Source organism: Dendrobium catenatum, unplaced genomic scaffold (genome assembly GCF_001605985.2).
Source record: "Dendrobium catenatum unplaced genomic scaffold, ASM160598v2 original_scaffold_122705, whole genome shotgun sequence".
Lineage (NCBI taxonomy): Eukaryota > Viridiplantae > Streptophyta > Magnoliopsida > Asparagales > Orchidaceae > Dendrobium > Dendrobium catenatum.
The window spans coordinates 95,277-239,455 of NW_021441140.1; the positions used below are offsets into that span (position 1 = coordinate 95,277).

Genomic DNA, 144,179 nt, shown 5'->3' on the forward strand with positions numbered 1-144,179 from the left:
TTCCAATGGCACCGATTGGTGAACCTTTTGTTGAAGTCTCTATTTCTCTTATATCTAATGATGAATTGAAAATCCAATTAAAGGCCAACTTGAATACTAGCTGTCTTGAGCAAATTGACTGGTTATAAGAGTTTGACTCTTCATTTGGGGATGTTGTACCTGGGGCTGATTCTTTTAGGTTTGATGTGTTGCTTCTAGTGGGAAAGGTTTCGTGTAATGCTAATAAGGAGTTGGTTGTTCCTTCTTATGAAACTATTGAGCATTAGGATGATGATGGTTCTTGTCCATCTTCCCTTCCAGTTCAAATGGCACCGATTGGTGAACCTTTTATTGCAGTACCTATTTCCCTTATATCTAATGATGAATTGAAAATCCAATTAAAGGCCAACTTGAATACTAGTTGTCTTAAGCAAATTGATTGGTTGGAGGAATCTGACTCTTCATTTGGGGATGTTGTACCTGAGGCTGATGCTTTTAGGTTTGACCATCCTGGTGTTTATGTTGCCTCTCGTGGGAGGGGTAAACGTGGTAGGACATAATCTTATGTCATGTTGTTGGGTTTGGTTCACATTATTTCGTCTCTATAGTTGATTGATTTTCTGGATGTGAGGTTGTTTTGTTTGGTTGGGCTGATCCTTATTCTGTTTTCTTCCTGTTGGGCGCAACTTGTTGGAAGCATTGGTTGGAAGGCTATCTAGTTAATGTCAACACCCGTTTGATTGGTGGTTGCCATTTTCGTGTGGTGGGTTTTCAATTGCTGACGATTTTTTATATTTGTTGGTTGTGGTTCTTTTTGTTGGTCTTGCGGCTATATTTTATTTATTTGGGCAATGATGTGGCTCAGGCTCACTATTCTGGAGCCGTGGTTCGTGGCATCATTACTGGGTGCGTCTTCTTAGCTCGGTTGGGACCAATCCTTGTTGCTGTCGTTTGTTTGGCTTCTTGATGGATTACTGCTCTCACACTCCTCTGGATGGTCCGTGCTTGACTTCGGAATAGTTGGAAGCCTCTGCCAATTACAGAGCCTGATAGGCTTTTATGCCTTCGTCCCTTTTGTAACCCTCACTTGTTTAGTATTTCTACCTGTTGTACTTCATTTTGTATTGGAATAAAATTTCTTTTTTGCAAAAGTAATAATAATTTTATGTGAAAAAATGGCTAATAATTACTTAGATAAAAATAGAATAATTAATTCTTGAAAATATTTATACCATTATTTAATTTTTAAAAAATAATAATAAACAGAGTTGTTATTATCCTATTAATAAAAATTGTCTACTATATATATGTTAATGAAAATTTCAAAATATTAATAATCATTACAATTATTTTAATAAAATTATTTACATATTGAAAAAAACTGTCAAATAAACTACCAATCCATTATTAAAATAGAGAAATTAAGAAAATTCAGAGATATAATGATCCGATACCATATAATTTTATTAATTGAATGAGCATTACAGATCTCGGGCATCCTTTCTGTTTAAGGCATTATATTGATGATGCTATGAAAATTTTAAAAATCTCAGAAATGTCCACAAGGACCTTTTTTTTTCTCAAAATTATTCTTTACACCCATTGAAATTATTTTTTTTTTCCAAAATCATCCCTATATAAACTCAATAAAACAAAATCCCACAGTTTTCTAATTTACATCAATTATGCTATAAATTTATACAACTTTCTTTGTCACAAATTGTTGCAGCTGGCGCAACAAGAGAGAGAGCAGTGGCTCAAAGCCTTATAGCTTCAGGTGTGTTAGGGCTGGCCAGAGCTGTGGCTGAGCTGGGCGACGGTTCCGCCGCGGGAACGGAGAGTCCGACAGGAGGAAGCCCACTTGTTGTTTCCCACTAAACTAAATCGAGCAGCTAGTCATTTAGTTTATAGTCCGTTTGTGATGGCTACTGCTTTTTATAAAAGTGATTGTAAAATTGCTATGGAAAGCTACTATAGAAAATAGCTTCTGGCACAAAAACTTATTAGAAACGGTTAAGAAACAGTGCCAAACAAAAACAGTGTTTCTTGTCTGAAAAATAATGCAATAAGAAAGCTGTCCCAAACGAAGCCTTATCTTCTATTGCTTCAACTTCTTGACCTCCTCGCTTGGGTAGATATACATCTTTCTCACCATATCACAAAATTCCCTGCAATGGCCCAAAACTCGACTTAGACACCATGAAATAGCTTCAAGGAAATAAAGTTAGATGTTTTACAAGAACCTACAGCCATGGATCGTCACCAACTAGCATTATATCACCCTCATCATCAGTGAACACTACCTCCCATTTATCCCTTGGAGAAAGCTCTCCTTTGATCTCAAACATCTTTTCTAGCTCTGAAATCAGCTCATCATACCCTCTTAGATTCATTAGATCCACAGCTCTACCAACAGCAACGCCGTGCATGTGAACCTTCAATATGATCAAGTTGAGAAATTCTGATTTGTTAAATACTTTGGCAATGATTTTCGGCAAAAGCAACAAAGATTAAGACTTTACCTTAATTCGGCTTCGGGTCGAACCGCTGTGCTTGCTCTGAATCTCCTTGGGAGAAACCAGTTCAGTTTTATGCAATTTGGTTGAAATTTTTTGTTCAGAATGTTGATATAATGGCTCCTCTGTGGTTTCACTGCTCGGGTTCTTCTCAGAAAGAGATGAAAAACCAGAGGGTTTGCTTAAATCAATCCCAAAAAGGCGGTAAGGGGCACCAATCTCAGGCTTCTTACATTCATCCTTGTCTTTACAATGGTTTAGTTTCTGATCCTCAACCACATAGCCAAGGATGCATTGCCTTTTAGGAGTAGCAGCTTTCTTCACTTGATTTATCTCCAGAAATGATTTCAGAGAAGCACTTGAAGCCGAGGACAAAGGCTTAGAATTCATCAATGCAGAATTTTGCTTCAAGAAGCCATTAAGAACTCCATTATGCTGAAATTTCCTCTCATAGCTCTGCGAATGCATTGCGCCAGAGTGCCGAAAAGAGGCAGAGGTTTCTGCAACTCATTATAACAATTAAGTTGAGATGGATTGTGACTTGTAAATAATCATATAATAGCAGTAATCAATTGAATTTTAGGCTTCGTTTGGGACGGATTTCTTGTTGCTTCTTAAAACAGCTTTTTAATACAAAAATTTAAATTTTTGTACTCGAAAGCTGCTTTAAGAAGCAATAAAAATGCCGTCCCAAACGAAGCCTTAGTCACTACCTAATGGTAGAGAATCTGATTGATCCATCAAGAACCTAGGCCTCTTGTTCGTTGCGACAGTGGGCGTCGAAGAACTGCAAGGCTCAATCTCCCATGGAGAAACCCTATCAGGTCGCTGAAAGTTCATCTGCTCGTCCCAATGAACCTGTATTAATAAAGATATGAGAAGTTTGCAGAAGAATCAGAAAAAAATTCTAATGGAAAAAACCAAATATGTTAACCTTCAATTGTTTCCACTTGGAGCCTTCCCACTGAGAAGATAGATCTCCCAAGCTAACTATAGTTCCAGTATACCTGCATTTTGAAAATAAGGATACAAACTGAATTCAAATCTTCATAAAGAAAAAATGTGGAAAAATCAGGCACAAATCATGCTGCCTAAACCATTTATTTACCTTTTCTCAGGAACATCATCGCCCTCGAATCTCATCTTGAATTTCATTCCAATGGAAAGTTCATTTTTGACAGATTCAAAGTATTTATTTGCGCCAATGATAAATTGACTAGTCCTGAATCACCAAGATGATTCAAAGCTGTTACAGTCAAAAAAAAAAAAAAAAAAAAAAAAAAAAATCATTCCAACCTTGGCTTGTAGCAGACTGTGAAACGGGTATGAGTTTTCACAGCATGAGAAGCTGTAGCAAGAACACCAATGTGCATGCTATGACTTGAGATCACAGATGATGGAATAGTGCTCTTTTGTTGAGCTAGGCGCTTAACACCAACCCTCAATTCTCCATTTTCTCCTCTGCAAACAGTATCAACTTTCAAATTAAGGGATCATCCAACAGAAGTTATAAGGAAGAAGTTAAGGAAATCTTTCTCAAATGCAGTAACCATAGATAAAGAAGCATAAAATTATCACCTCAGGAAAACAAATGCATCACCAGCCACCAATCTCTTACAGGAGACAAAGGTACTCCATCCTGTTGTGAGCAGATGCCGCCGGGGTTGACCTGCGATTTGAAAATGGTGAGAAACAAGCACAAAATCTTCCATGTTCCTTAAATAAATATTTCAGGGCATCTCCAACCGAAAATCTCATTCTTCACTCCAAAATGCAGTTAAACTAAAAAATGGTGTGATTTATCTCCAATCGAATTATGCGAAGGTAACCGTCTTTCTCCTCTTTCGCCCGTTTCTTCGGCAAATCCAGTAGAGACAAAAAAATTAACGCAGGTGAACAATGCAACCCCAATATTGAAGTCACACTGTTCACCCGCAACCAAATACTGGAAGTTTTGCCTTCCAGGTCATTCATGTGTTTGGAGTTCGGTTGGAGAAGGCTCGTATAAAAACTTGATTCCCTGCCATTAATTACCTCTATAAATGTGCTTGAATCGCCATTCCAAACCATGGAGGTCTTTTGCAGACAGCTCCTGGGTTGGTGTTGGCTGAGACATATCCTGATTCAGAAGAAAGCACAGTCAAGATGGTTACTAAAATATGCATAAAATAGTTTAATATGTAGAAAGAAAACTAACCAGTTGAGGAATACAGTCATTAGCATGGCGACGGAGAACTGAGAATCCTCCATGAGTGCTCGTGTCGGAGGCAGTCAAGATCTTGCAAAATGAGTTGATCATCGGCCTCTTTGGCTCAGGGACGCATGGGTCTGGTGTTTTGAGTTCGGTTTGCTTTCAAAATTCAGATAAAACATATTCAAATTCTTGTAGAAAAAGTGAAAAAAAATAAAATCAAACCCAACAAAAAAAATTGGCGCTTTGCTTACTTCTGCCTCTGGAAGTAAAGTGATCTGTGCGTAAACCTCATCAGTTTCAACCTCCGCCTGTTGCAGAGAAGAAAAGAGACAAATTTCAAATCAAAGGAGCTATACAGACCATTCCAACTTGGAATCCATAAAGAAATCATCTTTTCAAACGCAATTAGCAGTTCAACAGAGAGAAACCAAAATAAAAATTACCCTGAGCTCTATGTGCAAAACACGACAAAGAATCTTGTAGGGAAGGCTGAAGAGAGGAATTCTATGATCCAACTCCTGATTCGTCGATGCCTCTAGCTGAATATCCCCATTTAAAAGATTCGTTAGAAATCAGAATAATTTGAATAAAAATAAAATATCTGCTCACCTGCTCCATGTGACCTTGAGGGAAATAGTAAACCCTATCCTCAACGCGAGGTATCTCCACAAGCGGCCCTGCGCACGCCCTCCATAGCTCCTCATACAGATCGTCTCCACCCATACTTCAATCAAACACCAAAAAGTCATCAAACTTCGAACGAAAGTAAGCCCAATAAGAAAAACGGCCATTAGAACAGAAGAAACCTCACCTTGTTTTGATTGATATCACCAGGAAAAAATTTCCTTGTTTTTCTCTATCTTCCTCTCTCTTTCAACGCCAAATGAAACTCTTTTCTTGCTCTTCTGTACTTCGCCCACTTTTTCTTCGTCAATTGCCACACTCCTTCCGTTTCTTCTTCTAAATAACTCCAACCAGCTTCAAAAATTCCAATTTTGGACGAAGAAAACCACTTGCCCTTCCCCCTTCCGTTGATTTGCTCCCTCTTTTGCAGCTAAAAAGTACCGACGTCTGTCTATCGTAATTATATAACGCCTCTTGACAGTTCTTAATATCACCACAAGTAAGAGTATGGTGGTGGCGGTCAAAAAAGCTTAGAATTACTGCTGGTGACTGTACATTGTAGCCGGCGCAAGGTTACGTGCTGCCGTGCTGCCGTGCTGCCGTTACTGTGTACTATTCTCATAACGGTCTCTTCATTAATTTGCTTGGCGGCGTGCGGGGCGGCGAAGGAGGGGGGCCGTCGTTACTCTTCGGGACAGGTGCCGTCAGAGACGGCTCTTGACGCCGTTTGGTGGCCGTGTCTGCCTTAACGGCTATCGTTGTCGTTGCGGGGACCGCTCCCTCTAAAAATCCCCCGCCATTAACCGTCGCATTTTTTTTGGGATAAGTTTGATCGACAAATTCTATTTCGGATAAAATGGAAAACAGGATCCGTATTTAGAGCAAAGAAAAAAAACCTAAAGGGCTTTTTGGACCTTTTGGTATCGGATTGGATTTAATTTAGTGATATTTAGTAAATCTTGTAAATTTAAATTTAGTAATTTTAAGAGTGTTAAATTTTATAAACTGTTTGGTAAGACTTTTTTTTTTGGAAAGACTTTATTAAATAAAGATAAATTTTAAGAAATTATTTGTCAACATAATCATACATTTAAGATGTTTGGTTGGTTTAAAAATTAAATTTAATGTGTTTTGAATTTAATTTATGTATTAATTATGAATTATTTATTAATTTTAATTTTAAAATTTTTAATAAATTATAATGATAATTAATATAATTAAAAATTAGCTTAATTATTACTAATCATCAAATTAATTACCTAGGTTACTAATCATCAAATTAATTACTTAGGTGTTAATTAGCAAATTATTTATTATATAATAATATTTTTAAATACTAATTAATTAATTAATTTTTTAAATTACTACTTATTTAACTAATACTCATATATAATGATTTAATTATTTAAGTATTAAACAAATTTAATAACAGTATTATTATCAATAATTATTGTTGCGGGCTAGAATATACGAGGTGATAGAGTTATAGTTGTATTTGTGTCGTCCACATATCCAGCTAACACATAAATAACACGATATTTTTTACGTAGAAAACCCCGAAGAGTTGAGGAGTTTTGAAATATAACTATATAAGTCTATTATTTCTAAATTATAACAGTCAGTTATTTAACAACAGCTTTAATTATCTTTTATTGTTGTTTTATATATATAGTACTTTTATTTATCTATATATTTTAAATATTTATTAAAAAATAAAAAATCGTATAACTTTGATCTATATACATTAACTAATTTTAAAATGCTATCATTTAAATTTAGTTATATAATATATTCATATAAAAAATTCATATTTAAATTTTAAGGATATATTTTTTTTAATAATAAATTAATAAAATATACAAAATATTAAGTCAAAATAATGAAATATAGATATAAACTAAAAATATATATAATAATTGAATTATCCCAAGTAAAGGTAAATGTGTAGAATTAAAATTTTAATACAATTTATTTATCAATAAAATTTTCTTAATAACATAATCTTATTGATCTTTATATTTAATAATTTAAAAAAGAAAAAAAAAAATTAAATATTAAATGATGGATGTCAAATCAGTACAAGCTAAATTGTTACGTCATGGAATATTCGCAGCGGTAGAGAAATACAATGTTTTTAACGTCTTAGCTTTGTATGAAGATCCAGCATGCAATCAAGATAAGAGAGTGTGTAATATTCATAAGAGAACAAACCGAGATTTTTATATATGAAAACCTAAAAAGGGAAAAAATCACAAGGCCTAGCCTAGTTTGAATGAATCCACTCGTATTTGCAGTTGATTACAATGAGACCCTTCATCGGGGGAAAGACCTTGGCTTGATGTAATAAATTATATAACATATAGAGTTTGTTACATGATAGAACTTGAAAGAATCATTTATTGATATTAATTTTTTTGGTCATTTGAACCATAATCAGTGGGCGATGGAGGTTAGAAAGATAATTTTTAGTAACGGAGGTTAGAAGGACTATAGTCGGCGGGCGACGGAGGTCAGAATGACCGATTGTCTGGCGACGGGTTGGAAGGACCATAGCTGAATGTAGTCGGCGGTGGACAGAGGTTAGAAGGACAAATTGTCGACCGTAGTTGACGGGCGACGAGGTTTGCTAGAGACCATAATAATAGCGCAGATAGAGGTTATAAAGATCGTTGTCTAGCGATAGAGTCAGAAGGAATATTTTTTGGTTGATGAAGGTCATACAAGACCGTTGTCTGATGACGGAGATCGAAGGACGGGGTTCAGGTAAAAGTCCACGATGGATAGAAGTTCAGTATTGGATAAAAGTCAGAACGAATGTCCGAGAACGAACAAAAGTCTGGCACCGGGAAGAAGGTCGAATGGAATTTTGGTGACATATAGAAGTCTGTGTTAGGAAAGAATTTGACGACGGACGTAAGTCTGATGTTGGATAGAAGTCCTTATTGATGGAACATAAGTCCGTATCGGATAGAAGTCCAACGAAAGTCCGACGACGGGAAAGTCCGAAGTTAGGTAGAAGTCAAGCGTTGGTAGAAATATGGCGATGATCGGAGGTCCGATTGTCAGGTAGAGGTCCAACATGTGACGCCCCAGGCATCTATAGTGAAAGGATTCGTCTGACAGTCTTACTTCTTCCCTCTTTTTTTTTTCTTTTCTCGCTCAGACCAATACAGACATCAGAAATGATATTGCATTAAAGAAACGCAGATACCTCAATAATACTATAATTTCACATTTCAACATTTCATAATACAACGTTCCAAAAGAACATGTACAATAGCGCCGGGCTTCAAAACAAAGCCAGAACATAAACTACGAAAACTCATACTAGCAGTCTGAAGGAGCTTCACGCGGGAGGCTCTTGCACCTGAAATTGTTAACCACATATTTAATGAGCTTAAATAGCCCAGCAGGTCACCAAAGCCTATAACTGAAATCAAAGCTCGGCACGAAAGTAATACGCATGTCAAATGATCAAATCAAATCCATAACAGTCCAGTTGCACATGATCAGTGAATCTATGCAGATATGGAAATTGCTACAGAAACAGGAATCAATGCATGAACAATAGAATCCCAAAATCATCAATGATAAAATCAGTGAACAGTAGAAAATCCATAAAGCTCATAAATCAGAAATCAGTTCGTGCATCAAATCTCTTTAAATAGTCGTCTTCTATCAATATCAGTCTATAACATTAGTCGAAATCATGTATTGAATCGTATCACAGCATACCAACATATATACTTCCAAATTCCAGTTCTTTTAACTTGCTCAATAAATCATATACAATTCAGTAATTGGTATTACGTGCTCAATGAGTCACATGTCACTTGTTCAGTATATCACGTGCATAAAGTCAGTTCAGTGAATCAGTAGTAGCAATGTATGTATCAATATCAGTAACAATCCAATAACGGCATAAACGATTATGCTATAACGGTGAATCATCTGTAGTAACAGACAAATCACGTACATTAACAATAAATCCACACAGAAATTAAGTCCGTACTAGTAAATCCGTCAAATCAATATACGATCAACATCACTCAACCATATCCATAGAATCAATCAGATCAAATTAAAGAATTCACTTCCGGTTAATAGTATCAAAACGGTATAAATCACATAGAACAATCAATACAGTAACATCGTATTCTTATATTATATGGTCAGTGCATCACATGTCCCCACACATATAGGTCAGCATTCGATGTATCACGTGCTATAAGATCAGTACTAATTATCAGTATCCGATAAATCAGTAGTATCGGTATCAGTATCGGATAGTATCAACGAATCGATGCAGTATCAATGTCCATATCAGTTATCTGTGTTCAGTAACGGGTAAAATATGACAAATTATTATGAAATCGTGCAATGACAGGAAACTCATAAATCCGTACAAGCGTTCAGATAATCACAGAAATCATATATAATCAAATGAGATACGATATTCAGATACTTGATTATGAATGAATATCAGAATATTTAAGTCAGATTTCATTATGAAACCAATCGGACTCGTACAGAACAACGAATACATATGTCATGACGATAGTCATAATCAGACTATCAGAACAATACATAATCTAATACTTGAACATAGCAATTCAGAATTAATTGACAGCTATATTCAGATATTCATAACATGCATATCAATAAATCATAGTATAGATCATATCCATGTAGAAATCATATAATCATCAGAATACAAATACTTGATCAACAAAATTCAAATCACTGATACAGAAAAATAGAATTCACGAGTCAAATTTCACAACACAAGACAGAATCGTACGGAGTAATACAGAAATCGTACAGAACGAAAAAACGTACAGAATAATAGGATCGTACGGAACATATCTCAAATCAGATAAAATCACATTCATCTCAGATATTCTTCAGATATTCATTAAATAACAGAGCAGATATACGTCACAGAAATATATTATCAGAATCAATCATCAGATTTCAGATTCCAGACCCTTACAAAATCTAATACGGATTCTGGCCCTTATGTTCTCCTTTATTGCTTTGGCACCAGAACTTCCCCTTATATCTCCCTTGTGCGTATAGCACCAGAAATTCTCTGAGTAATTAATAGCTAAAGTGTGTCTCACGGCACCAGAAATGTTCTCTGAGTAATTAAATAGCTAAGTGTGCTCACGGCACCAAAATTTCTCTGAGTAATTTATAGTAGCTAAGTGTGGCTCACGGCCCAAATTCTCGAGTAATTAATAGCTAAATGTGCTCACGGCACCAAAATTCTCTGAGTAATTAATAGCTAAGTGTGCTCACGGCACCAGAAATTTCTCTGAGTAATTATAGCTAAATGTGCTCACGACACCAAATTTCGAGTAATTAATAGCTAAGTGTGTTACGGCAAAAGATCTCTGAGTAATTAATAGCTAAGTGTGCTTATAGCACCAGAACAGCTTAGCACCAGAACAGAATAAATTTTCGGATCTGGAACAGAACAGATATTTCTCCAACCTGAGCTCATCTAAGATTTCCCCAGACACTACTGAAATCTCATAGGTCCAGGCCCCTTATAACTCCCTTCTGATAACATGCACTCATCAAAACATTCAAATCAGAAAATCGATTTCGTCAGAAAACTCGTCAGCGGCATAACGATAGTATACGGAATTTACACAGAAATCAAGATTCAGAAATTTACCAAATTACCTCAGAATATTCCACATACACATTATAAGTACTTTTATCGACTCAGAAACATTTTGCAACATCCTAATAATTTTCTATTCGATAAAATCACACAGAACCAAAATAACCGGTAGAATTTTACAGAAAATACTCAAAACGTTCAGAATATCTATTCAGAAACATATCAAAGTTGCTGCGGTAAAACTTTCGCCATTCCAAAGATATGCAAGAAATTCGGTAACGGAAACACAAAACTGAACAGAATAAATACCAAAACACAAAATCTTCGAAACAGAAATAGGAATTCGGAGTCCTTACTGCGAGACAAACAAATCTTCCAACTGCGTCGTCGGAAGAAAGCGCTCCGCGGGTCCAAAACCAAGCTTTTCCTTTGCTTGTTTTCTCTTTCCTCTCTCTCTCTTCCTTCTCTCTCTTCAAATGAATCCAAAATATATCTCAAATCTGGATATTTATCAACACTGATGTCTTCGGACGATCACATATTCCGTCCCGGGACGATTTGCCCTCTGGCCAAATTTCGTACAGACAAAAATTAAAATAGCGTCCCGGAACGACTTGCTTCTGGATCAATTTCGTACAGACGGATCGTCCCGACCCTTCAAGGTTCGTACAGACGAAAATGACAGATTTTCTTCACAATTTCTTCAGTTCGTCCAGTACTAAATCCAGTTCGTACAGACTAACTGCACTAAAAAAAATCATAGCTTTTCAAGGCATTGATCGTCCCGGCGATCTCAATATCATCCCGAACGATCCTGGGAGGAAATCACATCTACAGAGAATCAAATCAAATGAACGAGCTCTCACTTACAACATTAGTCGGGGGTCGGGCATAACTCTAGCGTTAGATGGAATTCGGACAGAACTCTGGTGTCGGTAGGCTGCCGAGTGGAAGTCCGACAATGGTCGATGAGGAGTCTCTTCCTTGCTTTATTCTCTCTCTTCTTGCTTGGTATCCTTCTTCCCCCGCCCCCCACAACTTCGGGGGTCCCCTTTATAAGAAATGAGGGATCTATTTTTAATTTTATGAGAGTGATATGACTAGTAAATAACAGGAAGATCAAGGGTAAATTGTGAGTTGTTTGAATGACCTGCCGATTTTGATCCTTTAATCAAATACCGTTTATTGGGCATTTGAACTTCTTAATGATATCAGAATTCGACAATCATAGGCTCTGGATTTGTCTCATCGAGCTGCTCGATTCGACTATAAGCATGTCATGTTTGTAAACTGTTTGATAATTCAAATTATGATTTGAACCATCCGAATGTGCTTTGGGTTTTTGATTTGGACTCATTTTGGGCTCGGATTGAGTTGAATTTGGTGTGTTGGGTTCGTATTTCCGAGACGTTCAGTTGGACTATAAGCTTGCTGAAATCAGAGTTCAGATGATTTCGAATTTTAATTTTTGAAATTTCCAACTTAATTTGTTCTTCGAGATTCATGCAAGATCAGGATAATCTTTTGATAATGTACCACTAACATATTTCAATGTTTAGAAGGTTACAATGTTCTAAGTAAAGAGCTTGTGATGAAAACTACCTAAATCAAATGATGGATACAGATGTAATATTATATTTAAATATCAATTTAAATTTACATATTTAATTATTGTATATAATTAATCCTAAGCCAGTATCATGATCGTTGCTTGAAAATAGAAAAAAGATAATCGTAATATTATTGAATTTAACAAAAAAATGCATTTTCAAAAATCACATTATTAAAAAATTTTAGCGACATCTTAAGCCCTCCTCCTATGTGGAATGACATCCTGTGTCGGAGGTATGTCTAGAAGATATGTGCTTACATCTCCTATAGAGTTACGATTATTCTTCATGCACACCCTTTCTCTTTTCATGTACATCACTCATTTGTTTGTAATTGCTAGAAAAGTAAATTTTGTTGGGCGGGAGATATTGGCAACCCAAAGGAGGCCATCCAACTGGGGACACTCTTTTCGTACGAGGGACGTGCGATGTTTGAATATGTGTCAATGCTGCTAGTGGCCCCCATTGTTAGTCACATATTCCACCCCTAACATCTTCTTATGTACTTGCTGTATGTGCATTTCCCCCACATATAGGATGGCTTTGATTTTGTGGTGATATATGATCTCTTATAGTCAGCTTATCCTATATATATGAACTACCATAGAGTATTCAATAAATATAATATACATTGAATTATTTTAATTTAATTACTAGTTTTGAATTATTAAAATAGTACTATTCAATAAATATTATTTCAATCAAGAATTATTAAATAAATAATTTAAATATTCTTATAATAAGGACTACAAAGCAACGATTGTTAATAGAGAAAAAAAAGTAAAAAAAAAAAAAAATTAGAATAACGTACTCAACATAAACTAATCGACAATTAACAAAATATATAAAATTATATTCCCATAATTAACTTAATATAATCCTGCTAAAGTATTTAATAATTACTATTATTAAACTAGATAGCACAATTACGTACAAATAATATAATGAGGTCTATAAAATATTAGTTTCCATTAAGCAACAAATATATATTCAAATTTTTATTTTCAAGAGTGCTTCATTTTTGAAATATAAAATATCTTATTAATTTATTTTTTATTCAGATATTTAAATTGATAATAATAAATAAATAGAATAGACAAATCTTATTTTCCATCTTTGTTCTCGGCTTTCGATCTCCTTGAGGTTTCTAGCTTGTCCATGTTTTCTTCTTCATCTTTCGCGGCGGTAAGGAAACTGCACGTGTTCGGTCGACCACCTCGACTCACCAAGCTCGCGCTCCATACTCCGAAATCCGTATTTCTTTCCCTTTTTCTCATTTTCTTGTAGATTCTGTAAACCTAATTTTTCTAAGCTTTAACTTGATTGACTTTGACTGTTATGCACATTTTGCTAGAGGTTGTCTGCAAAGTTACTTTGTTTGCTAATCTCGATCCATGCCACATGGTTGATACAATCCACCTGTGTAATTTTATCTAATCAAAGTTGCAAATAGATGTTGCCTGATAGCAGGAGGCCAAATAATCGGAATTTGTGAAATCGGAAACGGAATTAACTTGGACGATAGATGAACACTGATGATACAATGAACCAGTGAGCATTGTTGTTAGGTTTTAGCAATTCTCTGCATATTTAATTTTCAATGGTAATGGGAGCAGAGAATAAATTCCTTGTGAAATCAGTTAATTGAACAAAGTTTGAATGGAATGCTTGTTGAAGATTTTAAGTTTTCTTTGAATATAGTTTTTGTAAATTTAAATGTTTTTATGGCACATGAAGTTTCAGGTTTAGTCTCTTATAAGATAATTAAAGAAATTGTTGGTGTAGAAAATCAAGTGATTGTTCCTCATCAATAAGCTTAAAGTTTTGAATTGAAAACATATTTGACATGGGTGTAATTGGCCCAACTTTGGCCCCCTTTGATCCATCATTTCTAAAATATTTTGTCTATGCATGAGACATATTGATTTGTTCCCAACATTAGATAAATGAAAGATATGTTGGTGATGAGGACATTAAAGATCAACGGCTACGATCTGGAGTTTATATTTTTTTTATGTGTTTTATGTACTAGTTTATTTTATATTTATGTTTTTTCCATTTTACTGGTCATGTGGTGTTGTTGTTCGAAGGGCATTTTATTAGTCATTGTTTCTTTTCTTTTCATGAGGTCTATTTATAGATTAGTTCTCTTGTATTTTGGAATGATGATTGATTAATAAAATTATGAGTTTTCTTTGTCTCCCTCAATGTTGAGTGTTTGAGAGAAGAAGAAGACCCAAGGTGTGGGCAATCGCAATACCCGTAAACCTTTGGAAGGGTCCAAGTTTTGCGGCTCTACTTTTTATTCCTCGCATCTCCTCCAACTTCTCCCGTCATCCCCCCAGCCGTCGCCGACTTGCCCCCATTTCCACCACCCCACATTTTCCCCTACCGACTACCACCTCAAGACCCGCCAGCCTCCCTTAGCCATTTCTTCCCCTCTATCTGACCGAACTTTCCCATCTTAACTCCTCCCCCAAATCCATACCAAACTCCCCCCAAGCTCCACCACCGGCCACATCCTTTCCCTCTTCTTGAATGATGAAGTAACTCATCATTAATACTTGCCTAAAAAAGCCTAAGTGATTTGGGAAATTCATCTCAACAATTTGAAATTAAAATTTTAAATTTCAAATAGTTTCCTAAATTATAAAGTCATATTAGACAAGTCTTGAATCTAATCCCAATTTAATTTTAAATTGGGTTGGAATGATTGATCTCATCCTAAACTACACTTCCCTCCAAATCTCCCATGAATTTTGAAATTCAAAATTTAAATTTCTCTTAATTACTTTCTTAAAATAACTCATGTCAATTTGGAAAGTGTCTTTATTTGAAATCAATTCTATATTAGAATTTCAAATATTTTCCTCTTTGATAATCTCTAATTTGGAAACCTTCCCAATTACATTAAATATGAAATTAAATTTCATATTTAATTTCAATCTCTAATTAATACATAGGGTCCACATACATTGCACCTAGACATAACTCCTCCCTCTTCCTATGGCCGTCCCTCTCTCTCTCTCTCTCTCTCTCTCTCTCTCTCCCTCCCTCCCTATTCTCCCTCCAATCTAGTCACTAAGTCCTAATTAAATTCCCCCACTAATGCCCTTAACATTCGCCCCCACCAACCATATTTGGGATTATTTTGAATGTCAACTTCAAATCTCCCTCCCAATTAAATCATTCTCTAAATTCCTGCTTGCTGCTCTCCGAATCCATCAAGCGTGTCTTGCTGTCCAGCAGCAAGGAAGGCTACAGTTTCTGTCCATAGCTCCCAGCAGCCCAAGGGGCAAGCCAAGGCGTTTCTAAGCATTACGGGGTGCTGTGCAGGGCCTGTCCAAGGTCAAAACAGCTGTTATCCTGAAATTCTGTACCTCTTCCCAGCCATTCCTTGGTGCGAGAATGCTTTTGACTGCTGCCCACTTCTTTCCCAGCATTCAAACGACCTTGCCGGAGTGCTTATCTCTCTTGTCTTTGGGTAAACTCGACACCGACTCTCTATTTTCATAGTTGCATCATTGATTGTGGTTTTAATTTGATTCACTAAGACCGTGTTAATTCTCTCTGCTAAAGTCTAGTATATTATAGAGTTGAGTGAGGGACATCTATTAGTGACTAATCTCATTGTTAGTTTATGGCTTATCGTTGAAAACCAACCACGTACACAATGTTAGATTAATTTATTATTTTACGACCTTAACTCCTATGCATGTAATTTAGCCTAAGCTTATTTTATCGCCTTATTGTTTTATCTTAGCATTTATATCGGCATAAGTTTTATTTAATATTGTTCTCAAAATATTAAATGTGCAAATTTCCTTAATCTAAATCATCCTTACATGTATGTTATACATCATATTGGTATCAGAGCATGGCTAGCATGCGTTACATGTGCTAGAAGTCATCCTAGGATCTTACATAACCATTCTTATGTATTGTTGCATGCATATCATCATTTAACCTAGTTTAAATTAATGTTATGCTTGCTGCCCACATCATTTCTACACACATCTAGTGAATGTTAGGCTGGTTTCTTAATTGTTTAGGTGCTGTCTTTAACGTAACAACCTTCCTAACTGCCTAGACTTCTTAAAACACCTTTGTAGCTTGCTGTCCAAACCGTTCCTGCACCATCTAGTGACCTTTAGGTGAGTATGTTTAAGTGTTTAGGTGCTATCATTAACCCAACAACCATCCTAATTGCCTAGATCACTTAAGTCTCTCTTGTTGCTTGTTGTCCAGTAATTTCCTGCACCTTATAGCGAGTCATAATTATGTTTCCTCCTTGTAGAGTGTTGTCCCTTACACCCAATCTTCTTTAGGTATCACTTAGCGCTTCCCAATGGACCTAATAGGACTTTAAAAGAAGTTTGTTGACCTTGTTAATCTAGTGGGCTCTATGTCTAAAATCATGAAGGAGAAACATGTCGACTCTCCCCACTCTAGGTACGTGCCCCATTCTGTCGATCATGCTAGTTGGAAGATGCCCCACTCTGCTTATCAACCTAGACATGAGCTTAAGCCGCAACAATCTCACTTAGAGTCTCATAACTGTTTGCCCAGCTTTGATGGTTCCTCGGATCCTTACTACTTTAGAGAATGAGTTAGACAATTAGATGACTATTTTGAATCAAGTGATATTCCTAAGTCCCACAAGGTTAGCATTGCTAAGTCTCGCCTGAACGATAGTGCTCGTCAATTTTGGATGAGGTTGGAAGATCATAAAGAGTCTCGTGGCGAATACTCTACTTCCGATTGGAAAGACATGAGACGAGAACTTGGATTAAAATATCTTTCCCGTACTTGTGGCCAACCATTTGATTTTAAGATTAGGTCACCCACTGTTCATCGAACTTTAGGGTACAACATTTTCAAGGACCCTACATGTGAAAGTCAGTCCTACGCACCTGTTATACTTCAACTTGATATCGTGACTCCTAGTCCTCACCGAGTGCCAGTTACCCATTTCCATACTTCTACGGTTACCCTTAAACCTGCCCGACATACCACTCCCACTTACGTATCTAGTCAGGAAATGACCCCAACACCTAGTGATCTTCATCTGGAACACCACCCTGCCTTAGGGCTGTCAATATTTGACCCGACCCGAAAACCCGACCCGGACCCGACACGAAAAATCCGGGTTGGACCCGACCCGTTTGAAAAATGGGTCGGGTTCGGGTTCGTAGATTTGACCCGTTTGAAAAACGGGTCGGGTTCGGGTTGACCCGGCGGGTTGCCGGGTCAACCCGAAAACCCGTTTATTTTAAAAATTTTGGGTTGACACCCCTACTTGGCCCTTGTTCCAGTCAGACGGAAGCACGCCGGGAGCTCGCCAACTCACCTAACTCGAATTACTAGATAAATTACATATTTAATATATATTTTGAATATAAACGGGTCCGCGGGTCGGGTCGGGTCAACCCGGTAACCCGTGCGGGTCGGGTCCGGGTTAAAATATGTGACCTGTTTGCAAAAACGGGTCGGGTTCGGGTTGACCCGTTTAGACCCGGGTCAACTCGGGTTCGACCCGAACCCGACCCGCGGACCCGATTTGACACCCCTACCCTGCCTCTTTTGTTGGGACAAACCGTGGACATCACTGTGATCGAGACCACCCATCCTTTAGTAACTTCAGGGTTGTTGCCCCACCTTGTAGGTCTTCACCTAGCCTTGATGGCCGACCCTCTATTGGGTCTCTTGTTGGATCGGTCCCATATGACTCTCCACGTGGGCCAACTCCTAGCCATCCCAATCCACCTTGTTTGAGCATGCATCATCTCTGCGTGGTGGAGCCCGATTTACCTCACCACGTAGGTGACTTTCCCACCTTTAAAATCAGTGAGGATTCTAAGGCTACCCAACCCTTGGTATCCCCAATCTTTGACCTTGCAAGTGTAATTGTACCCAAAAGAAGCAATGCTAAGGATAAGTTCCATGAACCTGAGATTGAGTGCATCCATTTCGTGGATACTAATGATATCACTGATAACGATGACTTCTTTGAGGATGAGACTGAAGTAATTGAATTAGACTCACAACATTACTTAAACCCTGATTTAGGAGATTTAGAACCTTTGAGCATTGATGTTTTAGCCCATCCTGACCCTAACCCCATCAAGGATATCCCGTTGGATAAGGTCTGCTTGGATCATATTAATTTGACCCAGAAAGAAACTGATCTAACCTTGAGCATATTGAAATTGAATTCGGAAGATAGTGATTTGAATCTGAATTATTCTGAGCCTACTTTGGAAAATGAGCATCCTCTTATTTTATTGGAGTCTATTTTAGGAGTTGCTACTTTAGATTTATATTTGAACGAGCGTGTCTTTCTTGATTGAACTTATCTCTCATTCCTCATACCGACTTTAATGTTAGAGAGAGTGTTAACCCATACTCTCATGACATCTCTCTAACTGTTGTGTCAACTTCTGTTCTAGAAACTCTACCCCATCTTGTGAGTTCCATACATGCTGGTGACTCTTTGGGCTATCCCATTATAGTTGTGAGTCAGGACCCATCGTCTTATCATGTTCCTTATACATCTGTTATGCCCTCTATATGTTTGTCCTTCCCTGTTAAGGACCATCGCTCTCTTAGTTGGATAAATTTGCTAGACTACCCTGCTGCCTCTAGGAGACAATCTATGACCCTAGCTCAAGCTCCCTATGGAAATGCCCTTTTTGATAAGGATGTCTTCATTGCTCCTCCTACACCAGCTCCCTTAAACATGAAAACTTTATGTCCTCTCATTTTGTGACTGATCCGTCTTTATTTCTATCTATGTGTGCTTGTGAGTCAGTATGTTTGCGTGTATTTTAAATCTGTTTTCTTCCAAAAGTTTTTTTCCTCTTTGTTTTAAATTTTTTGTGTGAGCCCACAATTCGTGCTAATTATCATGCATATCAAGTATCTTGCATCGCATCATTCCAATGTTATTTATCTTGTTGAGTCTTGAATTTTAGACACATGAATTCGCATAAAATATGTCACATTTACATTGCATCTACATGAACTACTTAAGGAAATTGCACGTTTAATTGGACAAGAACGATAATAATTATAGACCTCATGCTGAATTTAAACGATGATTTAAAGCTTTTAAGGTTGGTGATTAAGTGATGGTGCGGATTAACCCACCAAATCCACTTGAATTTCTGCCTGCAGAGTTCAACATTCATTCCTTTATTAACATAGAAGATTTAGTAATCTATGAGGGTCTATAGTTAACCCACCAAATCCACTTCAAGTGGAGCCTTGTGCGACCTCACCTAGTGAGAACCCCAGCCTACCTCCACTCCCAAATATTCTCAAATCACCTATAGCGAAGAAGGTTGACATGATTCCGAGTGATGATATTATTTTCACAAATGAGGGTGGATGAAGATATATGATAAGGTGGAGAAGTCAAACAGAGTCAGAGAATACATGGTCAGAGCACGAAGATTTACAGCAGATTGATCCCTAGATGCACGAGAGTTCTCGAAACACCCACTCGACGGAGTCGAGCTTTCTCCCATCCGGGGAGAATAATGAGGACATCAAAGATCAGCGGCTACGATCTGGATATATTTTTTATGTGTTTTATGTACTAGTTTATTTTATATTTATGTTTTTTTCATTTTATTGGTCATGTGGTGTTGTAGCCCGAAAGACATTTTAGTCATTGTTTCTTTTCTTTTCATGAGGCCTATTTATAAGCTAGTTCTCTTGTATTTTGGGATGATGATTGATTAATAATATTCTAAGTTTTCTTTGTCTCCCTCAATGTTGAGTGTTTGAGAGAAGAATGAAGACCCAAGGTGTGTGCAATTGCAATACCCGTCAACCTTTGGAAGGATCCAAGGTTCGCGGCTCTACTTTTTGTTCCTCTCATCTCCTCCGACCTCTCCCGTCTTCCCCCCACCCGCCGCTGGCTTGCCACCGTTTCCACCATTCCTCATTTTCCCTACCCGACCACCACCTTAAGACCCGTCGGCCTCCCTTAGCCATTTCTTCCCCTCCACCCGACCCAACTTTCCCATCTTAACTCCACCCCCAAATCCATACCAAACTCCCCTCAAGCTCCACCACTCGCCACATGCTTTCCCTCTCCTTGAATGTTGAATTAACTCATCATTAATAATTGCCTAAAATAACATAAGTAATTTGAAAAATTAATTTCAACAATTTGAAATTCAAATAGTTTCCTAAATTACAAAGCCATATTAAGCAAGTCTTGAATCTAATCCCAATTTAATTTTAAATTGGGTTGGAATGATTGATCTCATCCCAAACTCCATTTCCCTCCAAATCCCCCATGAATTTTGAAATTCAAAATTCAAATTTCCCTTAACTAATTTCCTAAAATAACTCATGTCAATTTGGAAAGTGTCTTTATTTGAAATCAATTATATATTAGAATTTCAAATACTTTCCTCTTTGATAATCTTTAATCAGGAAACCTTCCCAATTACATTAAATCTGATTTAATTTCAATCTCTAATTAATACACATGGTCTACATAAATTGCACCTAGACATAACTCCTCCCTCTTCCTATGGCTGCCCCTCTCTCTCTCTCTCTCCCTATTCTCCCTCCAATCTAGTCACTAACTCCTAATTAAATTCCCCCACTAATGCCCTTAACAGTCGCCCCCACCAACCATATTTGGGATTATTTTTTGAATGTGAACTTCAAATCTCCCTCCCAATTAAATCATTCCCTAAATTCCTGCTTGCTGCTCTCCGAATCCATCAAGCGTGTCTTGCTGTCCAGCAGGATGGAAGGTCACGGTATCTGTCCATAGCTCCCAGCAGCCCAAGGGGCTGGCTAAGACGTTTCTAAGCATTACGGGGTGCTGTCCAGGGCCTGTCCAAGGTCAAAACTGCTGCTGTCCTAAAGTTCTGCACCTCTTCCCAGCCATTCCTTGGTGCGAGAAGGCTCTTGACTGCTGCCCACTTCTTTCCCAGCATTCAAACGACCTTGCCCGAGTGCTCATCTCTCTTGTCTTTGGGTAAACTCGACATCGACTCTCTATTTTCATAGTTGCTTCCTTGATTGTGGTTTTAATTTGATTCACTAGGACCGTGTTAATTCTCTATGCTAAAGTCTAGTATATTAGAGATTTGAGTGAGAGATATATCTTAGTGACTAATCTCATTGTTAGTTTAGAGATTATCGTTGAAAATCAACCACATACGCAATGTTAGATTAATTGATTGTTTTACGTCCTTAACTCCTATGCATGTGATTTAGCCTAAGCTTGTTTTATCACCTTATTGTTTTATCTTAGCGTTTAATTCAACATAAATTTTATTTAATATTATTCTCAAAATATTAAGCGTGCAAATTTCCTTAATCTAAATCATCATTGCATGTTTGTTCTACATTAGTTGGTTTGGCTACCTAACAAGTGATAAGAAAAAATGTGGTTAGGTGATGTGAAACATACATGCCAGGATGATTAGATTAATGAATTTGCATGTTTAATATTTAGAGCACAATAAATATACCTTTATAGTGATTTCAAACACAAAAATAAAGCACAAAGAGTGCTGACACAAGCTTAGGTTAAATCACATGCATAGGAGTTAAGGCCGTAAACGATCAATTAATTTAGCATTGCATACATGAATGGTTTCATCAATAAATCCCTATGCTAACAATAATATTAGTCACTAAGAGAGATCCCTCACTCAACACTCTAGTAGTACTAAGTTTTAGCGGATGAGTATTGACACTATTCTCATGAATCTACTAAGACCACAATTGAGAAGTAACTACAAAGATAAAAGGGTTGAAGGAAGAGTTTACCCAAATAAATAGAAGATACGAAGCTTTGGTGGTTGTTTGGGTGCTTGAGATGAAGTAGACGGCAACCAAGACCCTTCTTGATGTGATGGGCAGCAATCGAAAACTTTAGGACAGCACACGAAGATCTCCCGACTGGCTGGACAGCAGGAAGAGATGCAAAATTTCTCTGGACAACAACAGTTTGGTCTTGGACAGATCTTTGACAGCGACCTTTCAGGTGCAAGAAACGTTGGACTGCTCTTTTAGGCTGCTGGGAACTTGGGTCAGCAAAGTGTGGTCTTCCAGAGTGCTGGAGAACAAGATATTCTTGCTGGAATAAGGGGACAACAAGCAAAACTTCAGGACAACAGCAGTTTTGACCTTGGACAGGACCTGAACAACATTCCGTAAGGCTTAGAAACATTTTGGCCTGCTCCTTGGGTTGCTGGGAGCTATGGATAGCAAATCGTGTCCTTCTTTACCGCTGGATAGCAAGGCTCACTTGATGGATGCGGAGAGCATCAAGCAGGAATTCATGGAGACATTTAATTGGGAGGGAGATTTGAAGTTGACACACAAAAAAATAATCCCAAATATGGCGGCTGCTAAGGGAATTAGTGGGGAATTTAATTAGGAGTTAGTGACTAGATTGGAGAGAGAATAGGGAGAGGGAAGGCCGGCCCTAGGGAAAGGAGGGGAAAGCGTCTTGGTTCGATGTATGTGGGCCCTTGATTTCAATTATTGATTGAAATTAAATCTGAGATTTAATTTCATATTTGATTAAATTAGGGAGGCTTCCTAATTGGGTTGTATCATTAGGGAAAGTATTCGAATTCAAATATTTAATTGAATTCAAGAAAGAAAATTTTCCTAATTGACAGGAGTTATTTTAGGAAAGTAATAAAGGGAAATTTTAATTTTTGAATTTCAAAATTCGTGATATAGAATTGATTTCAAATAAAGACACTTTTCAAATATAGCTATGTCGATTTAGGAAGTTATTTTCAATTCAAATTTGAATTTCAAATTGATGAGTTATCTTCCTAATCACTTGGGTGTGTTTTGGTAAGTGGTAATGATGATGGAAATCATCATTAATGGTAGGAGGGCCAAGGTGGTCGGCGGCATGGAGGTAAAGGGGCGGCAGGTAATGGGGAATCACGAGGAGGGGTTGAGGCCGTCGGTTTGGGGAGAAAGGGAGGGGATTGCCGGCGGTATAGGGGAAGAGGGAAGAGGAAGATGAAGAATAAAATAAAGAACCAATAACTCACAAAGAGATCGTAGAACCGCGAACCTTGGACTCCTCCAAAGGTTGACGGGTATTGCTTTCACCCACCTAGGGTCTCTCCTCCCATGAACTCACTTAGAGATCAAGCAAAGAAAACTAAAATTTCATTTCAATATTCATCATCCCAAATTATAAGAGAGCTAGCCTATAAATATGCCTCATGAAAAGAAAAGAAACAAAGACTAAAACGTCATTCGGGCTACAACACCACATGACCACCCCAGGGGTAAAATGAGAAAATAGAAAAATAAAAATAAACTAATACATAAGATACGTCAAAATTAAAATAAACTTCAGATCATAGCCGTTGATCTTCAGATGTCCTCATCATTAGGCTTGAGAGATAAATGCACAATTTCCATGGTTGGATCCCTATGATAGTGGAATCCAACATTCTCAATAACTTTCAAAAGAAGGCAAGGTGGAGAGAGCTTATTGGCTTTTGTGATGTATGACACTCAACTTGATTTGTCTGGAAGTTTCTGAGTTGAGAGTTATAGTTCTGATTGTATGGACTATGGAGAGCTTTTACGTGAGAGAGTAATTTGCCAATATATGTGAATTTGCTTAGCATAGTTTAACATCAAATAGGTGAAAATATATTGGTTTAGCGGTCCACAAATACTAATAGTTGATTCTTACATAACGACTTAAGAAGCTTTTGGGTTGAAAATGAGTTTGACATGCAGTGCATTAGGTCCAACTTTGATCCATATTCCCAGCACATAAACTATTTAATATGGGGCTAGTTATTTATAGCACAACATTTCTAAATATGGCCTAAAAGATATCCAAAATCACTATATTTTATAAAGTTACAACTATGTAACCTACTTTTAATCATGACTATTTATTAATAGAGTTAATTGAACATGGATATTTTTCATCTCATCAACAAACTCCCATGAAAAGAACAAAAAACTATAACCCCCTTTGGTACCCATGCTATGCATAGATTGATGCAACAATTTTGGGAATGATGTGTTAGCCAGCATAACAACCTTGTTCTAGTGTGGCTCGCGACTTGTGCTATCTTGGTGGATGCCATGTAATGGCTTCTTATAACTAAAGTAACTTTATTATTGGATTGCTCATGCACAACCTGCTATGATGTTCTTCATTGTTCTCCCACCGTACTTAACTTGATCTCACCCATCATTCTTGTCCTTCGTAGTGACTATCTTGCCTATTTTGCTTCATTCTACAGCATCTTGACAAGATATGATAAGTGCTTGTGGCCACGCTTGTTGATGCGCTAGTTGACATTATCCTTGTAAGTATGAGATAAAACTAATTGAGTTTGAAGTGCACCTTGTAGAAGACTGATTTGGAACCAGGAAAGGCTATTGGAACTGATAGGAATTGCCTAGAACAAATGAATGAAATCATGGATATAGAAACTTAAGGATAATAGGTTTTTCCTTGTTTTGTTAACTTAAGTAATAAGTAAATTCACTATTTATGTCAAACAATGAAATACCCTTGAATCATTAGTGTATTTTTGTTTCTTAACATACTTTTTTAATAATACAAATAAATTTATGAGGTCTAGATTTAACCAAAAATATTTTGGAATTATATCACTCAACTACCTCACCGACGGGTTTTTCGCTCAAACGGTATATTCCTTGGTTTCTAAGTGATTGGTTTTGGGCTTGAGACCTCACGGATGAGGATATGGTGTGAAGGAATTAAATATGTAATTAGCCTTTTACCTACCTTATTTAAAATAAAATATATGGGATAGGTTTTATCCTTATAAAAAAAAATACTGCATAGTTACCTCCAATTACAAATATATAGGACCACATTAGCTTGGACTCTTGGACTTGAAATTGCTCCGGCATAATGGAATTAAAAATACATGTTTTAAACTTGCTCCTTTTTAAATTCTTCAAAGGTCCATAATTCTTTCTAATTAAATCAATCCTACATGCGAATTGAATGTCTAGAGTTTCCGAAAATTTCACATATGTTTGGAGTTGGATGTTGAAAATTCACCAAATAGACACTTTAATGGAAGCCAAATACAAATCTTTATGTGAATCACCCACTTTCCACAAAAGACGGTTGTATGTGGCGGGGTGTGGGAGAGGTGGAGAGAGAAGGTTGGCTAGATGTATTTTACAATAGGACAAGAAAGTGCGTGTGAGCGAGGGAGAAGGGGGTTAGGGGGTGTGGGCATGAGATGTTTAGTACATCATGGAATTTGAAGTGTCTTGTCAATGCAGCAGGTGGGTGGAGAGATGCATTGTGAATTCGGGAGCTGATGTGCCTTAGCAATACAAAAAGGGTGGCAGAGTAAGCAAACACAAGTGCAAGAGGAAGGGACCAAATGAGAAAGTGTAATGGCTAACAACTTGATGAGGATAACAGGGGGGAAGTGTGTGAGTCATAGGTTGTAAAAATGGAAAATTCATCTTTTTTAGTATGTATTGCAATATTCATTAATGGTTCACAATTCCGAAGAAGCTGCAAGTTAAGATAAAATATAAATTTTTGATGAAAATTCTCTCCTGACGACTGTGATGGTAGTACCTAATTTATCTCTTTAATTTCTGTTCAGGAAGCTACTACATAACTACCAAGCAACTGGGAGCTTGGGTAGTTTGAATGTAGGAAATATTTCTTATGGAAGATTTATGTCTTAATTATTGTTATCTATCTTTGATAAAGTTCTTGGCTATCTGCAATGTTTTTACGATTGACTTACTCTATTTTCCTATACACGCTTTTATCAGAATGATACATTGGTTGTTAGGTTGGATCCATGACAGAGTAAGAAAAAACAGAAATTCAAATAAGATGGCTAAAATGAGATTTTCTTATAGATCCAGCATGTACTTTGTTTACTTGTATTGTGTAGCTACACACAACCCTGCAAACAGCTCTAACAAAAATGTGTAATACAAATGATATGAAAACATAAGCTTCTAAACATAATGCATGTAATCTTATAAATTCTGCAGTATTTTTTTTTTCAATTTGTGGGGAAAACTACATAATTTAGCTACAGGTATACGACAAATGCTTTTCAAAGCATTTATCTCAGACAAATGCAGCATACATACTTGGTAGACGCATGATTTAGGACACACTAACATGCATATTAATGTTTTGCTTGTCTTATAGTATATTTGATGGAGTTAATCAAGAAGAGCTTATGCCCATACTTAATTGAATCAGACTGAACACATCAAATTGATTCAGGGAATATTTTTTTATTGCACATGTAACCTTAAAATCTAATTTTCTTTACAGGTCGAGGTTGAATTCTCTGATGGGAGTTCATTCAATTTTTCAGCAGAGTTTCTTAGGGTATATAGCCCTGCTGTTGATAGCAAGATAAGGTCGGTAGGTGGTGAGAAGGTAAGCATAATCTCTAATGCTTGTCTGAAGAATAATTTTTATGTCATCTAAGTTTCAATGATCTGTGAAAGATCTACATATTAATCTCATAATAAATTCTTCAATTTTTTAAACATGCAAAAGAACTGGTAAATATAATTATTAAAGGCGGATATTTAATAAAAATGAACCGTTTTGGCTAAATTGTTATTTTTAAAAAATCAACTAAAGGTCCTCCCCTCCTATTTGGGAGAGGGAGATCCTTTCATTCATGTTAGCTGCTACACAAGCACGATTGATTAGGGATGACAACTCATTTTATTAGTCCATTGTTGTTCATAGCTTAGTTCATCTCCAACTGAACTCCAAACACTTGAATGGCGTCGCTCGCCAGCTCCAGCCGAACGGTAAAACTTTTGCTATTTGGTTGCGGGTGAACAGTGGGACGCCAATATTGGCATTGCACTGTTCATCTCCGCTATTTTTCTGTCTCCATCGAACTTGCCGAAGAAACACGCGAAAGGAAGAAAACCGTTACCTTCGCAAAAGAGGGTAAAATGGAGTTCGATTGGAGATGAATCACGATATTTTTTAGTTTCACGACATTTTGGAGTAAAAAATGAGATTTTCGGTTGGAGATGGCCTTATACAATGATATTGTTGTCCGTGTTGTGGATGACAACATTATTTTTAAAGCTTTAGATGACTATATATATAAACATCCAAGTTTTCAACCAAGATTTAGTGGAGGATTTTTTAAAAAATCTTCCTATTTTAGATTGCTTCAATACTACTCCAAAATAGAGAAGCGTTTTAGGCTACCTTATGCTGGTTGGGTTAGCTTAAGTAGTTCAAAGTTGGCAAACTGCCTAAAAAATCTATAGTCATTGTGCCACGTGCCAGCTGTTGATCTCATTTTTATATGAGGTCATCATGAGCTATCCAGACTCCTGATTATTAATCCTATGATTAATAATAAGTTAGTTGTCAGTCATCCAACCATTAACCTATATTCAAGTACCCTCCAATCATCTCTATGATACAACTAGTAGCAACAGTTCAACTGCCCATGTGGGGCCCAACACCTCTTTTATCATCTATAGGAGAAGAGGCTTTGTGAGGAAATTCTTTGGGAAAGGAGGGGATTCTTTGGGAAAGATGTAAGGGGCATTTATTAGGGGGGATTTGAGCTATTTAAGGGAGTAGATTATGGTGGATTGGGGTTTTTATGTTATGTTTTGAATTTCTACAGCAGTTTTTGTGAGGTTTTGGGTTCCTTGTAGCTGCTAGGAATTGTGGGAGAGACGATTCATCTCTCGAACAGTGAATCAACTTGTATCTTGTCTTGTTTTGCTTGGAAATTAGTAAAAACAGCTCTCTTTGTGTTATTTCTTGATTTATTTGGAGTAAGTTGCTATTTTTTTATATTATTATGTGTTGTTTTGATCATCAAGTCCTATCCAATTGGTATCAGAGCATGATTCGGGACCTATGGCACTGAAGAAAGTGGATGCTTTGGAAGAGAAACTAGAAGGAGAAGTTGGTTAATTCAAATATGAAGTTGAGGAAAGGATTTCATCCATGGAAGGAAGGTTTTCTAACCTAGAGGACATGATGAAGAAAATATTGGTTTCACACCCAATCGGCAGCATCAGAGGCGAGGGGACTGGAAGGTGGCCAAGGAAGTGGGGGAAACCCCAATATTGGCACAATAAGGGATGATCGAGAGGTAGAAATCTTGGGCGATAGAAAAAATATGCCACCTCTTGAACCGATAACCAGGAGGGAAATGGGTGAAGGATATAGTATGAGGAGAAATGGGGAGGAAGAAAAAAGGAGGGCTGATTTTGAGGAAGATCATATATATGAAAGGAGAGGTGGGAGAGAACAATGGAGAGATTACAACAATCGCTATGTGGGAGGAGTAGGAGGTGGAAGAGGAAGTTGGAGCGGAGGGGATCCAAGAGTGAGAAAATTGAAGATGTCCGTTTTTGAAGGGGAAGATGCGTATGGTGGATCTATAGGGTGGAGAGATACTTTGCAATGAATGAGTTGACGGAGGAAGAGAGACTCACTGTTGTGGCTTTATGCTTGGAGAGGAAGGCCTTGTTTTGGTATCAGTGGAGAGACATGAGAGAACCAATTCGATCGTGGAGGGAGTTCAGATATAACTTATTAGAACGTTTCCAAACCAGTTGGGAAAGAGACTTTTACGAGCAGTTCTTTGCTCTTGTTCAGAAAGTGACAGCGATGGATTATTGGGAGAGGTTTGAGTATCTTTCTAACTGATTGGGGAGGCTTGCTGAGACAATATGGGAGGAGAATTTCATGAAGGGATTCAAGCCAGAAATTAGGTCCGCTGTCTGGTTATTGAGGCCAGGAGGGTTGGGGGAGGCTATGGAGCTAGCCCAGTTGGTGGAGGAAGAAAACTCATTCGAGAAAAGCAACAAAGGCAACAATTTGGGAGCTTCATATCGGACGACAACTACTTTTTTGGCACCAAAGGTACAACCTGTACCCATTCAGAGAGAAGTACCCAATGATAGGGGATTGGAAGCACAACCAGTGGGAAATTTCAAGCGACTGACTGAAGCAGAAGTTCAAGAGAAGCGGGCTAGGGGATTGTGTTTCCGTTGTGATGAGAAATTTGCGTCGGTTCACCATTGCAAGGATCATTTGCTGCAAGTTCTTGCAGTTTGTGATGAGAAGGAGACTCTTGAGGAGGAGGTGGTTGACGAGGAGCATTTGCACTTAGATGTGGCGGAGGTCTCTCTAAACTCAGTGGTGTGGTTTACCTCAAATCACACAATGAAGGTGAGGGGATAGATATGAGGAGAATTAGTGATAGTTATGGCGGACAGTGGGGTAATGCACAACTTCATCTCCAACCAAGTGGTGGACCGATTGGGCTGAAGCTAGTTGACACTGGTTGTTTTGGGGTGATGATGGGAACATGGAAGATGGAGAAGAGTAAAGGCATCTGCTAGGGTTGTGGTGACACTGCATGAGATCCAGGTGAAGGATAATTTTCTTCCCTTAGAGTTAGGGAGCACAGATGAAATAGGGATATCATTAGATTAGAATGTGGCACGTTGACATGCAAAAGACTGCTTTTAGGACTCATGAAGGTCACTAAGAGTTCTTAGCTATGATGCACCGACACGGATACGACGACACAGACACGACATGACACGAACACGAGACAACATTTTTTAAAATATAGGACACGAGTGCGGCGTGGACACGGCATAATAAATTTTTAATATAATATATAGAAATTAAGGTGACATTATATTAAAAATAACAAGCTATAATAAATCAATTTCATGATAACTTATTTAGCTTATAACATAAAGATGTTTAGTACAGAATGTCTAGTACAACCACAAAAATATAAGCAAAAAACCATTTGGTACAACATGAAGGTCCAACTACTCAATAGAGGGAATGATAGAATTAGATTCAGAGGTTGGTCTTTGGCGCACATGTGTATTTAAAACATTATGTTATAGATTAAATGACACTAACTCACTGGTGAAATAGATTAAATGACACTAACAAATTAGAGCTTGGTGTATATTCATCCTAAATCATAATGGATATTCTCTATTTGAACTACTATCCTTCAACATAGAAATTATAATTTCATTTATATCTTGATTATTCATTGTTTTAATCTAGGTAAGATTGTAACAAATCAATCATACATAGGAATACATCAAGTTAAATTGGTATGAAATGAAATCAAAATATTCCTATAATAAGGCAACATGAATACAACAATATATTGGTCTACCGGGGGTCCAAGGGGGCGCTGCTCCTTGGCGGGGTTCGACCTGGTTGTTTTTAAAGTTCGTAAGTTGTTTATATAGAAAGATACCGAGCGGTATCGAGCAGTACCGAGAATGTACCTAGCAGTACTGAGCATGTACTGAGCGGTACCGAGCATGTACGTAGCGGTACCGAGCATGTACCTGCTCAGGACCACCGAGCATGTACCTAGCGATACCTAGCGGTACCGAGCATGTACCTAACGAATCGGACGATTTTATTATTTAATAACCGGACACGCGTGTATGCATGTCCAACACACGTGTCCGGTTTTAGTTTTAATTTTTTTTTAAATTACGACACTCCAATGCCATGTTGGACACGTGTCCATACAGTGTCGGACGCGTTCCCGTGTCCGACACTGCATGCCCTCTTTAAGAGGAGTTTCGGTGCATCATAGGTTCTTAGTGATGCTTTTTGGGCTCTCCGATGCCTCAACTGCCTTCCAGTCACTTATGAACAAGGTATTTCAGCCCTACCTTCGCAAGTTTGTATTGGTTTTCTTCGATGATATTTTAGTGTATAGTCGGTCTGAGGCAGAGCATGTGGAATATTTGAAGGTACTTTTAGTGACATTGAAGGAACATCAACTGTATGCCAATTTGACGAAGTATTCCTTTGCACAATAAAGGGTGGAGTATTTGGGACATGTATTATCCAAATCAGGAGTAGCTGCAGATCTTTCTAAGATAGAGGATATGTTGGAGTGGCCCATACCCAAAACCCTGAAGGAGTTGAGAGCGTTCTTGGGACTTACAGGATACTACAAGAAGTTTGTGAGGGGATCTATAGCATGGCCATTGATAGAGCAACTGTAGAAGGGTAGTTTCAAATGGGGGGTGGAAGCCACCCAGGCACTTGAGCAGTAGAAGAAAGTCATGACGAGTTTTCCTGTGTTAGCACTACTAGATTTCAACTAGCCGTTTGTAGTAGAGACTGATGCATCAGGTTTCGGGTTAGGAGCAGTTCTTATGCTGAGTCAGAGACCCATAGTTTATTTCAACCAGGTTTTGACTGCTAGGTCCATGCTGAATCAGTGTATGAAAGAGAGCTGATGGCAATAGTGTTGGCAATACAAAAGTGGCAACCTTATCTATTAGGAAGACACTTCATAGTCAGGACCGACCAAAGAAGTTTGAAGTTCCTGTTAGAGCAGATGATGGTGACAGAGGAGCATCAGCGGTGGCTTTCCAAGCTATTGTGTTATGACTTCGAGATTCAATACATGTGATGTAGAACGGAATTGATGGCAGCAGCTCCTCCTCGGATTGGCATGGACGGTTGGATGTCCGCATCAACAAGCCCGAGTTAGAAAAAAAAAGTAACGGATGCTCTCTCCAGACATGGTGACCACCAGTCCAAAACATAGTGATATCCTTAACTCTGAGTATGGTCAAGTGTTGTAATTGAGATCCAATCAAACATGGGGGATTGCATTTGTGTTAAATGTTGATCTCCCATATTAAATATTATAGCTAACTTTTTTTTTTTGGCTGACGTTGTAGGTTATCTTTGGTAGGCGTCATGTTGGGATCATGTCAGCTGAACCAATAGGTAACTATGGAATTAGGTACGAGCTAGTGTTAGCCCTTTTCCTCCTTTTGCTCTAATACGGTTGATATTTTTTTTCTAAGACAGTTCTATTTGTCTTCTAGAATTCTTTTTGATGACTTACATAAGACTGGAATCTACACTTGGGACTACTTCTATCATTTAGGTTCTAACAAGTTTTCCCTCATGAGAAGCTACATCAAAACTTTGAAGCAGCATGGCCTTAGCCGGGATCCGCAGAGGAGAAAATGATCTCGAAAACACCATACTAGTCGCTGAATCCATAGATGCATTTCAAATCGCTTTTGTAATATCAAAGGTACATAATCATCAACATAACTATTCTTGTCAGTCTTATCCTAGTTATTTGGAGTCGAGATTAGGAATTATCAATCTTCATTCATTACTATTTGATGCTAGTTTCCATCAAGGAACGCTTCATCTATTTGCCTTTGTAATTAAAGGATGCTGCATATTAAACAGCTGTGATGTCCAAACATTTATCAATTCTCAGGCCGTTAGACTATTTAGGCTGCTCGATAGTGAAACCTGCAGTTCAAAGCAAAGCATTGACAGTCCAATACAATAATGCACCTTATAGTTGTAGGCTTGGTGCGTAGTAATGTTAAATTTAAGGAAAATTTACATACATACCACTTTATATCATCTATTTACATATCTAACACCCAAAATTTTAATATTATATACATATCACCCTATATTATTTTAATATCAAATATGGCACTCATATTTCCTTCCTACCACTCATATATTTCATTTCTACCACTCATATTTGATATGAAAATGAATTATGGGTGGTATGTATGTAATATTAAAGTTTTAGGTGTTAAATATGTAAATAGAATAGTATAGAATGGTATGTATGTAAATCTACCTAAATTTAAATGCTTCAAAATCCTTCAGGACTAGGCGTGTTTTGTTTCTCCAGACAATCCTATGACAGCATACTTAAAAAGCATTCCAGTGATTTTGGCTTTATTTAAATGTTTTTCAGGAGTGTAAGATTTTAATCTTTAGGTAAGCTTGGGATACATTGAATTAGAAATCGTGATGTGGGGGTTTTATTTTGCTTTCTTTGATTTACTGAATTACATAAAACAACGTAAGGAAACATGCAAAGGAGACCACACAAATTTTGTGTGACTACTGACCACTTGATTTCGCTGCACTAATATTGAATATCCATTAAGAGACTTGGAAGTTGAAGATTTTAGAGATTAATCCGGCTATAAGAAGAAATTATAAAAAGAGATGCAGCTAATAAATAGATATGTTACAATTACGATGCATGTTAAAAATCAACAATACAATGAACCTTTCTTCTAGATACATATATATAATTAATGAAAACCAAATTGAAACTACTTGTATTCTGTGTTAGAACAGATGAATTTGTATGTCCAAATAAAATTACTGGCTGTGGTGTGAAGGCTGAAGCATAGAGACCCAAGGCAGCAAATTCCCATTTAAAAGCATTCTTGAAATGCTTTTCCCTCTGATTTTTGGAAACCAAAATTTCTTCCCATCATTCCATTTCATCCTTTTCATGTTCTCTGCTTTTTTCCTTCCGTCATAGCTCGTGAGCTTTATGCCCCCAGCTTGTATGGCTGCAACCCTTGAAGGCATATCTTCCCTCGACAAATTGGATTGCTCCAATAACCCTCCATGATAAAAGCTGGAAGCTAAAAGAACTTCAATAAGACCTAGCATGCCATTTGCTCCACCTCTACCAAAAATAGAGCCCTTCTTCAGCTTGTTACAAAAGAAATTCTTAAAATTTTCAAAGAAAGAAACACTTGATCTAGCTCTTTCTGAAGATTCATATTTGTCAACCATGAAATTGATTGGATTCAGATGGATGTTGATCTTGTTTGCTGGTGCAATATGATGAAAGAATGTTTTAGAGACGGTTTGGCTTGACATAAGCAGTCCTTGATTGAACTGAATCATCTCATGATAAACATCAAAGGATGGGGAACCAGCATTATCAAGGTGGTGGTGTTCATCTTGGTTGAAATCCTTTTGAATGTTGATGAAACCAATGGAGAAGTTATCTTCTTGAGATTGTGAGTAGATGGGCTTGTCGTCTATTTCAGTTGATTCATAGGTAAAATTTCCTTGATTCGTTTCTGCTGCAATCAATCTGAGTATGAGTGAAGGCATGAACACAAGAAACTAATATTTGTGTTGTAAATACATAGGCATAATGATAACTAAGAACCAATTATTGTGCAGGGAAACTCGGAATTTCATTATATTATCATCCATAAAGAGAAAAAAGGTGCCTTTTTTTAGAAGAAAAGAAAAAAAATTTTGTGATGATTGAATTGATGAGGAAGTAGAATTATGTATCACAAATGGTGATTCAATTGATGATGAAGACATTTTTTTTGTTTCATTTTCAATCTTAATGATAGGATGAAGGATTGATCAAATTTTATTGCGTTTGACTCATAATTGTCATTAAATAATGACTTTTCATATAATGCCGTTTTTCATTTTTGATTTAGCATTTTAAAAATCCAAAATTTATTTTTTGATCCTATGAATTTTTTATTTTATTTTATGCTTCATTCGCTTCTCTTACATCAATGATACATTTCTTCCATTTTCCCATGATGCATCCCTGTGTAAGAGAATGTGATCCCACTACTCCACACAATGTCCTATTATGCAAATGAAATTTGACTTTATATTCCCCAATATCTCATAACGCTGGAAATTGTATAAATAGGTTTGTTTTATTTTTTGGAGAAATATACTTGAAAGTTTTGTTCAGTTTAAACTACCCATGTTTTTGATTGCATATTACTTTTTTAAGTTCGCCCTAACCAAAATTGATTCGAATAACGTTCGAACAAAGTTCAAATAAATTTGATCAAAGTTGAAACCATATACTATGTAAAATTTGATCCATAATCGAATATTATTTGAACCTAGAACATTAATTATTCTTATTTGAAAATCTTTTGATAAAGGTTCAAACATGATTAAAAAAAAAGGTTTAAATAAGATATTTTTTGAAAAAAATATAAAATAGTTGAATTACGGGTTTGAAATACTGTTCGAACTTGTAAAATAATAGATTATAATAAAAAAAAGTAATTATAATCGATATAACAAGGTTCAAACATGCAAGACAACATAAGGTTTAGGTTTGAAGATGATTCAAATGTGAAGGCCAGCAACAAGTAAATACAATACAACATATTATGGCAGATTTAGCAACAACATAGTAACTATAATGCAACAATTGTAAGGGATGTAGCACAAAATCAATAGCACAATAGAGTGTAGTTGAAGATATCTAGCACAACAATCATATTCACATAGTGCAATTGAAGAACTATAACATCCATGATATTATATATGCAAATTCAGAAGAAATGTATAGAACTTCAATTAGACATATGAATCAATATTGTCGTATATAAATCTACAAAGAAACGGTTCTTTTAGAATTATATGTGATTATATGTAATTTCTAGAAGATTCTTCTTTGAAATTAGATGTATGATGTGTTGTTACTATTGTATACTCTGCCCAGTCGCCACTGCAAATAAGATTTACAGGACTCATTAGACTATATATGCGGGAACTATTTCAATTATGATTAATTTTTATTAAATTATGAAATTGCTTTTTCTTACAACAATGTTGGGAGTTTCATTTGTGCTGGCCCTCCACATCCAAGAAAATTTGGAGGAAAGTAGTTCCTGCCCTTTATCAAATAATCTTGACCACTGAAGCAATCCATAGAAGCACTTGTAGAAAGGATTCATCATTGCTTGTAAGAGATGGGGTTATATTTCCCGCCTTCTCGACCTCCCTCTTTGTATAGCAAGAGATGGGGTTATATTCTTTGCCTTCTTGGCTTCTCTATATGGAGGTATAATACCTTCTTGGCTTTCTTATTTGGAGGCCCAATGACAAGAGATGATGTTACATTGTCTATATCCACCTTTTTTCCTTCACCCCACCCCCGCCCCTCACTTCATACTCCTCGCTCTCCTCCTTCCTCCTTTGCTCATCCCTCTCTACAAGCTTATGGACTACGGTTTTTAGAGCATCTAATTTTTTGTCAGACCCTATTTGATTAGTCTTATGCTGAACTGGCCTACTCATTAACTCCCGTAGAATGTTAAAAAGCTGCTTCAACCTTGCTTTCTTCTCAGATGGTTGTTTTTTCACTGCATACCCTGCTCTTTCCTAAAAAATAGATGGGCTTGCTTTTCTCTTTACAACTAAAGTTGGGATATATTGAGGAGTATGTACAAATGAACTCATAGAAGTTCTAGGCACTGTAGTAGGATGGATAATTGCTTATAAAAGAATATATACAATGACTTGCTATTTAAAGTATGGTTAAACACATAAGAAAGCCTAAAAAAAAATGCACACTTCGCCCTTATTCATCATCAGATGCAAGAAATCCTTTCTAGTTTGTACTTTGTTACTCATCCAGCTCAACATCCATAGTGCTTTCGCCCCAAGGAACTCAATGCATCTTCTTCCCATCTTTAATATAGCTTCATAAACCAAGTATTGTAGTGGTGTTGTCAATTATAGCGTATTTGGCTAGGGTATTCTTGTTCAAGGTAATGAACTCATAATGAGCAATGTCTCTTTTTAGTCCCCTCAATGTTTTCTCCCATGCCAGCCTACCTTATGGGTATCTAAAGAATCCTTATTTATGAACAACACTGCGTTTGTCATGGTTGAGGAGTACACCATCCGCGAAGTAACACAAAGCAAGCTTCCACACATTAGCAGGCACAATGCACTCTAAGTAAGCTCTATCTAAGCCTATTTTCTTTAACTGTTTATCTCCATCTAAGTATTTCTCGAGCAGCCTATTGCTTTTGCTCAACTTTTGTAAGTCCTCATTAGATGATAATTCCCCAAAATTTAGCCTAGTGACCAAAACAAACTCTGCAATTCCAAAAGTTGTATTCTTTCTACCAATATTAAACATAATTGGGTACATCTCATTCTGAACATCATCAACCATTCTTATTAACAATTAATGAATTATGACGCTAAAAAATTGCATCTTAGGAGCTATGAAAAACTGACTAAAGCCTAAAGGGATATCGCTGGGCATTGTCAAGTACTCATTAGCCTGAAGTTGTTTGACCAATTTTTCCATCATACCACTAACTCTTCATGTAACTTGAGCACTGTAGTGCCTCCTAATTTGTACGATTAGATCAAACATTTGCATACATAATAAGGTAACTAGAATTAATTTAAAGTTCATCGAACAACAATTAAACATAGATCGAATAATCCTAAAGACTTCAAACAGAAACAAACCTTTAAAGCATCTTTTCATATGATTGAAGCATGTTTCGAAGCATAGTTCAAAGATGATTGTTCATGGTTTGAAGCAGCTTGAAATAATGATCAAACTTTCTTTGAAGTATCTTGAAATAATGATTAAACGTTCTTTGAAGTATCTTGAATATGATCGAAGCATTGTATAAAGAACGATTTGATGCATTCAGGATGTCCAATTTACAAAAGATGAGCCGTTCGTGCTTGATTCATTCAGACATCAACAAAAGCATGACATTTGGCGAGCACGACAATGCGTAAAATTGCTCAAACAATGTCCGTTCACAAAACATAATATGTCATTTTGCTCGAAACATAAAAAAATTATCCAAGGTGGACCTCCTGCGATCAATTTAAGCAAATATGTCTAAAACAACAATCTACGAGCGTGAATGCATGATGTCGCTCGAACGACATCCATTTATGGAACAGACTTTGCCGTCGCATTCAGAACATTGAAAAGGACTGAAAATGATTGTAATATTGTATGAGTCTTACCGCAAGTCGAATACGAAATTTCTTTTGGCGAGCGAGGCAACAACTGCATGCAAATCGAGGCGCACAAGGAACAATGAGTTGATCAGGGGGCTGATTTTGTTTTGTTATACACACACACATGGATATATGAATCTATATTTACATACATACACGTCTAAATTAAAAAAAAAAAAATCTATTTACATACTCAATCTTATCTCCTGCCTATTATGTTGTCCATGGCTTATCCTTGCTCTGCAAATCGGCGCCTGCCTCATCCAGTTTTTCATGTGAGATAAAAAAAAACCCATCAAACTCTCTCTCTACTCGGTTTTATACCACCGCTCTCGGCCAAACAAACCTGCTCGCACAAACTCCCCTTCACTCTCTCATTCTCTACCAAGCTCCATCGAATCCTTTCCCCTTCTCCTAACACAGCAGTTCCAACACCTCTCAACCTTTCCAATTCCTTCACCTGACCACCCAGTGCTGGCGAACAACCTAACCACCCTACAATGGCCCAATCTTCCTCACCTGAGCTTACAACCACCTACTACCTCTACACTTTTGTCCCTCTGTTTTTGCATAGGCTCATCGGCCAACTGCCTCCCAGACCTGCGACCACCTAGCAGCTCCTCTTCCTCAAACCCTCAGCCACCAATCACCCCTCATAAAGCCTGCACTCTCATTTCCAAAGCCACACCACTTGCAGGTCCTCTACACCATCCTTGCTCTCCAATTCGACCACACCTGCTGCCTACAAACTCCACTCCAAGACACTCAACTCTCGTCAACATCACCACTGACCCCTTTCATTAGATCTCCCAGCCTCACAGCAGCAGCTCTCAATCCTACTACCTCCCTAACAGAGCATCCCAGCTCCTATTCCAGCCCTTTGTCCCTCTTTAACTACTCAAATACTGCATCCCTTCTCCTCTCCTACAACAATCTCCACATCCCAGCCTTCCTCCTCCAACCTGCACCCAAACCACCTCATCAAGAGACTCTCACTCTCACATCTACTCACCCAGCCCACTTCTAAAGCCCATGAACTCTTCTACAACCCACCGAACCAAATAAACTCTTATCCATCTGGCCACTCTCTTCCTACAACAAGACCAGCTAGCTCCCTTCATCGCTCTCTCTGCCTACTCCCCCTAACCATCTCTCTATTATAAAAAGAAGATAAAAGGACAAGAAAAATGAGAGGAGATATTAAAAAAAAAAGAGAGTCAAAATTTGTGCTCGCCCTCGCCACTCTCGACATCATATCCATCGCCGCACGTGCAAAGGTATAATGCTCGATAAACCTGAAAACTCTGAAATCCCATTTGCGATGTGTGCGTAGCAATGAGCAAACCCCCATGTACTTTCTTTTTGTAGCATGGCGGGGGGAGCTCCGGCGCAACGCCCATGATGCAATAGGTAGGTACTATACACACTTTTCGTAGTGGGGCAGGGACAACCCTAAGGACTTGTATGCACTTTTCATAGCACATCGAGCAAAGCTTGCGAGTTTACAAACATGTACCCTGAAGACCTATGCACATTTTTTGTAGCGTGGCGAAATTGAAGATATCTGTTGCAGTGTCATTTAGCATCGATCATAAACACTTTTTCTTAGTATGGTGGGTAGGCCTAGCGCCTTCTTAAAATTCTCCTACACATGGAGATGCCGGGAGGCTATCAAAATTAAACCAGACTTAAAATTAAAATTTACAAAATCTAAAGATTAATAGTTACTTGTGATGCATATAGCAACTTGCCTATAAGCAAGGAACATGGGGCTTGAAATGAATATTTCAACTCGCCTACAAGTAATAATATAGGACTTCTAGCGAACAATATAGCTCCCTTACAAGCAATAACATGATCTCTTATTGTCAGTTGAACAAACATACCCTATGAACTATGCTAAATGAGAATTTGATGGAGGTTGAATGAACTAAGTATCTCTCCTATCTAAAATGAATGAAACTTAATCCATCTTAGTGCCACTGGATCCGCAACACATATGCAAGTGGGCATAAGGCATACTTTGGTCTTCAATGAAATTTTGTGTGCATTCCAATAGCTAACATTCACGCAAATAATTAAATTTGAATATTTTAAAAATCCCCTCTAATTAAAATACCAATTTTCAAACTCTCACCTAGAGAAGTTCGCAAGAAGACCCACATATTACAGTCATTTCTGGGTATTTCAACATTTTGGAGGAGACGACGAAGTTTGTTTCTCGAATCGACGTCGTTTGGGCGACGTCGTGCATCATCGCATCCGTAGATCATTGTTTTTTACCAGCTTTACTCGAATTATTCACGAGAGATTCCCCTTAAGATAATTTTCATGTTTCAAGCATAACGACAAAAGCCTGTTTCATGATCGGATGTCATTTGGGCAATTTTGCGCATTGTCGTGCTTGACAAATGTCATGCTTTCATCCTTGTCCAAACGAATCGCGCACGAGTGCTCATTTTTGGTATTTTGGACTTCTTGAATGCATTAATGCTATATGTTTCGTAATTAGCCTAAGTTCGGGTGATTGCGACCATAACTAAGGTGCATCAATGTTTCTTTGAGACGTCATGTTTGTCGGTCGTCCTTTCCCTTTCCATTCACTCGTATCGATTGTGGTACTGATACAGAGGTCAACAAAGATCATGGATCATGGTTTCAAGCATCTTTGAAGATGATCGATCTTGGTTTGAAGTATCTTGAAATAATGATCGATCATGCTCAAACAATGATTGAAACTTCAGGGTTTAAGATTTATAGTAGGTAATTTGAATACGAATATAAATCCATTATTATTTCGAAAATGATTCTTCCAATAATCGATTATTATTTCAAGATGTTTCTGGTTAGTAATATGAAAGACAGTTTGGCTTTATAGTATATCTACTAACATCAAAGTTTAGGGTTTATAGTGCGACCACTTTCTCTCCTACATTCTATTCTCTTCTAAATAAACCAAAGGAATAACATTACTAACTTTCACTAACGATTAATGAAGGTAGGTCGTCGTGAAAAATTGCTGCAGCTCGAATGTGTATGCTAAAAATAGAGAAAGGAACTTGGGGGATGAAGGGTTGCTGAGTTTGGATGATTGAAAGGTCGCATAATACTTATCAGAAGGTTCCACCTATTTGTTTAAAAGTAGTCGTAGTTTGGTCTAAAAGAAACTTTCGAGCATATTTCTCCAAGAAAACAAATAAATGTCATATTTTTTCAATTTTGAATATTATGATACACATAAAGTCAAATTTCCCATATACAATTGTATGCCATTTGAAATGGGCCAGCATCTTTTTAGTTAAAGAAATTAAAGAACTTGGGAATTTGATTAGTTGCAACACTTGAAACTCTTTTCATTAAAAAGAAATCTAATTATGAACAATGATAAAAAAGGGGATCTTTAAAATTAGAAGGATGATTGAAAGAGAGAATTAAGATATTGATGATATTATTCTCATTTTTATGGTTTATGAAAAGTCACCCTATTAAAAGACACTGAACATAGTGGTTATGTTTTCTTCTTTTTTTTTTTTAATTATTTAAACTTCATTGACCATATGATGAATTCATTACATACTAGATGCTAGTAACCAGCAAAACCTGAACCATTTATAGCAAATTGTATTTACCTCGAGCATCACAGATGTGTTCTGTATGAGGATTTGAACTGCAATCCTTCTTTTGCACTTCTTTATTCATCTGTTTAAAAAAAGTAACCATCTTATTCACAGATAATAGATTGCAACAATAATGCAATTGATATTTATAAACCTAATATTTCTAAACATACCTCCAACAAATTCTCTTGAAGCTTTTTAACATCCCTGAGATTCTTCCCTTTCGTCTGCTCCTTAAACTCATCTTCCAACTCACTAATGTCAACAAAGGTTGATTGCTCTTCAAGTCCACATGACTTAGCAATGAACTTTGAGGAACCTACAGCATCGCCAGATTCAATTAGGGTGGAGAATGACTCGTTGAAGTGAGGAGTAATTCTTGCGGCCCACATGTCTTCATGGAAATTAGGGTTATTGATCAGTTCTTGGGAGGCTGAGGCTACTGAAAGCAACTCATGCAAAATGTCCTCTCCATGGGTGGTATTTTGCGAGTAATTAGTAGAGTGCAGGATTGTTGGGTCAGCCATATGGAGTAGTGAATAGTCCTCCACTTCCAAAGAAGGCATTGTGAATCTTTGTTGAAGCCTTGCACACTCCAATGCTACATCTACCTACAATTATTTAAGATGCAAGTCACCTTCTGTAATTAAACTATAGTTCATGTCAAAGCACTGCTATTATTGCCCTTAGAAATTTATTTATAGTGATATTTTTATTAATTATAATGAATAAATATTATTAATAGAAACTTTTTTTAAAAGTATATTTAATTTATCTTTCATACATTTTTTTGATGCTCTGATTGATACTTATGCGGTTAAAGCTATATAGTTATTTTAGCCAAACTTCTGTAGAAAATTATGATGAAAAGCTTTAGTCACATAAATACTAATCACCATTCTACAAAGAATGTGATTATAATGTTAAAAAATGAGGTTAAAAATATTGCTTATTGCTATAAGGAAAGAATGATCTTATTCATTGAACATCAATGCCTATTTATAGGTGTAAAAGATGAATACATTGGGAAGAAATTAAAGGATAAAATAGATATAATTAAGAGAGAATAAATGTATATTTTCCCAAATTATATATCATTCTAATACAATAATTTAATAATAAGCATGCTATTCCAATAATAGGATCACTTTTGGTAAGTTTGTGAAAAGAGCTATTCTAAGAGTTCATTACACTAAAATCACCCTCAAATTTTAGCATGTATATTTGCTAACTTCACCTTGTGTCTTCTAAGAGTAAAAATGAGAGAGAACTTAGCTGAAGATATTCATTACTTGTTCTGAATTAGAAATATACGGAAGAATATTCTTATTGGTAAGTACATTTCATATGAAATGACAATCAATTTTAATATATCCGGTTCTTCAATGAAGCATAGGACTCTTCACAATGTATTTGTTAATAAGATTGCGTAAAATCAAATTCTTCTAATAGTCTTGACCCATATCATTTTGTTGAGGTAGACCTAAAAAGACTATGTTAGAAAATATTAAAAATGACCATTCTTTATTAGATTTAGATGAGAATTTGACTTCTAACAGGACACAATGGAGAAAAAGGATTCATATAGCCAACCCCATAGTGGGATAAATGCTTGTTGTTGTTGTAGAATCTTGACCCACATCATTTTACATGTGATTTAGCCATGACATTGTATTCTGCTTTACTCTAGAACTGGCTATGATAATTTATTTATTACTCTTCCAAGTGATCAAATTACTTTCCAAAAAAAAAAAAATGCAGTCCTCTGAAGTTGACTTTTTATCATTAGTAGATCCAACATAGGTGGTATTAGATAATTATTCAATATTTAAATGCCCAATTTAAGTAAACATCATTCCTTTTCTAAAGCCATTTTTATGCATCTCAGAATGCAGAGAAAAAAAAATCCAATGCTATTGTTTTGGGTCTTGCATATGTTGATTTACAACCCTAACAACATAAGCGATTCAGTCACATAACTCTTGTATAAATCAAATTTTCAATTAATACCCGCCACTAAGATGGATCTCATATGGTATATCCTCATCAAACATGGCTTTATTAACTATTTTGGTGTCAATTTGCTGGCACCTTAAAAGTTTATGGTCTCAGTGTTATATTTTGCTAAAGTTAGAGTAATATTGTTCTCGTTACGAGTAAATTCAATTCCAAGAAAGTATTTTGGGTACCTTAGTCTTTAGTTACAGACAATTTTAATAATGAGTTCAATATATTATTTACGTAAGTGGCTTAGAATAATTGAGAATCGTATTACAATATTTGTCATCAATCTTAAAGATGAGTATGACTGGGATTTAAAATTTTGCCACAATTTTCAGATAAATCGTGATTATAGTTCAAAATTCTAGTGCTATCCGCATTTCATTTCTTTCCGAATCATGTTCTTTATCTCCATTAGAAAATTGCACTCTTCCTTAAAATGATTGTTCTTTATCTCCATTAGAAAATTGCACTCTTCCTTAAAATGATGTGCAAGCCACACATTTAGGCTTCGTTTGGGATGACTTTTTTATTGCTTCTTAAAGCAGTTTTTTAGTACAAAATTTTAATTTTGTACTAGAAAGCAGCTTTAAGAAGCAATAAGAAAGCCGTCTCAAACGAAGCCTTAGGATTCGTTTGGTACGGCTTTTTTATTGCTTTCTCAAATGGAGTTTTAGTACAAAATTAAAAAAATTTGTACTAAAATTCTGTTTTAGAAAGCAATAAAAAAGCCGTCCCAAACGAAGCCTTAATCTCTTTCTCCATAACAGCTTCCTACAAAAAGTTAATTTTCTCTTTATATACTATGAAGTGTTTAAAAACCATAGTGGAAAGAATCACCTTCGATGGCACATAGGAAAAACTTGTGTTCTGAAATGTAGCCGTAGTGGAGCTAAGTGCCTCATCTGTTAGAAATTGCATCCATGAGTTGCTTGCTTCAAATGAGGATTGAATCATTGTTTGTGGGCAATCAGAGGGCTGGAAATGATAGTTACTGCTTTCCAGGTAATCTCCTATTCCATCAGGAGAGAGATCTGTCATGGTTGAGGAATGTTCATTCAGCATCCATTGCTTGTGTTCTTCACATGGAGCTCCATAATGCTCTATAATCTTAGGACCAGGCTCACTCTTCTTAAATACGCGACAAAGGGCATAGGCATCCTGAAATGCATTCATATAAGGTCAGATTAAAATCACACACACACACACACATATATATATATATATATATAGTAATTTCATTAAGCAAATTACTAGGGAAGGAAAATAGTTATGCTACCTGCCAGATTTCTGGTTGAATCACTGTCAATTGGTCATCCAACAATTCATGCATTGCAACCTTTTTATTTTTTGTTCATATCATTTTTCTTCAATTTTGTGTGCCTTGTGACTTAATATTACTGGTTCTAGTATTGAATTCGCTTGTTATATTGAAAAGCATGACTTTACATTAGGGTATGCAAATAAGTTTTTTAGTAATTAACTACTAAAACACAGTACAATTATACATATATCTATTTAGTTTACTTTAAGATCGATTTTTAAAGAACTTGTAAGTTGCATTAGAATGAACTGCTATAAATATAACACATAATCCACATAAAAGCAATGAAGATGGAAGCGATGCTTGAGTAGCAATTACGACAACACTACTTTTAAACAGTTATTATTAATTATTAATCACATTTATTTTAAAATTGAAATAAATTATGCATTTTTTTCCACTATGAGCTTTCTATCAAATGTGTTACAATTCTCCCTGAACTGACCAAACCGGCCTAGGTGGGGCCGGCTCACTTCTATGGGAGGCTGACTAAGTCACCTCCTTAGAAATTGCCGCCCAAGCATGTACACCCCCCAGGGCGGCAAATAGAGAGAGGGAAGGGGGCGGCTAAAGCATATGAAGGTTATTTTGAATTAGTTTATTTTAGGGAGCTTTTATTAGGAAGATATGTATTTAAAGAGCATGAGAGGTTAGAGTTAGGGCATGCTTGATTATTGTTTCTCTTGGAGTTCTCTTTGATGTCTTGGGCTCTAGATTCATCGTCTAAAGATTGGGAGAGAACGATCCTCCTCTCAAATTAAGGATCAATTGTATCTTTTCTTTTTTAAGCTTTTATTAGGAAGATTTTTTTTTTCTTAGGAAGAGATGTATTTAAAGAGCATGAGAGGTTAGAGTTAGGGCATGCTTGATTATTGTTTCTCTTGGAGTTCTCTTTGATGTCTTGGGCTCTAGATTCATCGTCTAAAGATTGGGAGAGAACGATCCTTCTCTCAAATTAAGGATCAATTGTATCTTTTCTTTTTTGCTTGCTTTGATTTGATTCCTATAATACAATCTACTCTTTTGGATTGTTTTCACCGAAATTCTTGAGTTTTTCTCGCCGTTTTTACCAATTATTTTTAGGTTTGCTTGCGAAATCAAGTATTTCCCATTAGGGTTACTTGCGAACTCCAGTATTTCCTATCAAAATGTTTTTAAGCCTATGACTTACACGTGTCACTGAAAATGTGATCGAGGATAAACTATTTAGCATCACATTTAGACTTAAATCTCTTGTTGTTGCTGTATATAACAATCATAAGAATTTGAGCTTATATATACCTGTAATCCATTTGCAATTTCACATTCTCTTTCATCAAGGCGGTATTCATGCATGACCCAATCAGTTCGAGAACCATGAGGAGCTCTGCCGCGGTAGTACACAAGAGTCTTCTTCATTCCAACTGCTCTCTTCTGTGAGTTCACCTTCCTATCTTTTCCTGTTGCTTTCCAATAACCTGCTTGAGTAGCTCTATTTGTTCTTGAACCATTGGGGTACTTGCGGTCTCTAGGACTGAAAAAGTACCACTCTAGATCTTTGCTTGGGAGAAATGATTTCTCTGATAAAATGTCAATAAAAAAATAAATCAGATTTGTTAGATAGGAAAAATGTAGTTCATCATTATGTTTTATTTGATGTTTTGTGGAAATTAAAAAGTTATAACTTGGTTTACTATTTATTGTGACAGCTGCTTTGCTTTTCTGTAATTTATTGATTTGGGCATCTCTTTTCATATCTGAAACTATTTTATGTGTAAGCAAACAAATGAAAAGAAGAGTTTGGGGGGGTGGGGTGGAGTGAAACACTTGGCAAGGGGAGTCAATAAAGTAGAAAGGATGGATGAAATCTGGGATCTTATCTTGTTTCCAAGGCACAAAAGTTTAGAACAGCTGCCTTTATTTTTGAAAGAAAAAAAAGTTAGTTGCTTAAGGATATCCAGCCTCAATTTTTATCAAGATGTACGGTTGGGAGCCCCTAACTCATGCTCGATTCCCTTCGAGCGACAACAACTCTTAAGTGGGGCCCAATCAAGTACGGGTCAGGAGGTTTTTGGGTTGGGTGCCTAGCTCTTTTAGGTCAGTCGAGGATTAGTCACGCCATCAAGCGCCCTTTCGGGTGATAGCGGCTGGACGTTTCCATATATATATATATATATATATATATATATTATATATATATATAAGGCCTTCATTTAGAGCAGGTTTTTTCTTACTTTTTTTAACAGTTTTTAAGTAAAAATTTTTTGAATTAGAAATTTTTATATTAAAAATTTACTTTAGTAAATATAAAAAAATTGTCTCAAACAAAATATTAGTATGAATCCAAAACTCTAAGCTCATCTTAATGTAATATGTATCAGGTTTTTAGTGCCTAAAAGTTGGAAAATGTCTTCAAAGCAATGGAAGGGCTTCATTTATTAAAAATATTAGGACTAGAACTTTCTTCCTGTCTGAATTATTTGGTGCTTTGATTTTTCATATGATTTAAATCACTATTATCCTCATGAAAGTGAACTATACGTTCTACAAATATATTGATATCTTAAATAGGCCAGTTACTGAAGAAATTGCAAATATCAAAGCAAAGCTGCAAAATCCAATATTGGTAAGAGCTTGAAGCCTGCTCTGTAATACTATAATTTGAAAGCTAAGCACTGCCTTCCAAGCAAAAGAACTGCTTGTCGTCCCAGCGAGGATGAAGTGCAAAATAAAGGCACGATAGAATTAGATAATTTATACAAAGACTACGGCTTGAATATTCTGAACATTAATGTTTACATTACACATTAATTTTTTTTCTAGAGTTTCGGGCTTAGTTTGTGATAATTTTTATGTTTTTTAAATTAATTTTTTAGTACAAAAATTTTTTAAAACTCAAATTTTTTTTAACTAAAAGTTTGCTTTAAAAAATAGCAAAATAATGAATCTTAAATGAAGCTCAAGTTATATAGCTCATCTTGGTCTGTGGTTTGAAGTTTTGACAATCAATTAAAGGTCTTGAATTTTAGTTTATATATGATGTGTGTGAATTTGTCTAATTGATTTTAAATGTCTTAAAAAAATATTCGAGCTGAAATTTTTTTAGTTGAACCATTATTATTTTTATTATTAATTAATCATTTTGTTTTGTTTTTTATTTCTTTAATATGAGTGGTTGAACAAGAGACATTATTAGGGCTGGTAGCATTTATAGGAGAGGAAGAAAAGGCATATTTCATATTATAAATATTAAAAAAAAATAGGAGAGGTTCTCGATTTAAAATTTTGTTAAATTTTATTTGTTGATTTTCTCCAGCTTATTTGCAATTGAATCAAAGTATTAATGTCAAGGATGCTAATGATTTTAATTTATATATTTATTATTAAACATAAATGTATTTAATGTTTTTCATTAAATTTCCTAATTCACTTATTTTTTATATTTTATGCATAATAAAATAGAAATTTTAATATATCTACATAAGTATTTTCATGGCTCTTTACTTATATATAATATATTATATATATATATTTAATAATATATTATTATATTATATATATATATATATATATTTAAACAAAGAAATATTAATTAATCTCATATAAACAAATGATGAGTTGTTTACTGAGTTTACTGATTAAGTTAGAACCTTATAATGCCAATTTTTTTTTATTACATGAGATTTGATTGTGCTAATTAAACTAAAAAAAAGTAGAAATTCAGCAAATTAGGCTCCATGAAAATTCATAAAATATTCGAAGAGACTGAAACAAAGGATCCGTAGTGTTCAATCAAGCATGAATTATCTATCACCTGGTAATTCCCATGGCTCGCATTTGTAAAGATCAACCTCTGGTATCACTTCGAGCTCTATTGTTCTTCCATTAATCTTCCTCTTCAGATAGTAAGCTACCAGTTCTTCATCTGTCGGATGAAAGCGAAAGCCAGGCGGCAGAGTTACCGGCGCCATTTTTGTACTGTTAAATCTCTTATCAATCCTCTCTTCTCCCTCTAAGCTCTGCTTCAAAAAAAAAAACCCATTAAAACTATCTCTTGATTTGAACTTAGTCAGACAGAAAATAACAGAAAGAGAGAGAGAGAGAGTATACCAAATCTCACATAAGAGAGAGAGAGAGAGAGAGAGAGAGAGAGAGGGAGGGCGGCGGTTTAAGAACCTCTGTAGCTTTATAAAGGCAAGAAGGTTGCTTTCCTCGCAATCGAGCCTTTACTCTCTCTCTACTTTTTTTTGCTTTGGCTTTATATCCAAATATTCTGAGATTATTGTCCTTTCCTTCATGAGCCATTGGTCCACGTGGATGGACGCCATTGGTCAGAAGGAGCTTCTGTGTGGGCCCATGTACTTCTGGAAAGAGCTGGGTCCAGGTCCGCATAATTTTTTGTCGTCACGTTCACAGTAGATGGGCTCGTGGTTTCGGCTGGCCGATTTCCACTTGGTAGGACCCAGTGAGGTACTTTGGGGCGGGGCCCAAGAAAGTTATCTGCTTTATATGTTCTTTGGAATATCTTATATATAAAAAAAATTTAGCTTTAGCTGTTATTTCGAAGGTGGCTCGTAGAGGAGCAATTATTACGTCCGGTGAAATCCGAACGTATTTGAATGTATACCGAGCAATACCGAGTCCTCAATACTAAGTTTTAGGTGACAAAATATGTGACAAAATATATATAACCTGATATACATGCATTGTATGGATATCGTACAACATGCATATGACAAAGGAAAGTGTATTGATTTCATAAATTAATATATAAACTATTTTGTAACTGATTTGTCTAAGAATAATAAAACCTACTGATTCTTTTTATGATTATTGATCAATGTTCATAAGATACCAACACTAATTTTATTATTTATATGAGATGACACTATTCATATTGACTGTTACCTGCTTTTACAATTATATATTCATAGTCATGTCTATTTTTATATTGATTAAATGATTACATGCATAATATTTTCATTGTCTTGTATTAATTACAATTATATGTTCTAATAATCTACTTAGTTGTTAGCTCCATCTATGATTTTTATATATTTTCAAGGAGTCGTGATTAGAGTGAAACATATCATACTTTCTCATATTTTCTTTTATAGTCAGGAGTTTAGAATGATGTATTGTGATTGGTCCGAGATATTAAATATAAATTTTGAGAAATAAATAAATTTGAAAATTGAAGAAAAGAATTTAGAGATTATTTTCAATGGTTTCCACTTATTGAAACAAGATTAGTTGCTCTGGTAGATTAATTAAAAAGTAAAGCAAATAATTTTTCCAAAATTAGACCATGGCATTACATTGTAGTCAAGTAATGATGGTTGGAGGATCGCAGTAGGGCAATAGTGATATGGAAACTCTTATCGAGTGATGGTGGTCAAGAGAATATGATCAGACGATGGTGGTTGTAGGACCATAGTCGAGTGGTAGTGGTCAAAGGGTCGTCATTGGGAAATGGTATTTGGAGGACTATAATTAGTGGTCAGAGGGTGAAGGTTTATCGATGGTGATCGAATTGTGGTGGTCCAATGAAGCTCAGAGATCCTTTAAACCCTTGAGCTCTATTAAATCTCAAGCTAAAAGCCACCCACATATAGAGAGTGAAGATATATTTATAAATTTTTAGAGTTAAAAGCTCTATAAATATTAATAAAATATGAAACATTATATTTGTTAGATGGTCTTACTTCTTAGAGTTCTTACGATCTATATAGGTCTTTATTTTATTTGTCATTTGTGGAGAATGATTATTCTTGATGCTATAAATATTATGTATGTATGTAAGTCTCCCTAAATTAAATTATGTATGTATATAATGTATGCATAGGGTGTATATTATATAGATAAAACCTAAAAATGTTACTAAGCTTATCTTATTTTATTGATTTGGTTTCATTGTCAAAGTATTGGTTTGGTTATTGCTTGTAATTTAACTTTTTTTTTATTGTGATTATTGCATCAATTTTTTTTTGGTTTTGCAAAATCAATCTAACTAAAAATAGAATTGTAAATATTATTTTATGCAAATATTAAATCAACAAAATCATATAAATAAACAAGTGACATGTTGATGAACATTTATATTATTTATTTCATATATCAAAATTATAATTTTAATAAATATCATTCATTATTTTTCTTAATTTATATTATTCAAGTTAAAAATAATTAAGCTCATTATTTAAATTAATTATATTTGGTTCATTCAAAATTGAATAAAATTCAATTTGATGTATTCTGGTTCGAAAACGATTATAGTCGGTTCTATTTTCCGCAATTTACAACTGAAATCAATTGACTTAGCCAAGCCCTAAATTAAACTATTCAAACTGATAAAATGTAGACCCATGTTTATATATATGTGACAAAAACTTTCAAAATCTTTATCATTTAAACTGCCTAACACCCACATATAATACATAAAAGATGCCAAATTATCGACTAAATCAATAATATTTCAGCACCAATTTAAATATATATTTTCTTTAAATATATATAATTATTCAATAAAAAGTTTTTCAAATAAAATTCTACTTATTCAATAATCAAGACACTTTGGGCATTAGTATGACCATTTTCTATTTTCTATTTGGCATTATTTTGACAAATTTTCAATTTGTTTTTACACTTCATTTTTATAGGAAAAAGAAAGGTAATTATTTCTTAATAGAAAATTAATTCATAATTAATACTTAATTACATAGCTAACTATTGCTTCGCTTCGGATAATTTTTTTATTACAAAATTTTTAGTTCTATTTTTTTTTACTAAATAACTACTATAAAAAGATAATCTAACATTAATGAAATTTATTAAAAGATATTGATTATTTTGTAATAATCCAAAGAAGTTCCATAAATGGCTTGAATGAACAAAGGGGAAGCGTATAGACCATAAAGAAAGATATATAGTAAATAACGTATAAATGTATGCATCACTGTTCTTTGTAAAGGAGGAATGGTATGAGATTCAATGCTGAGATGGAGATGGAATTTATGCTTTCAAAGCTTTAGCACTTAGGGAACGGTGGCTTTGTGGGAGAGGAAAGCAATGTTCTTTCTCTAACCACCAATGAACCAATTCAATAAGGAAATCAAATTTAGGTTTTGTTTGGAGAGAAATTATTCTGTGCAGAGTTCAGATCAGAAGAACTGTTCGGACATGTAAGTTATATACTATGTACACATTTATATACAGTGTGTATCAAATTAGTGTACACAGTGTATACTCTCACAATGCAGACGGTTCTTCCCATCTGGACTGCGCACAGAAATAATTTCTCTTTTTTTGAACAACTTTCTAATTTTTTTTAAAAGCAGTTTTTTAGCACAAAAATTTAATGAAAGCAACAAAAAAAATAATGATCGAAAGATGTTCCAAACGACGTCTTATTTTGCTATTGTTATGGGCGGAGAAATGAAGAACTTTTAAAAGAAAGTTGTTGTGCCATGATTTTAAATGAGAAGGAAAACAAAAACAAATATTTATTCAAACTTTAGATGAATAAAATTGTTATAGTAGATATAATTACAAGAAGGTTTGAGAATAAACTTTTTATATTATATATATATTTTTTGAAATCAAATTCAATAAAAATTGGATCAAATATAGAAGCCAAACTTTGTAATAAATAAAGTTTTAATTAATTTTTTTAAATTAAGCATGTTTATGTTGAGTGTTTTCAGGATGAGTGATATTCAGAAAAATATTTTAAAAAAATGATAAAATTATGAAGTTCAATATGACATGAGATAAATTAAGCTGTAAAGCTGTTGTAGAGAAAATAATTTTTTTAAAAATTGTTGCAGTAAGTATTTTCCTAGCACAAAAGTTTTTTTAAAGCAATGAAAAAATAGTGGTAAAAAAAGAACTATAATTATGATATGCAAAATAAAGCAGAAAGAAACGTATTCTAAATGAACCTTAAACGGATAATATTTTGAATTGATTCAATCATTATATAATTATCATGTCCCTAATAATGATAGCCATATGAAATTATTGATAATTAGTTTGAAACTAAAGCAAAAGAAGAAAAAATAAAGTTACTATTGAATAAATATTTACAATTAAAATTTATTATTTGAAGGTTTTTAATAAATTTTTTTATTCACCTACATGTCATTAAATTTGCCAAAATTTCTATTGGATTATATAATAAATAGTATTTAAATTACATCAATATATATATTTGAAATTATATAATATATTAATAATATTTTATAATTATGAAAAAAATAAAAAAAAATAAACATTACATAAAGAAAATTGTATGTAAATATGAAAAATGCTCGTGAACTCCTTTTATTTCTTCTTCACCGCCGTGAAGTTTTGTCTTAGATATTCTGATTTTTCTTCGGAGCCTCTTCTTTGTGTTGTCACGAATTCAATTTTCTCAGTTGGTTTTGCTTGCTAGTTTTAGACATTATTCATTGGTGTTGCTAATCCGCCATGAATTCGCTAAAGAAAGCGGCAGTTCTTTATCATTATCCATGTCCGGATGGAGCGTTTGCGGCCTTAGCAGCTCATCTCTACTTCTCCGCCGCTTCCTTGCCGGTCGCCTTCTTTCCCAACCCTGTTTACGATCCCATCAGGTATTTCTTTGTCTATCCTCAACTTTTGCTTGAAAAACTCAAACTTGGTACTTATTTTGGGCTATTGAGCACTTATGGCAGAATCTGCCGATGCAAGTTAGGGTTTTTTTTTTAGAATTTCTAGGGAGTTTTACTATTGCATTTAAGGAAATATTGACATCAATTGCTTTGTTTTTCTGAGATGTGTTGTCGGATAACAGGAGTTGCTTGGTATAAAAGTTAATTCCGCTATAAGTTTAATTAGTTATGATATCGCCATCAAAATGCCCTCAGGCATGAATCTTGATGCATATTTGATTTGAGAACTTTCAAAATTAAATCTAGGGCCATCAAAATTCAGATCTAAGCAAGCTTACAATCAAACTAAACTCGATGAAACGAACTCAATAAAAAAAAAAAGATTTAATCCAAGCCCTAATGAGCCTAAATCAAGGCCCTGAAGTATAATTAGAAACTTCAAGATATTAATTGGATGTCAAATGATCTCCAAATATGGAAAAGTTATTACGTCCGGATAAAAAACCGAAAATCCGGGCGTATACCGAGCGATACTGAGTGCTCGATACCGAACTCCAAGTGACGTGGCGCATTGTTATTGATCTCTGGACGCTTTCGGTGTCCGGACACAATAATTACTCCCAAATATGACATATTTTTAGTTGAATCAAGCAGCTCGATGAGGTGAATATAACGAGCCCAATATCATTTAATTCTTATATCATTAAGACACCTAAATGTTGAATGAAAGTTGTATGATAAAGGGAATCAATATGGGTCGTCCGATAGAGTTCTCTGGATTTGTTCCAGATTTCTCCATATTTATGTGTAATGCCACTTACAAGAATTTATAAATAGACTCTCACTCTCTACATGAGGAGGGTGCTTGGGATGGTGGGACCTTGACCCTTGAGTTAGAGATTCAAGAGAGCTCTAAATAGGCTCCCACCACCAGTAAACCCCTCACTAACCGATCGATGCTGGACCTTGGACCACCATTTGTATTAACAATTATTTTTTAGTTCAAAACTTTTGGGTGTATATTTTGGAACTATTTCCAATTCAAAGGAGAAACTTCGCAATATGGCTTGGAAATTGCACCTCTGTAAAACTCCTTAAATACACAATTAAATAACATAAATTTTAAATAATTATTTTTGTTGTGACATGTTGCCTGCCAGATGTGGAAACCTACTTAAATAATGCCAGAAAACTAACTGTTTTGTGAATGCAACAAAGATATACATGTATTGATACTTAATATTGGGAAATTTTTTAAATTAAGTATCGTCTTAATCATAATTAAGCGATTAACCAATGTCTTAAAAAAAAATTAAAACTCGCCAAAGTCGTCCGTTAAATGGACGACTTACCCTATTTACTTTATCCTCTCACGACCCCCCAATTCATGCCTTAAATTTGCGAACGAGAGCAGCCGACGGGAAAGGGAGTTCGCAAACGATGAGCAGAGTCGACATGTAAGCTTCTTTGTAATTTCCTTAACTTTTTTTTGTTTAAATTGCATTCCTTTAGTAGCATTTCTTCGTTAGAGTGTACTATGTTGAAAGTTTATGTGTGTTTTAGTGCTAAGACTTAAGATTTGTGTGTGAGATGTGTTTTTTCATTACGAAAGATTGAAGATAACTTTGATTTGTGGATAATACTTTGTTGTTGCTACGATTTGTTTGGGCAAATGTAGAAATGATATTATTTTGAGAGATATAATGTTTGGGTAGATTTGTTTGGATAAATATATTTTTGTAATGATTAGAGCCTTTTAGGAAGTTTGAAGGATTAAAAGGAATATTCAATTTGAAGAATTTTTTTAAAAAATATTTAATAAAAAAATTATGATAAGTAATATATCCAAGTTAAATTTTCTACGGCAGATTATTAGAAAATGTAATATTTTGACTTCATGTAAGTAAAAATTATATTTTTAAAATAATATTTTAAATATATTTTCTAAAAGAAAATTATTTTTTATAATACAAATGATCGTAGATGCAGTAATGTGACTGCGAAACCATGTTATTTTTTATTTTTTATTTTTTTGCAATGTAAATGCTATTATATTTTATAAAGATATGTTACAAAGTTTTTGAAAATAAAATTTTGTATAGGATATCATTATCGATACGTAGTATTCCACAATGTCTGGATGGAGAGCATCGTTTGTCCTTATATATGGTGGACAGTTGTCTTTAGATAATAAATATTCACAAACATATATTGGTGGGAGGAACTGGCCCTTGCAAGTGTCTGGTAAGATGAACTTAGCGCAACTGAAGACTATAATTTTGAAAGCTCTTAAATATGATACGTCGAAGTACACAACAAACTTGGTTTGTCATCTGCCCTTAGGGAATGAGTTCATAGCTTCAGCTATCGAGGATGACGAGGTATGTCAAATAGTGTTATCTCATGCAATTGGGTAGATACTTCTACTTTATGTAGAGGTCAAAGATATTGCTGCACAAAATTTAGTTTTTAAGCAAATAACATCTCAAGTGCATGAGACATAATTTTGACGGGGTGATAGAAGGTTGTTCGGCCAATCCAAGTCTCGTGCTTCAATGTCCTAAGTAAGTTTCTCATTTATGAATTTTTAATGTGTATTACATAAATTATCATTGTCTGAGAAATTTTCTCTTGTTAAGAAAATATGGTTTATGTGATGGAGTGAACGACAAAGAAGTTTTTGCCGTGACATTCCAGAAACTTCTGAGGGACCATCGATCAATATTGATGATGGTTACGAAATGATGAGTAGTTGATCGAGCGATCCAGGTTCTGATGATGATGATAATACAATATCGTTTAGATGAAGTGAATGTCGATATAAATCTTAAAATCCATAGCATGGTCCAACATTATTGTTACACGAATTTTGGCACTACAGAAGGAATAACTGTAAACCATGAGTTTATGAAGACATATTCATCAACTCGAGAATGAGATGAGGATGTAGCAAATGATAGGGATTATTTTGGTAGCCAAGTCGAGGGTGAATTTTCAATACCAATAGACTTGATGGAGAGTATGTGTTTTACTAAGAAAAAAGATATTCAGTTCGCATTACAAGGTTGTTCAATAATAAATAATGTGGAGTATGTCATTGTAGCTTTGAACAGACATAAATTTACAGTGGCTTGTGCTCAGAGTGACAGGTCAGACATACCATGTATATGACATTTGCATGCGGGGGTGAGCAAACGTCTAGGATGCATATGAAAAATATCTTCCATGAAGAACCAACATACTTGCGCAACTCCAATTCTAGCGACTGGATATAGACAATGTAATTCTTAATTTATAAGCTACTTCATGTTGCTTAGTATCAGAAGGCATATGGAGCTCAAGTCGCGAGAGATTATATGTTAAATTGAAGCAAAGTTCAACATAAAAGTTTCATATATTAAAGCTTGGGATGCCAGACGAAAAGCTGTGAAAATAGTGTTTGGTAGTTGGGAGGAGTCTTACTAAACCATAAATTTGTTCATGGACGCTGTTATGTTTTCAATGCCTGAAACCATTTATAAGATACAAACGTCTGAGAATCATAGATTTAAGAGATTATTTTTCTCGTTTGGGCCTTCGATAAATGGTTGGAGCTACTCTCGCCCTGTTCTTTGCCTTGACGGCACATTCCTGCTAGGTAAATATTGAGGTACTTAACTAACCGCTGTGGGAATTGATGTTAACAATGGATTGTACCCCATCGCCTTCGCAATTGTAGAATCAGAATGTGTTGATTCATGGGTGTGATTTCTGAGCCAGTTGCATATACTACTACCAGTTGTTAATAATCGACTTGATTTATGCATTATTTTTGACAGGAATGCTGGTTCGGTGCGAGGCTGTCATGAAATTTTTCCAAATGTTGCACATCGCCACTGCCTTTATCACATACATGAAAATTTTAAAAAATTAGTACGTCGAATGAGTGTCGGTGGCGTTGAGTTTTTATGCCACAAGATGTACATGGCCGAGAACACTGATGACCCAATAGTATTTGATAGGTACATGAAAGATATAATAAAGGTGAAGGCTGATATTCACCAGTGGTTGGTGGAGCGTGATGTTACATCGTGGGCTCTAACTTATGATGGTAGATTTCATTATGAAGTTATGACAACTAATGCATCAGAGTCATTTAATGGAGTTCTTAAAAGAGCTAGGGGTTTGCCCATTTAAGCGTTTGTTACAACAATATACTATAATGTTGTAGCATTGCAGTTGCGAAGAATAGATATGCCAGAGGGTTCTAAAATTGATGCAACCAGGCCCTTCGCATCAAGAGTACAAACAACACTACAAAAGATCGAGCAAGAAGCACGTAAGTTACCACAGCCTATTTGAATCAATATGCGTGAGTTTCAAGTGGTTGACATGTCATCTCGATCTTTCAGGGTTGATTTAGTAGACAATAAAAATTGCATTTGTAGTTGTGAGAACAGTATTATATATCATATCCCGTGCGCACACATAGTTAGTTGCATATCAATGCTAAAGGCAATGTCACTACAATTAAGTCTCACAATACTACAGCTTAAACAATTACAAGATGACTTATGCTAGACAATTTCATAATATTCCAGATCGATCCACTTAGGCACAGCATGATCCAGCAAGTGGCATACACCCACTCCTACCCCCAAATTTTAGAAGACGTAATTTATATTATTTATACATGCCTAACATTTCTTTTCCTATCATTTCTTTTCCACATTTCTTATAGTGTGGAGGCATCTACACAACCATTTGTACATACCATCCAGCCTAGCATTTCTTTAATTGCAGGCAGCCACCGAGCAGCTCATCCTAAGCATGTAAATTTATATAAATTAGTAATTACTTTATTGTTCAAATAAATTATCTCAAATCTCTTAACAATATTATTCTTTACAGGATACTATATTGGGGGCTGCTTCACACTTATTGATGGTGCATGAGTGACCCATCAACTGTCCTAGGTTCATGGAGGCTTTAGTTTTTGTGGGTTTGGATAGTGTCAGTCAGATGAGGTATAGAAGGATGGATCATAACTTACTTACAGCTCTGGTTAAGAGGTGGTCACCACAGACGAATACTTTTCACCTCCCTATTCGTGAAATGAGTATTATGTTGCAAGATGTGTCGATGATATTGAGGATACAGATTTATGGACCTTCTTTTGTTGGACACCCAGTTGTTGGTTTAGGCAGACGATGGTTGAGTTGGCCAGATTGTTGTGATGATTTACTTGGCCAGCATCCGGATCCTGATGTTTTGTATCATGACCCCTTCAATCCACAGATTACAGCAAAGTTCAAGATAAGCCAGGCGCATGCGCAGATATATGTTTCACTGAGATAGTTGAGGTGGACTTTTTTGAGGGACTCCTATATTGATCTTTATTAGATGGATTTTTGGAGGCATGTGCGAGCTTATATTTTATTTCTACTTGGATGTCACCTGCTCCTAGATACTTTAAACTTTGAGATTCATTTTTAGTACTTGCCATTGATGGAGGATATAGCGATATTCAGGACATACTCACTTGGAGATGCAGCTCTAGCTCATTTATACAGGGAGCTGTTTGAAGCAACTAGACCAAAACAAGCAAACATAGTAGGGTGTATCCACTTATTGCATATATGGGCTTGGGAGCATCTACATTTCAATTAGTGGATGCACCCTGCTATGTTTGCTTATTTTGGTCTAGTTGCTTCAAACAGCTCTCTATACAAATGAGCTAGAACTGCACCTCCAAGTGAGTATGTCCTAAATATCGCTATATCCCCCATCAATGATAAGTACTGTAAATGAATCTCAGAGCCTAAAGTATCTGGAAGCAGGTGACATCCAAGCAGAAATAAAATATAAGCTCATACATGCCTCCAAAAATTCATCTCATAAAGATCACTATAAGAGTCCCTCCAAAAAGTCCACCTCAACCATCTCAATGGAGCACATGTCTGCATATGCGCCTGGCCCATCATGAACTTTGCTGTAATCCGCGGATTGAAGGAGTCATGATACAAAATATCAGGGTCCGGATGCCGGCCAAGTAAATCATCACAATAATTCGGCCAACTCAACCATCGTCTGTTTGAACCAACAACTCGGTGTCCAACAAAAGAAGGTTCATCAATCCATATCCCCAATATTATCAACACATCCTGCAATGTAATACTCATTTCACCAACAAAGAGATGAAAGTATTCGTTTGTGGCGACCACCTCTCAACTAGAGCTGTAAGTAAGTGATGATCCATCCTCCTGTACCTCATCTGATTGATATTATCCAAACCCAAAAAAACCAAAGCCTCCATAAACCTAGGACAATTGATGGACCACTCTTGCACCTTTAATAAGTGTGAAGCAGTCTCCAATATAGTACCCTGTAAAGAATAATATTGTTAAGAGATTTGAGATCATTTATTTGAACATAAATTAATTACTAATTTATATAAATTTATTTTCTCAGGATGAATTGCTCGGTGGTTGCCTGCATGTGAAGAAATGCTAGGCTGGATGGTATATACAGATGGCTGTGTGGATGCCTTCATACTAGAAGGGCGCCTGTGGCGCCCGTGTCCCGTATCTTATGTGACCGCCATAAAATCTGGTAGGAAAAAAAATGTTAGGCATGTATAAATAATATAAATTTTCAATGACATTCACAAAACATAATAATCTAAACAACAAATAAAAAGCTAATGACTTATTCAAAACAATATCACATATCACATATAATTGTAACAAAATTTTAATTCGATCTACAAATTAAGCACATTTATATAAGCATAAAAAATGTATGGAAAGCTTTCTTGATATGAAAAATAAATAACTTAAAGCTCACATAGTAGGACAAGTTGCTTTGTTATGTCCTACTAAGCCACATGCACTACATTTTCTATTATGTGTACCTCTTCCCTCGTCCATTATATTCTTAAAACAAATTGTATTAGGTCGCCCAGAGCGTCTTCTAAAATTTGGGGGTAGGAGTGGGTGTATGCCACTTGCTGGATCATGTTGTGCCCAAGTGGATCGATCAGAAATATTATAAAATTGTCCAGCATAAGTCATCTTGTAATTGTCTAAGCTGTAGTATTGTGAGACATAATTGTAGTGACTTTACCTTAGCATAGATTTGCAACTAACTACGTGTGCGCACGGGATTTGATATATAATACTCTTCCCACAACTACAAATACAATTTTTATTGTCTACTAAATCAACCCTGAAAGACCGATATGACATGTCAACCACTTAAAACTCACGCATATTGATTCGAATGGACTGTGGTAACCTACATGCTTCTTGCTCGATCATTCGTAGTGTTGCTTGTACTTTTTGTGCGAATGGTCTGATTGCATAAATTTTAGAACCCTCTAGCATCTCTATTTTTCTCAAGTGCAATGCTATAACATTATAGTATATTATTGTAACCAACATTTGAATAGACAAACCCCTAGCTCGTTTTAGAACTTCATTAAATGAATCTGATGCATTAGTTGTCATAACTTCATAGCGAAATTCACCATCAGAAGTTAGAGCCCACGATATAACATCACGCTTCACCAACCATTAGTGAATATCAGCCTTCACCTTTATCATATCTTTCATACACCTATAAAATACCATTGGGTCATCAGTGTTCTCGGCTTTGTACATCTTGTGGCATAGAAACTCAATGTCACCAACACCTATTCGACGTACTGATTTTTAAAATTTTCACGTTGGTGACGAAGGCAGTGACGATGTGCAGCATTTGAAAAAATTTCACGACAACCTCGCACCAAACCAGCATGCCTGTCGGAAATAATGTATAAATCAGGTCGGGTACTAACAACTGTAAGTAGTATATGCAACTTGCTCAGAAACCACACCCATGAATCAACACATTCTAATTCTACAATTGCGAAGGCGAGGGGGTACAATCTATTGTTAGCATCAATTCCCACAGCGGTTAGTAAAGTGCCTCGATATTTACCTAGTAGGAATGTGCCGTCAAGGCAAAGAATAGGGCGACAGCAGCTCCAACCATTTATTGAAGGTCTAAATGAGAAAAATAATTTCTCAAATCTATGATTCTCAGACGTTTGTATCTTATAAACGGCGCCAGGCATTGAAAATACAGCAGTGTTCATGAACAAATTTATGGTTCGTTAAGACTCCTCCCAGCTACCAAACACTATTTTCACAGCTTTTTGTCTGGCATCCAAAGCTTTCATATATGAAACTTTTATGTTGAACTTTACTTCAATTTGACCTATAATCTCTCGCTGCTTGAGATCCATATGCCTTCTGATACTGGGCAATATAAAGTAGCTTATAAATTGAGAATTACATTGTCTATGTCCAGTCGCTAGAATCGGAGTTGTGCAAGTATGTTGGTTCTTCATGGAAGATATTTTCAATATGCGTCCTAGACATTTGCTCACCCTTGCATGCAAACGCCATATACATGGTATGTCTGACCTGCCACTATGAGCACAAACCACTGTAATTTCTGTCTGTTCGAAACTACAATGACATACTCCACATTATTTATTATTGAACAACCTTGTAATACGAACTAAAGATCCTCTTTTTTGGTAAAGCACATACCCTCCATAAAGTCTATTGGAATTGAAAATTCATCCTCGACTTGGCTACCAAAATAATCCCTATTATTTGCTACATCTTCATCCCATTCTCTAGTTGATGAATGTCTTCACAAACTCATTGTTTACAGTTATTTCTTCTATAATACCAACATTCGTGTAACAATAACGTTGGACCATGCTATGAATTTCAGGATTCATATCAACATTCACTTCATCTAAACGATATTGTGCGTTATCATCATCATCAGGACTTGGATCGCTCGATCCACTACTCATCGTTTCGTAACCATCATCAATATTGACCGATGGTCCCTCGGAAGTTCCTGGAATGTCACGGCAAAAACATCTTTGACGTTCACTCCATCACGTAAACTATATTTTTTTAACAAGAGGAAATTTCTCATACAATAATAATTTATGTAATACACATTAAAAATTCATAAACGAGAAACTTACTGTGGACATTGCAGAACAAGACTTGGATTGGTCGAACCGCCTTCTGTAACCCCGTCAAAATTATATGTCTCATGCACTTGAGATGTTATTTGCTCAACAACTAAATTTTATGCAGCAAAATCTTCGACCTCTACATAAAGTAGAAGTATATGCCCAATTGCATGTGATAACACTATTTGACATACCTCATCATCCTCGATAATCAAAGATATGAACTCATTCCCTAAGGGCAGACGACAAACCAAGTTTATTGTGTACTTCGATGTATCATATTTAAGGGCTTTCAGAATCATAATCTTCAGTTGCGCTACGTTCATCTTAGTAGACACTTGCAAGGGCCGGTTTCTCCGCCCAATATATGTTGGTGAATATTTATCATATAAAAAAAATTGTCCACCATACATAAGGACAAACGATACTCCCCGTCCAGACATTGTGGAATACTACGTATCAATAATGATATCTTATACAAAATTTTATTTTCAAAAATTTTGTAACATATCTTTACAAAATATAATAGCATTTACATTGCAAAAAAATAAAAAAATAATATGGTTTTGCAGTCACATTACTCCATCTACGATTGTTTGTATTATAAAAAATAATTTTATTTTAGAAAATATATTTAAAATATTATTTTGAAAATATAAGTTTTTTAAAAATTTCTTTTAATCCCTCAAACTTCCTCAGACTCTAATGATTACAAAAATATATTTACCCAAACAAATCGTAGCAACAACAAAGTATTATCCACAAATCAAAATTTTCTTCAATCTTTAGCAATGAAAAAACACATCTCACACACAAATCTTAAGTCTTAGCACTAAATCACACCTAAAATTTCAACATAATACACTCTAATGAAGAAAGCTACTAAAGGAATGCAATTTAAACAAAAAAAAAAGAAATTACAAAGAAACTTACTCGTCGGCTCTGCTCTTCGTTCGCGAACTCCCTTTCCCGTCGGTTGCTCTCGTTCGCGAATTTAAGGCATAAACTGATGAGTCGGGAGGGGATAAAGTAAATAGGGTAAGTTAAACGGGTGACTTATCCTATTCAGTATGTCGCCCATTTAACGGACGGCTTTGGCGAGTTTTAAATTTTTTTAAAATGTTGGTTAATCGTTTAAATATGATTAAAACGATACTTAGTTTTAAAAATTGCCCCTTAATATTTGACAAACATTTAATTGGTATCATTTCTTTAATACAAGTATGAGTAATCCGTTCTCCACCTTGATTTTTCAGGGTTGAGAGCCTTCCGTTGGATGAACTCAGTGACATTTACCTTCTTGATTTCATTGGGGCTTCTGGTTTTGTTGCAGAAGTTTCATCAAAAGTTGACAGGTTTGTCTATTGACACCCATACACCTTTTGTTCATGCAATCTATAAGCTTTATTCTTGAAATATGCTAATGAGTGTTGTTCTGTGGGAGTAAATTTAAGTTCTGTATACTAGTTTCAGAGGCACTTATTCAAACTATCAAGTTAAGGGAACGAGCGAGGCTCAATTATTAGTTAGTAAATTTGAACTGATACATTATTTTACCATCTGACACTTAGTTCAGTGATCTCACATATCTCAGAAGATCTAATTATCTTCCTCTGATGAAACATTCTATGTCAGTCATCAATTTCCTTTAAAAGAAAACTTTTTGATTCAATCCAATTTCATATGTAGCTATCTTATTATGGGCTCCAACATGAATAATCAAGTTTTTTCATAATGGGTGAGTAGCTCAGACACAATAAGAGCCAAAAAATTGCATTGATTAATTGATCGTTGTTGAACCATTTTATATAATTCGTAGTCAGGAAATTTGGCACCTGGGGACCAAGTTGTGTCTGATAAATTTGTGGCAACATACCTTTTATATCCAAAGTCCGAAGTCAGTAAGTCATTATTTTTCAGCTATTTAATGTGATTCCAAAGTGTCTTAGCACAATACTGACAATACTCTCACCTGTATATTCAGGGATTGTAACTTTTGTATTGTTGCTATATTATTAGCATGCCAAAAAAAAAAAAATCAAATTCAAGCCCGTAATTATTGCTGTTTAAAGTGATTTTGGTACACACTTGAGTATTTCTAAATCCATCTTGTTTCTTGGCAATATTTCTATGATTAATCACTCCAACTTGTTTTCTTGTCAGGAATAATCTTTACCTTTTCTCTTCTCCTTTTCATTTTTTTATGTTTCACTCCAGTTTCACAATATTGGAACACCATAAGACGTCTTTGGAGACTATTTCTGGAAATGTATCTGTTTTGAGAAACGTGTCTCATGTAATATATATATGGATAGACGTGGGCCTTCAATTACATATGATTAATTTAATGAGAAACTTATTAGATTGAATATGATTACAGTTGAGTAGTTCTAAATCCAGCATGTTTTCTTTGCAGATTTCCTATGATTAATCACTCCAAATACCTTTTCTCTTCTTCTTTTCATTTTTTATGTTTCATTTCAGTGTCACAATATTGGATCACCATAAGACAGCTTTGGATACTATATCTGGAAATGTATTTGCTTTGAGAAATGTGTTTAATGTCATAGATGTGGATAGAAGTGGGGCTACAATTGCATATGATTATTTTAATGAGAAACTTATAAGAAGAGGTATTTCATTGGGGAATCATGGCGGAGTATGTAATGGTAAATTCTTGCCAGAAAACAAGGTTGAAAAGGTTCAAAGGCTTTTCAAGTTTATTGAAGATGGAGATCTTTGGAGATGGGAACTTCCTCATAGTAAAGCTTTCAGCAGTGGTCTAGCAGATATGAAAATTGAGTACAATGTCAATGTTAATTCGTCTTTATTTGATCTGGTAAAAAGTTTATGAATTTTTTTTTTCCTGCTTTGATATGTGGTGACACTCTAAAATTTTCAGTTAATGGGTTTAGATCCCGAACTTGTCATCAGCCATGGCAAAGAGACTCTTGCACACAAACAAAAGTTAATAGATTCAGCTCTTGATCAGTCCTATGAAATTGCGCTGGGATGTGGACTGTTTGGTCATTGCCTGGTATGAATATCTTATTTACATATTTTTGTACTTTTGATATAGCTAGTTGATTTAACATAGTCAGAGTGTGAAACTTACATGATAATGCTATATGTAATTGGTTAATGTATTCATTGTGTTGCACAAAACAAATATGAGTGGAGAAAGGGGATTCATAATGCTATCTCCAATTATTTTTTATGCGAAGAAGATGGTGATAAACTCTCAAAGAAAACATATCTAATTAGTATAATCTCCTAGCATGCTCAAACCTTGAACACCCCTAAATGAAGGTCCATATAGAACTCTGAGTGCCTCATTTTTGTAAGTTTTTGAAAAAAGGAAAAGAAGAACCCTTGTGTGTTATTCTCCCACCTTCTTCCTCTTGGTTAAGAATCATGCAGATTCCTTGATTGCATTTTAGGCCACTAGTTCTCTTGTTTAGGAGTGTTAGTCTCCCCTCATTTTGTGATACCCCTTACAATGGCTTGAGTTGCCCACCATAGTAAGTAGTGGTTGTAGTTTCCTGATTTTCTTTCGCACACAACACCCCATTGTAAATAATGGCTAAAGAGAGTCTTTTGGCACCCTGGCGACTTTCTTCTTATGTTAGTTTATCACATGCTTTGTGGACAATATCTCCTTTCTGGCTTTCTCCAATGAAGGAAGAAAATGAATTGTCTCCCTGATTGTAGGACAATCAGGGTGGTGCATCATACTCCCAAAAACCTTGCATAACCTCTAAAGTGATGGCTATGACATTCTTCAATATGGTTGTTGCTATGGGGTTAAACAAGTCAAGTCGAGTCGAGTATTTACTTAATCAAGCTTGTTTAGTTCTTATTGAGCTCGAGCTTGACTTATTAAAAAATTTGTAGGTTTGAGCTCTGCTTAATTGCTCGAGATCGCTTGGAAAGCTCAAGTTTGACTCGATTATTAAGCTTGATTTCTTATTTTTAAATAAATAAATAATTTTTTAAGGTTTTTTTAATATAGAATTAATTTAAAATTGTTAAAATATATTATATAATGCTAACTTAAATTATTTTTTAAATATAATTTAAGTAAGTTGAGCAGCTCAACGAGCTTTCAAGTCGAGCCAGATTGAGCTTGAGCTCAAGCTTGCTTAATATACGAGCTTGAGTATAGGCTCGAGCTCGGACTCGTGGCTCGATAAGTTAGACTCGTCAGCTCGTTAACAAGTTGAGCTTGAGCCGGCTTGTGAGTCGACTTGACTCATTTGGAAACATAAATGAGATCTTATCGAGTCGAGCTTATTGAGCCTTGTTAAACCCATTTTATTGAGCTCAAAAAGTATTTTAATTTAACAAACTTTTAAAATAATCTTAAGATCCCATCCGACAATATTTGCCCGAAAGATTCAGCAATCATCCAAATCAGTACCCCAAAAGGGGTTAAAACTCATGTAATGTGGCTCTTTAAATGACACTATGTTAATTCTCTAAGTGATATGGGATTAAATCCATATTGCAGCTGTAATGGCTAATGGGATTATATGTGGTCCACTATGCACATGAAATAGTTGCACGCGGAGGAGCTTTGGAAATAACGTGAAAATAATTTAATTGATGCAGAAACAGTGTGAAAGCCTATATTAAAATGATGATGTAATTTAATAGAAAGCATTAACTTGTAAGGGAATTATTGATTTTCCTTTAGTTCTTGTTGCAGGCTAGAATATTTGTGGCGGTAAAGTACAAAATTTCACGTCTTAGCATTGCACGAGTATCCAGCTCACAAAGAGAGAGAGAGAGAGAGAGAGAGAGAGAGAGAGAGAGTATAAAGACCAGAATATTTTTATGTGGAAAACCCCAAAGGAAAAAATCATGGGGTCACGCCCAGTTGAAATGAATCCACTAGTGTTTGAATAGATTACAAAAGATTAATTCATTTTTGAAGTTGAGGACAATCAGATTACAACAGTCAACTGTCGGGTTGAAATCTAGCGACGAACATGGATCAGACAGAAGTCCGACGACGGTTTGTGGCTAGGCGTAAATCTGACGTTAGTTTGTAGCTGAGAAGATCAAGGGCATGTAGGGAATGCTTTCAATAGACAACCGATATTGATTCCCTTGATATAGACTATTTATTGAGTATTGAAGTGTCTTAATGATATCAAAATTCGGCTGTCTTGGGCTCGTTGGATTTGTCTCGTCGAGCCGCTCGATTCGATTATAAGCATGTCACGTTTGGAAACCGTTTGGTCATCCAATTTATGGTTTGAAACTTCCAAATGCACTATGGGTCTTCGATTTGGATCCATTTGGGCTTGGATCGGTTTGAATTCGGTGTCGTTTTGTTCATCTTTTAGAGATGTTCAGTTCGACTATAAGTTTGCTGAAATCGGAGTTTGGATGGTCTCGGATTTAATTTTGGAAGTTTCCAACTCAAATTTGCCTCCAGATTTGTTCCCGATCAAGATTAATTTTTTATTTTATATCAATTCTATAAAAGGATTTATTTAGTTTATAATAGTTAAAATCTTATCTATTTTTTAGATAAAGAAAGTTTTTTTTAATTGTAAATTAGATTTTATTTAAATTAAACTTTTTTTATTTATAATTTTACATTAGATTTAAACTCTATGATAGATTGAGCTTTATATCGAACATTAATTGAGCTTCTTAATGAGTTTATTCACAAGCTTCAAATGATACTATTCATGATCATAAACTAATCGAGCAACAAACTGTTTAAGCTTGTTTATTTAATAATCAAGTTTTTATATTAATGCTCAAATTTATTCAATTTTTTTAATCAAATGATCTTGAGCAAGCTCTAATCAAGTAGAATCATGAATAACTTGTTGAACACTCAGTTCAGCTGCAGCCTTTCTCTTGGATACCAAAGAATCACACTTCTTTGGATGATGATAGCTGCAACTTCTTTGGACAACAACATGGATAGCTTCTAGATCAACAAAGATGGTTGTGGCTTACGGAGTGACAACTTTTGCCTACATAGTTGTGGTGGACTCTTGTTATTCTCGCTGCTTACATTCTGTGTGGAAAGCTGAAGGTTGCAACGTGTTAACTACGAATAACAAGAATTCTGAGGCATCAGTTGGCATAACTGATTAGATGAGTTAAATACTCTTACACACGCGCGCACACACATATACATACACACAAGAGAGAGAGAGAGAGAGAGAGAGAGAGAGAGAGTTTTGCAACTATGTCTGGTTCAAATAGTAATTAAAACATTGATAGTAAATATATATTTTTATTTGACTATGCAAAATGATACTATATTCATATAGTGATAATAAACATTGTAACTTCTATTTAATTTATGTTATTATATATAATTTGCATTATTTTTTTCTGCATCCACCTTTATGTAATGAGAAAATGCATGAGTTTGATATTGATGCATTTGGAGCCAAATTAACAGTTTTGCATTGTATTATTTGCTGTTGATAGGCAGTAGATGCAGATTTCATTTCAGAATTGAGGAGTGAGCTTGGACACCAGCTAGCTAACAAGAGTCGCAATTTAAATCTCAGGTCAATTTCCTTGATTGTATTGAGCTATGCTTGCTATTTAAAAAATTGAATGTTACCAACTTACCATAACTATATTATCTATCTCAAGCTGCAATTTAGGCTTCGTTTGGGACGGCTTTTTTTCTACTTTATAAAACATAGTTTTAGTCCAAATTTTTTATTTTTTTAAAATTTTTTTGTATTAAAACTCTGTTCTGTCTCAAACGAAACCTTAGTTATCTAATATCTTTAGTATTATATGAACTAACCAGCACCTTTATATACAGGAACCCTAACAGTTTAAACTCAATTTCCATTCTTTTTGTTATATTAGAATTTTGTGCTGTTCAGTTAGGAACCCTGTTTTACTGTTTAATTTCTAAGAAGATCAGGGTGAATTCGTCACTTCTGCAAAAAGAATGTTTTGCTGAAACAGGATCCATTACAGCACTGCTCTGTGCTATTTAGTCGGCATTAACGTCTGCAAATTCTTGTAAAGTAATGTGCTTTCTTTTTGTTATTTATTTCATATTTCTTCCAGGAGCATTGGAGCAGTCGTTTATAAAGTTCCTGAACTAAAAAATGACCAGCTGCTGAAAATAAGCCTCCGAAGCATAGAGTTGGAGGACACAACAGCCATATCCAAGGTCGCCTTCACCTCTGCTTAACCAGACTTGGAGAGATTATTTTGTGCGGACACCGGACACAGCTTACCATCCAGAGGCCAATCAAGTGCAGCCACATCATCTAGTATCGAGCTCAGTACCGAGCTCGGTACCAAGCAGTACCGAGTAGAGGTGATGTGACACATTTTCATTGGGCTCTGGACGACGTTCGGTGTCTGCACCTAATAATTTCACCTAGACTTGTGGCCACTGGTCTCAAGTATATGTTGAAAACTGTCATATCTTCTTGTATGTCTCTATTTTCTGCAGGAATATGGAGGGGGAGGGCATCGTAAAGCAAGCTCTTTCATTTTGAGTGCTCATGAGTTCTCGAAGTGGAAGGTTTGAGTATTTTTTTCCATGGTTCCAAGCTTATCACTGGCCCCTTGATCCCTTGATGCTTTAAGAAGTTGTTTTCGTCCGGGAAGATGATGCATTATATTAATCTTCGGAGCTTGTGAGAAAATTTATTTTCTATTTTTTGAAATCCATGACCAAGACTAGATATTTGTAATTCAAATTTATTTTTTGAGATAGAAATCATGGATGAAAACTTGTGTCAGGTTGATTGGTAGGGATTTTTTTTATCACTTAAATTTGCTTCAATTTCTTGTTAAATCCCAAGTTCTGGATGAGAAAAGTGGAAGGTTACGTTAGATAGTCGACAGCCAGTGTAAAACTTGTCGAAGAATCATGACGTAAATCTTTTAAAAATTTGTGTTATTTAACAGAACACAATGAAGAAAAATGATTCATGTAGCAGACCCTACGTAGTGGGACAAAAGTGATTTTGTTGTTGTTGTACTTAAATTTGTCTCAAGCCTGACCTTTGTAACCTAAACTTCTCTAGGTGACTAATTTTTACTTAGAAGTAAAAGTAGATAGGAATATAAATTTCATTTCTATGAAAGAAAAAAAAATGGAGATTCATTCATCCAGAATCTTGAGGTCTAGTTCACCCTTATAATTGAGAAATTAATGACTCAATGGTGACTTCTCTATTATTTTAGAAAATAACTCATTTTTAAGCTATTTCTAACATCCTTTATTGTCTAAGTATTTTTGCATCAAATATTAACTCTTTAGCCAATAAATGAGATGTTTGGTGGGGGTAGTTGGAAGTTAAGAATTAAAATAAATAGGTTGTAGATGATAGATGTGGGTTAGGAAGTGCAATTAGAATCTAATGGATCCACTTACCCTTACTATCTAATGTAACGTAATAAATGGGTTTAGGGTTATTTTTCAGGTCGGGTCTGAGTCGAGATTCAGCTTCAGTGCCTCACGACTCAATCGACAACCACTCAAGTGCTTGACCTCACGGCTTACCCCGTCATTTGTCGTTGCACACTCGTTGTCGCCCGTTTTTGAATCAAAATAGGTCCACAGGTTGGGTTGGGTCAACCCGATTACTCGCTCAGGTCTGGTCCGAGTTGAAATACTTGACCTGTTTACAAAAACGGGTTGACTCGTTTTGACTCGGGTCAACTTGGGTTCGTCAAACCCGGCCTGACGACCCGTTTTGACACCCCTAAGGAGTCACTTACCTAAAATTATGAGAAATTACCTAATTAGGGAATACTCACCCTATAGAGATTAATCTATTCATCCATATATTGGAGAATCACTCATCCAAATGAGAGGAATATCTCATTCTATTGCTAATTACATAAAGCCATTGGTGGAGAGAAGGTTAGTGAAAAGTATATTTAAATAAGTTACCTACTTCATCAACAATAGTAGTAAGAAAGTGCCATTACAATACAATGGATATATCAGCATTCTTAATTTCATCGGAAAATTCTTGATCTCAAATTTGATATTTGATGAAGCACCTACAACAGCATGCTTAATTGCTGCCTATGAAATTAGTTTAGGTTAGCCAGTTTGATTCTGATTATACGTTTTGTCAAATTTTTCATAGCATATGCCCAATAAAGTTATTTTTTTGGAGAAATCATTCTGTGCAGACACCGGACAGTCCAGAGATCAACTCGAACGCACCACGTCACCCAGTACACAGCGGTACCTAGCATCGGTGTCGAGCAAAAAAGTGAAGTGGCGTGTTCTGATTGGTCTCCGTCCGGGATCCGCATAGCATAACTTTTCATTTTTTTGAGGCTCTGAATGATGTAATTGCAAACTCACTTATAAATCTGAATAAGCAATGCATATAACTCATCATGACCTTTATGGTGGGAGTTGAAGCTCTCGGCCACAAAGTGAAAATGAGTTATTATTTAAACTAATTTCTTATTATACCACAAATATCAATAATAAGCTCGCCAAGGCAATATTTCTCGATATATAACTAGCATATTTAACTCAAAAAATAGTTATTTACTTCTATGCGCAATCTTCTGATGTTCACCAAACCCTAAAATCGTACTCACCCAAAGCTAACATCCTTTAAAGAGAAGGGAAAATTAGAGGGTCAAGTAACCAAAGAGAGAAGAGAATATTATGGGGAGGCTAGTGCCTTCCTTGCTCTCTAGAGCTCATATCCCCCTCCCTTTTCTTGTAGCGAGGAAAGAGGCATATACCCAGTGAGGGTGTTAACGTTGTCATCATGTACTAATTAAAGACGATGTAGAGATATAGAATATGATCTACATAGCAGGCCTTTAGGCAATCTAACACCAAATGTCATGTACTTTAATTTTTGATTTGAAACCCACCCGTTAGTCATTTAGTCTCTCCTTATGTATAAAGAATGTTTGAAACTTTTTTCTTCTAATTTCGATGTGTGCAAACATTCAATGCCTACTAATAATATATTTCTAACCTTATCCAGTCATTGATGTTTAATGATCGCCTGCTAGGTCATTTACTAAATGATTAAGTTGATCACCTCATAATTTCCATAACCTCCTTTCATCAACATTAGACTTTAACTAACCAACATTACCAAATATCCACAGCTAAACGATGTCAAACGCTTAATATATGTTGATATCTAACTCCTAATCCTTGTCACTATTTGCGGATTTTGTCAACGATTTCCACCATCCGTCATTGATGTTTGATACGTCATGCGAAAATTAACTTGATCGGGCACAAATCTCGAGGCAAAAATCAAGTTGGAAACTTCAAAAATTAAATCTGGGAGCACCTGAACTCCGATTTCAGCGAGCTTACAGTCAAACTGAGCGTCTCGGAAATACAAATCCAACGACATCAAATTCGACCCAATCCGAGTTTAAGTTAATATTAGTAGATATATTCTAATTTAGCAAAACCCTACAATGTTTCTCTAAAAAAGTTTCACATAAATATATCTTCTAAATATGTATAATTATATATTATTATATAAAATCTTCAAATAAAACAAAACATTGATTTTCTTTATAGATTTATATAGATTTCATAAAATTCTTATATATTTACATATTAATCATCTAAATTTCATATTTACTTATATAACCTCATGTTAAATGATATTAAAATATATCATAAAAAGTATACTTTATTTTAGGTAAAATAATATTTATATATTTTTATTTAAATTTAAAGATTAAAATGTTATAAATTAAATTTGAAATTTTAAGCAGTAGATATATAAAATATCTACAAATTAAATGCTTGCTGTTAATAATAATCATTTAAATGTTATTTCACGTTCTTTTAAACTACTTAAAGCGGCTAACAAATCCGGCAATGAATATCCAAATTCAAAACCAAAGGGTGGGGTCCACATATACTAACACTATTCGTCCACCGTGATAATTCTCACCACACATATACCATTCGCCACGTGTCTTGCTTCTCTATCACGTGCGGTTCGCTTGTTTCTTGGTATTCTGCAGAGCTGCTACGAGAGGTTGCCGTAAGTCATTCTCGTTTAGAAATTGGAGAGCGGCTGCTTTTTCCGGTCGGCGGCGGTGGAAGCGCGGGAGCCTCCGGCGACGGTTTCTGTCTTTCTCCTCTCCCTCTCTCTCACTCATAAATTAGACCAAAATCGAGAGAAAGGATTCCTTCTCCAGGAGGTTTTTCTGAGCTATTTTTTTCTTTCACTCTCACTGACCGGCGTTTCTCGTGCTTCGATTCTTTTCCACTTGCTGAAGCTTGCAGCAAGGTATCGATATCTTTCACTTTACTACACGCTTTGCCTGACCGTCGATATCTTACAATGATGTTATGGTGAGATTGCTTTTGGATTAGTTAGGGTTTCCGTTATACTACTAATTAGTTTTAGTGGATAGATCTTTAATGATTATGATATTGAGTTTTTAGCTTTTTAGGTTGTTTTTCTTGCACTTTATAGGGAAGTGGATGACGTGGACTTCCGATGTATTCGTATTAGTACTTTTTCTAGTATTACCTCCTTTGGTATCACTTTTTTGTTTTCAGTTTCCACTATTGCTTTTGGAATTTGCTGAAATTGTTTCGATCATTTGGTGCCGATGTATTGTTTACTTGTGGAGGCATGGGTAATTACTTGCATTTCTTGATTTATCAGTTCCAGAAGATTGTGGCCGGCCGCTGAGGGGGCAGTTATAGTATATGTTCATGATACGAGGTTCAAAATGATAGGATCTTTGCTTACTAGAACCCTCGCGTAAGCAATTCTTGAATTTGTATTGGCTCCTACGTTTAAGATTTATGTTTATTATCTTGTGAGCAGGATGATAGTTCATTAAGAAGAATATGAATCCTGAATTAACTGCATTTCCTTTTGTAGATTGGTTCTTGGATATGCTTATCCAGCATATGAGTGCTTCAAAGTTGTGGAATTGAATCGCCCAGAGATTGAGCAGCTACGGTTCTGGTGCAAGTATTGGTAAGTCTTCGATGCACCCATGAAAAAAATTGCTTTTGCTGACCACCGTGTGGATTATGAGGATCGGATCTGATAGATAAGCTAAACATTTTTTCTCAATTTTGCAGTTTTGATTCATTTCATTCAATCATGAGCACAATAAAATGTTATCTTTAATATCAGTTAACTTATTGCAAAAAATTCATTGATATGGATCAACAACTTGTTTGGTGACATTGGATTCTTCCTTTGTTTCTTTGAACTATACTAAGAATTATTATAATTGATGGTGATTGTTTGACTCCTTTTGATTATATTTCTTAGGATATTAGTTGCTGTTCTAACAGTTCTTGAGAGGGTTGGAGACACTTTCATCTCATGGTATGATATGCATATATCTAATTGTTCATAGCATTATCTTTTTCTTGATTGTTTTTCACTTTTAAGTACAGTTTTGCATTGTTCTTTGCTGAAGGTTGCCGATGTACAGTGAAGCAAAGGTGGCATTCTTTGTGTACCTTTGGTATCCAAAGACCAGGGTAAAATACCCCCCTTTCTGAACCTCTATTGCTTATCATCAATATTTAGCTCATTCAAGTTATGAAGTTTAACAGGGAGCAACTTATGTGTATGAAACCTTCTTACAACCATATGTTGCAAGTCATGAAACTGAAATTGATCGCAACCTTTTAGAGCTGAAAACCAGGGCAGGGGATTTTGCTGTGCTTTATTGGCAAAAGGTTGCAAACTATGGCCAGACTCGGGTATATGAGGTCTTGCAGTATGTAGCTTCTCAAGCACCATCACAACAGTCAAGGCCCCGAACAACTTCGGTAATTTGATTTAATATGATGAATGATTTTCTTTTGTCTTTATTATGCCTTTTTAATTATTTAACTTTTTATATCTATTCTATGGACAAAGAGAGAACTTCTACCATGTTTAAAACTTAAAGATAAAGCTCCTTTCAAAAATGGCGCTCTCTCAATCTTTTGTGAATTTATTAATTCTTTTAGTGGGAGGAGAAAGTATTTTCAATTTAAACGCTATAGGCATGATCAAATGGCAAAGTCATATCTTTGTAATATCTATTCTAATCTTGTATGCTTATTATTTATTCTTCATTATTATTATATCCTTTTCTTAATTAATATAAATATTCATTTGGAAAAGTTTTTGCCCTTGTTATTGGAAGGCTTAGATAAATTTTAAATTTAATTCAATATTTGATTGACAAAGAAAGATAATCTCTATTCATATGGAGACGGATCCATGTCAAAGTCGGGATATCTTAAATATCTTAAATTTTTTTGTTGTTTTAATGTAAAGAGAAAGCATTTTCTATTTATAGGTTAAAGCTATAAATAGAAGGGCATGTCACATCTATCTAATTTTTGCAGTACATTTAATTTAATCTAAATATTATGTACTATTTTATTTATCCTTAATTTATATATAATTATAAATAATCAAATTGAAAAGAATTTCCTCTCCTAGCTACTAAAATGCTTAAACTATCCTTAAATTAATTCTAAAATTTCAAATTTTATTCATAAGGAAGTTGTGACCCTAGTTATTGCTTCAATTTAAAAAATTATAATTAAAGTGATTATTAAATATTCTAAAATATTTAAAGGATTAAATAAAATATTAATAAAAATGATCATATATTCAAATTAATTTAATTTGGCATTTTATTGATAGAACAACAACATCAAGCCTTTATCACACTCTGTGGGGTTGGGTACATGAATCATTTTTCTCTATTGTATTCTATTAAGAGTCAAATTCTCATTTAAATTTAATAATAAAAGTTTATTTATAGTATTTTCTAATCATGTTTTTTTAGATTTACTTTTGCCTCTATTTAACATGGGCCAAATCTAATACATCTGCTCTCCTAATCGGGTCTTCAGAAGACCGACCTTTTATTTTACCAAACCATCTAAGGCAACTCTCTCTAATCTTATCTGTCATTGGAGCTACAACAACCTTTTCACGTATATGCTCATTTCGCATTCTAACTCTATGCATAAAACCACTCATCCACCTGAGCATCCTCATTTCTGCAGCTCTTAACTTAATTGTATGCTTCTCTTTTAGTGGCCAACATTCTGTGCCATAAAGCATTGCGGGTCTCACCACCATCGTATAGAATTTCTCTTAAGTTTGAGTTTTCTATTATACAACAGACCCGATGCATTACTCCACGTCAACCATACTAATAATATCCCCATCTATTTCACCATCACCCTGGACATAATGACTTGATCGTCCAAAGTCACAATCCCCCCATTAGATCTATTACTACTAAAATTACACTCAATTTATTCGATTTTAGATATACTCAAATGAAAACCTTTAGACTCTGAGGTTGACCTCCATAATTCAAGTTTACCTTCAACTCCCTCTCTAGTCTTATCAATAAGAAGAATATCATCAGCAAAAAACATACACCAGGGTACATCCTCCTGCAAATGTTTAGTAAGAATGTCCATGACTAAAGTAAAAAGATATGAGCTTAAAGTTAATCCTTGATATAATCCAACTGAAATAGAAAAATAAGTATTAATAATCCAACCTCCTTGTGTTAGAACACAAGTAACAACTCTTGCATACATATCCTTAATGACTTGAGTATAAGTATTATTAATCCCTTTCTTTTCTAAAACTTTTCATAGCACTTCTCTTGTAACTTTATCATAAGCTTTTTCTAAATCAATAAATATCATATGTATATCCTCCTTATTCTCCCTATACCTATCCATCAAACCTCTCAATAAATGTATAGCTTCCATAGTAGGCCCTAAACCCATGAATCCAAATTGATTTTAAGAAACATGAGTATCATATCGTAACCTATGCTCAATAACTCTCTCCCAAAGTTTTAAAGTATGATACATTAACTTAATTCATCTATAATTTGCATATTATTCTGCATCACCTTTATTATTAAAAATAGGAAAAAACACACTCCACTCATCCGACATCTTTTTAGTCTTCAAAATAATATTGAAAAGTTTTTTAAGCCAAGAAATTCTTTTATCTATCAAGCATTTCCACACCTCCATTGGAATATCATTAGGTCCAACAGTTTTTTCCACACTTCATTTTTTTAAGGTCTCTTTAACTTCGATTTTACTAATATGCCGATAAAAATAAAAATATATATTTTCATTCAGGGTGCTAATGTCACTAAAGTCAATCGTACTTTCACAAGCTTTATTGAAAATCTTATCAAAATATCCCATTCACCTTTGTTGAAAATTCTCTTATAATAAAAACATTTTTTGATCTTCATCCTTAATGCACTTCACTTGAACTAAATCATTACTTCTCATATCGTTTTGCTTGGTTAACTTATACATGCATCTTTCGCCCTCCTTAGTATCTAATCTATTATATAAATCATTAAAAGCTAAATTTTATTTGATAAAGGCTTGATATTATTGCTCATTAATTTTTCTTTATTCTAATTTATTGTTGATTTCTTCTGATTTAATACATCACTGCAATGTTTAAAATTGCGTATTAGGGTATTGAGGCGTTTTTCATTCGTGAGGCGAGGCGTAAGCCTCAAGGAGTTTTGAGGCGTAAGTCTCAAAATCAAAAGATTGCGTAAACATAAAATGATAAATTTTTTATATACTAATGAGTGAATAATATAAAACATAAAAAAAATATAAGATATGAAGTGAAATCAAAATATCCCAATAATAAGACAACATGAAATATAGTTCAACTCAAAATTCTATCTTTCCCAAATCCCAGTATTCTTTTCATTAACATATAATTCTAATTTTCAAAAATAAATAACAATGACATATTACATAAGAACTCATAAGTCATCAGCACTGTCATCACTAAGGGGTTATTCATTTGAATCATCATTATGATGAACTGCTCTCTCCCTTCCTCCTCTCCTATAGAGTCCAATGTCGGACATTTACTTCAAGATTTATGTAAGTTTTAATATATATAGCGTGATGTGTAAGCCTCATGCCAGTGAGGCCAGGCGGGCCTCAACCAAGTTGAGGCGCAAGCCTCATAAAAAAAACTCGAGGCGTAAGCATCGATGCATTTTTTACTGGAATTGCGGAAAGGCGGGCCTCAAGGCGAGCCTCATATTGCTCAATTTTAAACCATGCATCACTGTGTTATTTTTTTAGTTCAATTTCTCATATTTCAGGTTTATATTAATGAATGTGAATTTTTATATAGTTAATTGTCTTTGATATGCGAGTCCTTATTTCTTTTGTATGGTTTACATTCTTGTTGACCTCTCTGTAAAGAACCAAAAGAAGAAAAAAATCATTACGTACCTTAGCTCTGTCGAATCCTTGAAATCCCGCTAAAATCCTCGTACTCGTCGAATCACTGAAATCTCGTTGAGATGCTGCGTAAATCCCGTTGAACCCTAATCAATCGCACTATTCTCTTGAGTTTCCTGCGAAACTTTGCTCGAGCTCATCGTTAAAACAGGAACGAAGGAGGTTCATTTGTTGGATTCTTCGGTTCCACACTTGCCTCCTTACCACGCTAAACTCTCGCAAAAAAAATCTCCACACAAAACCCCCATTCACTACTTTCCTCCAACCTTACGAACTTTTCCCCACGACCAAACCATTTGAGCTCCCGTCGTTGCTTCCGACCCGACCTTCACTACCGACCAAGCTCTAAGATCGACGCCAAACTTCCTAACTTTCAACTCTTCCTCTTGATCTCCAGTCACCTAAAGCCAAACCTACCTTCAACGTTCCTTCCCAATCCAGCCTCTATCTCCTGCTTTGATCCACACCATCGACCACCTGTAGTCGAAGACCCTAAGATCCAAGCTCGGAACTCCATCCTCAAGATCTGAAGCCTCACCCGACTCATGTTGTCGAACCTTATGATCGGAATCCCAGAGCAATCCCGATCGAACTCTTTGCTCATATCAAACCCAACAAGCTGCATCTACCTCTCCTTACAATCGTCCGACGCCTGCAATCTTCGACCAAGCCTCCTGCCCTAGATCCTTCGACCGGAAGCCCCCAATAGCCCGACTTCCTTCCTCCAAATCTCCAACCCGACAGCCCCAAGCAAATCTACATCTATCTACACCTTAACCGAGCCCTATCTCCACTACATACCTAATAATATAGCCCAGCCCACTGTAAACTTAAAAGCCCAACTTAGTTCTCTCAATTAACCCACTTCTAAAGCTCCAACCCAAGTCTACAACCCACAACTCCACCTAACAGCTCATCAAGTTTTCCTTGATCCAAATCATCCAACTCAAATAGTCCACCTCACCCAAACTAGCCAAAACCCCAAAACAGTAAGATTATGCTTCCTCTTAATTTTGTTTTAGTATCATTATTAATGTTAGTTGCTAATATTACTTATTGTAAGTGATTTTGTCAATATCCCCAAGTAGTTAACAGTGTTAGTCGTTTACATCATTACTAATAATTATTAAGCTTACTAATAATTTCTTGATCCAAATCATCCCACTCAAATAGTCCACCTCACCCCCTCACTATTCAGAGCCAATATGTTTCTTAGTGGCATCAAATCCTTAAGATATGAATCAATAGAATATGCTCGATAGGGCACAAAGCCCTTCGTCAGCTAAGGTGGATTCAAAATTTTCCCCTTAGACAAACATCCAACCTAGGTCTACAAGGTGCCCTTGGACGAAGCAACTCATGGCTACCGACAAGGATCTTTCTGTCAGGTTGGGTCGACTAACTCCTCTTACTAAGTAGACCAGGGAACACAATGGCCCGAGATGACGGAACCATGAGATCTTTATCAGGTCCATCATCCATTCCCCGATCATTCTCTTTAAGTGCAAGATGGTGAAATTTCTAATTTTAAATGTCAAACTTTTAAATTTTCTAAGCCCAATGCTGCTACTATATGCCAGATAATATGTATTTCTACGTATCTGATTGACGACTAGCCTTAATCGAAAGTTCTCTCTCGTTATCCGGATGGATAATTAACTATAGGGGCTTGTGCCTATAGAAAACTAGAACTCAGATCATAAAGTCCTCGCAAAATGAGGGCGAAATTTCTGGATAGTGTATTATCTACAAACTCATCTGCCTTCCCAAAATTTACCCTGGAACTTAATCCGTTAAAACTCACCCGAAGAAAAGCAGCAGGCGGAGGCCGGGGCCGAATTTTCGGAGACCCCAATTCTTATCATCATTTTAGTTGTATTTCAAACCCTAGACTCTTCAGCATTATACATCAAGGTGGGAAATTTTTTAAGGTTTTTATTTAAAGCTATCAATAGGGGGGGAAGTGAAGAGTTTCAAATTAGGGAGGATGTCTGCCGTAGGTCAAAAAAGGAGTTTTATCAAGAAGAGAAGGCTATCAATAGGGGGGGGGGTGGGGATTGATGGGGGGTGGGGATTGATAATGGGAGCGGTGAGAGAGAAGGCTTTTGATAGGAAATACTTGAGTTCGCAACCTATGATGCACAAACACGGACACGGCGACACAGATACGACACGACACGGATACGGGACACGTCAGTTATTGAAAATATAGGACACGGACACAGGTTGGACACGGTATTATATTTTTTATATTTAAAAAATAGTGTATAAAAATTAAATAAGTATAATTTTAAAAAATAATTTAAAAATGTAAGTCATTTAACTGAAATTTGTGCTTAAAATGATTAGTATTAGGATGTCGAGAGTTAGATGTCGATGTCGTTTATTAGTCACCTAGAGAGGAGATGAAAATACCTTCACTGTCAAAAATAAATAAAAATGAGAATATTCGATGATTAGGTATTAAGTGCGGACGTTGATTTGGTGTCGTGGATAGGAAATAAGAAATTTAGTTTAAATCCCGTCAAATACAAGAAATTATATTTTAAAAAATTCATAAAATATTTAAGATAGGCGTGTCGGACACGCGTGTCCAATTTGTATTTAATACACGTTTTCGATGTGTCCGACACGTATCGGAGGAGTGTCGGGCGAGTGTCGTGTCGGATACGGTGTCGGACACTGCACGCCTCTTTGAGGAGAAGTGTTGGTGTATCATAGTTCGCAAGTAACCCTAAGGGAATACTTGAGTTCGCAAGCACACCTATCACTAATTGGAAGAAAACAGCGGGAATAAAGCAAAATCTGGGCGAAATCAACCCCAAAACAGTGGATTGCAACAACGAAAATAAAACAAAATTAACACAAAGCAAGATACAAGTGATCCTCTATTCGAGAGGATGATCGTTCTCTCCCAATCTCTAGACGCAAGGTCTAGAGCCCTCAAACCTCAAAAGACTCTAAAGAGGAACTCAAATCTAAGCATACCTACCTTAGCCCCTCCATGCCCATTAAATAGCCCTCTCCACCTCCTTAAAACTCCACCTCCTTAAAAACTTCTTAATATAAGATATTATTTAATTAATATAAAAGATATCAAATCTTTTAATTAATTAAATCCAACTTCTTAAAAACTTCCTAATATAAGATATTATTTAATTAATACAAACGATATCAAATCTTTTAATTAATTAAATCCACTTTCCTAATATAAACTAATTTCAAAATTTCTTCCCCTCTCTCCTATTGCCGCCTCAAGGGGGCCTACAAGCTGTGCGGAAACACATCAAGGAGGCGGCTTAGCCCGCCTCTTGTAGAACTGGACCGGCCCCTCCTAGGCCAGTTTGATTGGTTCCGTAACAGCTTTCAAACAAGGCAAGGAGAGAAGATAGAGGAAAGTTAAAAGGGGCATCTCAATATTCAATAATAAGCAATTGTCTTTTACGCACCTAGTGCTATATATATATATATATTAGCCTCTTATTCAAGAAATAAATATATGTTAGAATTGTAAGATAATGCCGAACTAATCCTAATGATAAATAAAGCTTTCCTCTTGATATTTTAAGTAAAAACATTAACAGTTTATTAATGCTTAATGAAGCATTACATCTTGCAGTTAAAAGTGTCGTGTTACCTCATCATAGAAATCACGGGAGTGGTGGCCAGCCAGCTAATTCCATTAAATGTATTGGCCTGTCACAGCGTTTTCCTTATCCTTTTTATTGGAGTTATGATTGACAAATTGGATGAGTCATTCGATTAAGTTTCTAACAACTTAACTACTTTTAAAGTAAACAAAGTAGTTGTTATATCTTATATTTTACAATGAGATTCATGGAAATCTGATGGAAATTTATTTTACGTAATAGTTTCATTACTCTTTTCTTTTTTCCTCTCTTTAGTTGGTCCCCTTCTCTATTTTTTAGGTGTTTGACCTCTCTCTTCTCTCAGTCAAATTATGGGATCATGGTAGGGAGGAGGAACCATGAATAACCAAGAGGAAAACCAATCAAAATGTTCTCTCATATGTCTTCAACAAGTCTTGGTTGAATTCCAATCAAGGAGATGAAGGATGGTCAAGCTTTAATAGAAGATCTTTTCCTGTCTGGTCATAGTTCTATTCAAGCTCTCTTTCAATCAATCTCTCCAATTCACTCTCCCAGATTTTACGGTAAACTCTTTCTAATCCCTTGGAAACCATCTCATTATTCCCTATACCCTACATCCAATTTAGGTTGGCATAAATCGGACACCAGCTTCAAATTATTACCATTTTTACTTCGGTTACGTTTGCTAATAAAACATTATAAACTCTTGAGCTAGGTTTGAGGGAGGAAGGAATACTCTATTCTATCTTAGGCTTAGATCACTAACATTTTGATTGAGAGAAGGATCACTAAATCCCTTTATCTCAATTCGGGTTTAGATGAATAGCGTGACAAATGATTATATAAGAGAGTGTGAGAATAAAACACTTTTTGAAAAAAATAGTAGTAGAAAGTAGACTTAGGTGGTTTTGACATGCATTAAAAATATAAAATAAGATGGATTTAATGAATTTATGTGGAAAGATCAGTTAGGAGAGAAGAGGATATCAAGTAACATTGGCTAAGCTGTGCACAACATTGTAGAAAAATCTGTACAAATTAAAGATTAACTGAAATAAGGGCCTAGCGAGGATTCATAAAACTGAATCCAAATAATGACTACTGCTAATGATAATGATGTTCTTACAACAACAAAGACGACAACTAAAATGAATCTTTTTTCTCCTTTGTGTTCTGTTAAGAGTCAAATTCTCATTTATATCTAATAAGAAAATATCGTTTCTAATATTTTCTAACCAAATCTTTTTAGGTCTACATCTAATTTCTTCTCATAATAGTTTTATGTGTCAAAACCATCTAAGGCAACTCTCTCTAATCTTATTTTCCACTTACTCCAACATTTTCACATATATTCTTGTTTTGCATTCCATCTTAAAGAATGAAGCCACTCATCCACCTGAGCATCCTCATCTCCATAACACTTATCTTACTTTTATGCTTCTCTTTTAATGGCCAACATTCTGTGCCATAAAGCATTATAGGTCTCATCACCATCTTATAGAATTCACCCTTAAGTTTGAGGGGTGATTTTCTATCATACAACAAGCCTGATTCCACTTCAACCATCTAATTTGAATTTTATTAATAATATCCTCTTATATTTCACCATCACCTTGAACAATAGACCCGAGATATCTAAAACGTATACTCTTATAATAAAAAAATAAAAATAAAAACAAATGCCTGCATGGCATGTAAATCACTATCATATTGGTAGGATTTGTGCGCTTGGAAGCATTGGAGTTCATACTTATGTTACGGTGCATTTGGTGCATTCAGAGCTGAAGTTCTAAATCAGACAAATGCTGTGTATTGCTTTGAATTAACAAGTTATGAGAGCAGCAAATCAAGATTCTTGGTCATATTTTGAGAACTTGAAGATTGTTTATTTGAGCTTTCTCTTCATACTTCGGATAATTCAATATCTTGTAATGAGATGTCTCAATTTAATGATTAATTATAATAATAGTCACCTTTTGAAAACCTGATTTGCTTGTTCTGCCAAATGGAAGCTTCTTGTTATTGGTTCTACTCAATTTATATTCTTCATGCAACTGCATCTCTTTAACCATTGCTTATAATCCCTATATATCATGTATTGATCTACAATAGAATCAATTAACTTTTGTTTCAGAGTCACTCAGCCTTTATTACTCGTGTAATTTTACTTTGTCTTAATTCAACAATTTTATGACGCTTTCATGAGAATTAATTGATATTTTCCATTGCTACAGCAGAGGCAACCATCTCACCAAAGTAGACAAACACCAGCAACAGAATTACAATCACCTGCTCCTCAAGCAGCAGCAGCAGCAGTAGCTCAGACACAGCAGCCTAATCAACCACCTTCCAGTCCCACCAAAAGGGTTGATCAAGAACCTATAAAAACTGGAGGTGGCCCTTCTGCAGCCCCAACTCCTTCCCATACCCACTCATCATCGGCCAATAGCACACAACCTACTGCTTCAGAAAATACATCTAGACCATCAATAAATGGGGAAGTAAACCAGATTGCTGCTTCAACAGCTTCCTCTGCCGCCAATGCTCAACCTGAGGATACACCTATGGAAGAGGCTATTCGCGTGACACGTGGAAGGTTGAGAAGGAAAGCTGCCTCTATCGTCCCCCCTTCTGCTCACTAGCCTGAAACAGTCACCCTCTCACTGGTATCCTAGTCAACATCCTCATTTTGAATATTGACCTTAAATTTTACAGAGGTATGGTCTGCAATTGCAGTTCCATCCTTTGTATCATTCTTCCTAAAATAGACATCTATGGAATGTGTTGGTAAGCATGTTGATCATATCTCTAATCCTGAAACTAAACTATAGGAGTGTTTAAATTGCAATTTCAAATCGATCTTTAGTATTTTTGATGCTATATAATTAATTTTTTAGATAAAATATTCTAGCTTGGAAATGGGTTAAAGATGGTGTTCCATCCCAGGTGGCAAACTTGTTTTACCGGTAGTTCTCTTGATGATATTTGGAATGTTTTTAATGATTTTTTTTAGTAAATTATGAATATAACTAGATTTTTTGTTTTAGCCTCTTTCAACAGCAACAGCTTCTATGCCTTTCAAAAAGGCTTCAGCACTTCTGCAGACAATTCTAATTTAGCACTATTGAAGAAAATTGTACATCCATGGAGGTATGATCCCAAAGTTTAGGGCTATTAACGGCTGTACACAAATGAATGATGTTTTTTCGAGTTTGCTTTGTTTTTGTTATTGCTTGAAATCTTTATATTTTTAATCGGTTCATTATTGTTTGACTTCTTTGTTGTTCATGCGGAGCCAATTTTTTAAGATAAATTATTCACGAGAGATGATAGAGTACTTTATTTAAATACAAATATTTGATTGATCTGTTTTCTGTGGGATGTGAAAATGTTTTTGAGGTAATATATTAATGTAAAAATCTTCAGGGAGGTGATGTTACTTTTGAGAGATTTCATGTTGTCTTATTAACTCTGAGATGCCATGTAATATTTTCTAAGTTTTTGTGATATTTTTTGACTCCAAATCATTGGTTATTTTCATTAAGAAGGAAGGATTTGACATCTTACCATCATAAGCAAATGGTGAGATGGAGTGAGGGTCGCGGTTGCCATACTGAAGAGGGGGGTATTTTCTAGTACAGAAGAAAGTGGTATTGCTTGTTCGATTCCCTAAATTTTTATTTTTGTTTTTTTGAGACCGTTATAGATAGAATTGCTTGTAGCATAGAACGTAAGATAATGATGGCATTAATAATAATATTACCTTATACACGTCAACCATATTCTTTTTAGTAGGTGATTGCATTTACTCAAAGTCATTGATCTCTTAGGGGTGTTAATATATGTCACAACCTGAATGCTCTATCAGAATCCAATTAAAATTTTTTGAGATCAGGTAGATCCATTTAACCAATTAGTTGGGTTTAGATAAACGCACGAACTTGAAATCAACCCTTTTTAACCCGACTTAGCAGTTGCTAAACCCCCATCCCCATGCATGACTCCAATGACTCTTCTTACGGTATCAACATTTGATTCCTCCTCTCAATTATCGTCTTTGTCATCGGCGCCACCATCTTCCTTCGACCCATCCTCTCCTTCGCCGCTTGATGCTCCCCTACCGACGAGCTTGTCAGAGAATCCTTCATTCGTGCCATTCTCTCCATTGTCCTTGATGTTAGGTTCATCATCGATGCCATCGGCATCCGTGCCCACTTCGGTGGTTTCTTAGTCGGTGCCCTTGTGCCAAAAGAAGAATCTTTTGACATTGTCCTCATAGAAAAGTCTAGCCTCGAACTAGCACCCATCGGCCTCGCTACAGTCTCAACTCTTGACACTACTCTCCAAGCTTCTCAGCACTCCACACGCAACCAAGTTAAAGCTCGAGCACCACAAGGCTGCCACACCCCCACCGACCTTTTTACCACAACATTTCACACCCGAACCCAACTCTTTCTTGCTTTTTTATTCTAAATTGGTTGGCGGGTCGTGTCGGGTTAAACTGGTTGACGATGGATCATAGTTGTCAATGGCGCAAAATAGTGCGCGCCATGGCGCACGGTGCGGCGCAACTACGGCGTCATGTTCATGGCGAGACGCATGTGTTTAAAATAGCGCGCGCCGCACCTACGGCGCCATGTTCATGGCAAGGCACATGTGTTTAAAATAGCGCGCGCTATTTACGCCACATGTGAGCCATGGCACATGGCGCACGGCACACGTCGCAAAATAACGCGCCAAATTGTTTAAATGTGATGTCCACCTCTTAAAATTAAAAAAAAAATGCTTGGTACTGCTAGGTACATGCTCGGTACCGCTATGTACCTTCTTGGTATCACTAGGTATCTTTCCATACAAATGACTTACGAACTTTAAAAATAAGCAGAACTTCAAAATTATTCTTACAAATAAAATTTGTTCTGGGGGCAGGTGCTGCCCCTTGACCCCCCACAAAAGTGCATGTTTTGTATAAGTTTTCTTCATGAGCGCATGCTTTGATTAAGAGACATTGGACTCTATAGGAGAGGAGGAAGGGGTGAGAACTTTAAATGTGAATTCTTGTCTCTGGAACAAAATTATTGTGAAATATAAAGTTTGCGTCATGTTGGACAATATAATTTCATATTCTTGCTTATTATTTTATAATTCTTATATAGTTTACGACATGTTCAAAATGGTGCGCGCCGCGCCATGCGATATGCGCCATGGATCCAAAGGTTCACCAAAGCATAAAGTAAAAGACCAAAGAAATAATCCCAAAGTTCATATAAAGCCCTAGGCTGAAACAATAGGATTTTTTTCATAAAAAAGCTCATTATGCGCAAAGCTTTAGATCGATGATCTCCCTCCATCAACCAAATATAAAGCCTAAAGAGCTTAGGTCAAAGCTGAAGCAAAGGCCAGATGGTATGTAAATCTCCTGACAAGTTAGTAAACACAAATCATGTCATCCTCCATTAAGTGCGTTGCACAAAGCACATAGCATAAGGAACCAAAATCTCAAAATTGAAACTAAAGCTGTAAAAAGAGTACTTTGAATGTCATCTACAAGTGTGCCTAAAGACTGAGAGCATTTCAAATATTTATTTGAGTAAGCATCACACCACGTGCCGAGACCCCCAAATAAATATTTAAAATTTATATATAAAATGCAGCTGAAGGAGGGAAGAATGAAAGATCCTCAGTAAACTAAGTGTATAATCATCATAAAGTACATGCTGGGCAAGATACAATCAGTAAATGAGGCAGCAAAGTCCCGCTAACTGATGAATCTACAAAGCTCGAGTAAATTTTGAATAACACCGACAATTATACAGCAGAAATATTACATCCCTATATAATTATGACAAAGAAAGACATTGAGCCATTATGAATGGGCTAGAAGCTAAAGTGACGGTGGTAGAATGGAAAATAGATACTGAAATCTACTAACATCGACTTATAAAAATTCACGAAGATAACTAGCGTGACATCCAAACAAGTTCTTCGAGATTTGCTAAATGAAAGTCTCAGCGTGACATCCAAGTAAACTCTTAGAAATTCGCTAGAGGAAACCATCGGTGTGACATCTAGAACAAATATCTAGACATTCACAGGGTCAATTAGCATGCAACAAATGTGGTTCGCTCTAGATGTATACCACATTTGTTGGAGGGCATTTGTTAACCTGTATACAGAATACGAAACGAAAAAAACCCGCTCAAATTGTATACCAGTTTGACTCCATTCTCCTCTGCATGTCGCAATCATCCATGAAATCACGCAGATCTCTCGATTCGGATGTCCTACGCCATCTTGCGCACGTCGACGCCTCTCCCCTTCGCACGACGCCTCGATCTTGGTCGTATACTTGCGTTAAAACGAGATCAAAGGAGGCTGCCGGCTATTTTCTTCTTCTACTCACATTCTTCCTCCCACAGCTTTTCCTTGTTCGCCTCCTCCAAACAGCCTAAGCTTCCTCTTCCTTATCCATCTCGCACGACCACCTCTGACCTTAACTTGCCGCAAGCCTCAACCTCCCATTTCCCTACCTCCTTCATTGTGCCAAAGCATTGCTCTCGGCGACCCACACATCTCCACCTCCTTCGGCGACGTTTTCTCATGTTGGATTGGAAGCCATGATTGGAGCTTGCTCATTATTGAGGTAGTCATCCTCCTCCCTTTTGTCCGCTTCTTTAGCCAAATCCCATAAATTTGCCGAGCTGAATGGGGAGATTGAGGATTTAACTAGTTGTGAGATTTAACAGTTCCCTAAATCCTGTTCAAATTTTGCATAAATCCTGTTCAAATCCTACATAATTTCTGTATCCAAACAATCATGTATAAATCCTTTTTTAATCAAAGTTAACTATAATTAATAACTATTAATTATGATTCATTATCATTAGTTATAATTAATTATTAAATAATTATAATCAATTATTATTAATAATGATTAATTATAATTAATTAATAAAAGAGAAAAGAAATGTGCTTCGAGCCTCGTGCATCATTGACATCGACCTCAACCTCGACCAAGTCTTTGACATAAATATCATTGTCGTCGTAGTTCCAACACAACCCAACTGACAACATAATTATCAACCCTTGCGCAGGTATAAAATTTCAAACCATGTCCTCGATGCTTACAGCGTGGCGAGCAACCACCCATTCGTACTTTTCTTAGCATGGTAGGAGGAAACTCGCTACAGTGCTTGCGACAAGACATGTAATTCTCGTGTGCGCTTTTCTTAGCATGGCAGGGTAAAGTTTAAGTACCCATACACGCCTCAGTACCAGTGAAGAAATAATTGTGCATTTTCAAACAGGTACTCATGAAGACCTATGCACGCCTTTCTTGGTGCGGTGGAATTGAAGTATACGGTGGCAATGTCATACAACGGTGACCGTGCACGTCTTTCTTGATGTGGAGGGAAAGCTATGACTCTCCAAATTTCTCCCAAACGGGGGCTATGACGGGATGCTGTCAAAATTTAGAGTGAGAATGCACAAAAAATTGAATGAATAACAGGGGACCTAATTCAAGTTAAACAACAGGGAACAAAATCCTAATTTCTGAAATGCATAATAAACTAAAAAATGCAAATCCTAAAATACGATTCCAGTCATTCAAACAAATATGCGTGAATGAATAGCAGGAGACTCATGATGAATAAAACCTCGATGCACACAGACAATGAATGATAATCAATCTACAACATCTAAACAATTACAAATAAACATCAATCATCAACACCTGTGAATATACGAGACACAACAAATGATGTTGATGAATGCATGATAAATGCCACATACTCCTACAAGAGGCCCTGTGCTGTTGAATGCACTATACTTGCAAGCAACAACAGTCGGTTGTAGAATGCATTGGTGCCTCCCACGTGCATCAATGAAAGGCTTAATTCAAGCAACAATTCGCCTATATATCAAAATAGTGTCGTTTACAAGCAATAACGGAAGACCTACCATACATGCAACAACTCACATAAAGACAATATGCACTAAATGTAATAATGCCTCGTAGTTAACATTAATAGCTTGTATACAACCTGTCACTATAAATAAGTACACCAGGCCACCTGTGAATGATGAGAGTGGATATGATGCAAATACATGCAGCATGCAACAAACATTAGGATGTCTATGCAACCGACAACTGCGATACCCGAACAAAGTACAAGGGACGTGTGAACAAATAATCACCCATAAATGATGATTAATTGATGTACAAATCTCATGTTTGTGGAAAATGCACGATGGTTGCAATATATGAGTGAAAGACGAACAACCTACAATGAATGATGCAATATCTCTACAAAAGCAATGTTAGTGTTAGTTCACTTGTAGATGAATGGCACCATTTCTTTTTGAGCAATGACGACTGATATGATATTTGTGGATAACAATAGTGGATATATCATGAGTACAACAGATCCCCCATGGACACAAGCACATACAACAATTATAAGTAACTATAGTAGAATGATTAAGTTATAGTAGTCCACTTATGGGTGATGACAAATAACATGCAACATGTGCAAATACCTACAAGCTATTGTAGGAGATTCGTTGCACCCGATATATGCTACCAAGCAACAAGTGTAGGGAAATCAATAATAAATGCATGTCACTATTAGTCAACAATAACATGCAGATGAGCACACTACATGTGTAATGATTGTGAAGATGCCCATACATTCAATGATAACTAAGCATCTAGCGTATGCATAAGCTTCTTGCAGATGAGTAGGGTTGTCAATTTCGGGTCACGAGTCGAGTTCGGGTCAAACCCAAAATTGACCTAGCACTATTCGGGTTCAGGTCGACCCGACTTGTTTTTGTAAACGGGTCGATTTTCTGGACCCGAACCCGACCCGCTTCGGGTTCAGGTCAACTTGATCCGACCCGCAAACATGGCAACTGACACGGAACTGACCAGCGGCAGCATAAGCCGACATAAGCGAGACGCGCGACGCGGAATTAACACGGGATGCGCGCGAGTGCGCGATGCGGAACTGACGCCTGCAACTGACATGGGACGCGGAACTGACGCTGGTTGTGACGCGACGTTGGCCTTGGGACGCGACACAACGCGGCCAGGTGGGCAGGCGGGCGCGGGGCAAGCGGGGCAGCCGGGGCAGGCAGGGCAGGCAGGGCAGGGTCATTTCAGGCATATGGGTTTATGTGTCATTCCGGGTCATTTCAGGTCATTCTCGGGTTCACGGGTCAACCCGAACCCGACTTCAAACGGGTCGGTTTTCCGGACCCAAACCCGACCGGCTTCGGGTTCGGGTCAACACAAACCCAAAATTTTCAGGTCGGATTCGGGTCGGGTCCGATATTGACACCCCTACAGACGAGTACACTAACTCACCTGCAAACAACAATGCTCTCCACGGACATCTACAAGAAGCGGTGATGGATGTGTTGCAAGTATGGTAGATCCCCTGCAAGCAAAGATGGACAATATGTAACGAATATAACAATCTCCCTACTACTAATGACATCTACCTGGCAGATGCATGTGGCAGTTCCCAGTATTATTGGAAGACATGCTAGCAAATGCAGCAACTCGCTAGTCCACATACAAGGAGAACCCAATGATAAATGCAGTTCATCTGGTAGCCTATATTAGCATGCTAACGCACAATATTTGCTCGCAAATAATAATATTCCTTGCAAATGTCCACAAGCAATGATGATTAAGATGTTGTGAGTATGTTAGGTATAAAGGCAATTCGATGCACGAAAGAATTCCGTTGATACATTATCAAAGGAAGATTCCACTATGATGCGAAATTGAATGATTTTATGAATGATTCTATAGAATCAAAGAATGAGTACTTGAAAAAAAAAAGAGAGTACTTGAAGAAAAAAGTCTCATTCTACCATCTCTTCAGAAATACTGAGGCTTTCCAAAAATATGATGTGCTATTTGGGCTAAGACATAGAGATCCAGTTCCTCAACTCAGTGTCTTACATATGTATCATAAATATATAGAATGGACTCCTCAATTATACTATTATGGAGCTACAGAAGAGGCTTCCATGTCTCACGTGTGTATCAAATACTAGGATGTCATTGAGATACTGAAGATCTTCATGCACTCTGATACATCCATTTAGATAGGGAATCTAACGATACACTAGCCAAGCCTTTGATCTCAGCAGATGAGAATACCTCATCAATCACAAAATGACATTATGTTGTTTGGATGTCCTCATGTAGTCTAAGGACTATATAACTTGTAGATCTGATTTCCAAAAGAATGAAAAAAGGGAGCTTACATTAGAATAATCATGTACCTTATGGCTATGTCGGGTGATAACGTTATGATTCACTTGTAAGAAAAAACAAATAATTAGTAGTAAAAATCATGGTTCGCTGGAGCATAATGCCATGCCACTGAGTCTGTAACTTTCATACAAGCAGACATAAAGCGTCAATAAAGCCCACAATAAAAATTCTACATATTTCACAACAATAGTCACCTGTACAATCGGCTACATTTAAAAATACAAAACACCTCTTTGCACTACATGCAAATATTTAAAAAATGCCCTCATACAGACAGTGAACATGCATAATAAGTCATCTAAACATATTATCTAGCATTGCGAGATGTAGCAAATGCATTGCATTTATATATTAATATGTTGCATATGCACGTGTCATAACTTACAGAATACGTGCATTTCATCCGACATCGATGTTTTATATTAAAATGACCTCCTGCGTGTATTTATAATATGCAGAGGATTTTACTCAAGTATGTTATTTGACACTACAATTGCATTTAAAAAAATGTATTATGCACACACATGAATTCATCTGGCGAAATGCTTCCAATAACCTATACTCGCGTGGGCCCCGACGAGCGTGTTATAGGTATACATGAGACATCTGAAAATGTCGTACGGGTTAAGAAATGAATTTAGGTTCTAACCTTATCCTTTGTCCACAAGTAAACATAGTTGTCAAGGTTCAATTAACAAAAAATATAACAACTAATGAACACCCCGATAATAGCCGTGTTGATAGAAAAATCTCAACCAAATAATCATTCCCCAAATGCCCATGAAATCCAAAATTCCAATTAATTATTCAAGACCAAGATATTTAAAATTAAAATAAATTATCAAACACTTAAAGCACAAATAAGTCCACCCTCCGCAACAGTTTGCCGAGGTGGACAAATATGAAAAAATCACATTAGCTCACAAAGAGCTAATGTCTAGTCGAGAATATCCCTAGGATTCATTTTCAATCTGTCTCTTGCAAGTAAGGATGTGGCACATGTCGTATAACAGATAGTTTCACCGCCAAATGGCACCACACCAATGTTTTTGTCGCTAAAAGGCACTTCATGTAAACGGTTATGACCGGGGCCTTTTGAAACGGATGATTTGTTGTCAAATGACACTATTAAATTATGGTCATGATTAGAGCCCGTATGCTCTCAATGACATTAAATCCTTGAGATATGAATCAATAGGACATGCTTGATAGGGCACGAAGCCCTCTGTTAGTTAAGGTGGATTCAAATTTGTCCCCTTATACAAATATCCACCCCAAATCTATAAGGTAGCCTTGGACGCTACAACCCATGGCTGTCGACAATGATCCTGCTGTCAGGTTGAGTCGACTACCTCCTCTAACTAAGTAGACTAGGGATCATGATGGCCTGGGATGACGGGACCATGGGATCTTAACTGTGCTCATCATTAGTCCCCCATCATCCACTTTTAGTGCAAGATGGTGAAATTTTCAATTTTAAATATCAAATTCTCAAATACCAAATCAATGTTGCTACTATACGCCAGATACCATGTATTTCTACATGTCTGTTTGATGACTAGTCTTAATCGAAAATTCTCTCTCGTGATCGGGAGGGGTAATTAACTATAAGGGCTTGCGCCTATAGGTAGCAAGAACTAAGATCATAAAGTCCTCGCAAAATGAGGGCAAAATCTCTAGGCAGTGTCTTATTTCAAACCCAATTTGCCTTCTGAAAATTTACCTCGAAACATAATCCGTTAAAACTCCTCGCCCTCAAAAGCAGAGGGGAGGCCGGGGAGCAAATTTTCGGAGCCCATAGAGAGAACTAACTCAAAATGTGGACTGAAACTGAGTCTTAGCAACCAATGAGTGTTGAACTAACTCAAACCAAGCTAAATTTGTAAGCACCCTTAAAGAGTTGTCTAACATTCAAGACACCAGTCTCCATAGAAAAATATATTCTGACATACTTGGTCCTTAACATTTAGCTATCTAACTCGTCTAATTAACATCCATAAATTATACACAGTGAGGGATAGTCGACAAGCAATTGGTTGGTAACACTCACTTGAAGTATTCACCCAAAAAACTCTCCCATTTGTCCTCTATGCAATAGAGATGACTACCAAATTGTTATATAACCGGCATATGTTTGGTTATCCTAACAATGAGCCAACTCCAATTTGGCTCACATTGTAGCATTGATCATGTCTTTCGCATCAAATGTCAAGCCCAAACATGAGAGTGACAAAATTGCCTACACAATCTTAGACCCCCTGGTCTCTCTCTCTCTCAAGCACGACAAATCATTGTGTCCGGTGTCCGGATTCGTCCGGACAACAATAAAAACGGGCCACGTCACTCAAAAATACCGGGTCCCAGTGCATCCGGGTGAGGTGGCGTGTCCGGATTGGATGTCCGCATGTCAGGTGACCGGACACAATAATTTGCCTTCACGCACACACAATTTTGTGTACTTCTCTTGATTCAGCTTGTTCTTTTCCATTAGGATTCAACTAAATTCTTCCTAGCAATTCATTTGAGAGATTAAGATTTCGTTTGGGATAACTTTTAGTCATTATTTTTTCGTTGTTTTCAAAAAAAAAAAAAAACTGTTTTAGAAATCTATAAGAATTTTGTCCCAGTTGAAACCTAAGAGATCAAATCCAATCCTTAGACCCTTCTTACACCTTTGCTTGTCTAGTAGTCTCAAATATCGTTCAACTATTTTTATTTTTTCTCCAAAAGATTTTTGGATCCATTAATTTTAGCTCAATTTTAGATCCAAAAAATATATAAACAGGTAGATACGAAAGGATAGATGTTGTTCACCAGAAACTTGAATGAGGCAATATACTATATCATTTAATGTCAGTAGACATAAACTACATAGCATGCAAGTTAAGATAAAAATAATAGCATAGGTAGCTGACACTTGCTGCCAAGTTCTTTCTGCTTCATAAACTAGAGTACTACTGTCTGCTTCAGTTTCGGTATCCAGTTAAAACTTTTTTTTTTTTTGGGACATTTAGGCCATTTAAGGCAAACTCACACACAACGCATACACAAAGACTCGAACCTTGGACCTCTTAGTTAGAAGCCTAAGCTCTCAACCAATAGGCCAAGGAGAGTTGTGGCCAGTTAAAACTTACCACATTATATGAACCTGCTGTACTTGAAAATATCTCATGGATTTTGTAGTAGTAAGGTTTAATTTCTTTATTAACAAATAAACATATGTTATAACCGCTGCTAAATATGATACTTTGTCCAATCTATTTTGTTGGTCCTTAAATCACTGCGGAATATCGTCGCAGCGCATAGCAATTACAGCGACCGCTGCAAAGAAATTAGTTCTGGTTTTAACCGCCGGAAAAACTCAATAATTATACTGCGGTATCCCTTTTTTTTTGTGTAAACTACCTCAATATCTTAGATTATCCATCAGCTTCACCTGCTATTTGTATGTCTAATATTTATTTTATAGCAAATCATGCACACCTGCTACACTACATCAGCGCATGTCAATCCAGTTGACTTAAATTTGAACACAAATTATTATTAATTCCAGCTAGTCTTCTGGGTTTTTATTTATTGGGTGATTAAGGATTTTTTTAGGATGTTTGTAGTGTTTTTTTTAAAGGTGATTGGGAAGTTGATGTGATGAACCTTTTTAAAAGCGGTTATGGATAATATAAATATATATTTTTTAAAAAATTAAACAACCGCTTAGTATACAAAAGGTTGAAGTTAACTATTTTCGCATCAACTTTGAACTATCACAAAGAAAATCAAAATTGAATATGTAAATATTGATTATTAATCTTCAAAATTCAACAGGAAAATGTGAAGCTGGTCTGCATGCATTGCAATCCTTATCTTCTGAATACTTTGATATAAAATATTTCAATTTTATATAATTCCTTCCATCAAGCAACTAAGATAGCACCAATACATACGTGGTGTTAATATTTGACATGACCCAAAAATTCTGGATTAGAGTCAATCCGTTTGATAAATGGGTCAGATTTGAATTTTAAATTTTAACATGTTTTAAAAAATTGGGTATGCTATGAGTCAACATGCAAACCCGAAGTTGACTTGGATCTGACCTGAATCTCCTGCTCATGCACAGTCCTGCTCCTATACTCCTGCTCGCATGCTGCAACGGTCGAAGTAGCACATTCATGCATCCATCGTCTCCCACATTTAACCATTCATTCACACGGGCACACCATTGCACAAAAGCCTAGTGGCCTAGCCTGAACGGCCGAAGTGCTGAACCTGTAGTCTAGCGTGGCCGTGCGGCCTGCTCCTCGGCTTGCTACTTGCACTCATGCAAGCGTGCGTAGTCCTGCACGGCGATGGGTCGGTCTGGGTTTAAATTTATAACTCGTTTGCAAAAGTAGGTTGGGTTCGGCCCAAACCCGATTTTGAAAATGCATGAATTTTCTCTTACTTGTAAAACCACATCTCCCATTTACCCTTAATTACATTCATTTCCGATTCTCTCATGTTTAGATTGTTAGAAATCAGTGAAATTATTTAGGGTGGAGAGCATATGATAATTTTATATGTGAATATTTATTATATAGTTATGTACTCATTATATATTTCTTTTTTTTTTTAAGTCCACAATCATGTATTGCTATATACTCTATATACAACTACAGACTCCAATCTTCCTCAATGTATAGCTATTTTTTTTTTTAATTATTAATTTAAAATAATTATAACTCCTCAATGTATAGCTATGTATATAGTTTGCATCTAATAATTTCTCTACAAATTGACATCATTGCATTTCCAAAAAAAAAAAGAAGAAGTAAATTATAGGACAGAATTTTGCGTTAAGTATATTTAAATGAAAATTACATTCAAATGGGCTTCATTTCGGCTAGATTTGCATTGAGATTAGTGCTAAATATGATATCAATATGTAGAACTATTTATTTATAATATAATATCAGCAGTGAACCATTATTAGTTCTACCTAATGACCTAAAATTTTATCAAATCATAGGGAGCATCTAAACTATACAGCAGAGACAAAGGGAAGCAGTTCACTGCCTCTCTGAGTACTCTCTCCATGCTTTGATAATCTATCATATATGTGAGGAGTTAGTGAGATTTGCAGTAGATTATATAGTTTAATCTTATGTGCTTATAAAGATAGATTATTATAATGCATTTGATACCTTATAATTAGTTGGCCTGCCTCATTATCATAATTGATGAACTCATTGTCATTATTATTCAGTTTAATAATATCTGAGTTACTGAATCTGATAATGGACATCAATTTAATTTCAGTATTAGTTGAGAAGTAGGTCTCTGAACATTTGCTGAAATGTTTAGTTCTTTGGGAAGAGAACATTAGGCTTAGATACCTTTTTGATTAATGATTATTTGGTTTCTTGCTGTCTACTGAGTAATATTATATTATTAGTATATGTCAACTCTTTTCAGTTTTATTGGCACACGAAAAATTATTAGATGCGGAGTGTGAACCGTCCGCACAAATACTGGGTATCTAGCGGTAACCAGCGGTACCGAGTGGTACCTAGCAAGGTACTCAATGCTTGTGCGGACGGTTCTTCCCATCCGCACTCCGCGCCTAATAATCTCTCTTGGCACACAGATGTCTTTTGAGGAGAGATTGATGAACTCAGACAATAATTGTATAGAGAAGTGGCAGATAGAGAATGATCATATATATATATATATATATATTACACAAACAAAGTATTTCATTAAATATCCAAAAAGGTTACACGAAGCAAAGAAGAAAAAATTACAAGAAGAAAAAATTACAAGAAACAAAAGAAAATAGAAGCGGAATTCAATCTTAAGGGCTCAGTAGTTGGCCGAGGTTTCCAGCTTTCCGAAAGATAAGCTTAGACCATCCAATTTGGTGACGCGAAACACGAAGAAGCCAACCCAACCGAACAAAAGACGACCACCAAATGTTGCCACGAGCCAAGCCGACGAAAAAGCGAGCCCCAGCCACATCATAGCCCGGCAAAACCAACTATTGTGATTACAATTAGTAACTTAGATAGAGAATGATCATAATGAGTATTAATTATGATTATAACAATTGTTCATGCCAAATTGAATAGGCTGCTTTTCAATAGATGATATGTTATGTTACTATTTTTGGTTTATAGATATTAGAAGGAAAAACCTTGGAAGTAATTAACTGTTAATCAACTTGTTTTATATAATGGAATGGAGACTTGGCAGCTAATCTTGGTTCTGTTGCAATATAAGATTCGTTTGGGACAGTTTTTTACTGCTTCTTGAAACAAATTTTTAGTACAAAAAATTCAATTTTTATATTAAAAAATTGCTTCAAGAAGCAATAAAAAAGTCATCCCAAACAAAGTCTAAATCTTAGAGTTCATTTGAGACGATTTCTTACTGCTTCTTAAAACAGAAATATTTATACTAAAAGCTACTTTAAAAAGCAACAAAAAAACCGTCCCACATGAAACCTTAACCCGATGCCATTATGCTTCCGGTTTGTAAGAGAAGTACTCCTTAGCCTGTGTGCTTTTCCATAACATTTGAATATACAAAAGCCTAAAGAAATTTCTAATTTAGCCATGAAGAAGACATTATTGGCTCTCTTTGATTTGCCTCATTAAATTCCATTATTTTAAATATAAATTTATCAAAAATAAAATTTAGACATCCTCATAATTAATTGCAAAATTTTTTGATCGAAAAACCAAGTGCTTTAAAGTTTATAAAATTCATCAAAATTTATGTTGGTGCTTGTTTAAATAAAATTTTTTATGACAATTAAATAATAATTTTCAATTATATAAAATATTAATCTCAAAATAAATTTAACAATTTCTAAGTTCAATCTAATATAAATTCTATTAAAATGTCATTATTTTGTTTTGTGTAATATTGCATAGGCATCTCTTTAATTTTATGATTTGATGATCATTAGTATACATTAAAAGCCTAAACTTTTCTTATATAACTTTTTTTCACTTTTCCCAAGCAATGTGATTAGTCTCACATTGTCTAGCTTGTTCATTTATTATTGCTATTTTGAATATATTTAACTAATGTATTGTTTTCAAAAGATTATTTGCTTGCTTGAATTAGGAAATATGTTTTTAAAATTAATGAAACTCTATCAATCTATCAAAGTCATCATTTAATTTTATGTAGTTAGAGATAAACATCTACTTCAAATATCACAAAATGTCTCATCCCTTATTTTTTATAATATATTATTAAATATAATTTATCAAAGTAACCCTAAGTTCCATAGTTTTCTTATGACTAAGATTTCATTTATGATAATTTTCTTAGTGCTTTTTAAAGCAGCTATCTAGTACCAAAAATTCTTTAAAATAGCAAAAAAAAAAAAAAAAGGTTAAAAGTTATCCCAAATGAAGCTAAGCCTAAATTTGCAAAATAAGATTTTATTTTTATTATTCGGGAGAAGTTCAAGATAAGAATAGTTATATTTGACTTTTGAACTTCTCTTCCTTGATAACTAATTCAATTCCTTGAATTATTAGTAACAATTAAGCTAGATTCCATTGAAAGATTGCTCAATGCTTGATGCACAATACAAGCATCATGAATGATAAAGTCTTTATTAATAAACCATTTTAATAATCCACTCCACTTCAAGCTTGCTTACTTAGGTTTCATTTGAGATGATTTTCTTACTTCTTAAATCAGCTTTCTAGTACAAAAATTTTAGTTTTCATACTAGAAAGCTGCTTTAAGAAGGATGACTTTTTTACTATTTTGTGAAGCTGTTTTTTGTACAAAAATTTCTTAAAAGTAATAAAAAATAGTGGCCTAAAGCTGTCCCAAACGAGAAAAATTATTGCGTCCTCCCACCTGACGTAAAGATGCGTCCTCCCACTGCAAAAAAAACTTGATTTTTGCTCGGTATTGCTAGGTATTATTTGGTAATAACGAGAAATATCATCATGTGAAGACCAATACCGAGTTATACCGAGCAATACCGAGCTATACCGAGCACATACCGAGTTTTCTCTAGGAAAAACTAGGTATTTTTTTGTATTGCTCGGTATAGCTCGGTATAACTCGGTATTGGTCTTCACATGATGATATTCCTCGTTATTGTTTGGTATTGCTCGGTATTTGCTTGGTATAGCTGTTTTTTAGTGCGATTTTAGCTCTGGGAGGACGCATCTCTACGTCAGGTGGGAGGACGCAATAAGGAAGCCTTAATTAGATTACATTTATAGTATAACCTAAATTAATGTAAGAAAAATTATGTTTAAATTATGTTGAATATATTTACAAAATTTTGAATTTATTATGAAATTAATATTGTGTATAAAAAATTATATTTTACTAATTTCAAGGTATATATAATGATTATTAAACTCATTTGATTTAATTTAAATTAGGATGCAATGAAATAATATTACTACTAATATTAATTCATTTTGCGTAAATTCTAAGATGCCTCTCCACTTTACTTTTATTATTAAAGATTATTTTTAAAGGAAAATAGAGGAGACTAATAATCTTGAATGCAAGGCCTCTGACTATGAGATGAAGGTAACAGCTTTAAAACAAATATATTAATTTTATCAGAGTTACGATACTATGTCATTAATGCAAAATAAAATGAAATACCGTGTAAATAAAATAAAATGTATTTGAAACATTTGAATTTCTTTGGATGAGTATAAAGTAAATGGTGGGGTTTTTTTTTTTTTTTTTTTTTGTTTGTAGTAAAATGAATGTATTGTTGAATTTAATAATGGTGGTGGCCAGTGGCTAGCATGTGCCAATAGTGTGGTCGGTTTCGAAATAGTGGTGGCCAGTGGCTTGTAGAAAAAGACGCTTGAAGAATATCATAATTCCATCATACTACTGTTTCGATAACCATCATCGACCCATCACCGACGAATCATTGCTGCCTGACCATTGCTATCCACCATCAGACTACAACTCTTCGACTATTGTCGCTATACTGATAACAACAAACCACCAACCGTGACTACAGTCCTTTGGTCACTATTGTACAACTACAATTCTTTGAACACTTTTGCTCAACTATAATCTTTTGACCATCGGCATCTAACTAAAGATCTTCGACCAATACCTTCCAACAATGACCCTCTGTTCATTGTCGCTAAACTACTATTTTTTTTTATCACAATCATTTGAGTACAATTCTTTGACCATCATGACTTGATTACAATCCACATGCCACCGTCGTCTGAATACAATCCTCTGATCACTTTCGCCCAACTACAATCCTTTTATCACCATTGCCCAACTATAATTCTCCAATAATTACCACCGTCGCTCAATTATGATCCATCAACCATCATCACCCGACTTTTGTTCTCTCCTGAGCTCCGAACAATTATTGATGAACTTCAGTCTCACAACAACTAATAGAATTATTTCAACTAGAGTTTTTCACCTTTTTGTTTTCCATAAAAAAATTCTAGAGTCTATGCATGTTAAAACGTTAAACTCTATCTTTCCACCGTTGCGAATATTCTAACATGTAATTTTTATATTTTACTAAATATAATTATTATATTTTATTAAATTAAACCTTCTATTATTTTTCATAATAAGTTACTTAGGTTTAGCATAAGTTCACATATGTCTCCTTCTCTCCGTACGTCCCCACCGGCTCATTTATCTTAATATATTCCTATGGAGGAGTACTTATAAAACGGAGAAGAAGACTGATTGGTGGAGGAGATACAAACAGAGCCAAAATGAAAGCAGAGTAAGAGGAACAGAGCAAATGCTAAAGCAGGAGAAGCTTAAGAGTACGGCGCTGCGCACCTTTTCCACCTCCTCCTATCTCTTCTCATGGCCCTCACCTCCTTCCTCTCCTCCGCCGACGCCGGCCACCACCGCCGGAAACAAAAAAAGAAACAGCAACGACCTCCGCCGCCGCCACCTCCGCCGTCATCCCTCACCCTCTCATGGGATCACTTTCGAAACCTTCTAAACTGCAAGAGCACCTCCGGCCCCACCAAAGTCCACGACCCTTCCTCGGCCGCCGCCGCCGGGAAACAACAGAGGCTTGGGTTGCGGTTCGGGTCGTCGGGCTGCGCGCTGGGCGATGTGGTTCACGGCAGCGTCCGCGTGGTCCACCGGTCTGACACCGATCAGTACAACTCTTCCGGTGGCGACAGTAGGCATCGCTCCAGCTCCTACGTTGCCGGCGATACAGGCCCACAAAACCGACGACGGCGGCAGCATGCCGCAGCGCCGGCGAGGGGTGGGGTTCAGCTGATGCGGCTCTCGGGGTGCTACGAGTGCCGTGCCGTTGACGCTGAGCCGGCTTGCAGGTTTGTATATTAATTGACTAATTAGTTTAATTAATTATGCCTAATATGGGATTAGTGAAATCCTGGATTTAAGAGTTAGAATAAAGATATTACATTTTCAAAACTAATTAGATAAATATTTAAATTTAATTAAATGATTTTTTTGTCAAGATAAAATTAATATATAAAATTAGGAGTATTTGCCTTATAATTTTGATTAATTTTTAAGAGATAATTTAAATTAAATTAGTGGAATTGTAACTGAAGGAGGTGTCCACGGTCGAGGACGCTTTGCGCGTGCTCACAATGCGGGGAGGTGTTCAACAAGATAGAAAGCTTGGAGCTTCATCAAAGCCTTCGCCATGCAGGTAATGTTATAAATTTCTATTTATCTAATCTTCATGATCATAATTAGAGGTGTAAGTAAGTCAAGCTGATTTGTGGCCGACTCGAGTTTTACTCAATAAGTCTCTCGTGAGTCAAACTCGATGAGTCAATGATCTTAGCCAAACTCATGAGTCAATAAGCTTAGCTTGAGCCAGCATCTACGTGATTAAGTAACAAGTTAGTTTTGTTTAAGAAATATTAATAGAAATGAAATTAAAATATAATAGCAATTAGGAGCTTAATAGTAAAATTGTTAAAAATATTTAAAATTTATTTAAATTTTCTTATATTACGTGATTTTTTTATAACTTTTTATTTTTTTATCATTTTATTATTAATATTGGTTCGATCATAATCATGATCTCTTTTTCATAAAAATGAGCTGACTCGCAAGCTAATTAAGATTTGTGGAATTTAGCTCGAGCTCAAGCTCTAAATCTAAAGGTGACTCGAACACAATTAAAACATTTACACCCCTAATCATAGTAGATATAACTCTTTGAAAATAATATAAAAAAACTAAAATTTAGGCTTATTTAGATTAAATATTGAACTCCTCCTAAATAGATTTATCATAAAGAAAATTTTGAAGATCAATTTAGTTTAAAATAAATTTAAAAAATATTATTTTTTAGATGAATATATTATACATAAAATAAATTAAAATTTATATTCATGCATCTAAAAATAAATTTAATAATTTAAATCACAATTACTTTATTATTCAAAAAATGTCATAAAATTAATATTTATTAATTTTTTATGCCTCATCCTGTATTATCTCGAACATGCCTAATAAAAATTTCTTACATCCCTAATTATATTTATCAATTATTTTCCATCTTTTCAAAATCTTTTAAAAATTATTTATTGTGGAATAATAAATAAAACTATGCTGATTTTTATCAAACTTGCCAGTATCGGAGCTGGGTCCCGAGGACTCCGGCCGCCACATAGTGGAGATAATCTTCAAGTCCAGCTGGCAAAAGAACCACCGTACGATCTGCAAGATCGACCGAATCCTCAAAGTCCACAACACCCCGCGCACCATCGCCCGCTTCGAAGATTATCGCGCCGCTGTCAAGTCCCTCGCCACTGCGGCCGCTGCTAGCCGCCGGAATCCCCGTTGCGCTGCCGACGGCAACGAGCTTCTCCGTTTTCACTCCGTCTCAATCTCCTGCCACCTCGGCGCTGTTGGCTCCACCGCTCTCTGTTTCTCCACCGGCGGCGGAGGCGGCGGCACCTGCTGCGTTTGTGACGTCATCCGGCATGGATTCCGGAGGCCGAGCCATCCATTCGGCGTCCGTACGACGGCGAGCAGCGGCCTGGCGGATGACGACTTTGACTCCGGCTGCGGCGGCGGAAACGGTACTAGGGCCATGCTAGTTTGTCGTGTTATTGCTGGTCGTGTTTGGTTCACCGGCGATGGTGATGAAGGCGGCGGCGGCTGCGGCGGCTTAGGAGGCTACGACTCGGTGGCTGAGGAGGGCACGAATCTTGAAGAGTTATTTGTGGCCAATCCGAGAGCTATCCTTCCCTGTTTCGTAGTTATTTACAGGGTCCATGATTGACTGCTTATGTTCTTGATAAAGTTTTTCGGATCAGCGCAGTTACGCTCATCAAATATGTTTTTATTTAAATAATTGAGGTTATCGATATGAATTAGTAGTTTTTTAACTTTTTATTTAGCAATTGGTATGAAAAAAAAAAACATACATATCATAATTTTTTTTTATTTTTAACTCTAAAATTTAAATATTTATCTTTAATTATATAATATCATAGTGTTTATAATATATTAAAAAATTTATAAATTAATATTAATAACATTTTTCGATATTATTTAAAATTTATAATATAATGTGTAAATTAAAAAATTATAATATTAAGAGTTAATTTTGTTATATGATGATTGGACACTTTTTTTAATTTAAAAAAAACACTAATATCATTAATTTAGTATGGTTTACTGATACTATTTTATGATGTGACTTATTTTTGAATAGAAATATTTATTTTATGTAAAAGGTGTCTACAATACAAGAGAGTCAAAACAAATTAATTTATTAATTAATATCAATTATATGTTCTATAATAGAGTAGGGAAGCTATAGCTTCACTTGAGAGTGAAATATGGGGCCCAAGAATGTGAAGTAAGGTACAATTTGTATTTTTTAATGTTTATTAATGATGATAAAACTTGGTAAAGGTGTAAATGCTAAATATGTCGAAGTCTAAGCTTGAATTTTGCTAATTGAGTTTGAGCTCGAGCTCGAGCTTAATTTTAGAAGTTTGAGTCGATTTTGGAGCAAACTCAATTATTAAAGAGAGAGGGCTATTTTATGATCGAGCTTAATTTTAGAAGTGTCACATCACCTCTTGCTCGGTATCACAGCTCGGTACTACTGACGTGGCATATTCTTGTTAGCCTACGGACGATGTTTTGTGTCTGATCTCCACACAGAATAATTTCTCATTTAAACTTGGCTAACATTGTTGTTTTTAGGTCCCAAGCCTTAGACGAGAAAATTGGAGAATTCGTTAGGTAGTCTACAATCAACATAAAATTTATCGAGCAAAGATGACCCGTTAAAATTTGGCTCATGAGTTATTTATTAAGCCGAGATTGACTCAACTTTGTTACCATCTTTATGCATTTAATGAATTTTCTTTTATTTTGAACATTAATGGAGAAATGTGTAATGGGACCAGTACTTGCCTTGTTTCAAGCTGAAATTTATACACAACTCTCCTTGGCCTATTGGTTGAAAGCTTAGGCTTCCAACCAAGAGGTCCAAGGTTCGAGTCCATGTGTATGCATTGTGTGTATGAGTTTGCCTTAAATGGCCTAAATGTCCCAAAAAAAAAGCAGAAATTTATGTCAAGTTTTGTATTTTATGCAACTTTCATTTTACAAGCTTAGCTGAATTAATAAATCAATGATTTTTTTGCTTTTTTTTTTTCTGTTTAATGCTTCATTTGGGATAACTTTTTTTACTACTTTCTAAAACTATTTTTTAGTACAAAAATTTATGTATTAAAAAGCTAATTTAAAAAGTATTAAGAAAGCCGCCCCAAACGATGCCTAAATTTAAGGCATTAATTGAATTGAGCTGAGTGTAAATTAAAATTTTAACAAATATAAATAAAAGCTTCTATAAACTTTCTTTTATTTTCATGAATAAAAATAGATTTTTTCTTTTAATGAATATAAATAAAAATTTTATACGGGTGAGATGATTTGATCATGATAAAATATTTTATAATGACAATTTAGAAAATTACAAATGAATCCTACAAATTAAAGACATTCAACCAATCAAATAGATAATTAAAATATCACTCTCGCTATAATAATAAATTAAAATGCATCTATTTAGAAGTTTATTGTTTTGTAGCTAAAATATATATTTATTTCCAAAAGAACAATAATTTATTGATACTTTGGCTTTTTTTTTACTTACTATTTAATTAAATGGCTAACTAATATGCATATTAAATATCAAACATTTTACAGTATTAAAAAATTAAAATAAAAAAGGATTTGGAATCCTTTTTTGCATATATAAGAGCTAGACATAGATAATTTCTTACTTTATACTTCTTCGAGTATGGTGATTTTTCAATAAATTTTATGATGGACGAGGTCAATTGATTGAACTACTTTAAAGTTTTGAAGTACTTTCTAATTGGCTTTATTTCAATTAGTTTCTCATAGAGTAAGTAAGTCTTGGGAGTAGTGATCTATCTATAGTTATCTATATCTCTTTCTTTACGAACCTCTAACGTACAAGCTCGTTCTCCTATATCCTTTAGCAAATGAGTTATTTTTACCCATACTTTTCACAGCATCTGTGAGAACCACTAGCCATTCATGTTCGTAAAAAGAAGTTAATGGATGATGAAAATAGTCACAACTGTAACATGAGTCCCAATATTAGCATAACTCTCCTTTACATTTGAGTGATCCTTCACGTAGCAAAACCTTTGTTACTTGTGATTATCTCAACAATCTTTGTCAACACATTACTCAAAAAGACAAATGTCTTTCTAAGTAGAAATTAGAATTTTTTATTCACTCACTAGCTAAGAATCCTCACAACAAAACCCATTGAAATGCCATGTCTACTCTCAATCTTTGTGTAACTCTCATATTTTGTCATAGTGGGAAGAATGGAACAAAAGTAAATTGTTCGTGAACATTAACACTATTTGTCACCCCTTAACCTTCTCAATGACAATGTTGATTGCTTCAATAGAACTAACATTGGTATTCATTGTTAAAAAGAGAAGATGCAAAATGAAGTACTCATAATAAAGGGGTTTTACAAGAAAAATTTTGAAAAAAGAAAGCTTGAAAAAGAAAAAAATAAACTCCGCATCTTAGTAGAGAAAAAAAATTATTTCTTGAAAAGCATGCATTTTCCACCTCCACTTTAGCATGATATGCTTCAATATATATCACGATTGTTTAATCCCAATGAAGAAAGCTAAGTTTTTTTCAAAATTTGAATTTTATTTTAAATTATTATATTAACTGAAATGAGCACCAACATCTTTGATAGACTAAACATACCTCAAGACTTCAAGGGGTGACTCATGAGAAATAACACCCTTATTTAGGGATATTCTTCTTCTAACATGATTAATTCTCCCATAACAATGAATCCTCTTTAGCACTGGCTTAGTATGATGACAACCTATAATATCTAATTCATGGATTCTCATATGAGGTACATAAGTATTATAATATCGCATCATTCTCTAGAATATTTGTATCTAATAGAACACTTGAGTTTAAGTACCCAATTCAAGCCATCATAAAGATGCATTGCTCTATGCACTGGGATCACATCCTATCCAAGTAGTTAAGCTCTTTGGGGTTGCTTGGCCACATCTTAAAATTGATAGCCTCTATCATATTGTTCATATCCATGATCACTCTTCTTAAGTCAAAGAATTAATTTCAAACATCACTCACCCGATAAAAAGATAACGCATCTTCTCTTCACTTCCTTTTCCTAAAAGGCTTTCATTTTGTCCATTGAAGCCACTACATCACTTTAGAGGTCCAACATCTAAGCCTCAAACTTAATAACCCTTGCATTGATAGCTATTAATGGAAATTTCGTTTCCCCTTGGGAAGACCATACACCACTTGGAAATTGCAAACTATATTGCCTTTACCATTTTTGTCACCAACTTGAAGAACTTTAACATTAATCCCCTATAGCTCCATTATAGTCTACACTAATGCCCATATACATCATTCCTTCCAAAGGATATACAAGGAACATTAGGCAAATCTTGAGGTAATATTAAAAATGTAAGTAATGTTGGATGTATATATATATATATATACTCATTCAAAAAAAAAAAAGGGATTTTGACCCTTGATATACTAGCTTACTAATAATTTGTCATTCTAGCCTAAATTTCACCTATTGATTCACATGCACCTCTTCATGTTGTTTTAAACTCACTCGCTCTTCCTTTCTTTCTCTAAATATATTGCAAACTTCATTTTCTAGCCTATTTTCTTCTGTGTGATAAAGCATTGGTTTATTTTCTATTTTATTTTTATTTCTTTCTTTTGGTGTGCTTAAACAAATTTCTTCCTTTACACTTCTCATGAGTATAGTGAACTTCTCAATAAATCCTATAGTGAATGTACTCTAAAATTACTACATTACATATATTGTGATTTTCTTCTCTGTTGACCTCCTCTTGGGAATGGTGATCTCTCTCTCACACACAATATTTGACATGAACACTCTTTCTTGTAACTTTTAGATGAGTTGTTGTCGTTCACACCAGCTATCTTTGAAATATGAGCTTTAATTTGATGAATAACATGTTGTAATCACAACCCTAAAGACAAGGATATACAATGTAAAGTTATAAATAAACCTAGGGATTATAACCATTAGGGAAATATGCCAATTTGGACAATCACATAACACACTATTCAAGAATTGTTGAAAAGTGGGCAATCACGCATAGGCCTCAACATTTCAAAATAGAAATAAAATGTAATCCCTCCATTTCTATCCAAACATCAAATAAAGAAAAATGGAGGAAACATATTAATCGATGAATTAAATTAACTAGTTGTGCATATAAGAAAATTTGGACACCAAAATAATAAAAAAAAAAAATGTGATAATTGGTTCCTCAACATAATTTCAAATTATGCCTCCACGACCAAATTTACCAAGGATATTTATTGTAAAATAAGTGATAAAGAGGTAAATATGAATGAATCATGATTGCAATTCAAAATCAATGATCAAAGAAGGAATCACAATAAGAAAGATGACTGAAGAAGAGGGAATATTTGCATTGGATGCAAACATGATTAATGGTGTGGGACACCACACTAGGGCTTTAGGAGTAGCCATTCACAATGATCAAAGTGAGAGTGATTAATCGAACAAGATTATAATATAAATAAAGGAAAAAAAATCCTTTAAAATAGCAATAATACCTCCAACTTAACTTTTATAAATAAAATAATTTAATTTTAAATAAAAATAAGTATATTTTATTATCTTTTTAATTATTCTAAAAATAAACACAAAAATCAATCCCAAATAGAGCCTAAAAGAATTTTCATAACTAAAGTATCATAGCTAATTATATATCCCAAATGATCCTATTTGATACTCAAAAACCAAACTTTATGCGTTGGCAAATACTTTTTATATATAAGATGCTATACTAATCTTCTATGATTAAATAATAATTCTCTCTTAATCATTAAAGCCATAAGTCATTTAAATCCTTCCTTTTGCAAAAAGAGATTAAGAGAGAAAGATAGAGATCTCTGTCATGAATAATGTCTCTTAGTCCTAAAGAGACAAAATCCTTTATTGTTTCCCATTACTTTAGGCCTTTGGCAGTAAACTATGATAACCACAGCATAATTATGACAAGCCATGTGAACTAAGCTTTCTTGTTGAAAGGCTAAAGCCACTTGGACTTCAGTTCAATTGACCACCATGTGCATGAGCTGATATTCATCTACCAATTTGTTAAGATAGATTAGGATATCAAATTTAATCTCATATATATATATCATTGGTATAATCCTTTATTGTTTCTCGACTGCACTCCTCTAATTCATACTCGTTAGCATAATTTTCACTAGACAAATACTTCAAGATATTTTGCATATATACCTCTAAGGTTTTGTTTAGTTTACAGAAATTTAAACAATAATAACAACAACATCAAGTCTTTATCAAACTACGTGCGATCGGTTACATGAATAATTTTTCTCTATTGTACCCTATTGAGAGTTAAATTCTCATTTAAATATAATAAAAATGTCATTTCAATATCATGATTATTAAACAAATTTTACGCTGGCTGTCGATTACCAAGCGCAACCCTTTACTTTTCTCATCTAAGATTTGGGAACCAACAACAACAATATTAAAGTGAAAATAAAAAGTTTAGAAATAAAAAAGATGAGGAAATTGGAGTTTTTTTTTTCTTTTAATTTGGAGTGAATTTAATCTCAACATTTTATTTACTCATATAGGAGACCTCTTTGTTAATTGAAAGCCTAATCTCCTCCCAACCAATAAACTATAAAAGGAATCTAAGTCTAACAAAATATTATAAACTGAAATTTCAAAAAAAAAAAAAAAAGCTTTCTTACAGTATGGTGATAATGACATGAATTGCTGAATTCCAAAATTTGCATTACTGTTTCTTATGGTAGAAATAAATGGCTGCTTTGAAGCTAAATCTTTACTAGCTACATTGGATAATAGAAAGAAAAATTGAGAATTAGATTTTGTTTGGGATAGCTTTTTTGTTGCTTCTTAAAGTAGCTTTCTAATGCAAAAAATTTAATTTTTGTACTAGAAAACTGTTTTAAGAAGCAGCAAAAAAGTTGTCCCAAATGAAGCCTTAGGCTTTGTTTGGGACGGCTTTTTTATTGCTTCTTGAAACAACTTTCTAATTCAAAAACTAAATTGTTTATACTAGAAAGCTGCTTTAAAAAGCAATAAGAAAGCCGTCCCAAACGAAGCCTTAGTCTCATTACTCTCATTACTCTATGAATAATGAACATATGAACAATTGATATTAATTTTCATAGAAAATAAATTATCCCCCATTTTATATGCAACTCACATTGGTATATTATTTGGAAGCTTTCGCTACCAACCAAGAAGTCTTCAGTTCGAGTTTTACGTATGTGAAGTGTGTGAGTTTATCTTAATTGGTCTAAATGCAGTCTCCCGCCCCCCCGGGAAAAAAAAATCCCCCATTTTAAGCTCTTTTAGGCAAGTCATTCAAGTGTATATAGGATACCATAGGAATATCCATTTATTCAACCAAATTTGGTCTATTGAAGATTAAGAATTTCAAAGAATGTAGCTTTATTGGCTTTGAGAAGGGGAGTAGGCTTCTTTTCCATTCCAAAGTGGAATGTGTCTGATAAAGAAAACTTGAAATGACATGAATTGCTGAATTCCAAAATTTGCATTACTGTTTCTTATAGTAGAAATAAATGGCTGCTTTGAAGCTAAATCTTTACTAGCTACATTGGATAAGAGAAACAAAGAAAATTTGAGAATTAGATTTTGTTTGGGATAATTTTTTTGTTGCTTCTTAAAGTAGCTTTCTAATGCAAAAATTTTAATTTTTGTACTAAAAAACTGCTTTAAGAAGCAACAAAAAAGTTGTCACAAATGAAACCTTAGTCTCATTACTCTCATTACTCTATGAATAATGAACAATTGATATTAATTTTCATAGAAAATAAATTATCCCCCATTTTATATGCAGCTCACATTGGTATATTATTTGGAAGCTTTCGCTACCAACAAATTCAGTTCGAGTTTTATGCATGTGATGTATGTGAGTTTACCTTAATTGGTCTAAATGCAGTCCCCCCCGGAAAAAAAATCCCCCATTTTAAGCTCTTTTAGGCAAGTCATTCAAGTGTACATAGGATACCATTGGAATATCCATCTATTCAACAAAATTTGGTCTATTGAAGATTAAGAATTTCAAAGAATGTAGCTTTATTGGCTTTGAGAAGGGGAGTAGGCTTCTTTTCCATTCCAAAGTGGAATGTATCTGATAAAGAAAACTTGAATAAACTTAATAAAGTTGAGATATGTTGCTTAAATTATAGAGAAAGGGATAGGGTGATACCATTCTCCATTAGAAATGATATCACTCACATGAGAATTAACATGAAGGTTAAAGTTTAAGTTCATTTGAGAATAAAAATATTCTCTTAAGGAGCGATCGTTAACCAATCAAACATAAAACTTTGATGATAAATATATCCATTTACTCATTTGTTTATGTAGTATATATCTTCAATTGATATAGTCAAAAGTTTTATAAATCAATTTTAGCATATAAATACTTTGGAGGGCAGAGAGTTCACCCTATGGATTCTATAAGATTATTGTTTTTTAATTAATGTTTCAATTACTAATAAATTGTTCTAACTATGTAAGATGAATGATGTGAGATAGGATTTGTTTGAGCATCAAAGCAAACGGTTTATAAATGACCTTACGAAAAATGTTGCGAAGGGAGATCAATCTATGTCAGAAGTAGAAATACATCTAATGTGTAATTGTATGGGCACTATTATGATAATATAAAGTTTTGTCGCAAAATGAATTATGTTATAATAGGGGTGTCAATTTCGGGTCATGGGTCGGATTCAGGTCGAATCCGAAACTGACCCGGTACTATTCAAGTCAACCCGAACCCAACTGCTGTAGAAGCTTTATAACCTGGAGAAAAACAAAACACAGGGAAAATGGAAAACAGAGAAACAAGGTTTTCTAAACCTGTAAAAAACAGTAATAATACTCTTTTGAGTGTTTTCTCTCCATCGTTTGCTTACTATAACCCTTAGGACGTTCAAATACTAAAAACAGAAAAACTGGGATAGTATGCTGCTAATGGTTGTACTATAGCTTATATTTACTTAATCTGGCAGTAAACATATGAGTAGTGATAGTGATAGTGTAAAACGGATCATATGAGTATCATCTAAGCTTACGGAGTAAGTTAATTAATGTGAAACCACATCACTGATCTTTTTTGCAAACGAGTCAGTTTTTTGGACCCGAGACCCGCTTTGGGTCCGGGTCAACCCGACATGACTCGAATGATCTGGGCCAACCCAAAATTGCTAGTTTTTGGATAAGATGTGCACTCAAGAATTTAGGAACTTCTGAAACCATTTCTTGCAAGAAACTAATTTTAAATTCAACTTCCATCATTTTACAAAAGCAAAAGATGAAGAAATAAGCACACTATATTCTCTTACAAACAGAAAATTTAGCTTAGATACACATTATAAGATGAAAACATAAACATGATTATTTTTTCTTGCTTCAGAAACATGAATCAAATCTCTGAGCTGATCCTTTTACTTGGTGAGATTGTCATTGACCCTTAATATCTGCAACCTTTCTTATTAGAAAACATAGAAGCTATCATAGGAAGCAATGCCCTCTTATTCTTCTTCTTCTTCCTCATTTCCGATACTTCCCTATCCATGGAAACTTTCCTATCTGAAAGGAGATGTTCAGAGCTCAAGAACCGCCCTGAAGATGGTGGATTGTTGAACTTGGCATATTTCTTGCTCTGAAATTCTGTAACTTGGTTGAGAATAGGCATTGAATTCTCTACAAACTTGATTTTCTCAATCTCCAAGTCCATAGTTGGCATTTCTCTTTGTCTAGCTTTCAGTTGCTGAAGTTCAATCTTTGTCTTCTCTAGCTCTTGAATGAGAGAGTTGAGGTAGTTTACCGTTTCTTTTCTTTCTTCTCTTGCATTAAAGAGGTTTTGTCTTGTCTGTTCCAGCTCTTTTTCTAGGGAGTGAAGGCTTGAGGTGGTCTGCCTGTTTTTGCTAGCTGTCGCTCGCATCTAAGTGAAGAGAAAGAACAAATGATATAATGAGTAACATTGAATGCCTGATGTGTTGTAGAAAGGACACAAAAGGGCTTAAATGGGTTATTAATGAAAAGGTTGGAGCTTTTCAAGGAGTCGCATTTTAGAGAGATTATTCTGTGCGGACAATAGACACAGCTTATCGTCTAGAGACGAATCAGGTGCAGCCACGTCATCCAGTACCAAGTAGTACCGAGCCACAGTACCAAGTAGGGGGTGACGTGGTGCATTTTCATTGAACTCTGGACGGCGTTCGGCTTTCACATAGAATAATTCATCCACGTTTTAAGGGTTTTGTTTTTAATTTAATTGTTCAGTATTGGGTTTTTCCTAGAATGGTGGAATCTTAGCTGAAATGATGTGCAGAATTGAATTTTTCTTCTTATTGGTTATACACGAGACTGAAGAATAACATCATGCTGAAAATGAAGAATGAAGTTCTTAAAATATTAGTGGGTCACTTTCCTTTATTTATTTTAAGCTTTAGCATTGGTAAGTTTCCATCAATTATTGTATTAAGCTTAACACAAAGCACATAGTTCCTCCAACACAGCTCATGTTGATATGTTGGTTGGGAGCTTTGGCTACCAATCAAAAGGTCTTAGAGCTAAAGCTTACGTATGTCATGTTTGTGTGAGAATTTTTTCTAATTATCTTCTTCCATCATTCAACCACTTTGTTTCCTACAACAGTAGATGCCTCCGTTTTATCCGCTCCCCCATAAAGTCAAAACCTAAGGCAAGCTAGGTCCTGAGCTATCTCTTGTGTTTTCTTTTTGGTCAATTATCTTATTCCCTTGCTTGACCACTTCTCTTCCTACGAGCGTAAATATTTCCCCTTTTTTTCCCTCTCACAGAAAGCAAAAACCCTAAAGATAGCTTTGAAGTTGTCTTCCAAATACAAATCCTAGGCACCCCAAAAGTGGGCGAACCCACACAAATCCACACAAACCCTAAAATCTTGGCCAACCCACACAAACCCTAGGTGAACCCTAAGCACCCCAAAAGACATCCCTCTACTCCCATGCCTTCTCTTAGGTTTACACAAACCCTAAAAATCTTTGCAACCTTTTAGTCTAGTCCCAAGACATCCAAACACATTTTGCATCCCCTTATAAGGCCACAAAAATAATCCCTTCACTAAACTACCATGTCACCCACCCACCCAACCTCCCCACTCCTAACCCTCGTTAATCTCAATCATGCACATCATCTTCTTCAACACACGGAAGCTTTACATTATTTTTGAAGATCTTACCTACCGCCCACCATGAACGAGTTATTAAAGGGTATGGGAACATTAAATTTAATTTCATATCGAATAAATAAAAAAATAGACTAGCTTTAAAATGATAATATTTGGTCTTCACTCATAGGTTTAAGATTTTTTGTTGAGAAATATATTTTGTCAACTTCAATTACATTGGATTTATCATCCCTTAACCTCCCTTAAAGGCAATGATTGGCCTTAATGGTTTTCTATCCTTCCATTATCTAATAATGAATATAGTTGGTAAGATGCAAATGAATATACAAAACTAATTTTAGTTAATAGAAATTAAAAAAAAAAACCTCATCAATGAATAAGCATGCTGAAAATCAGCCTAATTTTATATAAAATGGTAGAAATATATCTCAATTTTTTATTATATAGACCGAATGTCAGTCAATATAGATATAAGATTGGCACAATGACAACTACAATATTAAGGTTTCTTTTGAGATGGTTTTCTTATTATTTTTTAAAGCAGTTTTTTGTACAAAATTTTTTAGTATAAAAAATTTTCATACTAAAAAATGCTTTAAAAACAGTAAGAAAGTCATCCCCTAAAGTTTTGTTTGGGACAACTTTTTTTTTGTTTCTTAAAGCAGCTTTTTGGTACAAAAATTAAATGTGTTATACTAAAAAACTGTTTTAAGTAACAACAAGAAAGTCGTTCCAAATGAAGCCTATGTTATTATGATTACATATGATCTTTATATTCGGATCCAATTTGGGAATCACTTTACAAAGAATTAAGAAGAAAAGAGATCATAATTAGAAACAATAATAATAAGAAAAAATTCGAATTTAAAATTCTCAAAAATTAATATCTTTCAACAACATCAACATCAACATCATCAAGCCTTTATCCCACTACGTGGGGTCGGCTACATTAATCTTTTTTCTCCATTGTGTCCCATTAAAGGTCAAATTTTCGTTTAAATCTAAAAAAGAAAGGTCATTCCTAATATTTTCTAACCAAGTCTTTTTAGGTCTGCCTCTACCTTTCTTAACATAAGTCAAATCTAATACCTCTACTCTCCTAACCGGGTCATTGGAAGGCCGCCAGTCAAAATTTAATATCTTTAAGCAAAAAAAATTCAACATATCTAAATTTAGATCTCGGTGACCGCGCCCATCTAATGACTTGTAAAATATTATTGTTTTTGTCTGGGAAGAAACCAACTTTTATCTTTCATTATTATTATTATTATTATTATTAAGTCATAACACATATATTTTACAAGAGAAATATACTGGAATACAATGAACTGTAAATTTTTCCATCATTCATAACTGGAAGTCTGTCACAACAGGCAAGCTACTGAGAAATTCAGAATATCAGAAGGATCTAATGCATGAGAAAAAAATATAAAACTTAACGATTTATTTGGTAGCTTAAGGATAGAAAGCAATGAATTCAATTTTTCTTCAGTCGGCAATTTTTTTTTTTAATTTTGTTAGGCTTCGTTTGGGACGGCTTTTTTACTGTTTTTTAAAGTTGTTTTCTAATACAAAAATTTTATTTTTTGTATTAAAAAGCTTCTTTAAAAAGCATTAAGAAAGCCGTCCCAAACGAAACCTTAGTCTTCGTTTAGGACAGTTTTGTTATTGCTTCTTAAAATAATTTTTTAGTTCAAAAATTAATTTTTTTTATTAGAAAGCTGCTTTAAGAAACAGTAAGAAAGCCCTCCATTAGACTTCATTTGGGATGGCTTTTTTATTACTTCTCTGTTTTAAGAAACAATTAAAAAACCGTCCCAAACGAAGCCTTAGACTTTCTTTGGTATAACTTTCTTAATGTTTTCTAAAACGACTTTTTAATATAAAAATTCTAATTAAAAAAATTATGATAAAAAAGCTGTTTTAGAAAGAATAAAAAATGCTGTCCCAAATGAAGACTTAGCGTTCTATAAAGTCAAAACTCTCGATTTTCAGCGCTTCTAAAATATTTGTCTTTAAGTAGGAAGACGCAATCACACCTTCAGATAGTAAACTAAACTTAATCGAGGCCTGCATTATTATATCGATCATTCTGCAAATCCAAAATGCATATAAGGTGACTGTAAGGCTTAAAGGAAGTAACCAAAATACGCAGAAGAATAACAAACCATACGTCATTGAGTTTATTTTCAATCTCTCCAGCCAAGACTTTCTCCCCAAATAGCATGACAGCTTCCTTCACGGATCGAAACGGCAAACTCGTGTCGATCTCGGCTTTCACCATGAAAGCACCAACACCGCGGCTTCTCCCTCTTTCCATCTCTACTGCTTGCAAAAGATAGGGAGAAAGATATATCTATTGATAGATTCTAAGAATCAGCAATAGTTGCAGGTAATGTTCTTCATTGATCACTTTACATGAATTGCTTTGGTAAGAATGAAGAAAGAAAGGAAGATGAGAGGAGTGTGAAGTTGGTTTGTGGCTTTGGATTTGCTAAAGATGATATATATGATGAAAAGTGAGTGTTTCTTTTCTTTGAGTCCACTTCAATGTTATTCCTTTGAGGAATGGGAAGAGGAAAGGATGAGGGTTCTGATGGGAACTTTTCAACTAATTGAATCAATCAGTGTATGAATGATGATAACTGAGTAAGGACAGGAAAATGACTTGCTTCATTGAAAAGGTTTTGTTTTTTGTATGTCTTACAACACTTTGATGCAAATCTGCTTTTTTTATTTTGAGGAAAAAATAAGTGGGCTTATTAATTATTCTTTTCGAACGTCATTCAGAGACAACCAGAATGTGCCAAGTCACCCCTTCGCTGTGTACTGCGGCTCAATACCGCTGATGTGGCATCACCTGATTCGCTTTCGGACGTAGAGTTGCATCTGGCCTCCTCCAAAATAAGATAGTTGTTTTTAAGCTTTTAGGATGAATATATTAATCTTGTAAGTAAGGTAATAATTATAATCCTCAGTCATTTTTGTTTTTTAGTTTCACCATAGATGAGACAATACTTAGGAAATAGGTTGGTCACATATATTTCAGCCATCTTTGGGCTGGACTAGGGGTGCAAAACCCAAGGGCTTGTTTCATTGCATGAAAGAGAGAGAAAGTGGCATTTTAGTCTTCTAAAACTGAAAGTAGAGAGCAAGATATCAGAAAAAGAAAGTAGTTGAAAATTGTTATGTTTGATAATTTATATGAGAAGTGTGTGTTATGGATTTGGTAGGTGAAGAATGAATGATTGAGATGGCTTTGGTAGATGAATAATATCTTGTGTGGATAAGTTTTCAATATGTATAAACTATTCTCTCCCCTTGAGACTTAAGTATCATATGAGAAGCCTAGACTGAAGAAGGATAAAAGAAGCAAAACTTTAAAGAGAGATTTTTTTTTTTTTTTTTTGAGTTTGAAGTTGTATTTTGTAGGAGTAATGTGTTTTTGAGTTTATAAAAATTTGGGTGTGTGTAATAAAATTGAAATTAAAGCATATAGTATAAAGTGTTTACCAAAATGAATTGTAGTATTGCAAAAGCATCTTAATATGAGTTAAAATTATGACAAATGACGGCATTGTGTCCTTCCAAGTCCGGGCACTCAACAAGTATGAAAATATGAGTATTAAAATGAAGTGCAGGCAGTCGCATCTCATAATTATATGAAAATTATAATTTTACATCGCAACTTCTTAGAAGGCTTAGACACATATTTTCAGATTCCGCAAGTTTCAACGTCCAAAAATAAGGGGACAACTGATATGCCACCAAAAATTGGCTTGATCAGGCACAAATCTAGATACATATTTGAATTGGAAACTTTCAAGATTAAATTTGAGATCATTCAAACTCCAATTTCAGTAAATATATAATCAAATTGAACGTTTCAACGAGAAGATCCCAATGACACCAAAATTGGTCCAATCTGAGCTAAATGGGCTCAAATCAAAGGCTTAAAGTATATTTGGAAACTCCAAATTAAGCTTTAATTGGATGACCAAATGATATTCAAGTATAGCATTCTTATAGTAGAATCGACCAGCTCGATGAGACAAATCCAACGAGCCTAATATCGCTTAAATATGGCGTCATTAAGACACTAACATGCTGAACAAATGTTCTTTAATCGAGGGAATCAATATGGGTTATCTGATGGAGCATTCCAAACTTATCCTGGATATTCTTCATGTTTATGAAGCATGTCACTCTCAAAATCTATAAATAGACCCTCTCTTCCCACATGGAAGGGGGTTCAGATCTTTGGATGCTTAGACCCTGGGCTAGAGACGCAAGAGAGCTTTGAGGTTTCAAGAATCCCGGAGCTCAACCCTGGCACCACCACTAGCAAACCCATGCCACCAAGCCCCCACGGTTGGACCTTTGCCCGACCAATGCCATCAAACCTTCATCTGACAACCACCGTGAGGCCTTCATTCGACCTCCATCGCTCGTCGACTATAGTTCCTCTGACCTTCATAGCCCAATGACTATGATCACCCCTGACCATTATCACTAGAAAATAGTTCCCTTAACATTATTCGTCCAACTATAGTCCCTCCACCCTTTATCTCCTTATTACAATCCCTACGGCTATCGTTTCCTATCAACTACAATCCTTTCCACCTCCATCACCCCCTGACTACCTCCCCTCTGACTAAAACCCCTTCGACCACCATCGCCTACCAACTACAACTACTCCAACCACTATCGCCTCCCGGTTATGGTCCCTTCGACCACCATCGCCAGCCAACTATGGTTCCTTCGACCTCAGTCGCTCATCGACTACGGTTCCTCTGACCTCTATCACCAGACAAAGATCTCCTTGACCTTAATCTTCTAATTATAATCTCTCCGACCTTCATTGCCAGACTATAATCCTACCAACCAAACATACAGGCCATTGTTCTTTTGACAACAACTCTCATGTCCTTGGATTGCTTCAACTTGAATTATATAATATGCTCTATATGATGTATATTTGCTACATTAAGCCAATGCCTTCCCCCGATGAAGGGCATTATTTGTAATCAATTATAAATACTAGTGTGTTCATTTTCAACTAGGCAAGACCCATGATTTTTTTTCTTTTTTAGAGTTTTCCATATAAAAAATGAGATATATCTTATTACTCTTACATCCCTCTATCATATCTATCTATGTGTTGGAACTTCGTACAAAACTAGAACACTAAACTCTACATATCTCTACTGCCATGAATGTTTCAGAATGCAACAATCCATGTGTTGCATCTTGGAATATATATTCACGGCGGTGGAGAAATATAAAGTTTAATGTCTTAGTTTTATACGAAGATCTTGAACTCATACATATAAAAGAGTAGAGGTACAGCATTCATATGAGACATCAAGATTTTTACGTAAAAAATTTTGAAAAGGGAAAAATCACAGGGTCTGGTCCAGTTTGAAAGAATCCACTAATATTTGCAGTTGATTACAAATGAGACCCTTCCTTAGGGTGAAGGCCTTTGCTCGATGTAGCCAATATACATTATATAGAGTTCATTACATATTGGGAGTTGGAAGAATTAGTATTGACATGTTTGTTTAGTTAACAGGACCATAGTCGATGAGTTATGCATGTCGGAAGGACTGTAGCTGGGTGACGGTTGTTAGAAATACCATAGTCAGGCAATGGAAATCGGAAAGACCATAGTCGGATAACGATGGTTGGAATGATTATAATCAATGTTTGACAGAGATCAAAAAGACCTTAGTCTGGCTAAAGTGGTCGAAAGGACCATAGATTGAAGCGACGGTGGTTAGATTGATCGTTATATGGTGGTGGAGGTCAGAATTAAGGACTGCAATTGATGGCAAAGGTGGTCAGAAAGACCATTTTCTGGCGAAGTAGGTCAGAAGGATCATAGTCAGCGGGCGAAGGTGGTCAGAAACACTATTGTCTAGCAACGAAGGTATGATCGAAGGATTGTAGTTGGCGGGTGACGGTGGTCAAAAAGACTGTAGTGGGGTGATTGTGATCAGAAGGACCAATGACAGTCAGCGGCCAGGTGAAAATATGACGTCATTTGGTGGCTGGGGGTAAGTCTGGTGATAGTTGGTGGCTGAGCAGAAGTCCGATGATAGCCGGTGACATGGAGGTGGTCAAGGAGGAGCTTAGTAGCAATAGAAATCTCATATTTCTCTTCCTCTCATCTTTCTTTTTCTACCCCTTTGCTCTCTCTCTCTCTCTCTCTCTCTCTCTCTCTCTCTCTCTCTCTCCCCGCCTCAATAAAGAATGAGGAGTCTATTTATAATTTTTTGGTAGTGGCATGATCAGTAAATAGGGAGAAGATCAAGGGGAATGTTGGGAGTGCTTTGAATGGATGATCAAGTTAAGGCGAATTTAATTTTGAAAGTTTTCAATATAAATTTGCCTTGAGATTCCTGCTTGATCAAGATAAATTTTTTATGATATATCAATATATATTGTAACATTCCTAATATATAATACAACATTAAACAGAGTATGTAGATTATTAGCATTCATAACATCCTTTTGCATACTATGCTATAACAGTGATGATATATTACTTTTCTACATGCCATGAATATGATTATTGTTAATTACATTGTATTAAATAATGTAACAATTTCCAACTTAATATTGAAACTATTATTATATTATAGATTATAGATATAACTATACTGGATGATATCAAGATATATTATAAAAATATTATCACAAATTAATATCAAAATAAATGCAACTAAAACATCTTAAATTTATAATAAATATTTTTATCAAAAAAATAAATATATTTACTTTAGAAAGAATGGTGCATGTAGTATAAACAATCACAAATGAGAGACACACACACACATCTACATATATCTATAATTGGTCTGTCAAGTACCCCTCACCGGGAAGGTAAACAACAACCTAAGATAATTCAATGACTTTCTATGGAGTCGTCACTATTTGGGTCTATGGGTCCGTCTATCTAATATCCAATATGGCCTACCAACCTACGTACAACCATACAGTGTCTATATTGTTGCAATATTTTTCACATGTATTATATAAATCAACATGCTAGAGATAATTTGTATAATTAATGTGGTTTGTATGAATGATATTTATTTTGTTTAGCAGAACTAAGGTGGTTGAATTAAAATTCTCCATCACATGAATTTAACTTAAATGAATAAGTACTAGTGAAAAAAAAATCAAGGTAGAGTTAGTTCTATCACATGTTAATTTTATTATGAACAACAAAGAAGATTTATTACATGTTTGTAATCATACTGAAAAATTTAATACAAGACTGACAACTCAATATCTAGTAACCTAGCACAAGAAACAAGGATAATGTCCCTAACAAATAAAGGTATATTTATCCCTTGATAAATAACAATTATTTATGGTGGTTGCCACGAAATCTATCCTCCATTGCAGTTCACTCGACTCCACCAAGCGGAGGTCCTACAAGGGATCTAGCGAAAACAAATAATTATGAATACATTGTTCGAGACATCTAAATTACTCTATCTAAACTACACCACTACAACTAAGAAGCTATATATACAATGAGGGGTAAAGATCAAGATAGTCTAGGATTTAATCTACTCAAATTAAAGTGATAAATAAAAATTTCTTCTTCACGAGCTAAAGCCAAACTAAAAGGAATTCAAGGATATACTAAAATCGATACTAATTGAATCCAACTTTGCATTAGACAAAAAAGAAACTCTTAATAAAATGACTTGAAACATAAGAAGAAGAAAAAGATAAGGAAAGAGAGAAGGAGAGGGAAAGAAACTCACTATAGAATGAGTGGAGATTGAGAAAAGTTTTCCTGTGGCTAATGTTGCGAGGAAAAAATAATGGGGAAGGAGAAAGAAGGTTTTTGGTGGCTATTGCAGTAGATGAGAGAGGAAATTTAATTCCCTAGGTTTCCTATTTGCTTAAATGGAAGAGGGAAGGTCGGGAGCAGGAAAAATCACGAGAGGTGGGCAAATTGGGTGATTCGTGTGATTGGAGATCAACATCGTAGATGGGGGGCCACTCGATCTTTTTGCATGTGAAGAAGGAAATCAGAGGCATGGTTCGGTTATGTATCACTTATGCAAATCTACTGTAGTAGTACATGCTTTCAACATGAAGTCTTCGTCGATCTTATGCAGTATGGATGATCGCTAGGAAGTGAAAATTAGTGCATGAAATGGAGCGACTTCAATTTCACATAGTAACATCATGAGGCAACTATTTTTTTATTTGCATGCATATTCAACCGAAGATTGTTGATCGAAGTCATGAAGCTTAAATAGAAGATATGTATTTTGTGTAGATAAAAGAGCAAGTTCATAATGGATTGAAACCAAATTTCTCAATTGATCATATGAATGCTTTAAAATTTAAAGATCGCAGGCACTTGGCGGTTTCGCTCGCTCCGTCCTGCTGTTTCGTTCACGTGAAAACACCTGACTCAATCTGTCCATGTTTGCCTATCACACTATAAAAGCATTGCCCATATGCTTATTTGTGATGATTAGAATCAATCTAAATGATATGTTCATCTTTATCATCCATGTATGTACTCCAAATGCTACAAGCTATATAATTCAAATAATGACAACATAGCATCATTAACTAAAACACCATCTTCGATGAAGAAGGTTTGTGGGTTTATGATCTACATAATAAACACAAACATTGCTCCTAATTTTGAAGAAAATGATCAAGCAATAATAGAGCAACCAATGTTGGAACAAATAAATGAAGATCCCAATACAAATACAATCTAAAGCAAATAATATATCTAGAGAAACAAAGGAGCAATCCTGATTCCATTTTCTATCTTCTATTTGTGAGTGTGTTTGTATAATAAATGTTGTGTTGGGAAATAGACAAAATTGAATTCAAATATTGGTAACCAAAAAGAATAGATCATAGAATAGAATGCTAATTAACATATGTAAAATATTATATAAATGCGTCAAATTAAATTGATAGCTAAATACATCTTGTTATCATCACTATAGTTTTTTCTATGGTTTGATTACATGGAATTACAGTTTTAATTCCTCTCCTCCATATAAAGAAAATATAGATAAATAAAAATATAATAAAATTATCTATAATGCTTTTATGGAAATAACCCATAAATAAATTACATAGGAGCTTGACAACTAAATCTTCTAGCTCATTATTCTTAGGGGGGGCAGAAAATTAAGCTTACATTTTAATAGGTGCAACACTTGTTCCCTATATACAAAAACAAAATCAAGCCTTTATCTCACTACGCTGAGTCGGCTACATGAATCCTTTTTCTCTATTGTGTTCTATTAAGAGTCAAATTCTTATTTAAATCTAATAAAGAATGGCATTTCTAATATTTTCTAGCCAAGTTTTTTTAGGTCTACCTCTTTCTTAACATAAGCCAAATCTAATAAATCTACTCTCATAACTGGAAAGCGTGTATGAAGATAAGAGAAACGTGGAGGGTTGCGTTAAGTAATCGACAGCCAGCATAAAACTTGTCCAATAATCATGACATGAATCTCTTTCCTATATGTAGGACAAAAGTTCCTAAAGTTTATGATAACTTGTGAATAATGATGATAGAAGAAATCATTAGATATAAGTTCGATATGGAAGGGTGAATGTTATTGTCATGATAAAATGTTTAATACATATCATGAAAATTGGGCAATATCTCTTTGATTGGTAAGTCTAACTGTCTAAGATATTCAGACTTACTCTTGCAACCAACATAAGAGCCTATCCTAATTTATAAGTTTCTCCATGATAATCCTATACATGGGTCCTAAAGTTGACTTGCTACAATGTTTGTTTCTTATTTTATGGATTAATTAAAACATAATATTTAAGCTCATAGATTAACAATACTATTAATAACAAAATTGCTTCATATAATCAAAATGGAAGATGAAATTTTGATTTAAAGTTTATAAGTGTACATGCAGATAGAGATAACAACAAAGTATACATAATTTTCACATGCATCATTAAGTGAAACCAGGCTTATCCATCTTAGCCCACATAGAATAACTAACTTAGTATTCAAGCTTCAGACCATGTTATGTGGTATTCACCAATATCAGCCTTTGGAATCTCTAATGCCTTCCACACGGCAGGAGAAGCATCAACAATATTATTTTGGCATGGCGGTTGATAGTCATGATCATAGTCACAACCATTTACTGAGTCGCACTCATCCACAACCTTAGCCAAAACCGACCTCCCGTTGGCATTTATCCTAATGTTTTTCAAGCAACGACTCCCGTGATTGTACCATCCAGTTGAGAGAGCCACTACCTTCTCATTGTCACTATGATATTTGTTGTCACACTCTGAAGGGCCACCACCATCTCCACCTTTAGCAAAGCTATTGATGGTCATGATTGCTTTTGTTTCGCCCGTAACTTGTGGCGAGCAATGGTATTGAGGATACGACTCGCCACCCCTACAACAGTCAGAATCATTCTCTTGATTGCAATTTTCGGTCCTTCCATGAAGATAGCCGCTTGGGTTGCACTGACCAAGAAGAGGGGAGTAGCGCATGCAAACACAAAGGTTAAGACTTGCTAATATGATTAGTGATAGTAATAGTAGTGATGGCAGAGCTAGAGAATTTGCCATTTTGACAAGAAGGCTTGAACTTTGATGAGATTTGAAGATTTTAATTGCTTGCTTATTCTCTCACTTGGGTTGGATATTTATAGGAAAAATATTGATGCTAAATTAATTTATGTATGATTTACGTGAACGTAAACATGCATGATGCAACAAATTTGAGCGTACGTTGGTGGCAAAATGTTATAGTTTGATGACAATTTTGTATTGTTGCCTATATAAATAGTATAGTAATTTGGTGGTTTAGATGTTTGATTCAAATTGTAAGTTTTTGCTACATGCAAATAAGATTATAACAAAAAACAAAAAATAAAACACATTTTCATCCTTTCTCAGTGTATCACAGCTTGTTGCCTTGTTTAATGTAATGAATAGTAGAATATAATATTGTTGGATAGTGCCTTTAAATGGAATGCCTGTTTTAAAAACCATAATGTATTAAATTAATCCATAAGATGCAAGAAAAGTTATCCAATACATTAAAAAAAATTATGTTTTTTTTTAACATTTATGTATTAAATAAATGTTTGTTTTTTGGCTGAATAAAATATAACTTTAAAGGAAAATGAGTGCTCAGATTTTAAAAGAAGAAAATTGATAGATTCTATAACATCTTGGAATAATTATGCTAATGATATATTATAGGATTCAGTCAAAATACCTTTCATGGGATCTCATTAATGATATATTATAGGCCTCAATATATAAACTTAATAAGCATAAAATTTAAAATAATTTGTTAAGGGGTTAAACATAGAATTTATCTTAATTAATTGGCTAAAAATTTATTGTAATTATATTATTTTAATTAGATATTATTATTATTATGCTTTTATCTCCCTTTTATCTGGATTTTTGCCACACCATGTTACACATAGTATTGCATAGTAAAAATATAATCAACTAAGGCTTTATTTGGGTCAGTTTTTTTTGCTGCTTTTTAAAGCAAATTTCTAGTACAAAAATTTCTAATTCAAGATATTTTTATATCAAAAAATTGTTTTAAAAAATAGTAAGAAAATTGTCCCAAACAAAACCTAAGCGAATGTTACAAGCTCACTTAGCTCTTTCTAATTATGTGTTATCGCTAAGCTTCTTAGTGTCATACAAGAAAAATAACTTGAGAATTATTAGTTAGTTGGTGACCGGGCACATTTAGTTCTCTTATTCACTTTTATCATTGAGTGACGGCTAAAAAGAACGAGAGAATATATAGACATCTCTCTTCTTGCTGAATCAATAATTTGACATAAAACAATCATCATGGTTTGATATTTTAATTAATTCATATTATAAAAGAAAAGAAATCTAGAAATATTATCCTTCCTTCCTTTCAAAAAGAAGTTTTAGGCTTCAGTCCAGGCTTTTTTTTTACTGCTTACTAAAATAACTTTTTAGTACAAAAATTACGTGAACTAAAATTTTTTGTACAAGATAGCTATTTTAGAAGCAGTAAAAAAGTCATCTCAAACAAAACCTTTCGTTTGGGACGACTTTTTTACTACTTCTTAAAGTAGCTTTCAAGTATAAAAAATTTAAATTTTCTACTAAAAATTGTTTTAAGAAGTAGTAAAAAAGCTGTCCCAACCAATATCTAAATATATGTAACATATTTTAGGGTAAGTTGAAAATTTAAACTCCACCACTTAATAATCCTCTTATATATATAGTTGCTTTAAGAAATAATAAGAAAGTTGTACCAAATGATATCTAAATCCATGAAAAGTATTTTTGGGTAAGTAAAAAATTTAAACTCCACCTCATAATAATCCTCTTATATATATCCCAAAGTTAGTAATAACTTCATATGGATGATGTAAGTATTAAATAAATAAACATAAACCTCATTTCCTGTCGCAATTTTACCAATTAAAACACCATAAATTGGGTTTCAAGCAATCAGAACCAAACTTGTACAGAATTTTCACCAAAAAAAGATTTGAATGCAGGGTTTATAGCTTCATAACTAAGAACTCTAAAGAATAAAAATTATACTCAAATATTCTAATCAAATATGCAATGTGGTCCAATGCATGGTTAGGCATTATTTTCTCTGAAGATACGAAGCAATTAAGATTTCATAGAGAGGTTTACTGTCGAAAAGAACTACTGCCTTACTGTATAGGCTGAAAAACAGACTCAAAAATAAAAATTATTACACAGAAAAATCATCATTAATGGTTGATTGTCAGAATCATAGCGAAACAACTGCAGTGCAGTGCTAGTGATGACCTTTCTTTTCCTCAGCTTTTTTTTGAGACTTTGCCTTAGCCTGGAAAAAAATAATGATAAAGAAGATAATTAGTCAAAATTGCAATAATTTGATTAATAATTTGTTTCAATGGAACTTTGAAGACTATGAGTATGATAAATGATTGAAAATAGAGCATTTTAGTACAAATGTTTAAAAATAAAGAAGATATTTTAAGATTATGACAAATATAAATGAATCAAACTGAGTCATATAGTAGAAAAATTATTCTTTGCGGACCCTGAACGTCGTCTGGAGACTAACTAGAATGCGCCACGTCACTCCTTCGCTCGGTACCGCAACTCGATACCGCTGACGTGGCTGCACATGATTCACTTCCGGACATAGAACTGCGTCCAGCGTCCGCAAAGAATAATATAGTGAGCTCGAGTTATGGCAATAGAACTGAGGCATAGAATAATTATGTTAGCATGATAGAATCAGTTCAATTTCATGTAAAAGTCCATTCAAAGAGTAAATTTTTAATTGAAAAGGTGTAAGAATAGGAGAAAAAAATATCATCATGTGATTTTTATTAATCTTGAGTGATAACTGGTTTAAGGGTGATGGAACGGACTCGAGAAAGAGAGAGAAGAAGCCCATCGTCAAACAAATGCTAAAGATTGAAGCAATAATCACACTGAGAGGTACAGAAAATATAAGTGGGAGTGCGATGGCGATCAGCTTATGCCATGTCTAGAGTTGCTTAGGACAGGCGGTAGCTTATCTCGGAGACTAAACCGTGAGGAGATTTCATACCATTTGGAGCTTAAGTGGGTCTAAGCACCAACCAAACAGGCCATGGCATAAGATTTTCACATAAAATGACTTAATTCCAATAAATATAGTGGTGTGATACCAATAGTTATTAAGAATATTTTATAAAAAAATAGTGTAATCCATAATTATGAAAAGTATCTTGGATCTATTATACAATAGAATGGGATATAAATGAGGATTTAACTTTAAATATTATCATTGGATGGCTGAAAAGAGAGCGTCGAGACTTCTGGTTAGTCTCCGGACGACGTTCGGCGTCCACACAATAATTTTTCCTATTTAAGCCATACCCTCTGTACTAATTTCTAACATGGTGAAGATAATTATGTAAAAATATAGGGAACACAGATGTTGAAGAGGCATATATTTGACTACCAGAATAATTGAACTTGCTCTCACTCTCTCCCTCCATCCCTATGGTATTAGTAATAGCAAGCAGGGGAAAAGAAAAATAGCTGGGCAGATTCTTGGTATTTGATTTGTTGGGAAGGGAAAAATTCAGTGTAGAGAAAGAACCGAGAAGGTAAAGAGGAGCCCGAACATAGCCAGGAAGAAAGCATGAAAAAAAATCTAGAAGAAGAGGGGAATCAATCTCCATAAGGGATGCAAAAAACAGAATTTCTTTATTCCATCGTCAACAACCTAAATTACACACAAAAAATAGTGGATATCTTAAAGTATACAAGTTGTCAGAAGGGTAAATCTTATCAGTTCAGACGAGTAAATTAGCCCATTGAACACTCTTTTATTTCTATTTTGTAGCTTTTTATTTCATATTTGTGACTTTACTTTAGTTGTATGCATTAAAACATGCCAACGAAGATATTGCATGAGAGTAGGATGTGCTCTTTATTATTATGATTTTTTATGATATAGTTAGCCTCTGATTTTTTTCTACTTAATTGGTTAGGCCGACTGTGTAGCTATAAATTTTTTTAACTACAAATTTTCAACTGTGTTTATCCATTGCCGCTATTCTTCACCTATATTCCCGATTCTATCAATTAAGATGATCGAAATTCGAAGCAACTAAGGAATAAATGTTTACAAATACAAAAATCTGAAGCATGTATTTGATAACCTTTGCTTGATGAAATTTTCAGTTCTCCTCAAACTTGTATGTTTGGTTAGATGTTGATTCATTTGAGTGTAATCTAAGAACAGTTGCAAACTTTAGGGAAAAGCAACTCCTTATATGAACCTCAGACTAGAATTTTTCTGTCTTGTGATATTTTACCTCACTTTTCATTTACATAAGTTAATATTGGGACATGAGCTAGATGGATTTTAGTCTTGACAGTTGCAACTGGTATTCTAATTGTGATGTGAATTCAGAATGAGTTTTTTTAATGGTTTCAATTTTCTTGCTGTTTTATTTTTTTTTTTCATTTAGACTATCATAAAATTATTGTTTGGGGTGAATTACTAGTATTTTTTTACACTAAAAGAGGATGAATTCTTAGTTTAATTAGTGGTTTACGAAACAGGGAATTCTAAATTCGATTTATGTCATGTTTCATCCCTTTTATCATCTAGTTGTGTCAAGAGCCCTAGACCCGAAGGAGACATACATCAAATTGGTATTGGAGCTTTACTAAGCTACCATGAGGTTGACTATGTTGCATGGATCCACATATTTGATAGTACAATATAGTTGATAGCAAAATTGATTATAGAAAAGATGAGGCTATTAAGATGGATGTATGCAAAAGCTCAAAATTATTAATTGATGAGTAGTATATTAGTGTAATGGAAATAGTATAATCTATTAAAAATAAGATTGTCGAAAATCAGCTTACTAATCAAGTAAAACAAATGATGGAAAATGCACCCATCAAACAAGTAGACAAAATTTAGCGATGAGCTATAAAGAAAATTATCACCATCAAAAGATGACCCCAATGGGCACAAGATGCTACAAACTACCATACTCGAGCAAAAGCAATTACATAATTTGAATATTATCTACATGTGGGTCAATAATTAAAGATAAAGGTAGGATAAAGATGAGCTTCATTGAAGTGTGCCAATTTGAAATTTTAGAATGAAAATAAAAGGGCCTAAAATAATACAGAGAAGCAATTCAAAAAATTTGTGCAAAATTGGTCTAATACCTCATGCAACACTAAATAGAAAAAAAAAAAAAAGAAAAGGTAAAAAGTACACATATAAAGATGACCCCATGCACCACTCCATAACTACAATAGATATCCCCTCCCTCACTCCCAACATATATCAACGAAAGAAAAAATCCTAAAGTTCCAATACAAATACCATTCTCCTGGCAATCAAAAAGGTTTTTCAGATTGTGTAATCCTCTCTTATCACCAAACTCCCTATTCTACATTCTTGCCCATAACCATCATTTTTTTTTCATAATTTATTATCAAAAATCAAAGACACATTATGTTAGTCGATCTAGTTTTCTCATAACATGTGGCAATTGACATCCACTAATCCACCCTAGACCCCTACATCCAACTCCTTTTAAAATAATAAAACTACTCTACAACAACAACAACATCAAGCCTTTGTCCTACAATGTGGGGTCGGCTACATGAATCCTTTTTTTTCTCCAAAGTATATCGAGCAGCCGATATGTGTACTATATGTTGATGTGAAATAGGTTCCATAGACAGTTTTGTAGATTTCACCAACATGAATACTCTAGAGAAAAGATAAAATGATCAATTAGGTCTCCTAGAGAAAAAAAAAATTGCACTAGCTGAGCTTTACACGGAAAGCTATTCGAGCTCTCGATTTCTCTCCTACTCACTCTCTTCTATGACAACTATGGTTTACAAGAGGCCAAAGAATCTACAATACAGTTTGTAATATAAGTTATTTAAAAATAAACGTAGGATTCCCATAGAGGCTTTCATGAAATAAACATCTTCATCTCAGTTTTATGATGCAACAAACATTGGGGCAGAATAGGCAACTGACATCTACTAGAAGGAGAGCATATATAACAACTAAGTCACTTTCCACACATGTTGGGAATGTTTGTATGAGAATTATAGATTAGTTGACAGAAAACAGAATAGACATAAGTGAGGTACTGGAAGGATAGGAGGTAATCACCTGATCAATCTATAGGTGTTGTGGGATGTCTATATGTAAATTATCGATTGTTGAATAGTTCCAAGTGCCATTTATTATTACTAAATGCATTCAATGTTGACATGGAAAAGCAAATTGGTAAACCCACTTTAGTCTACACACATCATGACTCATTAATGACACATTGACTTAATCTAACATCATAGATGTGCCCTAAAAGAGCAATTCTACCATAAATAGTATACTTACAAATCATTCAAAACTGTTAAAGCTGGGGGAATAGCCAAGTGTTGAGGAATATAACTTACATATATCTTTAAGAACTTTCATCGTAATTATTAACCTTCATTTTTTTGGGAATAGTGAGTGTCAAAGCAAAAATTTGTAATCTAAAGATTTCTATTTAAAACATCCTTAGCTCTACATTAGCTTTTAATTAAAATAATATTTTGGAGCAACTTGGCAATATAATTAAGGCAAGATTTAGGTTAAATCATGCCAAATGCTATTTTTGGGCTAGCATAAATATCATATTTAGTTAGATTAAATAAATGAAAATGAAGTTTAGAAAATTTAATCAAATTTAAGAATTTAAGTAATTGACCTCTTAGTTAGGATTATTACGAACAAATTATCTAATGAATATATAACGAAGCCATAAATTAAAATCCTGATAATCAACAAATCATTAATTAACATGCTTGATGAATATTTTAGAAATTTAATTATAGTTCTTTGCATAATCAAATCTAATTAACTATAATTATTCAAATCTGAGCATTTATTAGCCTATTTAAACCCTCCTTAAGCTTTAATAAGCTTAAATCATTTTTTAATTATGCACGATATCAACACTTAAAAAATATACTTAGTTATTTTAATAAAATTTTATTAACTTTTATTACACTTTAAACACAATCAAATTCAAGGTTAATATCTAAATCAATAATTAAGTGCAAACTACTTGAATCATTTTTATTAATCAGTGTATATTTAGGTTTCATTTGGGACAGTTTTCTAAAGCAACTTTCTAGTAAAAAAAAATTTTGAACTAGAACTTTTTAAATAGAAAGCTGCAACATAAAACAGTAAAAAGCGATACCTTAATTACCTACAAAAAAGTCTCACTAATCCCCAATAAAACAAATAAATACTAAACATGTAAGCCTAATAAAGTAATAAGGGTCTACTCACTGTAGGTCAAAATAATGATTTGTAATTACTTTAGGTAAAAAAATGAATACTTCTTATATGTATAATTACTTAAGAAACTAATAACACTTAAATGATTTCATTAAATCATTAATAAATTAATCATAATGCAACATCTATATATACCTTAATAAGCTTTATTAAAATCTAATTGATCCTTAATAAGCATAGCCAATAGCTAAACAAATTACCTAGGTGATCAATTTAATTCAAAAATAAAATCCAAAACCCTCAAATTCCAATACAATCCTATTTGCATTAAAACAATCTTCAAATTTTAGCTCAACAAAAAAAAGAATTTATTGACATCCAAATATTTTAAGCTCCTAAATTTAATAAAACGATTAACAATTATACTTGCATCCAAACAGGCAAACAGCCCTATAAGTTCTAGTTGGCACAAATCATACCCAAACCGATTCAGTGAGGGGTCTGCCATCAACACCAAATAAAAAGAATGCATCCAAACCAATTCAGATCCAAATCCAAAAAAAAAAAAGACAAATACTACAAAGACGCACAAAATTAACCCTGAACGCAATCACCGCAGCACACACCACACAGGCCACACTCACAAAAGAAACTCAGATCGAACTTAGATAGCCATCTCATGGAAATCATAGAATCATCAAAATACATCCTCTGCAAGAAGAACTACATCAACAACCAGATGGCCCCATATTGCATTCTTTAAATCTATCCTTTCAAAGAAACACAAAACGAATACCTACAATCCTACATGACCTTATTGTGCCCAATCAAGACAAAAATGGATTACTCTAATACCTGGAGATAGGAGAGCTTCACGCCCCCGTAGACAAAGCCTAAAGTCAGAGCCGAAACACGAGCAACCTGTTTCCAACAATCGAAACAAGTTCGATTAAGATAACTAGCAGGAACTGACATCAATGATCTATCGAGAGGTAGACAGCGAAAGACTCACAAAAGCAAGGGTGCTGACGCCGGAGTAAGGACCTGGGAGCGCCATTTACGAAGGAAGAAGAAGAAGAGAGAGACGCCTGCAGTTTTCTTAGCCTGAGGACGGGAGAAAGAAGAAATGCTGGCTGCTATAACCCTAGAGAGAAATAACTAAATCATAATTATGATATTTTTGAATTTTAGTTATTTCTCAATACAACTAAATTATTAGAGACAAATAACTAAACTATTAAATAATATAAATAAACCATTAAATATTCATAATAAATTTTTATGTTATGATTATATTTGTAAATGTCTAGTAGGTTATTTATATTATCTAGTAGTATTTTTTTATTTGTCTAATAAAGTATTTTATATTATTCAATATGAAATTTAACTAAATAAAAATTATCACATACTGATACAAAATGTTTAGGATATTCTGATATAATTTTCATGCTTAGTTTAGGATTGAAATTTACACAACTCTCCTTGGCCTATTGGTTGAGAGCTTAGGCTTCCATCTAAGAGGTCCAGGGTTCGAGTCTATGTGTATGCGTTGTGTGTGTGAGTTTGCCTTAAATGGCCTAAATGTCCCAAAAAAAAAAATTTTGTTTGTTAATTCCAATGTACAATAAAAATAGTTAAAATTTTAATTTAATGGTTCACTTTTTAAGTTTCTCTACAAGTTAGGCATGTACATCATTTTTTTTTCTATCATATATTAAAATTTAAAGAATCTATTAAACATTCATTGTTTTATAATTGTTAATGAACGTATCATTATATTTATAGTTCTATATTAAGAATGCATTCGAATTCCGCACACAATAATTTCTCGTTATATAGACAGCATTAGGCTTCATTTGGTACAACTTTCTTAATATTTTTTAAAATAATTTTTTAGTATAAAATTATTTTAAAATTTTTATAGCTAAAAGAATTTTTGTACTAAAAAATTAGTTTAAAAGCAATAAGAAATCTGTCTCAAACTAAGCTTGGGACAGTTTTTTACTGCTTCTTAAAGTAGTTTTTTAGTAAAAAAATTTATTAAACTATAAATTTTTATGCTAAAAATTTATTTTAGAAAGCATTAAAAAGCTGTCTCAAACTTGGGAAGGCTTTTTTACTACTTCTTAAAATGTCTTTCTAGTACAAAAAATAAAATTTTATATTAAAAAACTATTTTAAAAAACAGTAAGAAAGCCGTCCCAAACAAATCCTTATTCACCTTAGTTGTCTCAAACGAAATCTTTACACTATTCCCAGCTAACGCATTCTCTATGCAGATATATTTGTATTCAAAGGTCATATTTTTATGACTTGACTCTATTGGTTGGACACCATTTGTGAGCTACGCAGCCCTATAGGTAAAGATTTCTTTCAAATATGTTATACAATTCATATAATTGCAAGTATTGGTTATGATAGTCGATTTAATTTATGTCATTAATTTGGCATATATTTACCCACTTATACCTTCACATATGATTATGGTTTGAATCATTTCTAAGCTATCAGAAATGCAATATAGTCTATACTCGAACTAGCTTAGAAGGGATCATGGTACACATTGTAATAACCTAAAATTTTAAAATAAATTTGTGTGAATAATATGAAAATATGAATCCAGTAGGCAGCGTTGAAGCGATGTGCTTTCAGGCTCTGCAGCGTTGGAGCGCAGCATTAGTGTATTGGAATTTGGTGCGATGGCGTTGAGCTAACTATCTTACAGTAACTCTGGGGGCAGCATACAACACTATGGTGTTGGGTCTTAGGTGTCGGGGCACTAAACACTTAAATTTTTTTTTTTTAATATACCTACCACCCACCACTCCTCCCCTCATTTCACATTCCTTGCTTGGGAAGGAAAGAAAGGAGAAGAAGAAGAGAAGGGAGAAAGAGAGAGAAGACATAAAGTCTTTTGGGTCTTTTTGGTATGTCGCTTTTGCTACGTATTTTATTCTAATTGATGTACTTGACTAAATCTTACTCATGTTTTTAATAATTTAGAGTTTGTTATATTTCTCCCTCCTAAAAAATGATAAAAATATAATATCTTCAATTTCAGTGAACTTTCATTATATAACTTTAAGTATATGATAGATATCATCATTATGAATTATTTAACTAGTTTATATGAAAATTTCATCATTTAGATTGATAGTTATAATTTTTTTGAAATTAATGGATAGTGTATAAATTTATCTATATTTCATAGATTATTACATTTCATATATGATATTGAATTGCATAGAGAAAATGATATAGCTTATACATAACAAATATAATATTTACATATAAGGAAGGTGGGTTGTCAATACTATAATTAATGCATATTAGCTTCTAAAATGTTAATACCTTATACGTTAGTGTGGACTGCCAAACTTTCTTTAAAATAAAAGGTTTTTGGTATAATCCTGGAATTATCTTGTAATCAATTAATCAAATTGTGTTGACTGGTAAAGAATGACGACTCTTCATTGATTTATTAAAAACCACCTGTGAATTGATTTAAGCTTTTATGAATAATTATGATAAGATAAAGCTTGATGACCAATTGATCGACAATTGAGATTAAGACTGATGACCAACTAACTAGTCAATGGTTGGGATTGAAAATATTAAAAACACAACATTAAAGCTATATGTTTTATATCGATACGATATTCATAATTGTATATATACATGTCTATATTTACATGACATCACATGAATTGATTGAGTTAATTGACATATAGAACTAATGTATAATTGATAGCACTCACATTGATACTGATATAACATGGCATAACATATGATAAAAACATTGATAAACATTGATAGTCATATCGATACAACATATTCATATATCATATTAACATGACATAATGATATGACATATCGATACATGAAATAATGATTGATAGAAGCATATAATAGAAATATCAACATGAATATAACTGATAGACAACTTAGTCTTTGTTTTGTTATACAATGCGTGTTATTGATTAATACCTTTTTTACTGATTTTTTTATAGATTGATATAATCCTTTTATTTATTGAAGTACTATTGTTTTACTAATTATATTGGTTTTTATTATTGATTAGCATTGACTGTATAGATTACTTATTATTCGTACTAATAGCCTATTGTTTGAAATTGATTGAAACTTGAGTATATGTATTGATTAATTTATCTTACATTGAATGTAGTGATAAGTTTTAATTATTTATTGGGCTTCGTGCTCATTACATGATTTTTATATGATTTTAATTAAGGATAAAGAACCTACAAAGTAAGACTAATCAATGGGTTATAGCTTAGGTTTTAATTTTTGCGTTTGGTTTTATATGTTATTTATTATATATATTATTTTAGAAACTTGTCAGATATGTAAATATGCCATGAACAATAATATAATTATTTTTTATGCTTATATTGAATCCTATGAACTCTGGTTGATGTATAAAAGATAAAAAGATATGTAATTTTTCTAATTTAGATTCTAGGATGTGACACACCTGATGCCTCAACTATAAGATAACAAAAACACTACTATTAGGGTTATATACACAGCATCTTCTAATTTGTTTTACTAATTATATTGTATGTGTAGGTTTTATACACATAGCATCTTCTAGTTTAACTTTTTTATCTCTTTAGCATTGTATTTTTGGCTTTCTCCTTTTGTTCTCATTTTACACATGTAACTTGTTCCTGATTAAAGGAAATGGGCTATGCCCTCAATTTTTCCAAAAAAATCTTTCAGCAATGGTACTAATTATTAATGGTAAAGTGGCGGAGAATCCAACAGAACACATGGCTAGCTCCATCCTTCCTTTTTGATTTATAGTGCATTAGTACTTTTTAGCAGTAGTACGAATTGATGAGACATACATTCAATAACTCTTATGGTAAGCCACGAATAATAAAAAAGAGAGCGCATGGCGAGCTTCTTTCTTCCACATGCATTGCCGACACAACTTGTTCAAAAACAATTAGACAGAGAAAAAAATGAAGAAAAGAGGGCAAATTTTTATCTTAAGAATGATTAATAACTTAATTGTATGATAAATCAAGTTTAAACTAAATTAAAAAGAGTCATATTTACCCTAAGAGAAAATATCACTTACTATTTGTGTAATATTGATTTGTTTAGTGCCTTGGTATTTTTAATATCATCATTTTTTTTCCGCTATGCAAAAAATGCAACTTCTATGAACATTTAAGATGGAACAAAGCAACAAACAATATTAAAGTTTTGTGGGTTCCTCAAATTATAAAGGCTTTAAATTTTCAGTGGGGTGGGATCGATCACAGGTCCATATGTCTGTCTATTAGTTTGATTAGCTCGGCTCGAGTCGAGCTTCTTGGAAAACTATTTGAGCTAGAGCTCGTTTAAAACGCCCATATTCCAACTAGTCTATTGTTTGGATTTAGGCTCCCATTAATTCAAGCTTGTCAAGCCTCTCATTCCGGCTTATTTAAACGATCCGAGCCGATCACAGTTCACAAAATATATTAAAATCAAACAACTCGTTCCCTCCAAGAATAGAAGAGGATAATATTTAGGGTTTAGGATTTAGACATGTTGATTTTGATCATCTTCTGAAAGGAATGCATGCAACAGTCGTAATGCATCCAAGTGTTCAACTCAAACAACCTCAAAAGGCTAAAAGTACTCATAGAGTTGATCAAACGCTAACTCCTATCATTTTCATAACACTTCACTATGCTTACTTTATGATTTATAAGCTCTTGAACGAAATATTCTTTTTGGGTTTACAAGATAATCATCAATAATATCTTCTTTCTAATATGGAAGAGACAATAGGATTCAATCATTTATATCAACAACATATATACGACATTCACTTAACACCTATGTTTGATATCCATTGATTTGGTTGTCTAGTCCTGTCTTTTATAAGAAGAATACTTAAGATAATCACCTCTTAATGTGTTATATTTATCAATATTTTATGTCAACAACAATAAGTATTTGATGTATGCTGGTCATTGATGTTTGTGAAAGCAATGTTATTATCTTCTAAAGGGCTAATTTGATATTTTAAATTTAAAATAATTAATTACAGTGAAAAGAACACAATAAGTAATTGTGCATAAAAATACAGTTTAGAAAAATGTAAATTGATCTATAGTGGGTTGGCCATAAGTCCTCTTTTGAGAATTTTAATATTTCTCCTTTGCAATTGTAGGTGAAGAATTCTTTTTGCAATCAATCCTTAATGAGTAATTGAGCCACCCAAATGGTTCTACTTCAAGGCAAGAAGAAACTACCCTTATCATACATTGTTATGTTATAATATTCCTTCTTCAAGGTGAGAAACTGGCTACTCCTGGGACAACCTGCTAAATAATACTTGGAGGAGAGAAGAATAGCATGAGGTTAAAGTCACAACTTTTGAATCCGTCCCACAAAGATCTCATAAAAAATTACAAGTGAATGATTGAGAAGTTTTTGAGAAATTTGAATTAAATATAGAAATAAAATGAAAAAAAATATAAGTTATTTCATCGGCATTCATCTCGTGGGGTATTGGAAGCATTTATAAGCTTAAGCAATTTTATAATCATGCCTTTGTTGTAATTGGCCATTCATTATACCATAGAAATAAAAATATAGTCATTTGCAATGAAGCATTCATGATTATGTGATAAAAATTGATTAAAAAAATCAAATTCATGATTTCCTGAATCCTGAGTAATCCATTCCACATGAAGAAGGAATGATCCAAAAATATTAGAAATCACTCCACTTCTTAAAATAAGATTTGGTAAAATTTTACTTGTTAAGATTACTATATCTTATAATAAATTTTAATGTTTAATTTCTGTTCTTTAGTAGGCAAGTCGCAAAGCCATGTAACCAAGTGTAAATGGCTTTGAAATATTTGCTAAATCAAATGTTGGTAGGTCATAACATTAGGAATATTATAGATACTCATAAAATGTATTCTTTTAATTACTACTAAATAATATTGAAAATTTTATTGTGAAATAATATGTGAAAGGCTTGGTGTCGACCCTTCAACCTTGTTTAAGCTTGGCGGCTTATCTCTTGAAGTTTGGCGAGTCCATATTCATCTTAGATATTTAATCTATTCCCTCATATTAAAGATTTCCTCCCACTTCCCACTAGCTATTTATTGCAACCATTAGAAATCCCTTACTTAGCCTCTAGAACTCCTCTCATTAATTACAAAACCTTCTCCAACATATCACATGACTACTATCATTGCATTAGAAGTTAGAGAAGTCATATATGTGACCACTACAATTGGAGTCAAGAAAATAGAGTGAAGGGTTTAACACATTATGAGATCAATCTTTCTAAACAGTTAATTGACAGTGACATTGCCCCCAAACAATTTCATATACTCAGATGAGATGTTACTTCCATTATTTCTATGAGGAATGAATGAGGATAATGGCAATGTTATTTGGCTACTAGTGATTGAGTGCTCCACTACTTAGTATTCAAGCAACTTAAATGTGTCTCAATAACACCATTAATAGATGTAGGCAATCATAATTAGTCATGAGAGATCAATGAATGGGACCTTTTGGGTCTAAAAGAGGGGAAATATCGATATGTTTGTTTTAAAACAAGTAATAAGGTGGTTGAGTGCTTAAGTGATATTCTTAATAGAGAGAATGTAGACCATCTAAAATATATAAGAGCAAAAAATGAAGTGAACTATTGGGAGAAATATAAGAAATATAACTCAATTATTAAGTGATTCAATTGAAGATCTATGTCTACTCTAAAAGGACGAGGGAAATGCTCTAAAAATTAAAAGATGAGAAATATACCCACTATAAGGTTCTCACTTCCTCAATTTACAATCCAATAAAAATTTTATTGGGCTTAAAGTTCATGTCATGTTGATGAAGGCTTAACTATTGCACATTTATATGTTCTTGATTTACTTGAGGTAGTTTTGGAAAGTATAATGACAAGAAAGCTATAATAAATCAATGATATTGATCATATATTTATTGAACCACTTATCATATTAAGAAGCAATCAAGAGTCAAGTGACACTCATCAAACTATTCAGATTGATATTCCAATCTTATTTAAATTAAGAAAGCAATTGCATATCCTATTTCATTACAAATCATGTGGCTAACTAGGTGAAAGAAGCAAATATGCTTCATGGGACATGAAATAACGCAATACGAGCCATCTTGAATATGAATGCTCTATTAGTATGTTTTTGGGTTTTCATCATGTAATGCATGGGAGCTGGCACTATATCAATTTTGGTGAAGGAATTATCCCATATGAAGAGGCATATGAGGCAAGATATATGACATTTGAATCCACAATCTTAGAAAATTTCATATTTGTTTTATTTGAAAAAGTAGCTATAAGCCATGCAGTAGCTAAATATTTTTTTAGTAAAAAATAATTTTCTATGACCAATTTTTAAATTTATCTACAAATTATGAATTTTATAAAAATTTATTTTATCTAAAGATTCCAACGATATAATCCCCACATAAATATCTCGTTCCTAAATATAACTTATTTCATAAAAAAGTACTAATGAGTGAGAATCTTCATTCCAACAAAAAGACCACCTCTAAAATTTTTAAAAGTTAGGCTACTAAAAATAAATATTTTGTATCTTATAATTATTTGGCCCCCTTTTTAATGTTTTTCTATCCATCTTATATTTATTAATATATATAATGAAAGTGTGATATGATAATATTATGAACTTACAATATATAATAAATAAATAAATATATACCACAAAGCATCCCATTCGTACATCCCAAGGCAAAACTTTCTGCAACTTTGTTGGTTAAAGCCGGGGGCAAACCAAGCACGCCTTTTTAGATCAGAGACTCGAAGGCACGAAGCTCTTTCACATCCTTTTCTCTTTCGGAGAAACTAAATCGGAGGTGACAATAATCGTTGGAGGCGGAGATGGCGTCACAGGAACAGGTGAAGGCCTCTCACATCCTGATAAAGCACGAAGGCTCGAGGAGGAAGGCGTCGTGGAAGGATCCCGATGGTCGCGTCATCAGTGCTACTACCAGGGAAGAAGCCGCCGCTCAACTGGCGGATTTTCGGGAGAAGATCGTCTCTGGCCAGGCCCAGTTCGAGGATATCGCTTCACGTTACTCTGACTGTAGCTCGGCCAAGCGCGGCGGTGACCTAGGTCAGCCTCCTCCCTCTCTGTTCTGATATCTTTTATAAGGTTCTAGGTTTTAGGATTGTTTGATATTTTTTAGTAGTTGAGTGCTTTTCTTTTTCCCCTGATTGGGAACTTGTTGCTCGTGGACCCATTAGATCACAATCCCATAACCCTTAATCTCACCCATTTGCTAATTGCATCTTGTGAACCCCATTATATGCTTCGCTTGCTCTTTACCCATGCCATGCCCTCGAATGCTGATAACACATGTACAAGATCACAAACTTAGCACTGCATCAAGGATTGCACCATCAATGACATTCATAATTTTCAATGCAAGGAGCATGATCAAGCTTTGTTGTCCTTTCATCATTGGAATCACTATGTGCTTAATCTCAAGACTACTCCGCATTTTATAGTAGCTATGGCCTAACCCCATGACTCATTGTGCATGTAACCTGTGATCAATATAATTTAAAAATCCTACCAAAGCTCCATGGTCAGCCACTCTAATAAGATTCATGAAGGTTGCAATTCAGTTGGTGCTGCTCTCTTTCCTTGTATGGATTGGTAAAACCTTAGTGATGCTATTTTGTTTGCTTCTTTGTCTCAATATAAATGCTATGTAACCTCTTGAAATGATAGATTGGACTGTTTTGGGTTTGCTTGTGCTTGTTGGCAAATTGCTAAGATTTGGTAGTCACTTGTTGAACCCTAAAAGGAACATTTTTGAGTTCATTAGTTATCTCTACTTGAGTTTAGCCTCCCCTATATTCTCCATGCTTGGCCTATTATCAAACCTTTCTTCCCCTACAACCCCAAAGCACCTCGCAGCCATTGTCAACCTCCTCCAAAAACTAAATCCTAAAGAAGTCCTCTCAAGTTTGACCTCTTCTATCAAACTCTGAAGAAAGCTTAAACCCTCTACAAGACTCCACACCTCTCCCATTTAATACCTAACTCTAATCCCAACCTCCACCTCTCGGCCAACCAACAAAACTATCCATACCTGAGCCCCTCTTCCCGTCATAACTGAACCAAAATAATTCATATATTTCTTGTTTGCTTGGCCATCATTCAATCCACCATAAAGCATTACCCTATCTAGTCATCATCCACACTAGGGCTTTCACAAAATCTCTACAATCCACCATAAGAACGAAAGTTCATTCTTACATCAAGATCCTTCCACCACACCACGTCAAATTGATATTAGAGCTAAGGTTCTAATGACCTTTTCTGCCAAAGCATCCAAGGAGTTTAGAATGCACAACAAAGAGAACATGCACCACAAAAATTAAGAAATTATCAACAAACATCAACAATTGGTGATCCAATATTCACCTATGGGTAAACTTTGAATTCCTCTTTGGTAAATTCAT

General features: G+C 34.8%; 9 protein-coding genes and 1 long non-coding RNA gene across 21 annotated transcripts in view; 5 read left to right on the forward strand and 5 right to left on the reverse strand.

Annotated features, from left to right (window-relative positions):
• Positions 1-1,517: 1,517 nt before the first annotated feature.
• Positions 1,518-5,756, reverse strand: LOC110110803 (auxin response factor 9). The gene is made up of 14 exons (XM_020842432.2): positions 5,501-5,756; positions 5,299-5,413; positions 5,133-5,228; positions 4,941-4,997; positions 4,693-4,845; positions 4,530-4,614; positions 4,074-4,164; positions 3,792-3,956; positions 3,604-3,717; positions 3,430-3,502; positions 3,209-3,353; positions 2,502-2,995; positions 2,227-2,414; positions 1,518-2,147 (listed from the first exon to the last, which is right to left on the reverse strand). The coding sequence occupies exons 2-14, from the start codon at positions 5,410-5,412 to the stop codon at positions 2,078-2,080; spliced, it is 1,845 nt and encodes a 614-aa protein (XP_020698091.1). The 5' UTR covers position 5,413; positions 5,501-5,756; the 3' UTR covers positions 1,518-2,077.
• Positions 5,757-13,669: 7,913 nt separating this feature from the next.
• Positions 13,670-46,601, forward strand: LOC110110798. 2 transcript variants are annotated; one of them, XR_003699673.1, is made up of 5 exons: positions 13,670-13,809; positions 26,888-26,995; positions 32,311-32,375; positions 32,461-32,675; positions 46,469-46,601. XR_003699673.1 is itself a non-coding variant. In XM_028692128.1 (4 exons), exons 1-4 carry the CDS (start codon positions 13,714-13,716, stop codon positions 32,606-32,608), a joined length of 417 nt encoding a protein of 138 aa, XP_028547961.1. In that variant the 5' UTR covers positions 13,670-13,713; the 3' UTR covers positions 32,609-32,882. The 2 variants fall into 2 exon arrangements, 1 of the variants encoding a protein (XP_028547961.1); XM_028692128.1 differs by lacking the exon at positions 46,469-46,601 and having other exon boundaries at positions 32,461-32,882.
• LOC110110797 (NAC domain-containing protein 45) lies at positions 33,651-49,322 on the reverse strand. 3 transcript variants are annotated; one of them, XM_020842424.2, is made up of 7 exons: positions 49,238-49,322; positions 48,942-49,146; positions 46,430-46,707; positions 44,665-44,985; positions 41,997-42,434; positions 41,836-41,905; positions 33,651-34,509 (listed from the first exon to the last, which is right to left on the reverse strand). In XM_020842424.2, the coding sequence occupies exons 2-7, from the start codon at positions 49,096-49,098 to the stop codon at positions 33,788-33,790; spliced, it is 1,986 nt and encodes a 661-aa protein (XP_020698083.1). In that variant the 5' UTR covers positions 49,099-49,146; positions 49,238-49,322; the 3' UTR covers positions 33,651-33,787. The 3 variants fall into 3 exon arrangements, with proteins under 3 accessions (XP_020698083.1, XP_028547960.1, XP_028547959.1); XM_028692127.1 differs by lacking the exons at positions 48,942-49,146; positions 49,238-49,322 and having other exon boundaries at positions 33,651-34,506; positions 46,430-46,905; XM_028692126.1 differs by lacking the exons at positions 48,942-49,146; positions 49,238-49,322 and having other exon boundaries at positions 46,430-46,905.
• A 4,126-nt stretch (positions 49,323-53,448) lies between these two features.
• Positions 53,449-70,404, forward strand: LOC110110795. 2 transcript variants are annotated; one of them, XM_020842420.2, is made up of 7 exons: positions 53,449-53,739; positions 64,036-64,134; positions 65,264-65,588; positions 65,682-65,816; positions 69,242-69,324; positions 69,845-69,950; positions 70,239-70,404. In XM_020842420.2, exons 1-7 carry the CDS (start codon positions 53,597-53,599, stop codon positions 70,314-70,316), a joined length of 969 nt encoding a protein of 322 aa, XP_020698079.1. In that variant the 5' UTR covers positions 53,449-53,596; the 3' UTR covers positions 70,317-70,404. The 2 variants fall into 2 exon arrangements, with proteins under 2 accessions (XP_020698079.1, XP_020698078.1); XM_020842419.2 differs by having other exon boundaries at positions 53,450-53,739; positions 65,264-65,618.
• Positions 70,405-73,742: 3,338 nt separating this feature from the next.
• LOC110110807 (putative HVA22-like protein g) lies at positions 73,743-85,996 on the forward strand. Of its 7 annotated transcripts, XR_002304757.2 has the most exons (9): positions 73,774-74,043; positions 74,428-74,526; positions 74,650-74,748; positions 75,052-75,108; positions 75,203-75,266; positions 75,342-75,560; positions 84,904-85,335; positions 85,567-85,635; positions 85,717-85,996. XR_002304757.2 is itself a non-coding variant. In XM_020842438.2 (8 exons), the coding sequence occupies exons 2-7, from the start codon at positions 74,495-74,497 to the stop codon at positions 85,309-85,311; spliced, it is 879 nt and encodes a 292-aa protein (XP_020698097.1). In that variant the 5' UTR covers positions 73,774-74,043; positions 74,428-74,494; the 3' UTR covers positions 85,312-85,335; positions 85,717-85,996. The 7 variants fall into 7 exon arrangements, 6 of the variants coding, with proteins under 6 accessions (XP_020698099.1, XP_020698097.1, XP_028547962.1 ...); XM_020842438.2 differs by lacking the exon at positions 85,567-85,635; XM_028692129.1 differs by lacking the exon at positions 85,717-85,996 and having other exon boundaries at positions 85,567-85,715.
• Positions 85,997-102,703: 16,707 nt separating this feature from the next.
• On the forward strand, positions 102,704-105,322 carry LOC110110794. The gene is made up of 3 exons (XM_020842418.2): positions 102,704-103,282; positions 103,529-103,629; positions 104,567-105,322. The coding sequence occupies exons 1-3, from the start codon at positions 102,798-102,800 to the stop codon at positions 105,217-105,219; spliced, it is 1,239 nt and encodes a 412-aa protein (XP_020698077.1). The 5' UTR covers positions 102,704-102,797; the 3' UTR covers positions 105,220-105,322.
• An 8,632-nt stretch (positions 105,323-113,954) lies between these two features.
• LOC110110799 (WEB family protein At1g75720-like) lies at positions 113,955-118,149 on the reverse strand. The gene is made up of 2 exons (XM_020842428.2): positions 117,969-118,149; positions 113,955-114,565 (listed from the first exon to the last, which is right to left on the reverse strand). The coding sequence occupies exons 1-2, from the start codon at positions 118,113-118,115 to the stop codon at positions 114,092-114,094; spliced, it is 621 nt and encodes a 206-aa protein (XP_020698087.1). The 5' UTR covers positions 118,116-118,149; the 3' UTR covers positions 113,955-114,091.
• Positions 118,150-125,839: 7,690 nt separating this feature from the next.
• LOC110110796 (putative ripening-related protein 2) lies at positions 125,840-126,418 on the reverse strand. Its single transcript, XM_020842423.2, has one exon. The coding sequence runs from the start codon at positions 126,416-126,418 to the stop codon at positions 125,840-125,842; it is 579 nt and encodes a 192-aa protein (XP_020698082.1).
• Positions 126,419-128,392: 1,974 nt separating this feature from the next.
• LOC110110806 lies at positions 128,393-134,822 on the reverse strand. The gene is made up of 3 exons (XR_002304756.2): positions 134,662-134,822; positions 134,505-134,570; positions 128,393-128,684 (listed from the first exon to the last, which is right to left on the reverse strand). It is a non-coding gene; the product is annotated as an uncharacterized LOC110110806 (long non-coding RNA).
• A 7,605-nt stretch (positions 134,823-142,427) lies between these two features.
• LOC110110808 (peptidyl-prolyl cis-trans isomerase Pin1) overlaps positions 142,428-144,179 on the forward strand; it is a 17,600-nt gene continuing 15,848 nt past the window's right edge. Inside the window, exon 1 of one of the 2 annotated variants that reach the window (XM_020842443.2) lies at positions 142,428-142,821. In XM_020842443.2, coding sequence (XP_020698102.1) covers positions 142,587-142,821 — 235 coding nt within the window. In that variant the 5' untranslated portion in view covers positions 142,428-142,586. The remainder of the gene's footprint in view (positions 142,822-144,179) is intronic. The other variant, XM_020842442.2, reaches the window with a different exon arrangement.

Bases quoted from the DNA above. Each gene is read 5' to 3' on its own strand.
- LOC110110795 (XM_020842419.2), top strand. From the start codon at position 53,597: ATGAATTCGCTAAAGAAAGCGGCAGTTCTTTATCATTATCCATGTCCG. The intron at 65,619-65,681 runs GTAAAAAGTTTA...TAAAATTTTCAG, and splicing joins ATTCGTCTTTATTTGATCTG to TTAATGGGTTTAGATCCCGA. The intron at 69,325-69,844 runs GTCAATTTCCTT...TATTTCTTCCAG, and splicing joins AGTCGCAATTTAAATCTCAG to GAGCATTGGAGCAGTCGTTT.
- LOC110110798 (XM_028692128.1), top strand. From the start codon at position 13,714: ATGTTTTCTTCTTCATCTTTCGCGGCGGTAAGGAAACTGCACGTGTTC. The intron at 26,996-32,310 runs GTAAGCATAATC...CTGACGTTGTAG, and splicing joins GGTCGGTAGGTGGTGAGAAG to GTTATCTTTGGTAGGCGTCA. The intron at 32,376-32,460 runs GTACGAGCTAGT...TTTGTCTTCTAG, and splicing joins ATAGGTAACTATGGAATTAG to AATTCTTTTTGATGACTTAC.
- LOC110110797 (XM_028692126.1), bottom strand. From the start codon at position 46,882: ATGAAAAGAGATGCCCAAATCAATAAATTACAGAAAAGCAAAGCAGCT. The intron at 41,906-41,996 runs GTATGTTTAGAA...TTTTTTAAACAG, and splicing joins TTCAAGAGAATTTGTTGGAG to ATGAATAAAGAAGTGCAAAA. The intron at 34,510-41,835 runs GTAAATACAATT...GATTGATTGCAG, and splicing joins ACACATCTGTGATGCTCGAG to CAGAAACGAATCAAGGAAAT.
- LOC110110803 (XM_020842432.2), bottom strand. From the start codon at position 5,412: ATGGGTGGAGACGATCTGTATGAGGAGCTATGGAGGGCGTGCGCAGGG. The intron at 4,998-5,132 runs GTAATTTTTATT...TCTCTGCAACAG, and splicing joins TTTTGCACATAGAGCTCAGG to GCGGAGGTTGAAACTGATGA. The intron at 3,354-3,429 runs GTTAACATATTT...TTATTAATACAG, and splicing joins CCAAGTGGAAACAATTGAAG to GTTCATTGGGACGAGCAGAT.
- LOC110110796 (XM_020842423.2), bottom strand. From the start codon at position 126,418: ATGGCAAATTCTCTAGCTCTGCCATCACTACTATTACTATCACTAATC.
- LOC110110794 (XM_020842418.2), top strand. From the start codon at position 102,798: ATGGCCCTCACCTCCTTCCTCTCCTCCGCCGACGCCGGCCACCACCGC. The intron at 103,283-103,528 runs GTTTGTATATTA...TTGTAACTGAAG, and splicing joins GACGCTGAGCCGGCTTGCAG to GAGGTGTCCACGGTCGAGGA. The intron at 103,630-104,566 runs GTAATGTTATAA...CAAACTTGCCAG, and splicing joins TCAAAGCCTTCGCCATGCAG to TATCGGAGCTGGGTCCCGAG.
- LOC110110799 (XM_020842428.2), bottom strand. From the start codon at position 118,115: ATGGAAAGAGGGAGAAGCCGCGGTGTTGGTGCTTTCATGGTGAAAGCC. The intron at 114,566-117,968 runs GTATGGTTTGTT...CTCTTCACTTAG, and splicing joins TTGAAAATAAACTCAATGAC to ATGCGAGCGACAGCTAGCAA.
- LOC110110807 (XM_020842440.2), top strand. From the start codon at position 74,495: ATGATAGGATCTTTGCTTACTAGAACCCTCGC. The intron at 74,749-75,051 runs GTAAGTCTTCGA...TATATTTCTTAG, and splicing joins CGGTTCTGGTGCAAGTATTG to GATATTAGTTGCTGTTCTAA. The intron at 75,109-75,202 runs GTATGATATGCA...TCTTTGCTGAAG, and splicing joins GGAGACACTTTCATCTCATG to GTTGCCGATGTACAGTGAAG.